The sequence below is a fragment of the Megalobrama amblycephala genome, linkage group LG24, assembly GCF_018812025.1.
Source record: "Megalobrama amblycephala isolate DHTTF-2021 linkage group LG24, ASM1881202v1, whole genome shotgun sequence".
In the NCBI taxonomy this organism is placed as follows: domain Eukaryota; kingdom Metazoa; phylum Chordata; class Actinopteri; order Cypriniformes; family Xenocyprididae; genus Megalobrama; species Megalobrama amblycephala.
This window is the reverse complement of record NC_063067.1, coordinates 31696824-31804324: the sequence shown is the minus strand read 5'-3', so window position 1 is coordinate 31804324 and position 107501 is coordinate 31696824. Positions and strand designations below refer to the sequence as shown.

The 107501-nt window shown below is 36.6% G+C and overlaps 3 protein-coding genes and 1 long non-coding RNA gene across 6 annotated transcripts; 1 reads left to right on the top strand and 3 right to left on the bottom strand.

The window, feature by feature from the left end:
• Positions 1 to 1304: 1304 nt before the first annotated feature.
• Positions 1305 to 21213, top strand: LOC125260801. Its single transcript, XR_007183129.1, has 3 exons — positions 1305 to 1427; positions 4284 to 4394; positions 19032 to 21213. It is a non-coding gene; the product is annotated as an uncharacterized LOC125260801 (long non-coding RNA).
• Positions 21214 to 29105: 7892 nt separating this feature from the next.
• Positions 29106 to 61538, bottom strand: eif4ba (eukaryotic translation initiation factor 4Ba). 3 transcript variants are annotated; one of them, XM_048177805.1, is made up of 15 exons: positions 61436 to 61538; positions 56529 to 56669; positions 52811 to 53016; positions 50147 to 50263; positions 49816 to 49870; positions 49573 to 49716; positions 48076 to 48201; positions 43252 to 43428; positions 42917 to 43157; positions 40478 to 40566; positions 40092 to 40335; positions 37969 to 38006; positions 37493 to 37622; positions 35293 to 35365; positions 29106 to 30034 (listed from the first exon to the last, which is right to left on the bottom strand). In XM_048177805.1, exons 1-15 carry the CDS (start codon positions 61446 to 61448, stop codon positions 29957 to 29959), a joined length of 1872 nt encoding a protein of 623 aa, XP_048033762.1. In that variant the 5' UTR covers positions 61449 to 61538; the 3' UTR covers positions 29106 to 29956. The 3 variants fall into 3 exon arrangements, with proteins under 3 accessions (XP_048033762.1, XP_048033763.1, XP_048033764.1); XM_048177806.1 differs by lacking the exon at positions 35293 to 35365; XM_048177807.1 differs by lacking the exons at positions 35293 to 35365; positions 37493 to 37622.
• A 35586-nt stretch (positions 61539 to 97124) lies between these two features.
• Positions 97125 to 101753, bottom strand: krt18a.2 (keratin 18a, tandem duplicate 2). The gene is made up of 7 exons (XM_048177845.1): positions 100463 to 101753; positions 99933 to 100015; positions 98378 to 98534; positions 98077 to 98241; positions 97873 to 97998; positions 97566 to 97786; positions 97125 to 97483 (listed from the first exon to the last, which is right to left on the bottom strand). Exons 1-7 carry the CDS (start codon positions 100811 to 100813, stop codon positions 97411 to 97413), a joined length of 1176 nt encoding a protein of 391 aa, XP_048033802.1. The 5' UTR covers positions 100814 to 101753; the 3' UTR covers positions 97125 to 97410.
• Positions 101754 to 101788: 35 nt separating this feature from the next.
• krt18a.1 (keratin 18a, tandem duplicate 1) lies at positions 101789 to 105560 on the bottom strand. Its single transcript, XM_048177844.1, has 7 exons — positions 105028 to 105560; positions 103514 to 103596; positions 103254 to 103410; positions 102997 to 103161; positions 102771 to 102896; positions 102400 to 102620; positions 101789 to 102285 (listed from the first exon to the last, which is right to left on the bottom strand). The coding sequence occupies exons 1-7, from the start codon at positions 105463 to 105465 to the stop codon at positions 102171 to 102173; spliced, it is 1305 nt and encodes a 434-aa protein (XP_048033801.1). The 5' UTR covers positions 105466 to 105560; the 3' UTR covers positions 101789 to 102170.
• Between the last annotated feature and the right edge of the window lie 1941 nt (positions 105561 to 107501).

Here is a 107501-nt window from a genome sequence, read left to right as displayed (position 1 = left end):
GATCTGGCCTAGCTGGCCTCTTTTTCATACGTTTTTAACTTTCAACACTGTGGTAACTTTTCTTAGCTATATTTTAATTGTGAAGATATGTCATAATAGCAACACTAGGAAAGCAAATTTAATGATTTCACTCTAATATAGGTTTCATGAAAGCGAAAGGTGTCTGAAATGTGCATCTAATTCAGGGAAATACTGAATAATAACCCCATTAATTACAATGATTATTACATTTAAAAATAATAACACAACAACATGCCACTTGAAGTTTTCTCTTTTACTTCAAGATAAAACTATATCTTTTACTCCACAAATCAAAAAACATGAATATGTCCACAAATAGACACACAAAAAAATTGATATTCAACATAATACAATGTCATAGATCACTATTTTCCAGAGTCATAAAATTAGATCAGTTAAACTCAAATATATGTTATCAAAAATATAACTTAAAAAAAAAAAATCGGTCTCACTTTATATCAAGTGGCCTTAACTACTATGTACATACATCAAAAAATAAGTACAATGTACGTATTGGGTTCATATTGAATTGCAAAACACTTTTGCTGCTATTGAGTAGTAAGGATACGGGTAAGGTTTGGTGGTATGGCAATGGCAATTTATATATAGCACAATTAAATACAATCTATGTTGTCCAATGTGCTTTACAATAGCTAAAAACACAGAAAAACACAGTAAGTAAAAAGACAAAAAAATTATTAAGCAATAAAACACATACACAGAGAAATTGTAAGAACATACCATAAAATAGACTAAAATTGGTGCTTCAGCATTAAAAGATAACAATAAAAGACAATGTAAGGGTGCTTCAACATGTATTATATGACTTATCAAACAAATATGTTTTCAACTTAAATTTAAAAACAGACAGAGATGGAGCCTGTCTTATTGAAATGGGCAAATCATTCTAGAGTCTAGGACCAACTACAGAAAAGGCACGGCCCCCCCCCTACATTTTAACCTTGATTTAGGGATATTCAAGAGTCTCTGATTAGATGACCCGAGTGGGTATGGGTAGGTTTAAGGGTAGGGGTAAGTAAGGATGGGTCAACAGTGTAATTATAAATGTAATTACAGAAATTAATTACAGACATGTGTTTTTAAAATATAAAAACATAGTGCATTGTATCAAATGATTAATTTAAATGTAAGTACATAGTAGTTAAGGCCACTTAATATAAAGTGGGACCAAAAAATCGTAGTGCAGGTTAATATATGCTCTAATGCTGTCTATGAAGTGAGCTCACTATGTTTTGAGACGCAGCCGTTGTCTCTAGCGAGGCGTTTAATGCATGATGACGCAGTTACTATTAGTTACCAGCTCGTGAAGTCATATGATGACTCTTTCTTTCTGCTCCAGTTTTCAGTGCAGTTTCACCCCTGGCAAAGAGTGGGAAAAACCAAAGGTATGCGTTTCCTCAGACTTTCATCGACGACATACAACATCCAAACTCAAACGCTGGGCTCAAATTAGTTCTTGCCAGACTTAATTAGCAGAGTGATAAAAGTTTTAAGAGTTTTATACGGCTTTCATTAGTGGTTATGTAAGGCGTGTGATCTCTGTCCCTACAGAAAGAGAAAGAGACTTCCCTCATGCTGCCTGTTGTGCATCTTGTCTGACATGCTTCATGCTGTTTTGCTGTGATAGAGAACATGGAAAGCGTGCACGCTCAGAGAGCAGCAGCAGTACCAGCAATCTTCCATTTTAAAGTCCATATTATACAAGTGTGTTTAATTACCATATGGGATATCAGGATGCAAAACTGTTGCATCTTATTACAGATAAAAACACAAACTAGAGTAGGCTTTTCTCACAAGCACTCACCTATAGGATGCTCTAACATATAATAGAGAAAACTACGCATCAGATCAGTGTTGCTCCCAACATATTATTTGAATAACATGGATGCAATAACATTTAATAGAGTCATTTACACGAAATAGATCTAATTACATCTCATTTAAACTGTTTTTTTTTTTTTTTTCTTCTTCTTGACATTCAGGACCTCTAGACATGTAATCTTGTATCTATACTGAATGAGAATTCTTTACCTTACTCATGTTGTTGGAGAAAATTCCAGCTAAAAAAGGTTTCCTGAAAGATTTCATGTGCTACATTCCCAATGATTCAATGGAGAGGCGCTCGACTACTGATGGAGTTGTTTTCTTTACTCTCAGTAACTCTGAGTCTGGCAGTGTGGGAGGAGTTACAGCGGGAAAAGAACACTGTGGAATGTTGTTACTGGAAGCAAACTTTTCTGATTGGCTGCATCCTGTCGAATCGAATGTTGATTGGATGGCATGCAAATGAGACGCGCCTCTGTCTTTATGAATGTAGCGTGTTCTGCAATACATCTTTCATTATATAGCTTGACATTTAACAGCATATGCATTTAGACATTTATCACAGTTTTTGCTTAGAATATTCAAACATTTAATTATGACTTAATTCTATAATCTACATATTTTATATTATATTATATAACATCACATTAGGTCAGGATGTCCTCTCTTATACAACAGGAACACCAATAAATAAATAAATAAACAACTTTGCAAACAACAGGGCAATTATGGAATTTATTTATTTATTTAGCTCTTTATTTATAGCTCTAATGTTCCACACATGATTGCCTCTACAGTACGGATGCATATACAAAGGCAAATAATTTAGGATTAACAGATGATTTCAAGCATTTGGATGTTTTTACAGCGATTCGTCAGGTATTAGTTTGGTGCTTCATATTTGTCCGCCAAAAAGTGTCACTTTGAAAGAACTATTGAAAGCGCAATAGCGGCATCCAGTGGTCACAAATGGAGTTACATCTGCAGTCGCATTCACAAGAGATGCATGATGTATAGAGGGTTAGTTCACCCAAAAATTAAAATTCTGTCATTTATTGCTCACCCTCATGTCGTTCAACACCCTAAGACCTTCATTCATCTTCAGAACACAAATTAAGATATTTTTGACGAAATCCGATGGCTTGTTTTTTTGGTGCACAAAAAATATTCTCATCGCTGTATAACATTAAGGTAGAAACACTGAACTCACATGAACTGATTTAAATATGTTTTTAGTAGCTTTATGGATCTTGAGAGAGGAAATGTCATTGCTGTGAATGCAGGCCTCGCTGAGCCATCTGATTTCATCAAAAATATCTTAATTTGTGTTCCGAAGATGAACGAAGGTCTTACGGGTGTGGAACGACATGAGGGTGAGTAATTAATGACATTATTTTCATTTTTGGCTGAACTAACCATTTTAGTAGTATTTAAATGCCCTTAAAATGCATAAAGCGTCGCTTTTGATGCATTTTTGAAAAGATGTAAGGTATAAACACGCAATAAAAACGTTGTGTTCGTCCCATACCGAACATATCCTAGACTCAATTTTGAAACAGCCAAGTTTGTTCATTTTTTTTTTATGTTTCCAATTAAACATTTTCAAACACTACATGATCATAATGAATGGCCTTAAATCTAAGTGATGAATGCAGTCCATCAGTTCACGAGCAGAATAAACACAAATGTGCTGGAATCACAAAGCCAAGCAGGGACTGTGATTTCTAGCACTGAAGCCTCATACAAACACTGTGTAAAGGCTGTGTGTGAGTGTGTGTGAGTAATGCATTTAGGAAACAAGTTCCGTATAAACAGAATTCGTAACGACTGACATATTAAACATCCAAACGAATATAAATAAGCAGTGTATTATTGAATGTTTATATGAATTAGCCTGAGTAATGAATGTTTGTGAATTGTCTGAAATAATGAATTGTGGGATTGATTCAAAAAACGTATAATCTTGTATTATATAATTTTAAAGTAAGTAAAAACAGAGTAATTTACTATGCAGGAATTGTTTTATGACGCTTTTTAAAAATCTGGAGCAACTTTTGGTGGAATTTTTTTTTCCTGACCTGATGCACGGCCAATCATTTCTACATTTGATTATTCTGTTAAAAAATAAAATAGAAGGTCTATAGAAGTCGATTATGAGTCTATATAAGGTTTATAATGTAAGCTATTATAAATATGTTTAGACTTTTTACTAGCCATGCCATATATTACAAAACATAAGAAGAGAAGATTTGAAGTTAATCAATGTATTAATTTTACAAAAAAATGTAAAATGAGGGATGACAGGAAAGAAAAGGAGGTTCACGCCAAGTCATAATTACCGTAATGATTCTGAACTGTAAAAAGCCTTCACGTGCTGCTTGTAGAACTTGTAATTACAATGTGTTTAACATTTACAGCTTGTACCACCTGACCACTGCAGATTTAAGGTGTGTTCGACCTGAAGAGGCGCTGTGCAGACCCATCTGTGACATCAGAGTGATTCGAAAGCATACAGAGCTTAATTTACAGTAAGTGGCGTGAATGCAGCACATGGAAAGGGATGGGAAAGGGCAAGGGGAAGAAATAGAAAAGGAAAAAGCATGAGTGTTAGGTGGGGAGGGGAAATGATATACAATCCAATTAGGGAGAGTGAGTGAGAAAGGGTAAAGACTGACACACAGGCCATGGGAGAGTGTGTGCAGACAGGATGTGGAGGGCACATGGTTGGGGAGAGAGGGGCCCTGGAGCAGACAGACTGTGAACATGAGAGAAACATCATGTCCCGTCCCACTCGCCAAGCCATGTGCATATGAATATATGCTGTTTACAGCACCAGGAGAGACGAAGAAAGAGATTTCTTTGTCTGTAATTCACTTTTAAACATAATAAATGGAGTTCCCTTCTTATGCATTTCCTGTGCATGCTCTCTCTTTTCTGTCTCTCTGTTCTAGTCCTCATATTTAAGGTTAGCGATTTAAACAAAGCCACCAAACTGCCAAACTCTCCCCATGTGTTTGTGCTGTTAGAGATGCCTCAGATCATGTGGAGCTGTGGAGGAGAGGTGTGCTACTCGAAGCAATCAGACGTATGATTTAGATGAAAAAAACTGGGCAGATATATTATCATCTACAGTATATTTAAATATATTCTTTATAAACTATTTGCGTACTTTGGGAAAATATTTAAAATTATTTTAAGAAGTTTTTACATAGACAATTGTTGTGCTTATTTCACTCTGCTTCAAAAAGCAGTTTAAATATATATATATATTTTTTTGGATCTTTCTAAATTAAAAAAAAGTATGATGTGTGATTTTCACCTGTCAGATAATGAAACGGGCAGAAAATCCCATAATTTTACATACAATTTAAAAGTTTAGGATCTGTTTTTTTTTTTTTTTTTGTAAAGAAATCGATACTTGTATTGAGCAAGGGTGCATTAAAGGGTTATGAAAATAATGTCATTAATTCCTCACCCTCATGTCGTTCCACACCTGTAAGACCTTCGTTCATCTTCAGAACATAAATTAAGATATTTTTGATGAAATCCGATGGCTCAGTGAGGCCTGCATTGACAGCAAGATCATTTATGTGTTCAATAAAGACATATTTAAAACAGATCATGTGACTACAGTGGTTCAACTTTAATTTTATGAAGCAACGAGAATACTTTTTGTGCGCCAAAAAAACAAAATAATGACTTTATTCAACAATATCTAGTGATGGGTGATTTCAAAACACTGCTTCATGAAGCTTTACGAATCTCTTGTTTCGAATCAGTGATTCAGAGCATGTATCAAACTACCAAAGTCACGCCCCCCAGTGGTGAACCATTGAAATTTTGAAACAATTATGATGTAACGAAGCCTCATTTACTGAAATCATGTGACTTTGGTGCTCCGAACCACTAATTCGAAACAAAAGATTCGTAAAGCTTCGAAGCTTCATGAAGCAGTGTTTTGAAATCACCCATCACTAGATATTGTTGAATAAAGTCGTTATTTTGGGGTTTTTTTTGGCGCACAAAAAGTATTCTCATGTCACTTCATAACATTAAGGTTGAACCACTGTAGTCACATCAACTGTTTTAAATATGTCTTTAGTAACTTTCTGGACATTGAAAGTGTTAATTATCTTGCTGTCAATGGAGGCCTCACTGAGCCATCGGATTTCATCAAAAATATCTTAATTTGCGTTCTGAAGATGAACGAAGGTCTTACGGGTGAAAAACAACATGAGGGAGAGTAATAAATGACAGAATTTTTGGGATGAATATTCATTTTTGGGTGAACTAACCCTTTAAATTCATATGGAAAGTGACTGTAAAGAAAAAAATTGTTAAAAAGATTTCAAATAAATCTTATTCTTTTGAAACTTCAAATCAAAGAATCCTGAAAAAAAATATCATGGTTTTCATACACACACACACACACAAAATAAGCAGCACAACTGTTTTCAATATTGATAATAATAATAAATGTTTCTTGAGCATCAAATCAGCATATTAGAATGATTTCTGAAGGATCATGTGACACTGAAGACTGGAGTAATGATGCTGAAAATTCAGCTTTGATGACAGGAGTAAATTACATTTAAAAATATATTGAAATAGAAAACAGTTAATTAAAATTTATAATATTTCACAATATTACGTTTTTTTTTTTTTTTTTTTTTTACAATATTTCTGAAAAAATAAATGCAGCTTTAGTGAGCACAAGAGAACACCCTAACAACTGCATAGCAACGCAATAAATGCCCTCAGAACATCTTAGCAACCACATAACAACGCCTTGGCAACTACCAACAATAGAGTGAAACAGTCGGGCTCTGGAAGTAAAGGATGTATTCATTTTCTCCATTGGGAAATTAATTTTTAACGATAACTTTAAACCTTTAAAGACAGACCAACTGTGAGATACAAGGCTGTTAATTGATACTAACTGTTTCTATTGAAGCCGTTAACCAACATTATTTCAACATATGTTTAAAAACAATCATGTTTAACAGTGGAATTCCTGGTCTAAAACTGCATTTCCAGAAAATTCCACCAATTACAGTCAAAACAGCAAAACGCGCCAAAATATCTCGCTAGTTCCGCCCACTCTCATAAAGCACGCAAATGACAAGTCAATCTCATTATGCTTTTAAAAATATTTGAATACATGCATATTTTGCAATAAACTTAAAATATATTGTTTTAATACAGTATATCAAAATTTTTAAATGAGTATATATTTTTCCATCGATTATGTTGTTCACAATGCTTCATGGGATTGTAGTTCTTTCCCTCACTAAAGCCATTAAGTACGTCTTTGTATTTTTGTCCGATTTTCAAACACTTTTTTGCTTCAAATCAAAGTTTGTAATGTGATTCACCTCGTAGCTGGATGACTTGGTTCATGGCTTATATAACACTTTAACAAAGAGTTTTTTGAAATCCCTATGGGAGACATTAATGGAAAAAAATATTTCCAGAACCAACGCCGCTGAAAAAGTGGACGGGCACGAATGCACTCTATACCACAGCATCATAGCAACAAGTTTTGCACAGGTAAACACCTCTCACATTTTCAGAAAAAAATCTAGCTTGTAATTACAACCAAGGAACTGTGAGGGCAAAAGTGAAAAAAAGGGTTGATTTGAAGGAGTTTCTGCTATGGAGAAGCAAACACACCCGTGTGGGGTGAAATGGAGCAGGATCATTCCTCACAGCACCCCCAGCTGTGGAGGTGGAACCATGCTTCAATGGAGCCAAGTTTCTGCCGCACAGAGGAGACTTGTGTTACCGCAACACCTAAAATCACTCAAAATAACAAAACAGGAAGTTCTGGATATTTAGAAACACCTGTGGCTAAGTTAACGTGTAGACGTGTTTACATTTTAGGCCCTTTTCAAATGAATGCGCTTTGAATGTAGTGAAACACATATTTGTCGTGTGGTGATGTAATGTTGACCAACAGTTTTGGATGGAATGTTAGAGGGAGAACAAACATAATTTAAAAAAGAGGAGGATGCTGAGAGAGAGAGAGAGAGAGAGATGAGAACATGTAGAAAGAGGAAATGGAGGGAGGGGTGAGTGCAGGAATGACTGGGTACAAAAGAGCCAAAGGCTGATTAAATACAGCTGTGGATTGAGGGAGAGAAATAGATGATGGAGATAGAGAGTGAGAGAGACTGAGGCAGGACGGACTGAATGTCGGGGGTAGAGTAGAGGGAGTCAAAGAAGAGGCATGCTGGAAACTAAATATGAAGAATCAAGAGTGTAGACTCCAGAGAAACAGCCACTTATAGAAAATGAACTCACTAAAAATACTTTGATTTTAAATAACACTTTGCTGTTTGTCCACTAACAATATCTAACAAAGTACAGAAAAGAATGATCATGCCATGACCATTTCCGCCACGGTGTCAATTCCGTCAAATCTCAAATAATGTCTTGTGTTTAAAGGATTTCTGTGGTGGAAATTACATTTTTAACATTTTTAAAAATACAATTCTAGCTGTCAAATTAGCCTCAGCCATTGTATGTATCCTAAATAAAATATCAAATAATATTTGTATGCATAATTTGACAACATTATAGCTTGATTGCAAATGATGCACACTAAAATATTCAGTTCACAAGTGATATTTATGTTGATTATGTTGATATGAGTCTCATATTTAATCTGAAGCTCTTCACTGGCACTTTTGTGTCTTTGGTAAACAGGTGCACTAGATGGGCAACAATGAGACGACCCCCAAAACAGGAATGGTTTTACAGGTGACATTTTTTCCCCTACTCATCTTTTCTGACTGTTTTTCACTAGTTTTGCATTTGGCTAGGGTCAGTGTCACTACTGGTAGCATGAGGCGATACCTGGACCCTACAGAGGTTGCACAGGCAGTCCAACTCCTCCAGGATGGCACATCAATACATGCCATTGACAGAAGGTTTGCTGTGTCTCCCAGCACAGTCTCAAGAGCATGGAGGAGATTCCAGGAGACAGGCAGTTACTCTAGGAGAGTTGGACAGGGCTGTAGAAGGTCCTTAACCCATCAGCAGGACCGGTGTCTGCTGTTTTGTGCAAGGAGGAACAGGATGAACACTGCCAGAGCCCTACAAAATGATCTCCAGCAGGCCACTAGTGTGAATGTCTCTGACCAAACAATCACAAACAGACTTCATGAGGGTGGCCTGAGGGCCCGACATCCTCAAGTGGGCCCTGTGCTCACTGCCCGGCACCGTGGAGCTCGATTGGCATTTGCCATTGAACACCAGAATTGGCAGGACCGCCAGTGCTTTTCACAGATGAGAGCAGGTTCACTCTGAGCACATGTGACAGACTTGAAAGGGTCTGGAGAAGCCGTGGAGAATGTTATGCTGCCTGTAACTTCATTCAGCATGACCGGTTTGGGGTCAGAGATGGTCTGGGGAGCCATTTCCATGCAGGGACTGCCATTAGGTATCGGGATGAAATCCTTGGGCCATTGTCAGACCCTACACTGGTGCAGTGGATCCTGGGTTCCTCCTGGTGCCCAGCCTCATGTGGCGAGAGTATGCAGACAGTTCCTGGAGGATGTAGGAATTGATACCATTGAATGGCCCCCACACTCGCCTGACCTAAATCCAACAGAACTCCTCTGGGACATTATGTTTCGGTCCATCCGACACTGCCAGGTTGCACCTCAGACTGTCCAGGAGCTCAGTGATGCCCTGGTCCAGATCTGGGAGGAAATACCCCAGGACAGCATCTGTCGTCTCATTAGGAGCTTGCCCCGACGTTGTCAGGCATGCATACAAGCACATGGGGGCCATACAAACTACCATTTTGAGTTGCTGCAATGAAATTTCAACAAAATCAACTAGGCTGCTGCATCATTTTTTCACTTTGATTTTCACGGTGTGTTTGAATTCAGTCCTCTGTAGGTTGATCATTTTCACTTCTATCAAACGATGTGGAATCCTTTCGTTCCTAACACATTACCCATTCCATATCAGTATATCCAGCATGATATTTTTTCCCCATTGAGATCTGATGTGTTTTCAAAGTGTTCCTTTAAGTTTTTTGAGCAGTGTATATAAAGAAGTCTGGGTTTGGGACAAGGGTAAAACAAAATCTATGCATTAAGACATTTGAAAACAGAAAAAAAAAATGGTAGACTCTGGTATATTTCATAAATGGTCTTTTTTTTTTCAAAAATAAAAGCTGACTTCTTCAATAAAAATCAACCCCTGGGACATTAAAATAGTAGTAGAAACACTCAATATTTACACTGATTTTTATGCCTTTTATGAAACGCTGAATCATATCCCTCTTCTCATTCTCTGCCCATTTCCCAACTCGCTCCCAAAACATTTACAGTACTCCACAAACTCTGCAGCGGGCAGATGTCAGGGCGGTATTCAGAACAGTGAAGGAAAGCAAACAGGGATTTCAGAGATTTGTTTTTGTGACCCCAGCACACTCGTGCTTTGATGAAGTGGCACTAAAAGGACGGGGATGGCTTTCCTTTTCCTTTCAAGTGTTTCCAGTTCACATTCCTCATTGCACACATGATTTTTCTCATGTTCCCTCACTACACACGCATCCTCACTCTGTCAGAGTAACACCCTGATGCCTGACCATCTTCTTCTGAGAATATATAGATACACTGGAGGTGTGTGTCCTAATCTGAGTTTAGAGTTTTGTTTCATATGAGGATGAAGGAATGTGAAACTGTAGAAACATAGAAAGTAGAAAATTAGATTGATGAATGCTTCCAGATTTCCATTGTTTGTGGGTAGTAGCCAATGTGTTGCCAAATGGTTGCTAAGGTGTTCCAAGTGGTTAAAAACATGTTGCTATGTGGTTACTGGGGTGTTCTTGCTCTGGGTATAATTGCACATCTCTCTTTAACCAGCCGTATCATTTATATGCATAGCACAAACTTTCAAGCATGTTTGTGTTTATATTTTTTTCTGCATGTTAGGATCAGTTGAAGTAAAGATTAAAAAAAACATGTTTATGTCTCTGTATATGTTTAATACCAGCAGCAAGCATGAGTGTCTGTTCCTGCGCTGTGGGAAAAACAGAGCCTATTTATGCATTGACCAGGCGTTTTCCTGTGCGGTGTTTGTAGTGGATGCCTGTGGATTATGGCTGCAGTAAACTAGCACTTGTTAAAGTTTCTGTCATTCCATGGATATTCTAGGAATATGCCATAAGTCCCAATGAGCAAAGATAAACAAAGAGCATAGTTTGAGAACAGCTGTGTTTTCAGATGGCAGAGAAGACAGAAAACTCATACGCGCATTAATGCACAGCCGTTTACTAGACATTGGTTAGAACTAGCAATGGACTGAAATAATGCTCTCAATAGAGATTCATCACTAAAAATATTTGGTTATTCGAAAACTCTGCTTCAACAGTGTTTGGAGAATTGGCTCAAGTGAGAATATCACAAATATTGCGACAAAAAAAAAAACTCTGTTAAAATAAAACAAACAAAAGCAAAATAAGATAAAAACAAGAAAAAAAATGAAAAAAAAGATAAAATAAAAAAATGCAATATAAGATAAAAAACAAAACTAAATGAAACAAAAAATAAAACAAAACCAGATAAAATCAGAACAAAATGAAACAAAACAAAAAAAAAACATAAGATAAAAGCAAAACAATGCAAAATAAGATAAAAACTAAATGAAATGAAAAACAAAATAAAAAAGCAAAATAAGATAAAAAAAAAGAAACAAAACAAAAAACATCTAAATGCAAGATAAGATTAAAAAAAAAAACTAAATGAAAAATAGGGAAGAGAAACTGTCTTTACGTGCAAGTCCTAGATATACCAAAGTTCATATTCACCAAACCCAAGTTCTGTTCCATGTCAAAGTGACCATCCAGAAGCATCGTTCTCCCTTAGAGACAAAGAAGAATGACACAACAACACAACTCAAAGACAGGAATGAGGTCTTGGTATTCGTGATGCTAAGACAATAGCAGCTCAGTGAGGGCAAGATTCTGACAAGCTGAAGCCTCTCTTTGTTAAATTACAAAAAACAGTATATAGGCAAGGGCAACGAATAACGCAATTTGTAGTGCAAGGGCACAAATGATTGATTTGATGTGACGAGTAAGTAATACATGGATGCAGTTTAAGGAACCCACACACTAGAAGATAATCGTAATGATTTTGGGCCCAATTTTCCCCTTCCAACAATCCTAGGTAAATCCCAATTATCTTATCAGATTTTCCTGTGGTGTGAGGTTTGTTAAGAGCGATTATAAAACGGTTAGTTCCTGTCCTTGATTCTGATTGGTCAATAGCTGTGTTTTATTCATGATAAAACACGACCACAACGGTTCTGTGTATCACTACACAACACCCTTAGCAACCACTCTTAGCAACATAAACTGTATGTTCTCAATTGATATTGTTCATTGAAGCTTACTGTATTATGTAGAAGAGTATTGTGAGAAAGAGATCGAGTGAGTGAGTTTATTACCTGCATTCAGATTTAGCATTTTCCTTCAGGTCAGTCCTATGTTCATAATAAAAAAATCTGTTTAAATGTCCGATGTATTATCTTGTCCTTTTAACAGTTAAGGGGTTTTCCCGTGACTGACAGCGCTAGTCAAAGCATTTGTCAGTTGCGTCTTGTTCCATGTTCACAACAATTCAGTCTTTTCAATATAAAAGTCTTCACTACTGACTGACACTCATAAAGACAGTCTTTGCTGCCATCTAATGGTGTAATAATGTAAATTCTGTTGCTGTTCACAGTCAGGGACTATTTTTTCCGGCGGAAGGAAGACTTTTAGTGAAACTTTACTACATGAAAGTTGCATTGATACATATTCCTGGCTTTAATATTTGTATTGTATGGTAACCGGTTTATAAAAGCAGTGCTGTGTCGTGAATAAGTGACGGCTGAGGGGGTTACTCTGCTTCGCATCGTGCCTAACAATGCCCTTCAGCCGTGACTTATTCATGATACAGCACAGCCTCGAGCACCTTATTGCTTACTTGAATCTCTTCAGAAGAACGTTGGGCCACACAGTTCTCAAAAAATCCAACACTGAATATTTAAAATCAGAAATACTATTGCGTTGGGGGAACACTGAGGACAAACGCACACACAATCTATAGATTGTCACATGGAACAAAATGATACCAAATCAAAAAGCAAGCTGACGGAAGCATAACACGACTTCATCCAAACCTTTGTCTTTCTTTTATTCTCAGTGATTTTTCTGTAGAAAGCAGTCCAAACACTATTATCGCCATTTCTTCTTGCCCGTCGTCCATGTTTGTTTACTCTAAAGTCACATTTGACTGTGAGAGATTCTGCGAGATGTCCCGTGTTCACAGTTGTTTGTAAATGGAGTCTGTTAGTGTGTGGTGTGCTGTCTTGGTCATGTTGTGGCTCTCCACACACAATAGGAACAAAACCGTTATCTGATAAGATTTAAAAAAATCTTAGTCTTGGCCAGCCTTTAGGGGTTAAGGATCTGAAAGGTTGTAGGTTCAGATCCTGCAAGGGTTTATCTATGAAGCATCTCCATGGGCTATTGACTAAGACACCAAAACCTTGGTTGCTCCACTGGGGCTTAAAAAGCATTAGTTGAACGTCAGATTGGTTGTTAGATAGCATCATAAACGGGTTATATGCTTGCATAACACAGTGTTTCATTATAGTCTCATCAGCAGACCAAAATCCTTTTCTACGTGACATGATCATGCACTGATTTAGGAGTATTACCATTAAACTCTGCAACCACAGCAAAAGAAAAAGAACTGGGCTGGTATTAAAAAGAAAAATGCCTGTAAAAACTAACATTATGGTTACAGTAGTAGGAGGAAGCATTCAAACTAAACCACTGCCTTATGCAAGTTTGCTATTAAAATATCAACAGGACAGTGAATGGACTCTTTTGCAATCCCAAACTGACAAGCCTAAAATGTGTGCGTTCGGGCACAGACGACAGATATGCAGCGAAATATGAAAGTGGCATAAATGCTGAGAAAGTCATATAATGATTCCCAGGATCAACTACAACTTTCTGACATCATACAGAGGGCTCAAAGTTCCCACACTGCACTGCACGTGAACAAGCCTCAGGGACCAGACCATTACAGACTTTCACTCTCAGGCATATAAACACACAATCAAACCCTCCTCAAGTTTTCGAGCCCTTCTTTGTCAGTGTCAACAATCAGGGAGACAATGTTACTCCAGAACACAAACGCTTATCCTTACACAAGGATCTGAACAGACCCCTAATCCTAAGTACTCAACTTCAGCGTGTAACTCATCCCACGCTATTTGTGCCACGGGTATGAATGATACTTCAAATCATGCTGCTTTTTGAGGAGAGGTGTGCTATTACTTTGTAAGGGATCAGACTTATGATTTTCACATTGTGTGCAAAAAAAAAGGGTAAAAAACATCCCATAGACTTAAATTGAAGGAGGGATCCAAATCATATCTAGCACCCAAAATTTTAAATGGGCTATTTTGTCTTGGGGCCACCCAAAATAGCAAGCATAAAACATACTTTTGCACAACAGACACATAGGCTAATTTCAAATACTGTACATCTGATGGTGTCTTCTCTTCAAGGGACTAACTTCTCTCATAACAACAACTTGCGAAACTTTTAACTGAGCCTTAAGACATTAACAAACCCAGCTCCTCACATGGGTTTCACCAGTCATTCCACATGGGAGCACTCAAGCAAACATGTTCTCTGAACTCATCACTTTGGATCAAATTCTACAAGTACCCACCTTGGTCAGCCTCATGTTTCCCCTGGACTTTGCTCTCTCCCTCCTTACAGACCCTCTCACGGGTACTGGATCTGGCTCGTCCCCACAGCTATCCGCACACAGGGCGCAACCCATATAGAGATCTGGACCCTGCTGGTCCGTCTCTCCTCTCTCCCTCTCTCTGGATGAGGTTTCCCGAGCACACAAGAGCAGCTGTTTTTGTCCGCTCACTCGAGGCCCTTCCCCTTTTCCTGGCTCTCGTTCAAATACACACACATGTTCGCCAGTTCACACTCATCCGTCTCTCGTGAGCACACATACGTAAACAAAGGTGAGAATATGCCTATTAAATCAAAAATCTATTAGCACTCTTGAAAGCAGCACGCGTACGCTCAGCCAAATGTACACAACTCGCCAAGCCAACATCTAGAGGACATCAGCCCCCACCCCCTACTTTTCCCAGAAACACACACACTATTGTGCTCAAGTGCTCTGTCTTTCAGACTGTAAACAGACGTATGTTGACTTTTCTTCCTTAATTGCTCATTTTTAGTGTTTGGAGAACATCAAATGATGCTTCAAATCATGCAGCTTGTTGAGGAGAGGTGTGGAAGTGCTTTTCTAAGGAATAAGATTTATGATTTTCGTCTGGTGGATGATAAAATGGGGGAAAATAGATATATATATATTCCCATAGACATAGACGTTCATTAAAGGAGGGACCGGAGACATATCTAGAGACCAGAATATTATGGAGATTTGGAACACCCAAGTAACCACATAGCTACACATTAGTAACAACCCAGAATCACATAGCAATGCCCTAGCAACCACCCATAACATGCTAGCAATTACATAGCAATGCCCTGTAGTAACCACCCAAGACAACCTATCAATCACCAGGCAATGCCATAGCACCCACTCAGAACACCCAAGCAATCACTTAGCAACACCCTATTAACCCAGAATAACCTAGCAATGCCCTAGCAACCACCAGAAGACTCAAACAATCACCTAGCAACAACCCAGAACACATTAGCAATGCCTTAGTAACCACCCAAAAATACCAGACCTCCAAAGCAAACACTTAGCAATGCCCTAATAACCCAGAATACCCTAGCAGTCAGTCAGTCACATAGTAGCGCACTAGCAACCACCAAAAAGACTCAAGCAATAACATAGCAACCACCCAGAACACATTAGCAATTATCTAGCAATGCCCTAGTAACCACCTAAAAACACCAGACCACCAAAGCAATCACTTAGCAAAGCCCTATTAACCCAGAATACCCTAGCAACCACCCATAACAATCTAGTAATCACTTAGCAATGCCCTAATAACCAATTATACCCTAGCAATCACCTAGTAACGCACTAGCAACCACCCAGAAGACTCAAGCACTCACCTAGCAACCACCCAGAACACATTAGCAATTATCTAGCAATGCCCTAGTAACCACCTAAAAACACCAGACCACCAAAGCAATCACTTAGCAAAGCCCTATTAACCCAGAATACCCTAGCAATGCCCTAGCAACCACCCATAACAATCTAGTAATCAATTAGCATTGCCCTAATAACACAGAATACCCTAGCAATCACCTAGCAATCACCTAGTAACACACTAGCAACCACCCAGAAGACTCAAGCAATCACATAACCACCCAGAACACATTAGCAATTATCTAGCAATGCCCTAGTAACCACCTAAAAACACCAGACCACCAAAGCAATCACTTAACAAAGCCCTATTAACCCAGAATACCCTAGCAATGCCCTAGCAACCACCCATAACAATCTAGTAATCACTTAGCAATGCCCTAATAACCAATTATACCCTAGCAATCACCTAGTAACGCACTAGCAACCACCCAGAAGACTCAAGCATTCACCTAGCAACAACCCAGAACACATTAGCAATTACCTAGCAATGCCCTAGTAACCACCCAAAAACACCAGACCACCAAAGCAATCACTTAGCAAAGCCCTATTAACCCAGAATACCCTAGCAATGCCCTAGCAACCACCCATAACAATCTAGTAATCAATTAGCATTGCCCTAATAACACAGAATACCCTAGCAATCACCTAGTAACGCACTAGCAACCACCCAGAAGACTCAAGCACTCACCTAGCAACCACCCAGAACACATTAGCACTTACCTAGCAATGCCCTAGTAACCACCTAAAAACACCAGACCACAAAAGCAATCACTTAGCAAAGCCCTATTAACCCAGAATACCCTAGCAATGCCCTAGCAACCACCCTGAACACTCCCTAGTGACTACACATCAAAATGCTAGAAAAAAAACATGCTCTCTTTTGAACCAGAAATTGTTCTTTTTTCTTCCAGTTTGCACCACATCATCGTCAAAACGTGACCTCTTGTTAGAGTTACGATCAAAGTATGGTTTTGAAATGAAGACAAACAAAAAGAAACAAAATACATTGTCTCCAGGAGCCACAGTGCAGAACATGCAACTCTTACAGATCTTCCAACCTCAAAAGGGTTTCTTCATGCTTCTCTTGACTTCACTCATCCATTTCACTCATTTTTCCTTGCATATTTTCCCAGTATTCTTGTGGATCAGGCCAGCTGAAACCACGACTATTCACCAGGAAATGAAATGGCATATCAGACCACAACAACCAGCAAGGGAAGCCGCAGCTCTGCAGGGCTTTGGGCTGAGCTGGTATGCGAGTTGGCAGCGTTGATGTGTAGCTGCTGGGCTTAGGCTGTGTAACTGAGAACCTGTGTGAACAGAATCGGCCCTTCGGAGACGATTTACCCTGATAAGGCCTCCGAGAGTCAAACTCTCTATCTCTGCCTCTCTAAGACCATTTTTGTTGTATGTTTTCAGTTTTCCTGAAGACCGTTTTTCTTTTCTCAAAGGAGGATAAGAGATGGAGAGGAGGGGAGGGGGGTTGGGGGTGACAGGGTGGCCTGTGGGACTATTAAATCGTACCCCTTTTAAGGCAAATTCCACTCATGCCTCCTCAGCCCCCCTGTTTCCCTCCCTCCTCTTTTCCTGTTCTCTCTCTCTGTCTGAATGCACACATAGGCCAAGTCTCTGCTGAATGCCAAAGTCCCTTTAACAACTTTCTCAGGTACACTGAAACAATTTCCATTCTCTTAAACACTCTTCTGCCTGAGTTCCATGTTGTTGTTGTTCAGAGATCCAAGGTCCAGACAAGACCTGCCTGGACTGAATTGAAAATTAGCAGGTCATTCGAGAAACATGTTAACATGCAGCCTAATAATCAGTTAGGTATGGAAGCTTGTTTCTGCCACTAAATAAAAAAACATAAAAAGGTAATTGCGACTTTTTAATCTAACAATTCTGACTTTTTTCTCGCAATTGCGAGTTTATATTGCACAATTCTCTTTTTTTCTCAGAATTCCGAGATTTAAACACGCGATTGCGAGTTATAAAGTCAGAGCAAGTCTCAGAATTGTGAGTTTATATCTTGCAATTATGACTTTATAACGTAATTGCGAGTTTTATCATGCAATTCTGCCATTTCTCAGAATTGCGATATATAAACACAATTGTGAGTTATAAAGTCAGAATTGCATGATATAAACTCGCAATTGCGTCCTATACAATTAGAATTGCGAGATATAAACTCACAATTCTGACGTTTACTCAGCATTGTGAGTTTATATCTTGCAATTATGACTTTATAACGTAATTGTGAGTCTTTTCCCCCTCACAATTGGACATTATAATGCAATTGTGAGTTTATATCTTGCAATTCTGAGAAAAAAGTCATAATTGTGAGATAAAAAGTTGCAATTACCTTTTTTTTTTCTTTCTTGACGGAAACAAGCTTCCATAGTTAGGAATTCAACTAATAGCTCAATTTGAAAAGAAAAAACATCACATGCAAGAGATATGATTAAACTTGATCCATATGAAATTTCAACCTGACAGAACGAGGAGGTCATCCTAAAAGAAAAAAACATGAAGATTCTTTCATCATTTACTCATGTCATGTCATTCCAAACCTTCATGACTTTCTTAATTCTGCAGAATACAAAAGAAGACATTTTATAGATTGTTTAAACTGATTTAGTTCATTTTAAGTCAGAGGTTCAAAACAACATTTACTGGAAAAGTCCATTTAATAATCCAAATTTTACTTTAATGAAATGGCTAATGACGATCTCGAAACCATCCAAACAGGTATTCCCGCTCCAATGGTGCTTAGTGGGCCAGATAAAAAGATTAAAATTGCACACTTCACCTTAAAATTCACATTCTCATTTCATCAAGATAAGCTCAGACAAATCTATGGCTACACAAGCACTTTTTGGATTTGTTAAAAAAGCGAAGCCAGACATTTTTAGAAGTAATACGTCACCTTAAGCAAATAGAGAACTGAATGATCTATGGACTGTTTCTAATGAAATGTGTTTGTCTGATACACAGACTCTGGCACCCCATGAAGTCGATGAGCCTAGCATGCAGCCCTGTGTGAGACACATTTTTCAACACCTGAAGTGATCGCAGCAGGAAAAAAACTCCAAAATGAGATCAACTAAAAAACAGCTAGTTGCCAACAGCTGCCGAGCACTTTTTGGCAAGAGAACGTCCTCCTGGCAGAGGCCTCGGCAGACATAATTCTCACTATCTGCTAATGGCGTGGGGAGTCTTTTCAAGCAGGGAAACAGAGGACAGAGACAACACACTATACTGACAAGATTAATAATGAACCGAATGGAAAGGAAAGGATTTACATAGGATTCTGTCTGGACCTTTGAATCCATTTTTCTTTTAATATTCTGATTGCTGCAAAAGAAATGGAAGGGAGAAAGAAATATAAGGAGTAGTATGAGAAAAGCTGAAGAGACTGCTTAAAATAGAATGAGAAAACAAAGACTGTATGGTCCAAATATGGAAAGATAAACAGACAGACGGGGGAAGATGAGAATCTAAGTGAACACTTGAGAAAATGTTTTTAAACAAATGACCCTGGATTGGCCACTAGGCAAAGATACTAGAAGCAATTGCAAATGAAAACTGAAACACTTAAAGTCCACAGTACTTCTGTTAAAGAGCTGACAACATGCAGTAACAAATATTTGTACTTTATCCAAAGAAAATTTAAGTGGTCCTTGCCTGGGCAAAACTCGCAGCTACAATACCCAAAAGTCTTGAAAATAGTATTTAATGCATTTCTATGTAGTGTCTTAGATGTTTCAGGTGATTATATGTGTTCTAGGGCAGGGGTGTTCAATCCTGCTCCTAAAGGGGACAAAGTCCTGCAGAGTTTAGCTCCAATCCTAATCAAACACACCTGAAGCTGCTAATCGAGATCTCTGTGATATTCTGGTCTACAGGGCTGAATTCCCAAATGGCACCTTATACCCTCACAGTCTTCCTCTACTTCCGCACTTTCATGATGCTATGCCCCTTTGACTGCCGGGTAAAGTCCTCTGCTTAGCTTGCGGACTCAGCAGAAGTGCCCATCGAGGGCGCATAGGGCACTCATGAGCACCCTTCTGAAACCTAAAATGATGAATGGGACACGTGTACGCGGCAGCCATTGTAAGTCCACAAGACCAAAAGTGCACAGAAGTGTGCCATTTGGGATTCAGCCTAGATATGGCTTTGATCCCTCTTTCAATGTAGGCATGTGGTATTTTTCACATTTTATTACCCACCGACAGATGAAAATTGTACGACTTAGCTTAGAAAAGTAAGAGCACATTTTTCCTGTAATAAGCCACACAATTTAGTGAATAGTGAAGTGACCTGAAGGCCAAGTATGGTAACCCATACTCGCAATTTTCCTCTGTATTTAACCCATCCATGTTAGTGCACACACATTAGGAGTAGTGAGTAGTGAACACACACCCGGAGCAGTGGGCTGCCATTCACTGTGGCGCCCGGGAGTGATTGGGGATTAGGTCAGTCATTTTCTGCTGGTATCGAGAATCAAACCCTAACTTAAAATTAGAGATTTGAACTAAACCTAAGTATAAGCAATAGTAGTGATGCTTACCTTAGCACACACAAATAATGAGAAGAACGACAGTACAACATCTTCATGCAATCTTTTTTGAAGATATTGAATACAAACATTTCATGTTTCACATTTAGACTCTTACCTGTCAGAAGGAAAGGCTAGATTCTTTTCAGAAAGTTTATGGCAGCTCCTTTTACTTTCATCAAGTTTATAGCAATTCCTAAGACCTTCATGGTCACCTTTGGGCTCTGTGGTGCACCTGCATCTGGCCAACAGGCTTGGAGTTTTGCACAAGGTGGAAAACAACACAAACCAAAGTCAGGGGGTGCTTCGTGTCAGCTCCACCCCCCCATAGGATGCGAGGGAAGGATGCAAAGAAAGAAAATGAGGATGCAATAATCGAAGAAAAGCTTATTTGTACATTGGAATATTCTTGATCACTCAAAAGTAACTTCAAAGCGTCATCAGCTGCGCTCAAGGGATCTGCCCTTATGTTGAAGAAGTTTGGTTATTTAAGAAATTCATAATAAATAATAATAACGCAAGATGCCCTTTTGAAACGTGAGATGTAAGGTTTATTTAAAGGTGCCGTAGAACATCTTTTTAAAAGATGTAATATAAGTCTAAGGTGTCCCCTGAATGTGTCTGTGAAGTTTCAGCTCAAAATACACCATAGATTTTTTTTTAATTAATTTTTTTAACTGCCTATATTGGGGCATCATTAAATATGCGCTGATTTGGGCTGCGGCCCCTTTAAATGCTCATGATCCCCGCCCACGGAGCTCGCGCTTGCCTTTAACAGTGCATAAACAAAGTACACAGAGCTAATATAACCCTCAAAATGGATCTTTACAAAGTGTTCGTCATGCAGCATGTCTAATCGCGTAAGTATGGTATTTATTTGGATGTTTACATTTGATTCTGAATGAGTTTGAGGCTATGCTGCGTGGCTAAAGCTAACATTACACACTGTTGGAGAGATTTATAAAGAATGAAGTTGTGTTTATGAATTATACAGACTGCAAGTGTTTAAAAATAAGTAAAATACAGTAAGAAACGATGGTAACTTTAACCACATTTAACAGTACATTAACAACATGCTAATGAAACATTTAGAAAGACAATTTACAAATATCACTAAAAATATCATGTTATCATGGATCATGTCAGTTATTATCGCTCCATCTGCCATTTTTCACTGTTGTTCTTGCTTGCTTACCTAGTCTGATGATTCAGCTGTGCACAGATCCAGACGTTAATACTGGCTGCCCTTGTCTAATGCCTTGAACATGGGCTGGCATATGCAAATATTGGGGGCGTACATATTAATGATCCCGACTGTTACGTAACAGTCAGTGTTATGTTGAGATTCGAGTGTTCTTCGGAGGTCTTTTAAACAAATGAGATTTATATAAGGAGGAGGAAACAATGGAGTTTGAGACTCACTGTATGTCATTTCCATGTACTTAACTCTTGTTATTCAACTATGCCAAGGTAAATTCAATTTTTAATTCGGTGGCATCTTTAAACTGCAAAGGTAAAGCATAAATTAACATTATTGTCACGGATGTGAAGTGGGAGAAGAACTTATGCGTGCATCAGGTTTTTCGACAAGACAGACTCCTGAATAGGATACACTTGTGCATCTTCGCTCCTCTGGAAGCTTCTTACTCCTTGTTCCTCGTGGTACAATTATGGCGCTTTTCCATTGCATGGTACGGTTCGGTACGGCTCGCTTAAATAGTACCACCTCAGCAGAGGTTCCAAGCGTGCCGTACCGATACCAAAATGTGACGTAAACACTGCAGTCACTGATTGGTCAGAGAGAATCATCACTACCAGCATCATTGGATTTGACACACGAGACACCAAACCCGCTAGATTTAAAGGCAGGGTAGGTAAAAAATGTATAAAAAACTTTTTTTTCAAAATTTGTTTAAACTTTATTTATATATCAATACATATTTAAAATGTAAGTACTCTGAAAAAGAAAGTATAAAAATCGAGTGTCTGTAGACCTCTCACGACTGTTTTAAAGACAGCTCATTATTTCCATTCACTCCACCCCCTCCCTTCTGGGCTCCTTCCAAAGCCACGCCCCCAAAACGCATGAACGTGCGACTCCGACCACTGAGCTGGAAGACGCATTATTTACCTGAGACGAGCGGAGAGGAAGGAGCACAGTGCATGTAGTGACATCATGTCAGAATCACATGTAATAAAAATAACTTTATAATTATGAAGATAAACAAACAAGATGTATTTAGTACTCACTATCAAGCTAGCATATTGTATTAAAATATATATTTTTTGATTCGCTAACGAGTTAGTTATCTATAAGGCAAAGCTAAAAACAGGTTGCATGATACACGTTTTTCCATTACCATCATTTACACTGTGATGAAGATGAATTTCGTGTAAGATTCATAACATATACGTTGTTCTACAGATAAACAGAGTAACATACACTCAAATATCAACTCACAACTGCATTGCAGACACAAAATAATAACACACACATACAACAAAGTGTGTACGACACACACAGATACAAGATAAAGACATCAGTAAACATAGGTAGAGAATATAAAAACAAAACAAAGGCGAAAAAAGGTAAACTTACAGGTGAACATGGTAAAAGAGTTAGACAGAGGTAAATATAGTTCTAAGAAAAGTTCCTAGATGCGGAGTAACGTTAGGCCTACTATCTGTTAAACATGTATTTAGTTATCTAAAGCAAAATATGCACAATTCAACACTATAGCTATCATCTTGAGCTAGGCCTATAGATTATTTATCGTCTCTACTACGGCTTGCTAAGTAATGTTATGTTAGCTATATTACGCAGCTACGTGTGCTAATGACACATGCTTCATGAAAAAATAAACAAAAAAATATGTATGATCAAAATACAAAAAGAAAGATTTACCTGTCCAGCAGAAATAAAGCCATCAAGGAGTCACTTTTCAGCCCCTTGAGTTCCCTCAGTTCTCACCATCGCTGGAGAGCCACGCCGATATTAACGTGCGTTTTATTTCTTTGTTTATCCAAAGACTTTTTGTTCATTGCCTTTTCTTGTACTGTTACTGTCTTCCTTTTTTGCCTGGTTTGCCTTCACTAACTGCATAGGCCGGTACTGTGAATTTTGCTTGCCATTGTTTTGGTATTCCTAGGATCCATGCCTCTTGAATTCCCCAAATCAAACGTGCGCGCGCAAGTGGGCAGGTCATGTGTGGCAAAAGGGTGGTTGCCATGGTTGCGAGAGAGTGACAGCCGCCTAAGCCAATCCTATGTTTCGTCCCGGATGGAAATAATGAGCTGTGTTTAATACAGATTAAACGGTCTAGAGTCACTCGATTTTTATACTCTTTTTATCAGAGTTCTTATATTTTAATTATGCATGTATATATATAGAAAGTTTAAACAAATTTGGAACAAAATTTCTTACCTACCCTGCCTTTAAATACTCAGTAACAGCCACCGCAATATCATTTGTTCGCGTTTTAAACAACTTTCTTTAAACGACCATCCTAAGCAACCTAAAAAAAGAAATAGGCTGTATCGTGGTCAGTAGACGAGGTACAGACTCGTTGGTAGCCGATGAGCAGATCCACGGCAGTAGAGGTGGCGCAACTATATGATCAGTCTATAATCACAAACACTTTGAGCCGAACCGTGCCATACCAGGCCGAGTCATACCACGCAGTGGAAAAGCGCCATTAGAGAATTGAGATGTCCTTCAAGATAGCTTTCTTTGATTGGTTTCCGGGTCACAGGCTGGAGGACAGAGGAGCGAGGAATCAAGGAAGCATCGATTTGAGTATTGAGAAGCACCCAGGGATTCATTCACTTTAAGAAGAAAAAAACAACAACAACAACAACAACAACAACAGAAAGATGTTCATTATAACTTACTCGTGGAGGGCCACTATACTGCAGCGTGTATCTATTCAAGGTCTTTAGGATTACTAGAAACTTCCAATGCTAGTGTGTTGGGACAAGTTGGTGCCAAACTTTCCAGGACTGGACACCTCTGGAATAGCCAGTCTTGCCAGCTCAAAAGTGTTCAGAGTGGGTTATCTCACAAAACCAGGGGTGTCCAATCCTGCTTCTGGAGGGCCAGTGTTCAGCATTGTTTTGCTCTAACCTGCCCCAACACTTGCCTGGAAGTTCCTAGCAATTCTGAAGACCTTGATTAGCTGATTCAAGTGTGTTTATCTATGCAGGACAGTGGCCCTCAATCTTATCCTTAGAACACTTTACAGAAAGTAAAACTCCAAGGTACTTGCAATGGTTAATTTCCTTTTAAAAGCAGTCTTTTGGCCCTCAGCATGCGCTGCAATGAATGAACAGATCAAACTAGAAGAGGATGATCTCACATGTCCCACCCACAGAGGGTGCATGAGAGACTCTGAAAAGGCCACCTATTGTTTATACAAAGCCATGACCTCAACACCCTCGGAGTTTACAAGAAAATTTCCAAGTTTACCGCAGCGTATTTCACAGTCTCCTCCTAAACAAGTGGTCAGTTTTCACATACTGTCCTGCAATCTTCCAGGGCTTGGTTTGGTTCTTTATTTTTAGATCTCGACACTCTTGAGCATACTGACTGAGAATGAAACCAATTGTGCCTAAAGCAGTGTGGGTGTGCAATCTCAAGGACCATAATTTGGTCGCTTTTTCATAAACAGGGGAGACTGGGAAATCTTGCCAAGTTCTAAGAAATGTTGCACCACATGCCAATGACAAATAAAGAAAATCACACCAGGCATTTAACCACACAACAACACGGTCTAAAAAAGTAGATCGTATTTTACGTTACTTCACCAATTGTTTGTTTACGTTGTGCTAACAGTAGCTCTGCCAAAAACAGTATTTTAAAGATATATCTGGGCTACAGAAGTGTTTGCAACTTGTTGGTTTCTGTAGTAGGCTATGTGCTGTTGCCAATTTGGGGCCACAAAAATGGCTTCCATATGTATGGTGACCAACTTCACCTAATTAACCTAGGAATTTATCATAGGACAAGAGCAATCAGGCTAAAAACTTACCGGTCACTATACCAAAAATACAACTGCAGTAATGCTCCCTCCAGCGCTTCCAGGACACCAAGAGATCCACGAGTAAATGCATGCTAGGCTACTACTAAATTTTTGGATTTTGCTTAACTATCAGTAACTTTTAGAAGATTCAATCTTGTGATTTGAGGGAACTTGCTTGCAAACCGCAACTAAAATAGCTGGAATTCAGACCTCAGTGCTAGAAGGGAAAGGAAAATAGTGACCAATACCCTGTGTCACTAAACCAGAACACAAAAGATGTGTTGTGCTCAAACTCAAGCGTACAAAAGGAGGATGTGCAGCATTTAGCTATTAATAGTGGCTTACAAGAAATGCGCAGTGAGGCGGATGTTGGGATGCTACTATAAACATCCGGTGTGAGAGTTGATATCTGCACATGTCCAGAATCAGATTTATGAAGAGTCCAACATTAAAAAAGTATAAAAACTGCTAATGGTAATGTTAATCCCTTGTTTTTAGGAATAAAGTCAACATAAAACAAGAATTGGAAATTCAGAGTGAGAAAAAGCATCCATCCTAGAGTTTGACAAGTCACTTTAAACACAGGTGGTTGCCATCAGAAAGAAAAGTTGTTTCGTCGGAGGAGCAAGCTGTTACAATTTGATGAGATACTGCGAAGCCAGAGTTTTTATCTTTTGAATAACATTCACTGAAAAATTGTCACAATAAGACCAGGAATGTGCATTACTAAAGTAAATGGGTTCAGTTTTGATTTCCCAATGAACACCTACTGTAAGAGAGCCAGACTGATGTTCACCACAGGTGAACTCTACAGCTCAGAATAGAATGATACGAAAGGCAGAAACCGAAAGATTCTGAGAAAATGTCAAAGAGACACACCACATACAGATGTTCTGAGAACATCAAGTTCCTGTTCTCTCGTCTCCATCCCACGACCCTGTCTGCTTCCTGTCAGGCTTGCTGTACTAAGAACAGAGACGACCCTTTGGGGCCTGGGCTCACTTAATGAGGCCTGAAAGGCCGGGGTGAAGGGCACATTCTTTGGCCTCCGTCCAGCAGAAGGTCACAGGATGAAGGGGGTGTTAAAGGGATGCACAGCATGAGCAGAGTAGCATTTATCATAGTTTGATACGTGACGTCAAATGGTTCATAGAAGCAATCTGTGCAAGGACATTCTTTCACTAAAACTTACTTCCTGTAAAACTCCCTTCAGTTACTAACTTAACTTTAACTTGAATTAGCCAGAATAAACCCGCACCAGCCTCTCAACATATTTTGAATTGAGTACTTAGTCACGCTTCAGGGTGAACTATTAATTTTTTTTTCATCCTGTTGGATAAAGCATTCCCTCTTTAATAACATCCTGGGATTAATGAAACTTCGTTCCACTGGAATTTTCATGGGAAATGATAATCGTCAGAAACCTCCAGGCCCCAAGCTTTGATCCAGGATATACACATAAACACAAAGTGCTGGTGGTGTTGCAGACGTCATTCCTTTCAGTATCAAGGCTCTGGCTCCTTTGAACATAGTGGCCGGCCAAAGTCAGACTGAATGACTGGAGACCTTTGACCTCAAAGTATGCCAAAGGTCTAGGAGATACGGAGCTTTGTATTTTAATATTCCCTAAGTGCCCAAATGACGCTCTATCTATCTATCTCTAATATTTCCTATCTATCTATCTATCTATCTATCTATCTATCTATCTATCTATCTATCTATCTATCTATCTATCTATCTCTAATAATTCCTATCTATCTATCTATCTATCTATAATTCCTATCTATCTATCTATCTATCTATCTATCTATCTGTAATATTTCCTATCTATCTCTCTAATAATTCCTATCTATCTATCTATCTATCTATCTATCTGTAATATTTCCTATCTATCTATCTATCTGTAATATTTCCTATCTATCTATCTATCTATCTATCTATCTATCTATCTATCTATCTGTAATATTTCCTATCTATCTATCTCTAATAATTCCTATCTATCTATCTATCTATCTATCTATCTATCTATCTATCTATCTATCTATCTATCTGTAATATTTCCTATCTATCTATCTATCTATCTATCTATCTATCTATCTCTCTCTAATAATTCCTATCTATCTATCTATCTATCTATCTGTAATATTTCCTATCTATCTATCTATCTATCTATCTCTAATATTTCCTATCTATCTATCTATCTATCTATCTATCTGTAATATTTCCTATCTATCTATCTATCTATCTATCTATCTCTAATATTTCCTATCTATCTATCTATCTATCTCTAATAATTCCTATCTATCTATCTATCTGTCTATCTATCTATCTATCTATCTATCTCTAATTTCCTATCTATCTATCTATCTATCTATCTATCTATCTATCTATCTATCTATCTATCTATCTCTAATATTTCCTATCTATCTATCTATCTATCTATCTATCTATCTGTAATATTTCCTATCTATCTATCTATCTGTAATATTTCCTATCTATCTATCTATCTGTAATATTTCCTATCTATCTATCTATCTATCTATCTATCTATCTATCTATCTCTCTCTCTCTAATAATTCCTATCTATCTATCTATCTATCTCTCTCTCTCTCTCTCTAATATCTCTAATAATTCCTATCTATCTATCTATCTCTCTCTCTCTAATATTTCCTATCTATCTATCTATCTATCTATCTATCTCTAATATTTCCTATCTATCTATCTATCTATCTATCTATCTATCTATCTATCTATCTATCTCTCTCTAATATTTCCTATCTATCTATCTATCTATCTATCTATCTATCTATCTATCTCTAATATTTCCTATCTATCTATCTATCTATCTATCTATCTATCTATCTATCTATCTAATATTTCTCATCCATCCATCCATCCATCAAAAAAATTGATCAGTTTCCAAGCAGCACAACATTAATAATCAGAAATGTTTGAGCAGCAAATCATCATATTAGAATGATTTCTGAAGGATCATGTGACACTGAAGACTGGAGTAGTGATGCTGAAAATTCAGCTTTAGATCACAGAAATATATTCAATTTTAAAACATATTAAAAAAAAAAAAAACAGTTATTTTAAATCATAATAATATTTCACAATGTTAATCTCAAGTATAATATGTATACTTATAGAACATTTTTAAAAGCACAAATTTATTAACTATTAAATGTAATATATATTAAAACTATCCTTTATTGTTATCTATTATCAGCCATAATAAAATTATATGTATTATATGTACATATGTATATATGTTTTTGTATTATACATATATTTGTATTATATATTAGCAGGTTTGGCAAAAAGTTAATTTTGGACCCTAGTGACATTCACTGTACCTATAAAAATGACGTCAGCTCAGAACGCACATGGCATATGTGATTTCTGTGGCATTTCTTCATATGGTGAATAATAATACTGAAGAAATTGCAATCTTCTGGGATGCAACATAATTCACAATGTCCTCCGAGCTGACACAATGTAGTCTTTTATTGTTTTTAAGATGGTACACCGTTTAAATCAATAAGCAATTCATGTCACTACCTTTAGATATATGCTCAACCCAAAGCTGCAGCAGTCTCTGTTGTTGAAACATTGAGATTAGGAGGAATACTTTAATTCCTATTGCACATCAGTCCAAAGGAGTGGCTTAAAAAAGTCCTCAAAGGATAAGTGAGAAAAATGGGAGACTCCTGCCTAAAGCAGTGCAGAGAAATATCAAACCGAAACTAACAGGTTCTGATCCGTTGCTGGCCATTATTCAGCGGCTATTATCCCTGAATACAAATCACCAGAACTGTCGGCCAACACGAGTTTAAAACATAAAACCAAGGCTGTGGGATTTATAACCAATGGGTGAGCAATGCAGGTCACCGACCCCTTTACTTGAGCAGAGATCTCGGTAAAGCAGCTGCTGTAAACTTTCTTTCGGAAAGCTCAGGAAGCCCTAAAAGTCAGGGAAAACATTCATCTTGTGGCACTTTTCCCTGATTCTACACTTTCCCGCCACTTAACGTGCAATCAAGCTAACGAGAAATGCACTCGACTTATGGTGTATGCAAGAGCAGGATCCATTTTATTTTGTATTTTAACCCCCCGCAAAATGTAATAGTTATAAGCATTCATCCTTCCTCTTTTACTTTAAAATGAGTCCTGTAATTTCCCACTAGGTTTCCGGTTCAGTCCTGAAGAGGAGGGGTTGCTCTAAAATGGGTTTTGCTCTCAAAGGGCTCATCTGGGTCCTTCAGTGCTGCATGAAACAAAAGCTGTAGGTTTAATTTGTAATTCAATTTGGACTGTCGTCCGTGTAGTCCTTCCACCTCTTAATCTCCGCCGCCCTCCTCGTCTCCCTGCTCCCCGTCCATCAGCAAGGCTGCGTATTTACTGGCTGAGCTGAATTTCTGTTAAAACAAAAAGGGTACAGTGAGACGTAAGCAAAACATGGCTGTTATTTGAGGTTCATATGTTCTTCATGGTCTCTAAATCAGGTGTTTTTCATAGAAATTGTTGTTTTGACTTCTCTGACACAGGTCAGTGGTGTAAGATACTGAGCTTTTAGAAATAAAAACATACCAAAATATGCCCATTTTTTTACAAAGTGAATTTTCTTAAAGTGCATTGTAGTGTCTTTTAAGGTGTGTACACACTTGGCAGGTATGGATTTGATAAAAATGAACTCTGGTGCGATTGCTCTGTTAGAGTGGTTCATTTGAATAAGTGTGAACGCTGCTATCTGAACCATGGTGAACCAAAAAAAGGATGTGATGTGACCCTAAAATGTATGTAATGGTGTGTAATGGAGGAATGGAGGAATTCCTGCCACTGTTTTGACTCCTTTACACATTTTATAAGCACTTCTTGAGTTCTCAACTGGTAAAAATACCATCATATGTACGCACATAGAGCAGTTTTGGATGTTTGGAAAGTTCTGTTGCAAAATATATGTCATAAAGCCATTTTTTTTTTTTTTTTTTTGTATCTTTAGGTTCAGTCTTATGACAGTGTGAACACACCGGTAGAGTTTTAAAATCCATTTTTAAATCAAAATTCTTTTTTGTTTTGTTTTGTTCTATGAGAATCCTTTTTTTTCTTCTTTAGTTGATATGTGTGTTTTGTTTTCTTCATTAAAAAAAAAAAAAAAATCTGAGGCAACATATGGGGGGAAAAACAACTGCTTTCTAGCTAACAATTAGCAACCTCCCCACCAGATGCCACTATCCACCATATTTTGTGATGCAGAAGTAAGCTGTTTTCTGTGAATGTGCAAGACTTCTGATTTATTAGCCACTAACAGGTGAATAACTAGAAGAATAACAAAGTGCAGTAAACAGTAAAACTATTTTGCAGTACAAACCAGTATGTTTATGATTACGATAAAAAATGAATAAATAAAAATATGATAAATACCAGTTTGCATAATCAAGCAACATAACGGACTGTTTTCATACGTTAAAATAAGCAAGCACGAAATCTAATGTTCACAACGTTGATTTATTGTCATTTTCACAATTACAATGAGGTTATTTTGTCATGTGTTGCCTCAAAGATTTTTTATGGATAAAAAGAGGTGAAAAAAAAACACACACAAGGATGAGTTCACTTTCAAATGAAAATTAGCCCAAGCTTTACTCACCCTCAAGCCATCCTAGGTGTATATGACTTTCTTCTTTCTGATGAACACAATCGCAGAAATATTTATAAATATCCTGACGCATCCGAGCTTTATAATGGTTGTGAACAGGATCAAGGAGTATGAGCTGAAGAAAGTGTCTCCATCCATCATAAACATGTGCTCCACATGGCTCCGGGGGCTAATAAAGGCCTTCTGAAGAGAAGCGATGCATTTGTTTAAAAAAAAATATCCATATTTAACAAGTTATGAAGTAAAATATCTAGCTTCCACGTGAGCTGCCTTCCGTACTCAATGTACGCAGAAAGTGTAAAACTCTTGCAGTTCACAAAGATTACGCTGCGTCCTACGCCTTCTCTATTCAACTTACGGAAAAAGTGTAACTGACACCAGTTTATACTTTCTTCGTAACTTCAATATGGAAGGCGGAAGCTACATATTTTACTTCATAACTTGTTTAAATATGGATTTTTTTTTTTTTACACAAATGCATCGCTTCGCTTCAGAAGGCCTTTATTAACCCCCGGAGCCATGTGGAGCACATATTTATGATGGATGGATACACTTTCTTCAGCTCATACTATCCCCATCACTGGCATTATAAAGCTCGGATGTGTCTGGATATTTATTAATATTTCTGCGATTATGTTCATCAGAAAGAAGAAAGTCATATACACCTAGGACGGCTTGAGAGTGAGTCAATCATGAGGTAATTTTCATTTTAAAGTCAACTAATCCTTAAAGTAGAAACTGAGATTTATAAAAATTTGAACTGAACATCTCTAAGCTATATGGGCCATTCAAATCTCTTCCAGGTTATACAGGATAAACCCAGGACTACTGAAATAATGGCTCTTTAACACCTGGTTTATTTTTAAGGTCTGCTCCATCTGGTCCATTAAGTTGGCTCATTTCGCTTGCCGTGAAAGCCCCTTCTAAATGGAGTTCAAACTCCATGTGTTTATTTGAAAAGGTCTGTCATGGTGAAAATCCAGATGGACCCCAGTGTGAAAACAGACCTGTGCGGATCTCAATTACACAAGTATTTTTCTTTATTCAGAAGCTGCTGCAAGTGATGCAACAGACCACAGGAAATTACAAACAATAACTGAGACGATTGCAGACTTCATTCAGTTATAATATGCGACACACATACAACAGATTCATGTTAAGCATCAGGGCTGCACGAAACTGACATTGTGTTATTAACTTTTTCTGCTATATATATTGCAATATACAGAATAGAAATACAGGAATGTTCACCAGATGACTTGAACAGCTATATTTGGGAAAAATTAGTCATTCCAGAATGAGTGGGATGATTTCGTTGGGGAGCAAATTATTATAATTATTTGTTTGGGAGTAATTAAAAAACTAAAATACTATTTTTATTCCTGAAGGCATTTTGGTAACACTTTACAATAAGGATTCATTAGTTAACATGAACTAAGAATGAACAATACTTCTACTGCATTTATAAACCTTAGTTATTGCACAGCGCTGTGGAATACTTGATTCTGATTGGTCAATCGCGTCATCCAGTGGCATGTCATTCCCCGATAACAACCGCTGAAAACAGATAACACAGGCTCATCCGGGTTACTGAAGTCAGCAGCGCTATACGCTTACTAGGAACAGTTTTTCCTCTTGGAAGTTTTGTATTTGGTGAGCTAGTAAAATATTAAAACTCAGTTAAATCAATATTTTGTGTACAGTTATTTAATTATGTCATCTGGTATCGTGGACTAGCTCTCTCTCGTTTCATATGAACGCAGCCGCTGCCATTTTGCGACTATTTTGTTCACAGTAATGCATTATAAGATAACAAACAGGTATGATTTTAAATCAGTTTCATCTCAGATCAGTATCTCTTATCCCCATAATTATCTATGTGGCAAAATGCTATGCAATATGTGATATGACTGTACCATATCTCTTAAATGTCCGTCTAGTTTAAATTTGCCACTTGCTCTCTCCGCAGAAGCTTTGCATTTAAAGAGCTAATAAAATCTTTTGACTCGGATCAATATTTTGTGTCTAATTATTTACTTATGTGGCAAGTAGCTGTGTAATAAGTGGGATAATGTACATCCAGCCAATAAACCCCTTCAGGCTGATGCAGGATGTACATTATCCCTTACTTAATTTGACGTCACTACAGGGAAAATGTATTAATACCGTCATGTAAACATGTTTTACTTGCGTTATCAGTTTACTGGTTTGCATGTAAACAGGGAAACCTGGTCATTTTAATAAGCTGATATTTGTTAGTTATCAGCTTACTGGTGTGCATGTAAACGTGCTCATTTACAGGTCACCTGGCCTATGTAAATGTCGATCATTCTTTAAAGAAGGCGGTATGTTTGCACACAAATACGAGAATGAATTCTTTATTATTAAACTCATAAAAGACAAAAGTATTACAGGAATGCTGGATTGTAAACAACAAAGAAATGCCACAATTTATCAAGACCTTGAAGCAGATAGGAGGGAGAAACACCCAGAAACACCTCATACGTGGCCACTCACAAGTATTAAAGGGGCTTTCCTTGGCATTAATGCTTGGATAACACGCTTACGTCTCCTTCGATTAAAAATAATGGCTAGTGTGGTGGCTGCGATATACTTAAACCTACTAACATATGTTGCCATGATTTTTGAAATGACTTATCGTGAGAGGAAAAAAAAATTGTGTTTTAGTTGCATAACATCAGTTAAAGAGTTAGTTCACCCAAAAATGAGAATTAATTACTCACCCTCATGTCGTTCCACACCCGTAAGACCTTCGTTCATCTTCAGAACACAAATTAAGATGACGAGAATACTTTTTGTTTGCAAAAATAAAACAAAAATATTGACTTTATTCAACAATTTGAATCGTTGTCATACGTAGTGAACTCAGTGCAGGCTTCCTTGTTTATGTCTGAATGCCGGCTCATTATTGGCCGGATCCTGTGTCAGCATCACATGCATGCGTCATGCTGCTCACGTGTTCAGCTTCGGCCAATAACGAGCCGGCATTCGGCATGCCTATGCATGGATCAGATACCATCGGATTTCATCAAAAATATCTTCATTTGTGTTCTGAAGATGAATGAAGGTCTTACAGGTGTGGAATGACATGAGGGTAATTAATGACAAATTTCATTTTTGGGTGAACTAACCCTTTAACGGAAACGCCGTCATTTTGCAATAGTTTTTTATCGAGATTTAGAAAATATTGCAAAAGTTTTGTGCAAATCTATAATGGAAACACGGCCAGTGTGAACAAAGTTTACTACTTGAGTAGGAATTTTTGACCAATATAGTATACAGTAATAATAATAATTGTGATTTATATTGTGATTATTATTAACTAAAATAAGAAATATGTTGTAATATTGTAACTGTTGTACTGTAAAATCAAGAAATCAGGTATTTAATACAAATATTAGTATTTACGTCTTAATTTCTTCATTTTTAAACGTTAAACCATCAAGCTTTTATTTTGACGGGTTGCCGGCAAATGGACGCACGTGCTGCCAGATTCATTAAATCACAGTCTGCGCGATTTCACGATTTATTTCTATATATCGTGCAGCCTTATTAAGCATGGAAAAACATCTGCATCTTTAAGACTGCTATACATCTGTATGAGACGGAGGAGGCTGGAGGTCGGGCTGGTTCATGTGCCAGAGCACAAATAGCTTGGAATAGGGTGTCAAAAGTAATGTTTTCACATACAAGCATGTTTTGAAGAGGTTTGCGTCAGTATTCTCAATTCTAAGACTGTAATTCAATGCGTGCATCAGAATTATGTGTCTAGACTCAAATAAATATTTACATTTGTCACATATCTTCCAAAAGAAGCTCACAATTACAGTCTGACACCAACATTGTAATTTCCATTACAGAGAATGGAGCTTCTAAAAAAGGCACTAGAGAAGATATTCATTAAAGGGTTGTTGAACAATGAAAGCCAGAAGTAAAAGCACAGGGAGCGGGGATCATGGGATCACACCCAGAGAGAGTGTTAGCTCTGTCACTCACAGGGCTGGGAGGCTCCTCAAATTTCTTTGGCTCTGGTGCTGGTCTGAGATCTCGCTCTCTTCTTGCATCCTTTCTACAAGCAACGTACAACAAACTGAGACAGAGTCTCACAAGAACTTCTACACTCATTCAGAAAAATACTCCAGAGCAGGGACCTTCATCCCAGAGGAATAAAATATCCAATTGTCAATATTGTAAAATCCAAGTTGTAAAAATTCTGTTTGTTGTTGAATTGAGATTGAGGCCCCTGCTCTGGAGCCATACACTATTTCTCTTGTTCCTGAGGCCAAATGCATCTTGCCCAGAGATAAATACTTGCACACACTGTAAACCCTAATGCTCAACATAATTAATTGGTTTAAATCTTAAATTAGTTCAGTCAAATGAACTCTTATGAGTATTTATTTTTCTTTCAAGTTCACAGAACTGATATATTTTAAGTAAACTGAACTGTTTATTGGGCTGGGATTTCCCAGCATGCTTTCCCCATGGCACTCGAAAGGGAGAGTAAATGCTAAAATTAAAGGGTTAGTTCACCCAAAAATGAAATTTCTGTCATTAATGACTCACCCTCATGTCGTTCCACACCTGTAAGACCTTCATTCATCTTCAGAACACAAATTAAGAAATTTTTGATAAATCCGATGGCATTGACAGCAATGACATTTCCTCTCTCAAGATCCATTAATGTACTAAAAACATATTTAAATCAGTTCATGTGAGTACAGTGGTTCAATATTAATATTATGAAGTGATGAGAATACTTTTTGTGCGCCAAAAAAATAAAATAACGACTTTATTCAACAATATCTAGTGATGGGCGATTTCAAAACACTGCTTCATGAAGCTTTATGAGTCTTTTGTTTCGAATCAGAGATTCAGAGCGTGTATCAAACTGCTAAAGTCACGTGAACTATTGAAGTTTCAAAACACTTATGATGTAACGAAGCCTCGTTTACTGAAATCATGGGTGCTTTTAGTTTCCCTCACTCCACAACAAATCCTTTAAATTTAATGATATTCAGAACAGAATATGAATGAAAAGTAGCTATAAAATTATAGTGTAAACTTACATATAAAACTAATTACAGAGGCATTCGTTATAAACGTCGAGCCAAAAATCACCCATCACTAGATATTGTTGAATAAAGTCATTTGAACTGTTTTAAATATGTTTTTAGTAGCTTTATATATAAGGGAGTGTTATTGCTGTCAATGCAGACCTTACCGAGCCATCGGATTTTATCAAAAATATCTTAATCTGTCTTACAGGTGTGGAACGACATGAGTAATTAATGACAGAAATTTCATTTTTAGGTGAACTAACCCTTTAAGTGTTATATATATATATATATTTTTTTTTTTTTTGTGCAAGATTAATGTTAAGTGTGATATTTAGTAGTGATTAATGTTTTGTTATGCTAATTTTGAAGAGTTTCTGTTAATGTGGGTTTTTGGAGAGTTTCCATCAAGGTGACAAGTGGTGCATGTGGCTTGGTTTGAGAGCAGGTATGTTAAATGCTTTATATTGCTGCACTCATTCAGCAAGTGCTATTGTTAACTTGTTAGCATTTTCTGAATTAGCTTGTTATAGCTAACTCATTTTACACTAATACAAATATTTACATTGGGGTTACATGATAATTTTAAGTTAAATGTATGAGTGCACTCAAACATTTCAAGTTAAGAACAATTAAAATGTATGAGTACAAAATAAAAATCTGCCAGTTCTGCTTACTTAAACCTTGAATTTCTTGACTTAAATTTTTTTTAGATTTTTGCCAAATTATTCAGGTTTACAGTGCAAGTAAAAAATTCAAACATGTTTTGGTCAAACAGCCCACTGACTTCACTGTTAGCATCACTCCGCTTGTCTTGACTGTCAGTCTGTGTTTTAGCGGTGGGCATTTTTCAGTGACTTTCTTCAGGTTTCGATTAAAAAAAATAAAAAAATAAAAAAAGAGCAAAAAACTGCACTTTTTTTTGTTATTGACACTGGAAAGATGCGAATGGACACAGTGCTCTATGGGCCAAACTAGCACAGAGACAGATTTGTCCAACCACCATACTTATATAATCAAAACTATAATAAAATAGAAAAGAGAAAAATCTCACCATAGCAAATTTCTAAATATATCCTTCCAAAAGGAATAAAAAGCTCTACACTTTTGGGCAGAAGGGGTGCCAGAGAGCAGCTAACCTGTCTGTCTCCTTCCTTCGGTCTCGGCTGGCTGCGTCTCCACGCCCCCTGCCTGCTCCAGAGCCCGAGGCCCCACCGCGACCCCGAGAGGGGCCCCGATCCCGGCGCACCCCATCTGTTTTGTTTTCATCTGTAAGGAGAGCCCAGTGTTCAGCAGAGGACAACTCTACTAAAAAAAGGAGTAGCCTCCATTAGGCTGAAGGCTTCTATGAAAGCTTTGAGCACTTTACTGCTGTCAAACTGAACATTTCTAAGAGGCCGTTTTTAGGAAGGGAGCCTACTGGACATTTTCTTCTGCTCTGTTCAAGCTCTCCCGAAAACTGCAAAGCACCAAAGCTCCCTGATGTCAATCCATTGTGATGTTAAGAGGGGTTTCCAGAAGGGATTTGAGTGTGAAAATTCAAATATGGATTGAGCTGATCTTCCACCAGCTTTATTTTTCATGTCTCAATGGATCTGCACACCTATAATCTTACCTTTAGTTCTCTGAGGAGCATCAGCTGAGCTTGTCACGCTGAAAAATAAAGTGCATCAAAAAACTGAAGTCAGAACAATTCTAAAAAGCTCTATATATATATATATATATATATATATATATATATTAGGGATGATCATAATTAACTGGCTAACTGACAGTAAGAATTTTGACCAGGTAAATGGTTAAATAAGCAATTTAAGTAATTTTAAAGGTGTTTTTTGAGAGGAAAAAACAAATAAATCACGTATAAGTGGCATTTTATTATTACATTCAGAAATTATGTAAAATACCGGTAAATCAAGTGAAATGTTTACAAACATTATGAACACTATAAACATGTTTGCTATTTTTGTTTCCCTCACTCCACAACAAATCCTTTAAATTTAACGATATTCAGAACAGAATATGAATGAAAAGTAGCTATAAAATTATAGTGTAAACTTACATATAAAACTAATTACAGAGGCATTCGTTATAAACGTCGAGCCAAAAATGAATTTATTTAAAGCGAAACTGACACCAGCGTTGGGCTCATGTACCTCTCTCATGTGACACAAATCTAAATGTTTCATGTTTCCTTTCTGTGAACTTGTTTGTGGAGCAGGTCACAAAAATGAACTAAAACTTAGCATATACTAGCCTACTTGTTGCAGTTTTTTTCTTTCGTTTTGTTAATCTGTTAATAAAGTCAAATATATTTTGTGTAGGCCTATTTATTTTATTCCTTTTATATGTATGCTATTCTGTTTTTCTCCGTTCACAGAAGCGCTGCAGGTGCGTGATGTGACAATGTGTGAATCCTCATGTCACAGACACATCCATTCTAAATAATTCTAAAAAAAATATTTTAATTCTATTTTTAATTCTAATCTTGTAGTTTAAAGATTAATGATTGGTTAACGAGCGTCGGTTGTTGGTCAGGGACAACCCCCCTGAAATGAACATCCCTAACACATATACATACACCAACATTTAAAAGTTTGGGGTCAGTAAGATTTTTTTATTTTTTAAAGAAAGTAATACTTTTATTTAGCAAGGAAGCATTTTATGGATCAAAAGTGACAGTAAAAACATTCATAATGTTATTAAATATTTCTATTTCAAATAAATGCTTTTCTATTGAACTTTCTATTACTCAAATAATCCTGAAAAAAAATTTGTGTTTTGTTTCCACAAAAATTTTGGTAACACTTTACTTGAAGGGGTGTGCATAAGACTGACATGACACCTTCATAATCTTGACATGACACATGTCATGAATATGAAGGAGGTTTTATGTATGTTTATGACAACTGTCATTAAGTGTCATTTGCTTAATTATGTCATTTTTAATGCAAAGATGACATTGTTTGAGATGTCTTTGTTACGACAACTTGACATAAACCAACACATCATAATCTGTCAGTGTCTTTGTCATGACAACTTGACATCATTTAGACAGGATTCATTGATGAATAAAAAGTTAATATATAAATATATAAATATTTACTATCACTTTTTATCAATTTAACACATCTGTGCTGAATAAAAGTATTAATTTCTTTCAAAAAAAAGAAAGAAAAAAATTACTGACCCCAAACTTTTGAACGGTAGTGTATATTGTTACAAAAAATATATATATTTTTTTTACTTTTTATTCATCAGAGAATCTTAAAAAGGTATCACAGATTATAAAATAATATTAAGCAGCACAACTGTTTCCAACATTGACAATAAATCATCATATTAGAATGATTTCTGAAGGGTCATGTGACACTGAAGACTGGAGTAATGATGCTGAAAATTCAGCTTTGATCACAGGAATAAATTATATTTAAAGTATATTATTAAGTATAAAGTATAAAGTATAAATTATATAATAAAGTATATTAAAATAGAAAACCATAATTTTAAATTGTAATAATATTTCACAATATTATTGTTTTTTTCTGTATTTATTATGAAATAAATGCAGCCTTAATGAGCATAAGAGACTTTGTTCAAAAACATTAAAAATAGTAATGTTTCCAAACTTTTGACTGGTAGTGTATATTTAATCATATGCTATACAAAATAATATATTATATATAAGTCTTTGAGTAATACATATCTAAGATATAACATAGCAATCCAGAGAGAAACCTTTTGGGTGGAGCGCTGCTGCTGGGAGAGACGACAGGTTTACTGTCACTCTCACTGGATCCTGCACTCATGGTGCTCCTCTTCGCCCAGGCGTTCTCTTTAGGTGGCGGCGCTGGAACAACTTTCAGTGGCAGCCCCTCCTGCTTGGGAGTAGTAGTCTGGCTTCCATGCGAGGATGACTCCTCATCACGGCCGCTGAAAACCTCGTTTTCTACAGAGCGCTCACTCTCTCGACGCCTCGGCGCTGTCGGAGGGGGAGAAGGATTGGATTCTGAGGGTTTCTTTTTAATAAATCATTGCGCATAGTGACGTGTCTAATGTTCAGTACCCATAAAACTAGTTAATGTTTTGCTTTCATCAGACCTATGCATAAGGTGATCACTTACCCCGGCTCGATGTGTTTCCTGTTTGTGATGACTCACTTCCTGTTCGTGAGCGCTCGGTTGTTTGGTCCTCACTACGCCAGCTGGGATGCCTGAGAGCATTAGAAAATGAGAGTGAAAATACTGTAAAGGAAAAGGAAAGATATATGAAAAATTAAGTCTATTTTGTTTTTCAGTCTATCAAAAGAGCTTTGCCAGCAAAGGTGTTCAAACTCTGGTGCGGTTTGACTGAAATATGAATTCAACATGGATCAAAGACATCTAAACGAACCAAAAACAGGATGTGATGTCACAAGATACAAGCCTAAAAAGGACAAAATTCATAAGCACACCTGGTTCTTCCCATCATAAGAGCTATGTTGCCCATTACAGATCGAAAAAAAAAAAAAAAATAAATAAAAAAATATATATATATATTATATACAGGGTGTGATTTGTGAAAAAACCAGAGGGGAGGATGTTTTGAAAAGTTTTTTTTTTTTTTTGAAAATGTGTTAAAAGCCACAGTGGAGCTATATACTATTTTTGGCAGCTGTTACAGAAACATTTTTACAAAAAAATCTTCTGATTTAACCTTGAGATTTGAAGTATTAGATTGCTTAGATATTTGCACCACTATCTACAATGACACTAATAATTCTTAATTTCTGACAGAAATGCAAAATCAATCGGTATTTATTAATAGAATAACAAGACACAAACTTTTACATTCAATCGCGTTTGGTCCCATTTATTTTTGATCACAGCGCATACACATACAAACTTACACACATTTACCTCATATTTCATTAGATAGAATAAGCCGGGCCATACGCAGGGTTTCATAATTACCGAGATCAGAAAATGTTGTTTGCTAGGGGGGTACGGGGACATATGCTCCCCCGAAAATTTTGATTTCCCTGGTGTACATATATGTGCAGTTTTAAGACGTTTTAAGGCCAACAAATTGGATAACAATTTAAAGGTGCCCTAGAACTTCTTTTTAAAAGATGTAATATAAGTCTAAGGTGTCTCCTGAATGTGTCTGTGAAGTTTCAGCTCAAAATACCCCATAGATTTTTTTTAATTCATTTTTTTAACTGCCCATTTTTGGGGCATCATTAACTATGCACCGATATATAGGTTGCGGCCCCTTTAAATCTCGTTACATACTGTTGGAGAGATTTATAAAGAATGAAGTTGTATTTATGAATTATACAGACTGCAAGTGTTTAAAAATGAAAATAACGACGGCTCTTGTCTCCGTGAATACAGTAAGAAACGATGGTAACTTTAACCACATTTAACAGTACATTAGCATCATGCTAACGAAACATTTACAAAGACAATTTACAAATATCACTAAAAATATCATGATATCATGGATCATGTCAGTTATTATTGCTCCATCTGCCATTTTTCACTATTGTTCTTGCTTGCTTACCTAGTCTGATGATTCAGCTGTGCACAGATCCAGACGTTAATACTGGCTGCCCTTGTCTAATGCCTTGAACATGGGCTGGCATATGCAAATATTGGGGGCGTACATATTAATGATCCCGACTGTTACGTAACAGTCTGTGTTATGTTGAGATTCGCCTGTTCTTCGGAGGTCTTTTAAACAAATGAGATTCATATAAGAAGGAGGAAACAATGGAGTTTGAGACTCACTGTATGTCATTTCCATGTACTGAACTCTTGTTATTCAACTATGCCAATATAAATTCAATATTTAATTCTAGGGCACCTTTAAAACCATGTCAACAAATAAATGCATGCACAGTTTTGACGCACATATAATCACATGTTTGGTAATTTCATGACTTAAATTACAACAGAACAACGGCGGTCATTGTTCGTAGTTTCTTTTGCGCTTTATTTAAGCTATAATAAAGTAATTATGCAGCGCGCCGGCGCATTTGCGCATGCAATTTTTTTGCAAGTTTTACCGACATAGCCTGACAACATCTCATCAGACTGCAGTTCACTGTTGTTCAAGTGAAGCTCCCTCATCGTCACCTAACGTTACCTTTTCCGCACTCGTTTGACTTGCGCCTGGGGCTGAAGGCGAAGTCGGAATGCGCCTCTGAAAAGTGTCTCGTTAGTTGTGGTCATAAGAGACAGTTCTATTTAAACGCAGTGTTTTACTTAGCAATGTTTTAAAAAAAGATTTTTATTTTTGGTATTTTATATGCTCTGTTAGTGGTTTGTGGAGTAGAATCACCCGGGAGGGATATTTTTTTTATCCCCACTGGACCAGAAGGGGGGAAACCCCCCCCCGTCCCCCCTACAAATCGCACCCTGTATGTATATATATATATATATATATATATATATATATATATATATATAAAAGTTTATATAAATATTTGGGTTCAGAGGTGCAATATAATTCAACATTAAGAAAATGAACAAATATGTGCAGTTTTTTCAATAACGCTGTGGTGGAGTGTGGGAACGTACCTCTCTCTGGGCTTGCGTTCAGGTCCTCTGTTCTTGTCCTCCTCCAGCTGTCTCTGCAGTCTCTCTTGCTCTTTCTTAAGCCTCTCCTCCACCTCCCTCTCTTTAGCGGCCGTGTCCACTGGTTTGGCTCCTCCAAAGATGGACGCAGCTCGTCCAGAAGAGGATGAAGAGCTGCTGCTCTGGTCTTCCTCTTTGGGAACACTGCGGGGCTTCAGGTTTAGCTTGGGTCTCTGAGGGGGACCTGAACACAGATGCAGTACAGTCTGTTTGGATGATCTAATTAAAGACTTTCTTAGGTTCAGTTCCTGGAGTCAAATGCGAATGCATCAGCCCACCTCTGTCGTCGCGCTTCTCATCCCGTCTCTCGTATCTCTCTTCACGGTCACCATAGCGGTCTCCATAGCGCTCCCCGCTGCCCCGAAAGTCATCCCTCCGGTCGTCCCTCCGGTCGTCATAGTCACGCCGAAAACCGCTTCCAAACGGTCGACGTCCACCACTGCGTGAATCAAAACCTGAAATAATGTCAAACACAGAATTAGGAAGGTAAACACACTAGTGGCAGTTGTTGTTTTCAATGATTAATGCAAAACCATTTTCTAGGGAGAAAGACTTTGTTGATTGTTCTGTTCTTTTAAGCGCATTTAAAAGTTTTTATTGTAACAAATCTGTAACCTCAAACCAGCGGCCTGTTGCACAAAGCCGGTTTCAGTTTCTACCCAGGTAAGTTCAAGATCAGTTTGAGCAAACTCTGGTTTTTCGGGCTCATGAAGGTGAATTGGTTTTTGGCGGGGTTCATTGCTATGCTGCTTAATATTATTTTATAACCTGTGATACTTTTTCAGGATTCTTTGATGAATAAAAAGTTAAGAAATATCAGCATTTATTTAAAATAGAAATCTTTTGTAACAATATACACTACCGTTCAAATGTTTGGGGTCAGTAATTTTTTCCTTTTTTTTAATACTTTAATTAAATTAATACTTTTTTTAAATTAATACTTTTATTCAGCAAGGATGTGTTAAATTGATCAAAAGTGATAGTAAAGATTTATACTGTTAGAAAAGATTTCTATTTTGAATATTTGTTCTTTTTAACTTTTTATTCATCAATGAATCCTGAAAAAAGTATCACAGGTTCCAAAAAAATATTAAGCAGCACAACTGTTTCCAACATTGATAATAACTGAGTATCAAATCATCATATTAGAATGATTTCTGAAGGATCATGTGACACTGAAATAAATAACACATAACAATTGCTGCAATAAAAATATTTATTTGACATATTTACTAAATTTGAATTAATTTGGGAAAAAGAAATTTCATGTTATGACCAAACAAAATGTTTATATTTATGTTTGTAAATGATACATTTTATATAAATATTATACATTTATATAAATTTCCAATTAATTTCTAATTTCTAATTCCCATAAATTCTTATAAATTCCCATAAATTCCTGTTAAGTTTCCAAATTGGAATATTTCCAAATTCCCCAGGTTAAGTTCCCATGGAAAGTTTCTGGAAATTTACCGGAAACATTCCGCCCTTTTGCAACCATATGTGCGAGGTCAAAAAACACGCTCTGATGACGGAAGTGATGTCTCGCACTCATTGACATATACACATGAGAGATCACTTCCGTCATCAGAGCGTGTTTTCAGACCTCACACACCGGATGCTCAAGGCAGTTGGACATAGTGGTGTATTAGAGGTAAAAAATGATGTTCGGTTTCTCGCACAAACCGATCGTTTCGTGTCTTAATGTGTCGTCACAAGCCGCAGGGTTTAATTTGGATTTGTCTGTGCATGTGCAACTCTTATAGATGAAGTTCCCATTGATGGATCGGCAAAGGACCTTGATACGGGAATCTAACTCGGGTCGCCGTGAATGCATTTGCGCTATATGTTGGCGCACTAACCACTAGGCTATCGGCACCGACCTCCTGTGCATTTCTGTACAAGATTGAAATTAATTGGCAGAGAGATGTTGAAAAATTCACAGTAAACAGTAAAGCAAGATTGAAATGAAACTATCTTTTTTTTACTGTAAGCAATTATGGTTGTGAATACAGTATTACACAGTTCGAAAGAAAAAAATACATCTACCATGTGTTGTTGGACAGAAACAATGGTTGTGCTTGAAATCAAGATACTTCCCGTTAGATTTTTGTGTGTTACATAGAGAATAGTGTGTTATGTTTTGCAAAAAGTGTTTTATGAAATTGAAAACTGAATCGAAGGCCAAGAATTAGTATATGGTTTTGCAGATTTAGGTTTTGGAGTAGACTCCGCTAATGTACATCTATAGGCCGATGACACAATTATTTATACAGCAGCATCATCTATAAACCAAGCTCTGTTGAATTTATACAATATTCGTTGTCACAATTAAAATTAGTTTTAAATTCAAAGAAGACAAAATATATGATTTTTAGTCGCACTCATCTTAAGGACACAGATGTGACAATTTCAACTTTAAATGGTACAAAAATTGAAAGAGGAGGTTCTTATAAATATTTAGGTATATGGTTAGATGAAAAATTAGCATATAATGTCTATATTGATAATTTGCTGAAGAAGCTTAAAAAAAAATTGGGGTTCCTCTATCGTTTAAAATATTGCTTTCCCTGTGAGGCCCGAAAGAAGCTGGTTGAGAGTACTTTTTTATCAATAATTCAGTATGGTGATTTTGTTTACATGCATGCAGCTTCATCTTTATTAAGGAAATTGGCAATATATTTATTGCCAAGGCGCTTCTTGGCAAATTACCATATTATATTACAAAATTTTTAGCTTTTTATACTAATGGTTATGGTACTAGATCGCAGCTGCATCTTTGATTAAAAGTCCCAAAGGTATCCTCCGAATTTTGAAAGCATGCTTTTTCTTTTTATGCCCCTAGGGCTTGGAACGACTTACAAAATGTACTTTTTGCTTCCTTTGAGTACTTTTAAATGTATTTTGCATTCTGCTTTTAAAGAGTCTTGTAAGTGCTTCTCTTGACCTTTGGCCTATTTGATTTGTTGGATTGTTAGTTTTTGTTATTTGTATGGAACTATGTGTGCTGCCGTTTGGACCAGGTCTCCCTGGAAGAAGAGATTATGATATCTCAATGGGACCTTCCTGGATAAATAAAGGATAAAAAAGATTTGGTGTGTGGTTCTGCTGTTTGAGTGTCAGGTTTCAGAAAATGTGTGACTTAGTAAGGATTTTGTGTGTAAGCAGTTGAAAAAAAAAGTGCAAGTGATCGCACCGGCGCCTCCATGTTAGCTGTTATGCAGTAAGTGCGCTACTATTCAGCTTTCACACTCTGCACAGACACTTGAATAGCCCACTTTTTTCTAGGTTCACGTTAAAGTGAGCGGCCATGTAAAGTTGCTACAACTGACATGTTTCAGATGATAAGCCATATTTGAGGTTGATGAATGATAGGTGAGGGTTTGGGTGTCCTGCCCGATGTCCTGTAATTACCACACAGACCAGCTGTCTGTCACAGACAGACTTAGCCACTTCCTGTTTTTTTTTTCTGCGACTAAGCAACTAACAAAATTTTGGTCGACTAAGCCTCTTCCCCCTGAACAACAGTTAGTCGACTATTAGGGGCCAGCCCTACTACTGAAACCGTCGTTAGTCAGCGACATTCTGCTCTTGCATGGATGTTAAAAAAATATTTTGTTTTGCAGTGTAGCTAGTAAGCCAACAGTTTTTGTTTATTCATATTTTTGACTTCTCATTTTGAGTGACAGATGTCGTATTTAATTTAGCCTATTTTTTTCTGTGACTTTTTTTTATTGTGTTGACTAGGCATGTGACGGTATCAAATTTTCATGTCGCGATTAATTGCTGAAGCTTTTATCACGGTATATCACGATATTGAAATAAGTTGCAAAAAATGTGTTTTCATAGTATAACAGGTTTAAAAACTCTTTTTGTAATAACAAAAATAACTGAATGTTTAAATACAATAATATAATACATCAAAAATATATAAAGTTAAATTTTCAAAAAAATAAAGTGCAAAAGAATTAGGCTATAAAGAACAACAGGAAACACTTTACAATAAGGTCTCATTATTTAATGCATTAACTAAGATTGAGCAACAGCTACATTTGTTACAGAAAGTATTATTTTTTGCTTAATGTTAGTTTAGAAACACAACTGATCATGGTTAGTTTTCTCTCAGGTCCATTAAATAAGTTCTTTTGATTTTAGTAATGTCATTAAACAGTAACTAATAAATTAACATTAACTAAGAATAATTAATGCTTTGTAAGTATTTTTAGTTTTTTGTTAGTTTGGTAATAATGAATTAACATCTTAACGAATGAAGCCGTATGTCTCAAAGTTTTACTGAACAATAACAAATAATCAGAACATTTATAATCATTAGGGCATGTTGTAGTCCAGATTAAAATATAAAAAATGTTTAAGTTTGAAAATAAAGTATGAAGTATTCGGTGCTGTGATGAACAACATCGAGATTACAAAAAAATGAATGGCTGTTTGAAGCATTTTAAAAACTTCACTAGCGCAGTTGATTTGTTAATGGGGTTTCCGGGGTAACCGCTGCATTTCTGCTGTTCCATCAGCGCCCTCTGCTGTCAGAGAGTGAACGTGCACTTTCATTCAGCGTGTTTCCTTCACTTGTTCCACCATGTGCTTCTCATGCACATTGGGCTTGTTTACATCTGAGCGTGTGTCCCTTTGACACAGAATACAGCGGTGTTGTGCATTTTATACGACTGATGGGGAAAGTATTCTTAAATGCATTATAAAGCATTTAATAATGGGTAATAAATTATTATTCACAGTATTTTGAAATGCCCACGATAACAATACCGTGCATATTCATTATCGCGATATATCGCATTACCGAATATCGGCACATATCTAGTGTTGACAGTATCATGATAAGACATAAATAACAAATAAATTGCTTGTATAGCCAACATTTCATATTTGTTATCCCCAATCACTCTTTCTTTAGGGGAAATTTAAATGTGAATTCTGGAAATAAGAACTTAGGTGTAGTGGAGTCGGGAAGAAAATCATTCTAGACAGATAGTAGGTAAACACAAGACTAGTGAATTTCAAGCAGGAGAGGGCAGGTGTGGAATAAAACCTAGCGGGAGTGAGATAGACCTTTAGTTATATACCTCTGTCGTAGTCTCTGCGATCTTTGTCATCATAACGTTCACGGTATCTGTCTCTCCCGCCATCACGATCGTAACGATCATTGTCCCACCGCTGGCCACGGTCTGAATCATATCGATCTCGGGATCCTAAGAAGAAGATGGTAAAAATCCATCTATTTGAAACAAATGTTAAAAACTTTAAACCGCATAATGTCTGGATACATTTTATTGTACTCCCTCTTCAATGCTTCAAATAACCAATTACTTAACAGCATGTCAAATACATGTGAAGACTGTTGCATATAAACTAGGGATGTCCAGATCCGATCACGTGATCGGAAATCGGGCCCGATCATGTGGTTTCAGACTCGATCGGAATCGGACGTTACCTCCCGATCAGGACTCGGATATATATGTATATATATTCTCATTATTTTTAACACATCTATACTGATGCGGTGGCACAGAGTTAGGCCTGTTTCACACTGCAAGCGTAAGCGGTGCGTGAGTAGCGCATATTTTTTTCAGCGTGCATGTCAACCAACGGATGCATTCACACAGGCAGCAGGAGCAGCTCGTAAAGCGTCAGGCAGGAGCGTCGCGTAAGCAGCAGTGCCGCGATCGTCTCGGCACCGAGTCTATCCCTGTGTCTCAATCAGCTCCCTAGCTCCCTAGGTCGTGAATCAGTATATAATGAAAGTGAATGTGGCTGATTCCCTGATCAGTGCCCTGACTACTGAACTAGGGAGCTGATTGAGACACACGCTGCGCTGCTGACGCGTAATTAAAGTGAAAGCACACTTTTGATGGACAAAATAAATATAATTTCACACAAAAAGTGTTCAAAATGCACACAATACGCATGTCTAATGTGTTTTAACAAGAATTTGAGTATGACAGAAAAGAAAATTAAGAATCAAAAATAATAATAGAAGATTTACCCATTTAAACTTGTTTTTTATTATTCAGTTTGGGTTAAAGTATGGTGTATTATAAAAAACTAAAGTAAACTAGCCAGAAAATATGATATATATAAACATATTTTAGTTATTACACAGACTGCAGCATACCCAAATCAAACCAAATATATTTGTTTTTATATTAGCCTTTTTTATATTTACTGTTGCACTAAAGTGAAGTGAAGTGAACAATTTATGTTATTTATTACTTGATTGTTCAAGCTACCTCACAGAAGTGCTCTGTTTGTAATTAAATAAAAAATAAGGAACGTCCTGGATCTGTTTTTTTTCGCTCTTCTTTATTCTTTTTTTGATGTATTATAGAAGTATCGGATCGGGACTCGGTATCGGCAGATACTCAAAATCAAATGACTCGGACTCGGACTCAAGGGCAAAAAAACCTGATCGGGACATCCCTAATATAAACTTACAATACATTTTGCTAGTAGCTTGTCATGTGGCTAACGATGAGAAGTTGTTTGACAAACTAGAGATTCGAAGTAGTGTTCTCTCATACTATTGCTCTAACAAATACTTGTCAGATTAAGTAATTGCTTACGCTCTCCAAAAGCGTCGTCCCTTCGAGGTCCGTCATCAGAGTCAGATTTAGGCCTTGCCCGCCAGTCAGAATCGGTCTTGTCTGGGCCCATGTCTCGCTCACTGCGGTTACGGTCCCGCCCGGACATGGAGCGATCGTCTCTCTCTGAGCAGGAGAAAACAAAAATGATTGTAAATATGGAAATACATTATTTGTTTTACCCCCAATAATACAAGTTCACAGATTGGTTTCTCAGCTTCAGACCTTTCTCATTGGACTGGTCAGCGATGTCTACACGGATCCTACGATTCCCAAGGTTCTAGAGAGAGAGTAGGAAGATGAGGTTAATATGAGAATACCACACTGCTGCTCATTACACAAACTGTGAGCATGCACCTTTATTCTGTACAAGTGTAACATATAACATGCGCCACCATGTGGCCACCACTGAAACAACCCTAACACCAACAGTGAGTGCTATATATAATGCAGAACCATTTACGTACTTGCACAGGTTTTCAGATAAAGAATAAGTTATATTGTTAGTCATTAGACATACAATAACAAAGTAACATGACCGACAATCGGATCTCACCTCTTCATTGAGACTGAGTGCGCGCAACAGAGAATCCACGTCATCAAACTCTGCATAACCAAAGCCTTTCAGCCGTTCTGGGTTACTGGGCTCCCTCGGGAGGCGAACTGCACTGATCTGTATAAATAAAAAAATATAATAACAGTTGGCGATATTTCTCATGCTTTACTCTATGGGCTAGAAAACTGCAACAATTCTTCACGTTCTGTCCGCCGCTTCATTTAATGTGGCATGGTGTTTGTTTTTCTAGCATCTTAAAGCATGTTTTGCATTTTTAGAATGGAGTGTGAAGTTAAAACTAAATTAAAAATGATAATGAATCAAATTTAAGTTGCATCTCAAGATCCCGGTGTCCTAATCCATTTTATTAAATCAGTTCTGTACATTTAGCAGCTTTTGGAAACAAAAGGAAACGTTAAAGAAATGCAGGTTTCAGGGTTTATTCTGATTTAGACGATCTGCATATTGAACTAAATGAATTAATCAAAGGATTATATGAACAAATATATTACTGTTTGAAAAGAACATTTTTAAAATAGTCTCGTATGTTCATATATTATTCATTTATTTGATCAACAATAGAGCAAAATCAGTAATATTGTGAAATGTTATCACAATTTAAAATCACTGTTTTCTATTTGAATATGTTTTAAAATGTCATTTCATTCCTGTGATGTCAAAGCTGAATTTTCAGCATCATTATTCCAGTCTTCAGTCACATGATCCTTCAGAAATCATTCTAATATGCTGATTTGCTGCTCAAGAAAGATTTATTATTGTCAATGTTGAAACAGTTGTGCTGCTTCATATTTTTTTGGAAACTGTGATGCATTTTTGTCAGGATTCTTTGATGAAAAGAACATAATTTATATGAAATAGAAATGTTAAATGACTTTACAGTCACTTTTGATCAATTTAATGCATCCTTTCTAAATAAAAGACCTAAACACTTGAACGGTATTGTAAGTAAAAAACCCCATAAAGATACATAGTAACACTTTATTTTACAGTGTCCTTGTTACATATGTTACATGTACTAACCATAGTAATTATGCATAATTACATGCAAATAACCCTCAACCAAACCCTAATCCTACCCTAACCCTATAGTAAGTACATGTTGTTAATTAATATTACTCAGTACTTAAATATATAATTACACTGTAAGAATGACACCTTAAACCTGCAATATTTTGCGAAAAATAATCACTTTTCTAACTGCTATACTAGAGCTGACACTGCGATAATGTAGTAAAAGAACATTCGACAGATCAAAGTTTAGAGTGTTTTCATATTGAATAGATATACAAAATAAACTTGTATTATTAAGTATCTTAGCATTATATATAATGCTTATGCATTATATATACTGTACAGTTCTCTCATCACTCCATATTTAACATATGGAATAGAAATCTGGGGAAATACATATAAATCTAGAACTACTCCAGTTTTTCTACTACAAAAAAGGGCTATTAGAATAATGACACATTCTCCATATAATACTCCAACGAATCCTTTGTTTACCCAGTTAAAAACATTAAAATTCTATGATTTGGTAGATTTGTATACTGCTAAATTTGTGTATAAGGCAAGACAACACATCCTCCCGCAGTCCTTGCAAGCTATGTTTAGCTTGAGAGACAGTAATTACGACCTTAGAGGGATATATATGTTTAATATACCATATTGTAGAACCAATTTAAGAAGAAACTGCCCATCAAATAAAGGTGTTCTGCTTTGGAATAGCTTCCCTGATGAGTTAAAAAAGGCTATTTCATTAACACAGTTTAAAATACTTTATAAAGGATTGGTAATGAAAAGATATACTGAATAGTGATGATAATGTTAGTAGTAGTAGTGATGATAATAACAATAATAATAATGTATGTTCTTCTAAATATATACTGAGAATATCCTATATTGTCATATTAATGTCAATTAATATGTTAGTGCTGCTTGTGTGGAGTTAAGGGTAGGCATGATAAGCTTTAGCTTCAGCCTACACCTTTTGGTCAATAAGAGTGTAAACATCTTGTTTTTTATTTTTCTTTTTTTCCTTTTTTGAATGATCTTGTAATTATTTTAATTTGTAAGGTTATGTATGTGTACATGCATGTGCACAATTGTATGTATCTGTAAGTTTTATGTTTTCCTGTGCAAAATGATGCAAAGGGAATTTTGCTTGTTGACCAAAAAACAATAAAAACAATAAACAATCTTGCATTGTTGAAGCTGTAATGGCATCTGAAAGTCGTCACCACCAAATTTAGACTTCCAGTTATTTAAAAAAAAAAAAAAATCCCTAACAATTACTCTGGAAACTCGTGTTGATGAAACTCAGCTGTGTTCTAAAAACAGCTTTGAAAATCATCTTCTTCATGCACTATTTACAACAAGGTGTTCTGAGACATGCAAAATAGCACAAGTCTAAAAACTGTAGCAGATGCTGTTAGGCAGAACCCATGTTTTGATATGACAAACTTGACGCGTCACCATGGAAATAATAAGGTGATCCATTCTAAAATAATGCTCCTCTCCAAAACCCCACCAGGGGCTCAGCTAGAATTTTAAAACGTACGTGTGAAAGGGTTAAAGTATAACGTATGTGAGAATCCACATGAATGCTCCTTCTGCAGACTCACAGGAAGACAGGAAACTCACACTGAGTCCACGGAAGAAGTTTTTGATGGAGTCTTCGGTGACGTCATAGGGGAGGTTGCCCAGGAAGGCGGTGTAGGGGGGGCTGCGAGGCAGACGGGAGCGGTCGATGTTGGGCTCACGGGCGGCACGTGGAGCCGTCGGCAGAATAGACCGATCGATGGGTGGCGCTCGGTACACGTCATCTTCTGTGTGCCAGGCAGTAGTAACTGTAAAAGAAGTGAAGTCGATTAGGGATGGTTCTGTCTTCATTTACTCAACCTCACGTTGATTCAAACCCAAACGACTTTCCTTATTCTCTGTAACAAGCTGCTCATTCCCATACAAGTAAGCAGGGGTTGAAGTTCAAAAAGGCGCCATAATAATAATAATCCGCATAACATTATATAATGTACCCATTATATTCTGAACCTTTGAGAAACAAACTGAAATTCATTAAAAAAAAATTGTATTAAGAGGCATGTATCAAATGTGCTAGATATCAAAAAAAAGTGCCATATATCAAATGTGATCATCATTCTCACAGCTTTTTACAATCTCAAGGGCATGTTTCTCAATACTTAAAGGGTTAGTTCACCCAAAAATGACAATTTTGTCATTAATTACCCTCATGTCGTCACCCTCACATCTGAACTTTTGCAAGAGATTTGTTCTTGCACATCAATCTTGTTCGGTTCAGCTTATGTTTATGTTCGATGATCAATGTTTATATGTGAATAAAAGCCTAAATTCACTCTGTTCATCATATAAATCAATTTTGTCTCTTCAGAATATTTCAGCTAAACCACTTTATTTATATGGATTAGTTTTTATGAACTTTTTGATGCGTCAAAGTGGTAGTTGCATAGCTGTCAATGGAGGAAAAGCTCTCAGATTTCATCAAAAATATCTTAATTTGTGTTCTGAAGATGAATGAAGGTCTTACGGGTGTGGAACGACATGAGGGTGAGTAATTAATGACAGAATTTTCATTTTTGGGTGGACTAACCCTTTAAGCACAGCAGTAAATATCACATTCAAAATGCACTAAAATTACCAAAACTCTTCATAAATGTCTCAGATCAACTCATTCTTTCACAACACTAGCAAAGGTTTTTACCCAACAAACACACTTTGTCACTCATAAATCAATGACAAAAAAAACACACTAACAGGTAGCATTATACAATATTTTCTTTTGTAAAATGTCTTCACAAATCAATAATGACACTCACTGCTGCTTAGAATTCACTGTATATGAAACATGTTTACTTTTCAGTACAAAGTTATTCGTACTGTAGTGTGTATTTGTACTAAGTTGTCCACTTTTGTACAGATAGTAATGAAACAAAGACCTGCATCTGTTTTGATAGTATTTGGAATATATTTCAATGGTAGAAATCTAGCAAATTGCTGTCTTATTCAGTTTTGTATTATGTAGACATGTGAAAATTGGCCTGTAGGTCAGAGTTTTGGTGGTGGTTGTGAATGATAAATGATCCAGTTCAGCCCACATCGACTGCTGTTGACCTAAGCATTGAGCAATGGGTCTTAGCTACAGTGTAAAAAAAATAAAACTTGGAATAAGTCAAAGTATACTTTTATGATTTATTTGACTTTTTTGGCTTTACAGCCTGTAGTCACTATATGGATTTATTGAACGGAAAAGAGCAGCATGAACATTGTGCAAAACATCTCATTTTTTGTTCCACAGAAGAAAAGGTCATTTGAGTTTGTAACATCATGAGCTTTCAGAGAGGTACAGTACAGTCCAAAAGTTTGGAACCACTAAGATTTTTAATGTTTTTAAAAGAAGTTTCGTCTGCTCACCAAGGCTACATTTATTTAATTAAAAATACAGTAAAAAACAGTAATATTGTGAAATATTATTACAATTTAAAATAACTGTTTTCTATTTGAATATATTTCACAAAGTAATTTATTCCTGTGATGCAAAGCTGAATTTTCAGCATCATTACTTCCAGTCTTCAGTGTCACATGATCCTTCAGAAATCATTCTAATATGCTGATCTGCTGCTCAAGAAACATGTAATGTGCACAGATGTACAAAATATTTGTGTACAATATTTTTTTCAGGATTATTTGATGAATAGAAAGTTCAAAAGAACAGTGTTTATCTGAAATCTAATCTTTTGTAACATTATAAATGTCTTTACTGCCACTTTTGATTGATTTAATGCATCCTTGCTGAATAAAAGTATTCATTTCTTTCATTTCTTTTCAAAAAAATAAAAATAAAAATTCTTACTGACCCCAAACTTTTGAACGGTAGTGTATAATGCTACAGAAGCTTTGTATTTCAGATAAATGCTGTTCTTTTGAACTTTCTATTCATCAAGGAATCCTGAAAAAAAAAGTACACAACTGTTTTCAACATTGAAAATAATCATAAATGTTTATTGAGCAGCAGATCAGCATATTAGAATGATTTCTGAAGGATCATGTGACACTGAAGACTGGAGTAACGATGCTGAAAATTCAGCTTTGCATCACAGGAATAAATTACTTTGTCAAATATATTTAAATAGTACACAGTTATTTTAAATTGTAATAATATTTCACAATATTACTGTTTTTTACTGTATTTTTAATTAAATAAATGTAGCCTTGGTGAGCAGATGAAACTTCTTTTAAAAACATTAAAAATCTTAGTGGTTCCAAACTTTTGGACTGTACTGTATGTTATAAGCTATTGTTTTGATAGAAGGAAATGAGATACATTACTAGTTTCATTTTTTGTTCTTCAGACATTCCCCTTTAAACACAATAAGTATATCAGCTGTTAAAAAGTTACCCACATTTGGATTTCAACCATTGAAAATGGGTACAATTTGGACATGAAGTCACATTGAGATCCCCTTATCTACGGGAATGAACCATATAGGGCCTTAAAAATGAAGATTCCAAAAGAAAAGTTTATTAAGAAAGAGAATAAAGAAGAAAATTGGGACATATTTAATACTTTTAGAGTTACAGGCATTCAAACTTTGGAAAAAGACTATTTATAGCACTCAGACATGTACTGTATGTTCTATGCAATTATGATACATTTCTATTTTCAACATTATTTGTTGTTCAGATATTCCTCTTAAAAGAAAAAAGTATCAGCTGTATGCAAACTGACCCACATTTGGTTGTTGATCATTGAAAATGTACAATTTTCCACATTGAAATTCCCTTATCTCTGGAAATTAACCATATAAATCAAGATACCAAAAGAAAAGTACGTTAAGAACTAGAATCTAAAAGCATATTAAGATATCTTTAACACTTCTAGATGCAAACTTCAGGCAAAAAAACACAATAAGTGCCATTTTTGAACTGTCACCGCTGGCACATAATCCAACAAAGATTGTTAAAGTCAACAGATTTTACTAATAAACCTACCAATCTCTGTGTAAAAATAAAATAATGCTGCTGCAATGTTTCTAAAATCACTTTTACCCCCCTGTATGTAATTTGGCAAATCTCAGGTGAAAATGAACCCTCTAGAAAGTAGTGGATTACTCAGTAAATATACATCCATGACATTTAATATTTTGCCTTTCTTCTTCATTTATGTATTTCTTTCTGGTTGAGTTGACACAGAATGACCCAGACTATAGTATCGAAATACTAAAAAAAAAAAAGATTGTAAAAGCATATTTTTTGAAAGCAAAGTGCCATTAATGCATATTTGTTGGCATATTCCATATTCAAATATTTCATATTTGAATCTCACCATCTCCCTCCAGGTCATCGGTCTCGTCGGCCCAGCTTGTGGGCTTTGCGGGTGCGTAACTCGGTGGAGCATTTCCCCCGCTGTCCTCCGCTAAAAAGTCGGTCAGGGTAAGGGTCTTACCCTTTTTCTTATTCTTTTTAGCTGTCAAGAAATAAACAAATAGTATGTGCTGAAAACAGCTTTAAAAGTCATTATACAACATAACATCATTATGCCTGCAAAAGATCCACAAATATGCAGTTGAACAATGCAAATTTAATGTACTTCCTTTGCATTAAATATAAATCAGTGTCAAGGGGAAATGTGAAGTAACCAACCCTACATAATTTGCATAGACAAAATGCAGCATTTGGAAAACAAGAATATCTATTTTCAGGCCCGATTGACTCTCATCTGTTGTGGTCTGCTGCAGTTAACACGTGGAGAGAGGCATATTCGTGAGCTACTACATGCTTCGGAGCTCTTTTGTGACAAACTGCACTGTCAGGACATTCCAGCTCTGTGAAACTGAAGCAGTGTTTACTGTAGGGCTACGACACCCCGCTGCAAAACCAAAACAAAGTGCTAAAGTCCTGACAACATTATCCTGGGTTTTTGAGTGGCAGTGACCTGTGAAAGTAGAAGGAAGAAAGAGTCTCTGACAACTCTATCAATTATGATTACACCGTCTCGTAATACCTAAAAAGACAAAACACAGTATCGTTTCACTATTGAATCACATTTGAATGTTAAAAGTGTGTTTTTGTTCCATTTTCTCTTAGGACTGCTGCATGGGAATTTGTGGACTGAGATCTCAACTAAAGGCACATCTTTTCAGGACCAGAAGGACTTCCAAAAATGTGCCTTAGGGTGTTTTCACACCTACGGACCGTTTGTTTTGTTCCAAAACAGGGACTTAATTTGTTACAATGTTGCATTTTCTTCTTGGTTCGGTTCGCTTTCACATGGCAACATTTCAAAGCGTACCAAAATGAGTCTAGGCAAGTCACATGCGAGTACAGCTGTCCTCTTATTGGTCAGTTTTCTCTGCATCATCCATGAGCTTATTGTGGCTTTATTTGTAACTGTCAAGACAAACGCAAACACTATATGAATGTAGCCGCCATTCCCGCTGTTAAATTATATACTACATTCATATTAATGCTGCGGCAAATTCAAATTCTCTGTCTCTGGATCTCCCAGCTCTGTCCAGTAGGTGAACTGTTGCCAATGTGTTGAGAGACCATGAATTTTGATTAAGAGCGGGAATCGAGGCTTCGTCGGGACAGCATTCTCACACAGAGAAGTGCAATTGCACAACAGAGGCGTTCGTTGTTTTCAATTATGGTAAATAATGTGCTCACTCACAGAATCGGACACTACTGTTTTTGCTCACATTTCCCGTTATGAATTATGATATTGTTTTGTCTGTTGGGTCGGTTTGCTTTCACATCTCAAGCGAACCGCTCCAGAGTAGTTTGAAAGCGTACCAAGACCACCTCTTCAAGCAGGTCTCGGTACGCTTGTTTGGTCCGCTTTTGATGCGCACCCGAGTGCGATTGCTGCTTTCGCACCTGCCCAAAGAACCACACCAGAGGGGATGATAATGAACTCTGGTGTGATTCAACCAAACTAAATAAGGTGGGTGCGTTCACACTTGTCATGTTTGGTTCGATTAAAACGAACCCTGGTGCGATTGCTCTGTTCATTTGAACATATGTGAACGCTGCCATCCGAACCCTGGTGCACCAAACAAGCGGACCGAGACCGCTGAAAAGATTGGTCTCGGTCCGCTTCCAAACGAACTCTGGTGCGGTTCGAATGATATATGAACGCAAAACGGACCAAAGACATGTAAACGAACCAAAAACAGGAAGATGAGACCCTAAAATGGACAGAAACCTCACGCATGTCGGTTTTTCTCGTCATAGTCATGAGTTTGCCCATCACAGGCATCAGACGCGCGTCTCAGCAGATCGTTTGTGTGTGTGACGGATGGATTCCCGCCGCTGTTTTGACTCCTTTACACATTCACTTCACGAGTTCACAGATCATATGCAGGTTACACACACACAACAAGCGCATTTACCTCAGCACACAGCATTGTTTTGAATGTTCGGTAAGATCAGTCTCAAAATAGGCAATACGTCATAAAATCCGACCAATCCGGTTGTGAACGTATCCCTGCATCTTTTGGTTCGGTGATAAAAGTGCCAATCTGAAACCTAATCGGACTAAATGTTTTGTTTTTTTTGGTCCAGACCAAATGAACCGAACTACAAGTGTGAACGCAACTTTAGATTCATATAAGAATGCAATTTTTTTGTTTGTTTGTTTTTTGTCTGCAGATTCATTATGTGAAATGTGTGCCTTTTACAGTTTCACAAGGAGATTTTTAAAGTACACTTAAGTACGATTTTACAATTCTATTAGAAAAATAATGTTTATGTGTATCGAGTCTGTTGTTTACCATTCAAAATCATTGTAACCGGGCTGAAATTTTAGGATATCATATGCACAAACAAAAATAAGAAAAGTGTGATTAAGAAGTTGTCTGGCTATCACCAGAGCAAGCTCAATTTAAAATTGAACATTGGTCTGGAGAGTCTGTATGTATTTTCTATGGCACATTCAGGCACAAGAGGCGTGATCAATGAGCATTATTCATGCAATTGGATAGTCCTTCAACCAATCAGATCAACGATCTGGGTGACGTGCTTTGCAGAGCGACGCGAAAACTCCAGACAGGTTTAGTTTATATTGGTTTGTAGCATTGATCAGCGGTTTGCAGAAGCAGCAATGGCATTGAGCGATTTTTGCAGGTTGTGCAAAAAAAACCAAAAAAAAAAAGTGATGAAAGTGAGTGGTATTTACACCCACTCGAGCGATTTGTTTGCTAAACTAAAGAAGTCATTCAGCATCGCCGAGAGGTTAAAAGGAATTGGATTGACGGTCGTGCTTGCCGTCGCTTCTCTATCGTCATCGTGTTATACTCGCCAATAGCGAGCAAGGTGGATAAGCCAGTCTGTGATTGGTTCCCGCAAAAGTTTAACAGAAGCAGCAGAAATGAATGTACGGGTTTCCAGACTGAGTTGCCGGGCGAAATCAAATCGCCGACAGATCAGGCTGGGTTTACCCAGTCTAATTAAGAAGATGATTTAACTAAAAAAAAAAAAAAAAAAAAGAAAAAAGAAAAAAGCAGAAAAAAAAAAGAAGTAAAACAATAATAAGTAAAAAAACAATATGTAGTAAAAATACAGGAGATAAAGTAAGAAAAAACATATATAATAAAATAAAAAAAATAAGTTGGTGCATTTCTGTTAACGCATCAGTTAAAGGATTAGTTCACTTTCATATTAAAATTTTCTGATAATTTACTCACCCTCATGTCATCCAAGATGTTCATGTCTTTTTTTCTTCAGTGGAAAAGAAATTAAGGTTTTTGATGAAAACATTCCAGGATTATTGTCCTTATAGTGGACTTCAATGGCCTCCAAACGGTTGAAGGTCAAAATTACAGTTTCAGTGCAGCTTCAAAGAGCTTTAAACGATACCAGACAAGGAATAAGAGTCTTATCTAGAGAAACCGTCACTCATTTTCTAAAAAAACAATAAAAATTATATTCATTTTAACCATAAATGCTCATCTTGAACTAGCTCTCTTCTTCTTCTCTATTAGAATTCCAGCAGTGTAGACACAGCTAAGTGTACTACTGCCCTCCACAGGTTAAAGTTTGAACTAATTGTTATATACTTGCACTAGCATATTGAATATGACAATTTAGTTCAAACTTTGACCTATGGAGGGCAGTAATACACTTACACTGCCGGAATTAAAATAGAAAAGAAGTTCAAGATGTTCAAGATGAGCATTTATGGTTAAAAAAAAAATTAAAATGAAAGGTTAAGGTTAACATTACATTTTTTATTTATTTTTTTTTAGAAAATGAGTGATGGTTTCTGTAGACAAGACCCTTATTTCTCGTCTGGGATCGCTGTAAACGGTAATTTGGACCTTCAACCGTTTGGGCTCCACTGAAGTCCACTATAAGGAGAAAAATCCTGGAATGTTTTCCTCAAAATCCTTCTTTTCTTTTCCACTGAAGAAAGAAAGACATGAACATCTTGGATGACATGAGGGTGAGTAAATTATCAGGAAAATTTTAATTTGAAAGTGAACTAATCCTTTTTAATTTTGCATTTTGTAAAATGGCCCTTCTAATAAATCAACACAAAGTGTTCAACCAAAAACAGCTTGCTTGTCCCGGGACAGCAGAAGATCTCCAAATGAGTTACACTGTCCTAGGACAGTGATGAGAGCAGCAAAAACATAATGAAAACTGAGGAAGGCGCTTTTGCACCATAAGCAAGCTGTAATCTGTCAGATAAACGCGGGAAGGTGTTGAGTCAATGTGTGAAGTTACAGCAGCCCCTCCCTCAACTCTGCGCCTGCGCTCACATACATGCGCTCGAGCCAACTGTTTATTTCGCTCGTGTCTTGTAAACAAAGCAAAGAAATACTGCATTCACATTCGGGAAAACAAGATAGTTGCAATGCAGCGAAAGCAACACAAAACAGCGAGCATACAGACACGGGCTGGGCTGCATGTGCCTCCTTTCTGCCTGAGAAGAATGTGTCATAAGCAGTGTAAACAGCGCTTCCGTGTTGTCTGAAGAGAAAGTAAATAAGCTGATCAATATGTTTTCGCATATGCACATACAGCTGCTGGTGCAGTTTCGACGCAGCGTCCCTTCACAACTCAAGATCAAGCTTAACAATCTGCCCTCGTCGCTAATTCGCCTGCATCACGCTGGAGATCATCTCGGACACACTTTATCTGACACTGAGAGACATTTCCCTGACACAAATGACGCGTCGCACCCGAAAATTCCCAACCGGCCCAGGCACAAATCTATAAAATCCTCACCTGAAGCCGCCATGCTGGAGAAGGAGTGCGTGTCATATCCCCGGATGGGGGCGTGGCTTGCTGCATGACGTCACTGAGCGCTGGGTAATGTAGTCTTTATGGGTTGGGTTAGTCAGGTGGTTGTCAAGCAAACAGTGTCTCCCACAATTATGTGGACACGTAGGTAGACCCTATTTAATATGCACAAATAACACTGCATTTGATTAGATCAGGGGTTGTCAGTATTTTATATTATATTCAGTAAACTTTATATTAATACATTTTTAATACATTTCTTTTTATTTATTGTGTTTCGAATTACTCCATTTAGTCTGATAAATATATACATTGCCTAATAATAAAAACAAATCAATAATATATATATATATACAGAGCTGGGTAGATTATGAATTGTAATCAGTTATTGTGAATAACATTAACTGTAATTACTCTAAATGTAATCCAAAAGTAGTCAGATTACGTTACCAAAAATGTGTAATCTAAGAGATTATATTACTGATTACAAATTTTGTCATGTAATTTGTAATCAGTAATATAATCTCTTAGATTACACATTTTGGGTAACGTAATCTGACTACTTTTGGATTACATTTAGATTACATTTGTGCTAACCCTTATTTGATGTCACATATATTGTAGGATAATCTTGTACTATTTTGACAGATACAAAGAAAAAATATAGTCCAAAAAATATATTCTATTATTAGCCTCAACAGATTGTTTTTAAAGTGAAATGTATAGACAGTTAATGCTTCAGAATACTAACACTAATGTACCTGTTAGTGTTCGCTGATAGTAACACTGAATAAAACAAAATCAAATCTTATGATTTTAAAACATATTTACTTAAAATTATGTACATTTAGAAAACAGCAACATTACAAAAAAATGAAAAACATGAAATTCACAGCAATATCACTGCTACATCAATTATTTCATCTGTATTTCATATATATTATTATTATTATTATATTATATATATATATATATATATATATATATATATATATATATATATATATATATATATATATTCATCTATATTTCATCTATATTTCATATATATTCATCTATATTTCCCCCTCACCACCAGAAAAACGAAGAATCACGAACGTATATAATCGGCAGGTTTATTATGAAAAAAATATAAACGTTAAAAAAATGAAAAATTAGGAGAATCAATGAATTGCGAACAACTTACTGCCATTGTGTAAATATGTAATCATGTAATCCATAAAAAGTAACTGTAGTCTGATTACGAGTATTTTAAAAAGTAGTTTACTCAAATTACAAGTACTTGATTTTTGGAATCTGATTACGTAATCCAGATTACATGTAATTCGTTACTACCCAGCTCTGTATGTATATATATTAGTCTAATTATTATTTGAAAATTGGACCAGAACGAATAACTGCAAGAGCATCGCTTCAAAGTAAGGCACATAATGACACACATAAACTCCCTAAAGCGTCTTGTACATATTTTAAAGGGTGGTATAGGCCTAATGCCACTTTTACAAGATGTAATATAAGTCTCTGATGTCCCCAGAGTGTGTATGTGAAGTTTCAGCTCAAAATACCCCACAGATAATTTTTTATAGCTTGTTAAATCACTTTTTGACGAACAAAAACGCTCAGTTTTTGTGTGTGTACCTTTAAATGCAAATGAGCGACTGCTCTCAAGAAGAGGGCGGAGTTTCAAGAGCTTTTGTTAGCAGCGCCGATTACCTCACACAGACTCACTGAAAATGTCAGAAACTGTTCAGCCTTTTATGTTCAAACCGGAGTCGGACAATGATGGAGAGACTCAAGAAGAAGTGACAACATGTAGAAGGCAACAGGACGTTTCTGAACGGTTAGTTGATGAATTTATGTAGCTGATGTGGAGTTAACTATCTTAAAGTCATTGAGTAGCATATTCTGTCACGATAATCTATAAATCACTCCTGTGGGAACTGTTGTAAGATCCTACAGAGCCAGAGAATATATGCTGCATGAAGACAGAACAGGTATAGTTTAGTTTAATTCTGGTTATAACTTGTCAAGTTGGCATCTTGCTTTTATGACATGCTATTGCATTTGTGTTACGGACTGTAATGCAATAACATGGCCTCAAACCCTTTAACGCGTTCACGGGGGCGGGGTTTATGTAGATTTTAGTGTTAGTGATGTCACCAACACAGGAAGAAGCTCGTTGTAGTCCTTACCTGCCATTTGTTGTAGTCCTTAAACAGAGAATTCTTTAAAAGAAAATATCTCCCTTTGCATTGAACTTTGAGCGCTTGAACTAAAGTTAAAAATGTGAAATAGCAATGAATCACCCCTATAGACTGTGATTGGCTATACTTTTAATTGCTTTTCATCCAAGTGAACAGAAAAGTGTGCACAGGGAAGTCACACAGGAGGCCTTTTTGCATTTCCTTTGGCTAATATGCAGTGCAATAGGCTGCTACTTTGAATGTTATCACGCTCCAAAAGTGTGCTAAGATTTCCACGAGCCATCCTGACACTGATGATAAAATGTGCGATCCATTTGAATTCTATTAAGAGTTAAACATTTTAAAACGCTATAGAGAAAGTCAAACGTGATCTAGACTGATGAACAAAGTTAACAAAAGACTGAAAAGAGGACAAACATCATCTTGCGCCAACATTTATTAGGGAGCTTTTTAAACTATTCATGACCCACCCTTTATAGTTTTATTGTAGTAATTATGTTAAATTTGGCTAACTTGTAGAATTTATAATCTATTAAGGGAATATTTTTCACTAGATTTATATTACACCTGTGACATCTTCTGTTGTTTCTATAGGCTATGTGTAAGTTGCTATTTTTCATAACAAATGCTATGATAATGGGAAATGATATAGTTTGACTTCTTATAACACAATGAAGTAGAACATTCTGTCAAACTGATAAGCTTACATGTGCGTAAATAATATAAAACTGAGTTTACAGAGGTTACTGGGGAAACAGCTCTATTTCCGCTGTTCCATAAGCGCCACCTACTGACAGAGAGTGGTCTAAATTTTCATTCAGCCTGAATACTGTTTTTGTTTGTTTGTGACCACATTTTTATAATGTTAATAAATTAGATTTTGAATAATTGGCTTGTTTAACAACCTTTTGAATAAAATGAAACTTTAATTTCACTTTTCACACTGAATATAATTCCAAAGCAGCATGTTTAAATAATAGTCAAACTGTAAAGCATTAAAAAATGGCAACCAATTTTAGAATGCACTGTATTTATTTGTTTTTAATTAATGCAAAAAAGATAAAGTAAAAAAAAAAATACTAAAATGTTACATTGTTGTTAAAATAATGATTTTATAATGTCTAAACAAATTAAATGAAAAACTTTGGAATGGTACAGGAGCCATTGAGTAATCCCCTGCTGCTCTCTAGTGGCTGTAGTAGAAATAGATTCATGTTATTTTAATTTTTTAAAAGTGTTTGTTTTCCAATAGATGGCAGCAAACTTCCACTAAACCATGGCACATTTTTCATATTATCACAGTGAATGAAATTGAGAAATTTTGATGATCTTTAAAGTGAATTTTTCAAAAAAATGTAGCTATTTTATGTAAATGTATAAATTATTATAAATTAAGGCAAATAAGAAAAAATACAGATATACATCAGATATACACAGATATACAAAAATACATCATTCCACACCCGTAAGACCTTCCTTCATCTTCAGAACACAAATTAAGATATTTTTGATGAAATCCAAGATTTTTTTTTATTTTTTATCTCCCATAGAAAGCAACATAATTACTGTCATTCAAGGTCCAGAAAATTAGTAAAGACATCATTAAAATAGTCAACGTGACTACACTGGTTCAACCTTAGAATAACCCAAAACAATCCAAAAATAACATATTCGTCATTCTCCTACTCTATTTTCATTGCAGCACTTCCAGGTTCTACGTCAGAACTGTAGTCAGTCACATTGACTATTTTAACAATGTCTTTAATACCTTTTGAACCTTGAAGGACAGTAATTACATTGCTTTCTATGGAGGATAAAAAATTTATTTCATCAAAAATATCTTAATTTGTGTTCTGAAGATGAACGAAAGTCTTACGGGTGTGAAACGACATGAAGGTGATTAATTAATGACAGAAATTTCATTTTTGGGTGAACTAACCCTTTACACCAATCTGATCCGTTAAACAGGGTTTCCCAAACTGAGGTTTGTGAGTTGATTAAAAAAATCGTATAAATAAATGTAAAATTAAAAATGTAAAATTAAAATACATATTTTTAAAATAAAAAAATGCCAAATACAAAAAAAAAAATAAAAAAAAATACATTTTTTATTTGTTTATCTGCATGTCATGTGATCATTAACTAACATCAGAGAACTGTGAATGTTTTATTAAATTATTGAAATATTAACTTAACTATACATCTCAGGGGGTATTCAAGTAAATATTTTTAGTATAAAAGTTTGGGAATCACTATATTAAACTATACAAGTTATTTTACAGTGTTGTGAATATATTTTTTCATAAGGCAAAGGCTCTGTTGTTTATTATTCAAAATGGTTTTAGATGAAGTGAACCAACAGCATTTTATGTCAGTGTAAAACACAGGGTGGCAGTGTTGTCCTTGCCAGAAAAGAAAAGGTAAACCCACATTGAAGCTCAATTGTTTTTTCCGGAAAGTTGATACTATAAAGCGCATGTGACGCACAAAGTTTCATGGTTGATGTGTAAACCAGATGCTCAAGTGAGTGAGAAAGTCACTAAGTGCCCGTGAAGGGTTTTCAATGCATGCCATGGGATTTTATATCATGACACCAAAAGTCATTCTTTTATCCTTTCACCTACTCAAAAGACGTTCAGATGATGGAAAAAGGAATTAATAGTTGCAGCAGGAAGCTGATGCCACATGACACCATGCCTCATTTGAGTGTAGGAATAAGCTCGAGGCCATGAGGCATGACTGCAAGGCTTTTCCCCTTTTTTATCAGTTTGTTTTTACCCAAACTTTAGAGCAGTAACCATAGCAACGCTTCTGCGTGTCCGACGAGTCTCTGAAGGGCAAGGCCGGAGCACGTGGGAGGATTGGGAGGACGCCAAGCTTCAGAACACATCCCACAGTTCAACAGCGATGAGGCGGTGGGAGGCAAAGGTGACGCCCACGTCTTATGCATTCATCTTTTTTCACTGCATAACCTCAGAGGTTGTGTCTTAGATAGTGACCAAACAGCTCAGTGTTTGCTTTGGCAACAGGGATTCTCCCCTCACGCTCCTCACCGGTATAGCTGTCACATGTTCTCATGAAATCATTGATTTCGGAAGTGATAGTGTGCTATGATTGGCTGCTCATGGGTTTCAGTTCCATTTTACAACTTTGTTTTAGTTATGGCGATAAGAGATCTAGGTTTTTGTTTTGGTTTGGTTTATTGGTGTTTGTTGGTTTTGATGTTACCGAGTTGCCAGGAACAGGGTTTTTTTTCCTCCCAGATAAGATGTCATCGATCAGTGCTGTCATTGTTAACTAAAACTAAAACATTTCTGGTTATTGAAATAAAGCTAAAATAAAAACTAAATCTCTAACTAAATTTTACTAAAATTAAACTAAAATGTAAATTAATGTTAAAAAGAAAAAACTATTAAAAAACTATTAAATTACTAAAATCAAAATGTAATTTAATATAATATATTTATTATTAAATATACTTAAAATAAAATCTAATTCAATATATATATATATATATATATATATATATATATATATATATTTGTTGTAAGAAAAAGTATGTGAACCACTTGCAGAATCTGTGAAAATGTGAAAAATTTTAACAAAATAAGAGAGATCATACAAAATGCATGTTATTTTTTGTTTAGTACTGTCCTGATATTTTACATAAAAGATGTTTGCATTTAGTTCACAAGACAAAACAATAGCTGAATTTATTAAAATAACCCATTCATAAGTATGTGAAGCATTGATTCTCAATACTGTGTGTGGTTACCTGATGATCCACGACTGTTTGTGTGTTTTGTGATGGTTGTTCATGAGTCTCTTGTTTGTCCTGAGCAGTTAAACTGAGCTCTGTTCTTCAGAAAAATCCTCCAGCTCCTGCAGATTCTTCAGTTTTCAAGCATTTTTGCATATTTGAACCCTTTCCAGCAGTGACTGTATGATTTTGAGATCAATTTTATCACACTGAGGACAACTGAGGGACTCAAACTCAACTATTAAAAAAGGTTCAAACATTCATTGATGCTCCAGAAGGAAACACGATGCATTAAGAGACGGGGGGTGAAAACTTTTGAACAGGATGAAGATGTCCAAATTTTTCTTATTTTATTGAAATATCATTGCTTTTCATTTAGTACTGCCCTTTCGGAAGCAACAGAAGATACTTGCATGTTTCCCAGAAGGAAAAATAAGTACAATTTACCTTGATATTCAAATTCAAAAGTTTTCACCCCCCGACTCTTAATGCATCGTGTTTCCTTCTGGAGCATCAGTGAATGTTTGAACCTGTTTTAATAGTTGTGTTTGAGTCTATATCTGTGTGTATATATATATATATATATATATATATATATATATATATATATATATATAAACTATATCGATAACTAAGTGTCCACACTACCACAGGATGTAGTTCTGTTTATTATAAGTACATGCTGCAGTTTTGTCATCTGCCACTTTAAATGCTCGAGCTCTTTAAAGCAGGATGGATTCTGATTGGCTGTCAATGTTTTTATTGTTCATCAGCTGGACAAAATCATAGTGAAAGTGATTCCAGTGATATTGTTTCTCTGTGCCGTTATCATTATAGTTGTTGTGGGGACTCTGCTATTCTTTAACGTTTACAATGAAAATGAACTGAAAGTATTTTTTTTTTTTTTTTACCAAAACTGACATTAACATTTTCAGCCAAAGCCCAAAAATAAGTTTTGGTAATTAAATTTGAATCATTTAAGCTGTTTTGTGGGTTGTGTTCTTAACAAGCCGCGTCTCGATATTTCAGCATTGATTTTTGATCATGGTGAAGTACATCCTGACATGTTTACTTGTTGTAGCTTTTCCACATTGTGTGCACTAAATAGATTACTGACACTATACAAGAGTCAAACAGCATCATTGCAGAAGCACTAATTAAATATTTCAGCAAAAAAAAATGCATTAGTGTTGTGTATAAGGCATAATACAGGCCTAATTAGAAAGAACAAGCCTAGTGAGTCTGGAGTTGCTGAGCCGTGGAAAGTTTGAAAAGAAATTGCAAACTTGTTCTTATTAAAACACAACCTGCTGTGTTGGATGTTTGGTTGCCTGGTTGTGTTCTGGTGAGTCAGTCCGACTGTTTACTCTCTAGGGTTTGTTTGCCCACCTGAGTGCTTTATCAGCACTGATGATGGGATCTATAGACCGGATCCTTTAGAACAGTTGACAAGCTTTCTTCAGACCAGAGAATAAAAGTCCTGTCTATCACAGCCTCGTCATAAACACACGTTTTGCTGTGGAGGGTGAATGAACGGAAGCTTTTCAGAGGACTGACAAGAGAGAGGTGTGTCTCACCTGGTCTGTGACCTCGTTGTGTGTAAACAGCTGTGAGTCTGACTGTTTGGCTTCGGTGAGGAAAAGCAAGCTATATCGCCGCCTCTTTAGGATCCTTTTTACTTGTCTTTTTTCTTCTTCTTTTTTTTTTTACAGTAGCAGAATGACACAAACAATAATGACTCCAACACAACCCCAAACTGTGGTTTTGGAGAAACGTCATGTTTGTGAGTGAAAGTGATAGTTGGTTTGGGATTTGTGGTCGTTGAAACTGCAAGTCAGTGTTATTTTAGTATCATTGAGTTATATTGTTTTTATTTTTATATTCTGTTTTTAATTTTAGTAATTTTGTTGTGTTTTTGTTATTAATATTATTTTTAAAAACATTTTTATTTAATTTTTTGTCTATAGTTTTTTATTTTATTTTTAGTCATTTTAGTTAATCAAGTCAAATTATAGGAGAAATGTGGCTGAAATACAGTAAGTTTAAGTTTTTACATTATTTCATATTTAAAGAGTTCACCCAAAAATGAAATTTCTGTCATTAATTACTCACCCTCATGCCGTTCCACAACCGTAAGGCCTTCGTTAATCTTCAGAACACAAATTAAGATATTTTTGATGAAATCTGATGGCTCAGTGAGGCCTCCATAGCCAGCAATGACATTTCCTCTCTCAAGATCCATTAATGTACTAAAAACATATTTAAATCAGTTCATGTGAGTACAGTGGTTCAATATTAATATTATAAAGCGACGAGAATATTTTTGGTGCGGCAAAAAAACAAAATAACGTCTTATATAGTGATGGCCGATTTCAAAACACTGCGGAAGATTCGGAGCGTTATGAATCTTTTGTGTCGAATCATGATTCGGATCGCGTGTCAAACTGCTGAAATCACGTGACTTTGGCGCTTCGAACCGCTGATGCGATACGCTGATTCATTTATGCTCTGAAGCTTCCTGAAGCAGTGTTTTGAAATCGGCCATCACTATATAAGTCGTTATTTTGTTTTTTTGGCGCACCAAAAATATTGTCGTCACTTTATAATATTAATATCGAACCATTGAACTCACATGAACTGATTTAAATGTGTTTTTAGTACATTAATGGATCTTGAGAGAGGAAATGTCATTGCTCCCTATGAAGGCCTCACTGAGCCATCGGATTTCATCAAAAATATCTTAATTTGTGTTCTGAAGATTAACGAAGGCCTTACGGGTGTGGAACGACATGAGGGTGAGTAATTAATGACTGAATTTTCATTTTTGGGTGAACTAACCCTTTAACGTTTATTTTATTTCAAGTATCAGAAATGTTACTTGTTACTTGAAATGGTTTTAGTTTTCATTTTAATTAGCTATAGCAACCCTGGTATGAGTGTGTGTTGTGTTTAATGACCATTCCCATGCAGAAATTACCTTATCATTTATCTTATAAAGTCTAAATCAGTTGCATAACAGTTTTACATCTCAACTACACATAGACATATGTGCTTTCTTCCCAGATTTCCCATTTATGACGCAATGAATAAAGCAGTATATTCAATCTTTGAGGATTTAGATTGAAAGACAAAGATAAGACAAGGCAATAATTCAGACCCCCTCTTCAACTCCCCCTGAAAATATGTGATGAACTCATCTTTCAACATGACAGTTTGGCTTTTGTGATCACCTAATCCCTCTTATAAATCACTCATTATTATCTCTCTTTGTGATTATTGAAAACTGCAGAAGTGGTTAAGTGTCTGAGGTTATTTCACTCTGCATATGGCCTTACCAATTGTTAAATTTAATTACATTAAAGGTGCAATATGTAAGAATTTTGCAGTAAAATATCCAAAAACCACTAGGCCAGTGTTATATATTTTGTTCACTTGAGTACTTACAACATCCCAAATGTTTCCAACCATTTGTAAATCGTGAGAAAACTAATTATTGTTATATACTGTAGCTCAACACGTTTAGTCTCATTGTTTAAATCTAATTTTCTTGATTTTTTGCGAGTACCATGCTTTACCATGCCTCAGAGAAAAACACTATTTTGTGAAGTAGCTAACATAGCATAATCAGATGCAGCTTTATTTTTAGTAACAGTAATACAGCATTTTCTCAATCATACAATATGTTTTAAAATTAATTGCATGCCATTTATCAACACAAGCCATCCAGCATTTAATATGATATTGTAAAATCGATCTATCTTACTGCAGTGTGTAACAGTGTCTCACAGCAGCCGCCGAGCGAACGCACAGAGTAACGTTATAACATCATTTTCAACACTCTCAAATGTATCTAATATGATAAACAGAGCTGCGTTACCTCATACTCATGACCGGAAATGCGGAAGCGGCGCCGGCGACTGTGTCATAATAAAAGTCCCGCTGCTCGTGAGGCGTGTGTTGATCAATCGCTCCAGCTCCTCGTTCAGCTCCACAACACTCGCTCCTGCTCTGCTTCACACTACAGTAACGTTAATAATCGCATCCATGAACATGATTTCTTTTCCACTGGCCGATGAGATGAAGACCACATGTCCCAAGTTTCCGCTCTCAAACTTGCCGTCATCAAGCTACGCCTTTGTTTTGAATAGGCCTCTAGCGACCTCTAGTGGACAGAAAATATTACATATTGCAGCCTTAAATATTTTTTAAAGTAACGTTCCAAGTTGGTACTGAAATTTTAAAAACGTGACGATACCAGCATTTCCCCCTAGAATTTTGAGTGCTGTTGAGCGCATTCTTAAACACCTCTGATTGGCCATTGTGTTCACATGCTCAACAGATATGTCTGTGATTGGCTACAGTGATCAACGCTTCAAAAACATGCAAAGTCATCTTTGACGCTCTTCACTGAGTGCTTACAGAGATACACACAGGAGCGTTTGAAAGCCTTCTTTCAAAAACATTACAAAAAAAGTATCAACCCCAATGGTGGTGCACATCAGTCATTTGAAATTGTGAATAACTGTTTTATATTTGATTTAGTCTGAGTTTCTGATGTAGCTGGGGCTAGTAAAGTAATCTAAGCTTTTAGGTTTTTAAAAACATCTTCATCTTTCACCTCCAGATAATGCTTTATGTTCTGTCAAGGCCTTTTCCCATGCTTTGCTATTTGCCTTTGCTTGTAATGTTGTGTCAACATTGTTAGAGATAAAAGTCAACTCAATTAGAACAGACATTTCTCTTTCTCACACACACACACACACACACACACATGACCAAACAGCTCCTATCTAACTGTGCAAACATGAGGCACGGTGAACGGCTTCACTGTGAGTACAGTATGATTGCTGACTGTTGGTACTAAAGTTTAAAGATGGTCCTCCCTGTTCTGCTTTCACTCTCAGGAGGACTGTATTTCCGATCTTTGAGTCATACTCGGATTCTTCCTGGAACAAAGATAAACATCACTTGATTTAAGTAGAGATAAATGATATGAACTGCTTTCAAGGCTACATGTGCTGTTAAGTTTTCTTTCTTTTTTTTTCAGAAATGCTTTGTGAAAATATATTGAAGTTGATGTGATAGTTTTGGAAAATTGACATTTAATTTCCTATATTTATATTTTCAATATATATGTATTATGCAAGTTAGATTAAGTTAGTGAGAGTGTGGGATATTTGTACTTTAACAAAAACACAATACTACAGCACCATTTAAAATTGACTACTGACGGCAAAGAGGTGCTTAAAATGGTGAAAAACTCAAAAGACATGCTGACCAAGAACCTACAATATAGACTTTGGTTTATACATTACAATAAAGTTTAACTTGACAGTGATTTAAAAAAAAAAATGCTCATAGACATATCATTATATATCTGCTATGTCATGTTTATGTTCTGTTTAGTTAAGAGGCTACTCACTGCAGAACCAATGGGTGGAGATAGACATCCTGCTCCCCCTTTCTGGATGTAGTGGGTGGAGCTTAAAAGTCCAACCAAACCCTACATGAGAACAATGTACTAAAAACGGAAAAGTCCTTTGCATTTTTGCGTACAGATGGCAACGTTGTCAAAATGATCCCCATTCATACAGAACAACAAAAAACTTGTGTAATGACTTTTCGACCAAAATTCGACCAAAACGAAATTCGGTTTTGTGTTCGTTTCAGGAGTTCAAAACAGCTTGCCAAAGTGAACTTCCCGGGAAAAGTGTGCTCTGGCTGGTAAACAGCTTCTGTTCTGTGGCGAAACCTCACGTAATCGGTAGGTGTGGCTCTGAGGCTCAGCCTTCTTTGACATGGAAATCTCTGGTTCATTTCTTCTTCATATAAACATTGATCAGCGAACATAAATAGAAGCTCAACCCGTACCTGCTTGACATGCAAGAACAAACCTCATTGGTCCTTGCAGAAGCTCAAATGTGCTGCGTAACACACAAGACTGAACCTCATTGGTTCTTGCATGTCAAACGAACATGCATTGATGAATGTTTATATATGTGAATAAAAGCCTAAATTAAAGGATTAGTTCACTTTCAAAAAATTTTTTCCTGATAATTTACTCACCCCCATGTCATCCAAGATGTTCATGTCTTTCTTTCTTCAGTCGAAAAGAAATGAAGGTTTTTGATGAAAACATTCTAGGATTTTTCTCCTTATAGTGGACTTCAATGGGCACCAAACGGTTGAAGGTCAAAATGACAGTTTCAGTGCAGCTTCAAAGAGCTTTTAAACGATACCAGACGAGGAATAAGAGTCTTATCTAGAGAAACCATCGCTCATTTTCGAGAAAAATGTAAATGTATATGCTTTATATAAACAAATCATCGCCTTGCATGTGCTTCCGCCAAAACCGCACTTTCGTATTCTTCAAAAAGCTTACGCTGTATGTCCTACGCCTTCCTTATTCTACTTGCGTAACGAACACGGAGCCAGTTGAGTTTTTTCCGTAAGTTGAATAGGGAAGGCGTAGGACATACGGCATAAACTTTTTGAAGAATACGGAAAGCGGAAGCACAATTATTTGTGTTTATAAAGCATATACATTTACATTTTTTTAGAAAATGGCCGATCATTTCGCTAGATAAGACCCTTATTCCTTGTCTGGTATCATTTAAAGCCCTTTGAAGCTGCACTGAAACTGTCATTTTGACCTTCAACCATTTGGAGTCCACTGAAGTCCACTATATGGAGAAAAATCCTGGAATGTTTTCCTCAAAAACCTTAATTTCTTTTCAACTGAAGAAAGAAAGACATGAACATCTAGGATGACATGAGGGTGAGTAAATTATCAGGAAAATTTTATTTGAAAGTGAACTGATCCTTTAAATCTGTTCATCATTTAAAGCAATTGTAACTCTTCAGAAAATTTGGACTAAACCACTCAACAGAAATCTCTTAGATTTCATCAAAAAGATCTTCATTTGTTTTCTGAAGATGAACAAAAATCTGTTTGTAATGACATGAGGGTGAGTAATTAAAGACATTATTTTCATTTTTGGGTGAACTAACCCTTTAACACTGTAATTTTCAAAAACTTGCACTCTGAAACCCATTTTCAAAAGTTTATGCTTCCAGGCCCCGAAAATGTTGAAAACGGTGTTGTGGAAACAGCCCCTTAGTTTGATCCTTTGTATAGCCTATAGTTTCTTTGCTTCAGTTTGAAGTTGTTCAGTTGTGTTTTGTATGTTCTTGTTGCATCAGTGTGTGGTTTCCAGTTCTCCAGCGGTTTTCCTGCGATCCTGAATATTTGGTTTCTTTTATTACAGTTCTGCTGCTGCAATTAGATCCTCATCTCCACATCACATCAGCATTCACTCCTCATAATTCTTGCAATAAAAAGTGAGCATCTTTCCCGGCACTGCAGTAGATAATGGCAGGACAAATTTCGACTTGCCACCGACACCATGTCATGACACAGGCATGGATGGATTCAGTGAGATCACACTTCACACCCTTATTCACGACAGTAGGACAACTGTAGCTCTCTAAATAACGTTAAACCAAGGATCTTCCTATAGCAACACATTACATAATTGTGTCTCAATAGAGAATGAATCATGCCTACCGCCCAATAGATTTGAGCAAACCAATGAAGTCATGATATCGGATGTTGACATAGCATGCTTCAAAATACTAGTTGCATGATCTCATTGAAAAATGTGAAAAATCTTTTGTTTGCAAGAAAGACGTCAAACTCAAACGTCTCATTGTTTAATCCAGCACAGGATATCAATTTGAATGATTCATGTTTGGATAATGGGTGTTTACTGAACACAAACGGAAACAGTTATATGTATATATAATTGAGTTGGCATCTCGTCTGACAGCTGAAAACCACACAGTGAATGAGTTTAAATGCAGCAATGAACATGCGCTTAAAGGAATATACTGGGTTCAGAACAAGAAAAACACAATCAAAGCATTTTGTGAAATTTTACGTTCATAATGACAAAATTATATATAATTATACTTACAAAATTGTTTTACAAATTATAACAAAAATTGTAACATAATCCATTACATTACACATTTAGGTAATGTAATCGGACTACTTTTTGATTACTTTTAGATTACTTTTGACTTAACTCAATTATTGCATTGATTTGAATAAGACAATCTTGTACCATATTGATATAAAAATACAAAGAGGAAGAAAATATATTCCATTCTTTGTTATCAAAAACATGAAGTGCATTAAATATTATATCAGGTTTCACGAGTTTAATGAAAAGATAATAATTAAAGGGTTAGTTCACTCAAAAATTAAAATTCAGTCATTAATCACTCACCCTCATGTCGTTCCACACCCGTAAGACCTTCGTTCATCTTCAGAACACAAATTAAGATATTTTTGATGAAATCTGATGGCTCAGTGAGGCCTGCATTGACAGCAAGATCATTAACACTTGCAATGCCCAGAAAGCTACTAAAGACATATTTAAAACAGATCATGTGACTACAGTGGTTCAACCTTAATGTTATGAAGTGAAGAGAATACTTTTTGTGCACCAAAAAAAAAAACAATATGAAGACTTTATTCAACAATATCTAGTGATGGGCGATTTCAAAACACTGCTTCATGAAGCTTTTCGAATCTTTTGTTTCGAATCAGTGGTTCAGAGCGTGTATCAAACTGCCAAAGTCATGTGATCTCAGTAAACGAGGCTTCGTTACATCATAAGTGTTACGAAATTTCAATGGTTCACCACTGGGGGCGTGACTTTGGCAGTTTGATAAACGCTCCGAATCACTGATTCGAAACAAAAGATTAGCAAAGCTTCATGAAGCAGTGTTTTGAAATTGCCCATCACTAGATATTGTTGAATAAAGTCGTTATTTTGTTTTTTTTTGGTGCACAAAAAGTATTCTCGACACTTCATAACATTAAGGTTGAACCACTGTAGTCACATGAACTGATTTAAATATGTCTTTAGCAGCTTTCTGTGCATAATAGTCAATGCAGGCCTCACTGAACCATCAGATTTCATCAAAAATATCTTCATATCTTCAGAAACGAAGGTCTTATGGGTGTGGAATGACATGAGGGTGAGTAATTAATGACATTATTTTCATTTTTGGGTGAACTAACCCTTTAAATCATAAAAATCATTAAAATTAATAATTAAAAACATAATGTGTTTTGAAAGACAAAAGCCTTCCAAAGACATAGCAATGCATGGTTAAATGACTTACTGAGTGATAATGCAACTAATAATCAATGTGTTTGTCAGGAGTTGATTAGATAATGTTGAGAAAATCAATAAATTATGAATGATTGAGTGCCACTGTGTGAATAACGTAGTCATTTTACGATCTTAAATGTTTTATTGATCTTTACTATCAGCAAATGCTTTATTGTAATTTTTTCAATGGAGCTTGCATGGAGAGCTATTTCTGAAACTGTGGCACCCTGATAAGAAGGCGTAGTTTAGCACTAGACTTCAAATGATATATTAACCAGGACTGTGACCTGAGATGGTTTGTTTATCATTAACAGATGTTGAAGATAAGATGTCACAACCTGTTTACACATTCTTTCATGCGATCCGCTACTTTCCAGTGCAGTGAAATTGGCACACCGTTTTTTAGTTCCCAACCTTCACCCTAACACTTTGACAACAGACTGACAAAAAGTGAGATAAAGCACAAAAAAAGAGAAATGCTTTTAGGTTACAGTAAACTAAACTTTTTAATTACTGAAAGATATCTTTATCAGTGTTCTCTGTCACATTTTTGTGTTCAGATTTATTTTTCACATGAATACTGCCTTCCCGATCTTCAGCCCACATTATTTCATCATGGGAAACACTCTCTTACCTTAGTCCTGTTGTGCAACACATCACCAGATGAAAGAGAAATGTCAAGGATTATTTGGCTAATGAGACATGTATTTGCCAACTTGATATAATCAAAACTCCAGAGCTCATATATTTACCAAATTACGGCTGATGGTTCGATGGATTTTTACACAACCAACTGTAAACATTTGCACAGACGCCTCTGTTTCCTGGAAAGTTACATATTATTATTGACCACAAATGAGACACACAATAACTTCGACAGATACTTTCAGTAGGAATCCAGAGCACTGACCATGAGTTTCTTGCCTCTGCATCAGATTTTGAAATCTGAGTTTACATATACGCAATCACACTGAGATTTATATGTCCTTGATGGTAACACACACATCCAAGCCTCCACCCGCCAACAAAGCTGAAAGTATAGCTCAGTGTGAATGAATGTAATGAGTATCTCTTAGGGTTGATAGTATTTCGTCTGAGACATACCAGCACAGCTATGTCATTTGGCTAGACGTTTTGTAAACAGGCCCACTGTACTTACAGAAGAGTGTCATCATGGTTATACTATTCAGTAAGCAGTAAGTAAATATTTAGCAGACACATTGCTCAAAACAATATGCAATACACTTATTAAATGGGCAGTCTTCCTTAAGCAACCTAGGTTGGATGTCTTGCACAATGGTAATCTCGGATAGTTTACTTCTTAAAGGGAAAAACAATATAAATAATATATTAAAGGGTTAGTTCACTCAAAAATGAAAATTCAGTCATTAATTACTCACCCTCATGTCGTTCCACACCCGTAAGACCTTCGTTCATCTTCAGGACACAAATTAAGATATTTTTGATGAAATCCGATGGCTCAGTGAGGCCTGCATGAGTACAGTGGTTCAACCTTAATGTTATAAAGTGTCAAGAATACTTTTTGTGCGCCAAAAAAACAAAATAACGACTTTATTCAACAATATCTAGTGATGGCCGATTTCAAAACACTGCTTCATGAAGCTTTACGAATCTTTTGTTTCGAATCAGTGATTCAGAGCGTTTATCAAACTGCCAAAGTCATGTGAACTATTGAAATTTTGAAACACTTATGAGGTAACGAAGCCTCGTTTACTGAAATCACGTGACTTTGGCGAACTGATTCGAAACAAAAGATTCGTAAAGCTTCATGCAGGCCTCATTGAGCCATTGGATTTTATCAAGAATATCTTAATTTGTGTTCTGAAGATGAACAAAGGTCATATGGGTGTGGAATGACATGAGGGTGAGTAGTTAATGACAGAAATTTCATTTTTTAGTAGAACTAACCCTTTGATAATATAGATTTAATGTGATCATATATATGCTGCTATTCAAAAGTTTAGGGTTTATAAGATCTTTTAAAAAGAAACTCCATAGTAACTATCTGTGACAACTACCAACCACCTAGTAACACCATAGCAACCACCCAGGTTACCATAGCAACTGCCTAGCAACCATCCAGAACACCCTAGCAACCGCCTAGCAACATCATAGTGAGCAGCATAAGTACCTTAGAAACTGCCTAGCAACACCCTAGCAACCACCCAGATTACCATAGCAACCGCCTAGCAACACCTTAGCAACCACCCCAAGTACCTTAGCAACTGCCTAGCAACACCCTAGCAACCACCCAGGTTACCATAGCAACCGCCTAGCAACCGCCTAGCAACACCTTAGCAACCACCCCAAGTACCTTAGCAACTGCCTAGCAACACCCTAGCAACCACCCAGGTTACCATAGCAACCGCCTAGCAACACCTTAGCAACAACCCCAAGTACCTTAGCAACTGCCTAGCAACCGCCTAGCAACCACCCAGAACACCCTAGCAACCGCATAGCAACCGGCCAGAACACCCTAGCAACCGCCTAGTAACCGTAGTGACCACCCCAGGTACCTTAGCAACTGCCTAGCAACACCCTAGCAACCACCCAGGTTACCATAGCAACCGCCTAGCAACCGGGTGCCGAGTTTTGCCACTGCAAGCACCATTCACATTTTCTTCAGGAAATGTACATTCTAGTTATTATTATTATTATCACTGCTGAAATGTGCTCTATAAAACTGCTTCATATATTTGTGGAAACCGAAACACTTTTTTTCAGGATCCTTTGATGAATAGAATGTTTTTATTTGAAATAGAAATATTTTATAACATTATAAGCATCTTTACTGTCTCTTTTGATCAATTTAATGCATCCTCGCTGAATAAAAGTATTGATTTCTTTAAAAAAAATAAAAATAATAAAACTGACCCCAAACGTTTTATTGAATGTATATTATTATTCATATATATGCATAAGAACATTGTAAAATTATATAAATAAATTACTAAATATATTTTGATCTAAACTTTTACACAGTATGTGTTGTATTTTGGCCATATACTCACATATAATGGTCAAATGGGCTGCAATCGCTTGCTCAGTATTTCACCCACTGTCTAAATGTTGGTAATGAAACCTGGGAGCCTTGCTGATATCTCTGCCTTAATAATGACCCTCTCATTCAAAGGCATTCTGGGATATGCAGATAAGACTGAGGGAGTCTGTCTGTGTTCACGCCAGGCCGAACAGGGAGCAACTCTCCGCTCTCTTCTTCAGGACTTAGATGGTCTTTCTCCAAGAATTTGTGCTCTCTTCAGTATTTGTAATAATACCAATCTGATTTGCAGCATTCTTCCCCTGTGCCCCATAAGGAGTAAGTCATTTTGCCTCAGAGTACTGTGGGAGGTGCACAGGGATTTGCAGTAGCTCCGAAATCCCTTTTTTGGTCATATCTGTGCTAGTCGAGATGAGAGGCCAGTGAAGAATATGAAGCTGTCCACATCGAATCATTATAACAGTTTGACCTCTGACCTTGTGCTGTGTTATTTGGCTAGTGCCGCCATATGGCTGGAATTTCAGATCTGTGCCAAGCAGACTACTACTGAAACAAGCCTCCAACAGAGCTTCTGCTTGTTACATCCGTTTATTTTTGTGTCATGAGGCTGCTGTGAGGGTTTCCAGAGGTTGTTTTCAAATTAAAGTGTAGTCTTATTACAGAATGTTTTTATATAACCCCTCTGAAAGAGCTGATTTTAATTAAACCTTTACTAAATCTACAACACAGCACAAAAGAAGCAGAATTGGCATTTTTGCTTCCATAAGGTAACTCTAGCTTATCTTGATCAGTTCTGTAAAGATAACACAATATCTTTTTTATTTGTCAAAAACTGAAGATATACGTGGAAATCTTCCAAAGGGTGTCACAGGCAGCCAATGAGAAAGAGAAAAAAACCCAGATATATAGATATATATTTACAAAAGGAACTGGTAATGGCTTGAAATGCATGGAAGTGAAGATGTGCTGACAGCTTATCAGGGCTGTTTCAACACCACTGTTGTGGGTCAAGTATTTATAATGGAGGTCACAATGGGGTAATGGACACTTGTGAGACATAAACACACTTGGAGAAATTTGAGAAACTTCAAACGACAGCTACTTATTAACAAGACTGAAATGGGACCAAACGTAGTGGGAATGTTATTGGAATAGTTCACCCGGTAATGATATTTCTGTCATTATTTACTCATCCTCATGTCGTATCAGGCTATTATTTCAGTTTGTGGAATACAAATGGAGAAATTCAGAAGAATCTGTTTGTTCTTTGATCTTTTGACATAAAAGAGGTCTTTGCACCATTAAAACATCCTCTAAATGTCATAGCTTTAGCATTATAAACAAAGCATTTTTTAACCAAGCTCCAAAACAGTTTGCTTGGATATATGTGACGTCACATGGGCAAATTCATTTGCATATGACTGCCTCAAGAGCAAGCAATTAACAAATAGACCCTTTTAGTGCCGACACAGCGTTAGCTGCAGGGAAAACTGGACACAGCCAATGCAAACCAGCTAGTTTGTCAGCGATTATTTTTTATAGTTGGCTACATAAGGAGCTTAAAATGTCATCTTGTGTTGTTGGGTGCCAGAATCAATGGAGTACAGGCTCCAATTTTATCACATTTTGCCAGACAAAAAAAAAAAAAAAGATGACAGCTGTGGTTATATGCAATAAAATGAGCGGACTGGACAGAAATGATCATCGAAAATGCTCGCGTTTGCAGCGCACACTTCATATCAGGTAAGGTTAAATATTCTATTGTCTTTTGATGGTGTAGATTATGAGATTTCCCATGCATGCCCGCCTAATCAGAAATTGGGTAACAAGTTAAGTGATTTCTCATGTAATGCAAACTTTTTTTTTCAAGTCGACTGTTTCAATGACGTCTTTAGTACCTTTCTGGATCTTGAGAGGTTCAATAGAAGCCTCACTGAGCAATCGGATTTTATCAAAAATATCTTAATTTGTGTTCCGAAGATGAACGAAGGTCTTACAGTGTGGAACGAAATGAGGGTGAGTAATTAATGACAGAAATTTCATTGTTGGGTGAACTAACCCTTTAATGTCATCCTGGATCACGTCGGAGGATCATATGTTTGTTCAGAGCATTTGACTGCAGACTGTTTTGTAAATGAGGCACTGTGTAATGGAGAGTAGTGATGGAGGAAACAAAGCTTTTAAAAGCAAGCAGCTTTACAGTATTAAACATGAAAAACAGTGTCAATGTCTCTTTCAATTAGAATAACAACTACATTTTCTACTATAAGCAGTGTATTCATTCATCCCCGTTATATTCATGTTTTTACTTGCGGACGTCTGACCTCAACAGACTGAACAGAAGAAATGAACCAGAGAAGATTTCCATTTACATCAAAGAAGGCGGAGCCTCAGAGCCACACCTGTGTTATATGGTAGCCACATCTTATGATGTAATTGCCACAGACAATACTAGTTTGAAGGTGTTTACCAGTTAGAGTGAACTTTTCCGGGAAGCTGTTTCAATCTCCCGAAACGAACACAAAACAAACTTTGTTTGGCCTGATTTTGTTTGAAATGACACCACACCAGTTTGTTCTTCAATTTTGCTTCAAGTACATCTGGCCTTAAATGGCAAAAACTCATCTCAAACATGCATAAAAATATCTTTTACAAACCAAATGCAAATGTTTTATTGAAAGTTCAATTCATTAATTGCAATTAACAAATCATCTAATACTATTAAATATGTATTAAATATTATCTTATTTAAATTGTAGGATTTGTTTTATGAAGAGTTTGGTTAATCAGGCCAGTAAGAGACTAACAAAAACTCTTCATTTTATTTTACAAATGTGTCATTAAATTAAAAAAAAAAAAAAAACCATATAGACACTGGTCTATGTGTTCACAGAGATCATCACCACCTTTAGCGGTGAACTATTGAAATTTCGAGATTTCCGAAACAGTTATGACATAACAAAGCCTTGTTCATTGAGGCAAATGTTTCAGAAATGTTTCAAAGCACCCATCACTAATGGGCTTTTGTTGAAGCAGCCAACTGTATTGGATCTGTAAGCATTGAAAACCATAAATAAACAACTTCATAATGCTTTGTCTGTAAATGATGGTTTTATATGGATGTTTTCAAAACACTCAAGTGCAATAGCAAATGGGCATTTTTCCAATGTAATGACTTTAACAGGCTGACAAACATTAAAGGAGCCACCCTTAAAAACAGATCATTCAGCCAGAGGGACAGAATGAGGGTTGGAAATAATTACTTTTCAGCATATATACGTTTTGTGTGTGTGTGTATGTGTGTGTGTGTCCGCAAAAAAAAAAAAAAAAAAAAAAAATGTTAAAATTAGAAGTGAACCTTGAAGAACATATTAAACTAAAAAAAACTAAAAAAAAAAAAAAAAAAAAAAATAATATATATATATATATATATATATATATATAAATTAGTCAAGTTCTCATCAGTCATGAATCAGTCATTGAAGTGGACAAAATGACAAACAGCGTGCAAAATTATTCAGCCCCCTTAAGTTAATACTTTGTAGCGCCACCTTTTGCTGCGATTACAGCTGTAAGTCGCTTGGGGTATGTCTCTATCAGTTTTGCACATCGAGAGGCTGAAATTTTTGCCCATTCCTCCTTGCAAAACAGCTAGCTCAGTGACGTTTGTGAACAGCAGTTTTCAGTTCTTTCCACAGATTCTCGATTGGATTCAGGTCTGGACTTTGACTTGGCCATTCTAACACCTGGATATGTTTATTTTTGAACCATTCCATTGTAGATTTTGCTTTATGTTTTGGATCATTGTCTTGTTGGAAGACAAATCTCCGTCCCAGTCTCAGGTCTTTTGCAGACTCCATCAGGTTTTCTTCCAGAATGGTCCTGTATTTGTCTCCATCCATCTTCCCATCAATTTTAACCATCTTCCCTGTCCCTGCTGAAGAAAAGCAGGCCCAAACCATGATGCTGCCACCACCATGTTTGACAGTGGGGATGGTGTGTTCAGGGTGATGAGCTACGCCAAACATAACGTTTTGCATTGTTGCCAAAAAGTTCAATTTGGTTTCATCTGACCAGAGCACCTTCTTCCACATGTTTGGTGTGTCTCCCAGGTGGCTTGTGGCAAACTTTAAACGACACTTTTTATGGATATCTTTAAGAAAGGCTTTCTTCTTGCCACTCTTCCATAAAGGCCAGATTTGTGCAGTATACGACTGATTGTTGTCCTATGTACAGAGTCTCCCACCTCAGCTGTAGATCTCTGCAGTTCATCCAGAGTGATCATGGGCCTCTTGGCTGCATCTCTGATCAGTCTTCTCCTTGTATGAGCTGAAAGTTTAGAGGGACGGCCAGGTCTTGGTAGATTTGCAGTGGTCTGATACTCCTTCCATTTCAATATTATCGCTTGCACAGTGCTCCTTGGGATGTTTAAAGCTTGGAAATCTTTTTGTATCCAAATCCGGCTTTAAACTTCTCCACAACAGTATCTCGGACCTGCCTGGTGTGTTCCTTGTTCTTCATGATGCTCTCTGCGCTTTAAACGGACCTCTGAGACTATCACAGTGCAGGTGCATTTATACGGAGACTTGATTACACACAGGTGGATTCTATTTATCATCATTAGTCATTTAGGTCAACATTGGATCATTCAGAGATCCTCACTGAACTTCTGGAGAGAGTTTGCTACACTGAAAGTAAAGGGGCTGAATAATTTGCATGCCCAATTTTTCAGTTTTTATTTGTTAAAAAGTTTGAAATATCAATAAATTTCGTTCCACTTCATAATTGTGTCCCACTTGTTGTTGATTCTTCACAAAAAATTACAGTTTCATATCTTTATGTTTGAAGCCTGAAATGTGGCAAAAGGTCGCAAAGTTCAAGGGGCCGAATACTTTCGCAAGGCACTGTAGTCAAGTTCTCATCAGTCATGAATCAGTCATTGAAACATGACCAGCCATTAATCTGAATGTTATTATGTCATAGGGTTTCTATAGGTGACTATAAGCTCACAAGGTAATTTCCATAGCCATTCAAAGCAAGAGGCTGTTTAAGGATGAGTGATGAGTGACTGATGTAAGGTAAATAGAGTCAGTAGTTCACGCTGAACAATCGTCAACTTGCCAAAAATATGGGCAGCTAAATTAGTATTGTCATTTTTATTCAGCACCATATTTAGTGTAAATAGCATAATGCGATTGTACAATCTTAAGTTTTTTAACACTTTAAATTGAAAGACATGAGTCATATTGCATGATGGTGTATTATGTCAGTCACAAGAAGACACATCATAAGATCAGGAAGAAGGCACGATCGGAAATATGACTGAATATTACGGAAATATGACTGTGTTCATTTTATTAAAATATCTTAACCCTCCCTCATTGTGGCCAAACTGCAAAAATATCCTCCTCCTTTCTTACTCTTAGATGTTCATGATAAGAATTTGAGGGTCGTATTAAAGGGTTAGTTTACCCAAAAATGATTACTACTCACCCTCATTTCGTTTCACACCTTCGTTCATCTTCAGAACACAAATAAAGATATTTTTGATGAAATCCGATGGCTCAGTGAGGCCTGCATTGACAGCAAGATAATTAACACTTTCAATGCCCAGAAAGCTACTAAAGTTATATTTAAATCAGTTCATGTGACTACAGTGGTTCAACCTTAATGTTATAAAGCGATGAGAATATTTTTGTGCGCGAGAATAGCTTAAACATTTGCTATATCATCAAAGTACGGAAGAGGATTAGGGCCAAGCAATAATAAAAAAATAAAACCATCTCGAGATTAACGTTGTTAAATTACGAGAAAAAAACTTGTTAAATTTCGAGAAAAAAGTCTAAATAAAATGTTGAGAATAAACTCGTTAAATTACGAGAAAAAACTCGTTAAATTTCAAGAAAAAAGTCAAGATAAAATGTTGAGAATAAACTCATTAAATTACGAGAAAAAACTCGTTAAATTTCGAGAAAAAAGTCGAAATGAAATGTTGAGAATAAACTTGTTAAATTACGAGAAAAAACTCGTTAAATTTCGAGAAAAAAGTCGAGATAAAATGTTGAGAATAAAGTCATTAAATTATGAGAAAAAAGTTGTTAAATTACGAGAACAAATTCGTTAAATTACGAATTTTAAATTACTTTTTTCTCGTAATTTAATGACTTTATTCTCAACTTTTTATCTCGACTTTTTTCTCGAATGTAACAATTTTTTTCTCGTAATTTAATGACTTTATTCTCAACATTTTATCTCGACATTTGTTCTCGTAATTTAACGACTTTGTTCTCGTAATTTAATGACTTTATTCTCAACATTTTTTCTCATATTTTTGTGCGCCAATAAAAAAACAAAATAGCGACTTTATTCAACAATATCTAGTGATGGGCGATTTCAAAACACTGCTTCATGGAGCTTCGAAGCTTTACGAATCTTTTGTTTCGAATCAGTGGTTCGGAGCACCAAAATCACATGATTTCAGTAAACGAGGCTTCGTTACGTCATAAGTGTTTTGAAATTTCAATGCTTCACCACTGGGGGGCGTGACTTTGGTAGTTTGATAAATGCTCCGAACCACTGATTCGAAACAAAAGATTCGTAAAGCTTCGAAGCTTGTTTGTTTTTTTGGCGCACAAAAAATATTCTTGTCGCTTTATAAAATTAAGGTTGAACCATTGTGGTCACATGATCTGATTTAAATATGTCTTTAGTCGCTTTCTGGGCATTGAAAGTGTTAATGATCTTACTGTCAATGCAGGCCTCACTGATTGATTTCATCAAAAATATCTTAATTTGTGTTCTGAAGATGAATTAAGGTCTTACGGGTGTGGAACGACATGAGGGCGAGTAATTAATGACATAATTTTAATTTTGGGGTGAACTAACCCTTTAACATGAACCTGGAAAGTGGAATATTCTTTCCCCCCCACAATTTTGCTTTATTGTAAAACTATAAATATGAATAAATTATTTGTTTAAAGATGAACAAAACAATTTTTGACAAATTAGCAGTATTCACATATTTGATATTTATACTTTCTGAAGTAAGTGGTTTAGCGCTAAAAAAGAGTCCATCCAAAGTTTCTATGATATTCTGGCCCCTAAATATGATTTGAGCATACATATCTAATATATCAAATAATGATACAGAGACAAGTTATGTTTGTTCAAATCCCTTAGCAATCACCGTGTTATTTCAAGGGCTGTACAAAACGTCAAGAAAGATCTTAATTTTTGTTTAGGGTGTGTACATGTGAATGGTCTATTCAGTAAGCATTATTTGTTCAGCACTCTTCTAAGTGAGTTTAAAGTTATGCAGCTGTATATGATGACAGGAAGCTGCTATTTACACTGCAAACTGGTCACTTGAGACCGTGATTTCACAGTGACCTCTCATTAACCCTGTTTTTCTGAAGCCCTTTCATTGATGCACCTGGATCACCCCCACACCCATTCAAAGCAAGTCTTCTGTGGTCTTTTAAAGTAAAAAGACCCATCACAGCCCTTTCCCTCATTGTTAGAAGCAACAGTGAAACAAACTATAAAGTTACAACACTGATTTATCAGAGGTAACAGTGCATTCAACCACAGATGCTCTGAATATAAGAGAATACTCAGTCTTTTAAAATTTCACATTTAATTCAGTGTGCTGTGTCTTATTTGTGAAATTTACTGGTCTGTTAAAGTAAATCTTACACCAATATTTGTCTTTCTCTTTCCATTTATTTTCTTTGTAAGCCAAATGAGAAAAAGATTTTGTGTTTTGGTGATACGTCAGCTTAAAATACAAATCATGAGCCAACATCTGTTCATCCCAATGATTTTGTTTAGCAACAAGAAAGTTTGACTTTATCGTTAGAAGTTGTAAACTCCCTCAAGAGTGTGGTTACTATAATGCTGTATAATAATCTCAAGTAAATGAAGTGTAATTTGAATGATGTGTAATTTCGGCTGAAGGGCTCCTCCCACTACCATTTTATATATAGCTCAGTGAATAAGCTCAATCTTTCTAAACCCGCATGCTTTATGCTGACTCTCATTCCTCTATAGACGTTGGCCAGAGTTTAGTTTCCATGGTGTCACCACAGCCTGGTTTTGATTTGTTATTGGTTGCCATAGTTATACTGGTTAAAATTCCATTGGGTTTCCCCCTAAATTAAAGACGGAGGTTGCCAAAATGGTTGTCTGTATGCTGTGTGCCACATTACACTCTACACACGCAGGGGAAAATCGAACGGCCATCTTGCGGTCTTTCAACAGCTATTTTTTCTTAACGTACTACGTTTTTTTCTTAAATACTTTTTGGAGATTTTGAGTCGCCCATTACTGTTGCTCACCGTATGACTCTGGCCAAGAGAAGTTTCTAGAAGATTGTAGGTTTTGCTCAGTTGTCACTGACACCAAAAATACTAGTGTGAATACTATGTGTTTGGGATGCAGTTGATCGCTGCTGCTTTCAGACCAATGACCCCAAAAATGCATGGTTTGTCAAGAAAATTTCTACATAACTGCACTTTATACTTTTAATTCAACAAACGTTTTAGACAATTTAGACAAACAGAAAGTATAAGCATATATCCAGTTGTGTATCATTGTATATCTGTTAAACTAAGAATAGCTTAAACAACTAAGAAATTTAAAAAAACTTGTTAAATTCCGAGAAAAAAAGTCGAAATAAAATGTTGAGAATAAACTCGTTAAATTACGAGAAAAAACGTGTTAAATTTCGAGAAAAAAGTCGAGATAAAATGTTGAGAATAAAGTCATTAAATTACGAGAAAAAAGTCATTAAATTACGAGAACAAATTCGTTAAATTATGAGAAAAATGTCGTTAAATTTCGAGAAAAAAGTCGAGATAAAATGTTGAGAATAAAGTCATTAAATTTCGAGAAAAAACTCATTAAATTTCAAGAAAAAAGTCGAAATGAAATGTTGAGAATAAACTCGTTAAATTATGAGAAAAAACGTGTTAAATTTCGAGAAAAAACTCATAAAATTTCAAGAAAAAAGTCGAAATGAAATGTTGAGAATAAACTCGTTAAATTATGAGAAAAAACGTGTTAAATTTCGAGAAAAAAAGTCGAAATAAAATGTTGAGAATAAACTCGTTAAATTACGAGAAAAAATGTGTTAAATTTCGAGAAAAAAGTCGCGATAAAATGTTGAGAATATAAAGACATTAAATTATGAGAAAAAAGTCATTAAATTACGAGAACAAATTCGTTAAATTACGAATTTGTTCTTATAATTTAACGACTTTTTTCTCGTAATTTAATGACTGTATTCTCATAATTTAATGAGTTTATTTTCAACATTTTATCTCGACTTTTTTCTTGAAATTTAATGACATTTTTCTCATAACTTAATGAATTTGTTCTCGTAATTTAACGACTTTTTTCTCGTAATTTAATGACTTTATTCTTAAAATTTTATCTCGACATTTTTCTCGAAATTTAACGATTTTTTCTCGTAATTTAATGACTTTATTCTCAACATTTTATCTAGACATTTTTCTCGAAATTGTAAGATTTTTTTTTCTCGTAATTTAATGACTTTATTCTCAACATTTTATCTCGACATTTTTCTCGAAATTTAACGATTTTTTCTCGTAATTTAATGACTTTATTCTCAACATTTTATCTCGACATTTTTCTCGAAATTTAACGATTTTTTTCTTGTAATTTAATGACTTTATTATCAACATTTTATCTCGACTTTTTTCTCGAAATTTAACGATTTTTTTCTCTTAATTTAATGACTTTATTCTCAACATTTTATCTCGACATTTTTCTCGAAATTGTAAGATTTTTTTTTCTCGTAATTTAATGACTTTATTCTCAACATTTTATCTCGACATTTTTCTCGAAATTTAACGATTTTTTCTCGTAATTTAATGACTTTATTCTCAACATTTATCTAGACATTTTTCTCGAAATTGTAAGATTTTTTTTTCTCGTAATTTAATGACTTTATTCTCAACATTTTATCTCGACATTTTTCTCGAAATTTAACGATTTTTTCTCGTAATTTAATGACTTTATTCTCAACATTTTATCTCGACATTTTTCTCGAAATTTAACGATTTTTTTCTCGTAATTTAATGACTTTATTATCAACATTTTATCTCGACTTTTTTCTCGAAATTTAACGATTTTTTTCTCTTAATTTAATGACTTTATTCTCAACATTTTATCTCGACATTTTTCTTGAAATTTAACGATTTTTTTCTCGTAATTTAATGACTTTATTCTCAACATTTTATCTCGACATTTTTCTCGAAATTTAACGATTTTTTTCTCGTAATTTAATGACTTTATTCTCAACATTTTATCTCGACATTTTTCTCGAAATTTAACAACTTTAATCTCGAGATGGTTTTATTTTTTTATTATTACTTGGCCTAATCCTCTTCCGTATCAAAGTCTGGTTTAATAGTAGAATGGGGTAATGCCCACCCTGATTACACAAAAACAAGCGTATGTGCAGAGCAAGAAAAGGAAGGGGGAGTTTGGCTCAGGTTTTATGAAAGCTGCACCTGTGAGGGATATCTGGAGGTAATCTCCTGTCCAGGAAGAACAGACATGAGGAATGGGAGTTATGTGGGATTCAAAGGATCACATCTCTCTCTCTCTCTCTCTCTCTCTCTCTCTCTTTATTGTTTCTGCTATAAACTCTTTCCCTATCCTGCAACTAAATGTAACACGCTAAAATCACTTTGAACACAATTACCATGAAGCAACCACAAAGGACATACCACAGCCACTTGGCACTGTGGCAGTAAGCTTTGCATGACCAAGCACTGTTCAAATTCTTCATAAAATGTAAAATATCCAGGTAAAGTTAATGTGTAGCACAAGTCTACAAATCTAATTTATGCACTGACCACATTGAGAATTTAAGGGGGCGTAAAGGAAATAGAAAATAGCCATACAAGGGTACTTACGTGCATTCCGAGCGCCTTGGGAAGCATAAAAAAACAAATATTGATGTTCAGTAGTGAGTCACTGTTCAGTAGGAATGCAGGACCTTCCCAATATTATGGGAAAACAGAGGATGCAATTAAAATGTTTGACTAATGCAAAAGGAAAAATGCACCAGTCTACGAAAGTCATGTGACTGTACAGAGTTAGTACCAAGTGTCAAGACACGATGATTATAACACCCTTAAAGGGACAGTTCACACACCATTTTGAAAATTTCGTCATCATTTACTCAACCTCAAGTTGTTCCAAACCTGCACTGTAAACCTGAATAAGCTGGCAAAACTCAAAAAAATGTAGTTAAAATGTTATAAAAAGTTAAAATGTTAGTTCACCCAAAAATGAAAATAATGTCATTAATTACTCACCCTCATGTCGTTTCACACCCGTAAGACCTTCGTTCATCTTCAGAACACAAATTAAGATATTTTGATGAAATCCGATGGCTCAGTGAGGCCTCCTTTGACAGCAAAAACACTCCCTTTTTCAATGCCCAGAAAGCTACTAAAGACATATTTGAATCAGTTCATGTGACTACAGTGGTTCAACCTTAATGTTACAAAGTGACGAAAACATTTTTGTGCGCCAAAAAAACAAAATAATGATTTTTTAACAATATCTATTTCAGAACACTGCTTCATGAAGCTTCGGAGCTTTACGAATCGAGTCAGTGATTCGGAGTGCCAAAGTCACGTGATTTCAGCAGTTTGGCGGTTTGATACGCAATCCGAATCACTGATTCGATTCGTAAAGCTACGAAGCTTCATGAAGCAGTGTTTTGAAATAGATATTGTTAAAAAATCATTATTTTGTTTTTTTGTTCTTGTCACTTTGTAATATTAAAGTTGAACCACTGTACTCGCATGAACTGATTTAAATATGTTTTTAGTACATTAATGCATCTTGAGAGAGGAAATGTCATTGCTGTGAATGCAGGCCTCACTGAGCCATCGGATTTCAACTAAAATATCTTAATTTGTGTTCTGAAGACGAATGAAGGTCTTACGGGTGTTGAACGACATGAGGGTGAGTAATTGTCTTGATCACCAGTTGGAGTGCCCTATGTAGCCACCAGAGGGCACTCCACCCCGGACTATTACCTCACCACTTGGACTTCATTTCCCATAACTCACTTCCCATCCCTCTTGGCGAACACAAAATAGCTAAGTGCAATGACGGGATAATGAGTCCGGGAAGTGGGTTATGGGAAATGAAGTCCAAGTGGTGAGGTAATAGTCCGGGGTGGAGTGCCCTCTGGTGGCTAAATAGGGCACTCCAACTGGTGATCATGACAGTAATGAATGACATTATTTTCATTTTTGGGTGAACTAACCCTTTAAGAAATTCAGTGTTTAAGTAAGCAGAACTGGCAGATTTCAGTATTATACTCATACATTTTAATAGCGCAACTTGAATTTTTTTGAGTAAGTTAATTCATACATCAAACTTTATATAAAATAATCATTTTATATATACATATATGCTGCCCACGAGGCTATCAGCGCCAACATCTTAAATTATATTTTTAGTAGTGGAAATTTAGCTAGCTGTAACTAGCTAATTCAGCAAATGCTAATTGGTAACACTCTAGGTGCATCCCAATTTGCGTACTTATGCACTATTCTATGACGTTTTTAAGTATAAATAGTGTGAGTAGTGTGTTCACACTGTAAATTCCAAAAAGAAAAAGCGCACTTTTTTTATATACCCGGATGATGCACTAAATTAATGGAAAAAACAAAGTGTGGAATGTTGGACACTTCATGCACTCAACTGTCGCAGCTTTAATTACGCATTGGAGGGGGAGAGGGTATCAAACTCCATTGTTAAATGACAAAATAACCTTATACAATTCACACACTACATGGATGAGTACATACTGCGTAAGTACATAGTGTATAAGTGCATAGTGTATAGTACATCGTTTGGGACGCAACTAATGGCTGTTTCTCAATTCCAAGATTGCAGAGAACGGACTTGCGTTCTCGTGGAGTCCAGTCTTGCCAGGCGACCTTGAAAGAATGGACTCGGAAGGACGCAAGGACTCAGAACGCATCATTTGAGAATTGAGATGTGCTGCAATCTTGACCGTCCCAGCATATTATAAGTGGCTAATGCACAATAAATGCAACATAACATCACAAAGAAATGTCATAACCTAGCTATTAAAAGATTTCTTTCATATTATTATAGATATTTTCATAAAATTTTATATAGATTTTTAATTTACCGCATGTATTTATGAAAATTAGTAGCCTTTGTGTTACCTTTGCTTTGTCAATGTTAAGATTATTTTTATATGTCAATAAAAATACTGCAGGCTTTCTACAGGTTATCACTTTATTAAAATTAAGCAAAACAAACGGTTTACTTTCACGAGCCGTTACGTATTTGCGAGCTTGCGAACTCTTCTAAATTAGGATAGCAAAGCATTAAACGCTACTAAATCACCCACTTGCACAAACCTTGTCTAATCCTGCACAAAAATACATTATATAACACTTAATTTTAGCATTTATTCTCCCTTTCGAGTGTCATGGCATGCTGGGAAATAGAAATCCCAGCCCAGTTTCAGGTCAATTTTAGTTAGTCTAAATGAAAAGAAATAAGTTAATAAAACTCAAAACGATGAAACAATTCAGATTACTTAAAATGTGTCAGTTTTGTGAACTCAAAAGAAAAGAAAGTGCTAAATACCCATAAAAGTTAATTTGATCGAACTAGTTTGCTTAATTTGAGTTTGCCCTACTCAAACCAACTAATTATAATTGAGCGTTAGGTTTTACATGAGTTTCTTTCTTCTGCTGAACAAAAAATATATTTTAAAGATATTTCAACTGTTTGGTTACCCATACTCTTCAAAATATCCTTTGTGTTCATCAGAAGAATTTATACAGGTGATGACAGATTTTTTTTTTTTTTTTTTTTTGGTGAACTATCCCTCTATACCATGTCTATACTGCCTTGGATCATTTACTGTATGTATTGCTCAATTGCTGTTTTACAGTGGCAACAAAAGCATTTTGTTAAACTGTCTGGACAGAGTAAAAATGAGTTGAGTGGGCCGTACAGAAGTGGGATTCTTGTCGTAGCATGTGACCTTAGCAAAGTCTCTTTATTCCTCACCCATTTATTCAATAAGACTTTGAAAAGAAGGGCATAAGTACAAAAAACAGCTTTTCACAAATTCACACTGTTCTTAACCCCAGGTTGTCACTGTTCTAAACCCTGCTTTTTTAACCCGGGTAAAGGAATGTTTCACACTTGTAATTAAAAAGTGTGGTTAGCAATGCTTTTTACCCATGGTTATGAAACCCCGCTCTGGAACAGGGTTAGCATTGCTCTTTTGGTGTTTCCACCACATTGTGGTGTCAAACTTTTACAATGTGAAATGATGCGGTGTTAGAATGTTATGACTAGATGCTTAGCAACTGACAACCAATAGCAAGCCATGTATTCACAGTCACGGAAACACCATGTGTTGCATAAACAGAGATTTCAGCGTTTGAGGGGGAAAATGTCAAATGGTGATAGAAAACGTGACATGAAAAAAGAGTTAAATTGGAGTGAAGTGTCATTCTTTTTCATCAGATTGTTTCATTCTTAACTTTATAGTCCCAAAAATCTTTTCAAGATAAACTTTTTTAATACGGTTGGCAATATATAATATGAGGATGCACAATGCTAGAGCCTTTATGTAAACATATCCAGGCCTGTCATAATAATCAATATATGGACTTACCGCACAATATACAGTGGGTACGGAAAGTATTCAGACCCCCTTAAATTTTTCACTCTGTTATATTGCAGCCATTTGCTAAAATCATTTAAGTTCATTTTTTTCCTCATTAATGTACACACAGCACCCCATATTGACAGAAAAACAGAATTGTTGACATTTTTGCAGATTTATTAAAAAAGAAAAACTGAAATATCACATGGTCCTAAGTATTCAGACCCTTTGCTGTGACACTCATATATTTAACTCAGGTGCTGTCCATTTCTTCTGATCATCCTTGAGATGGTTCTACACCATCTACATCTTCATTTGAGTCCAGCTGTGTTTGATTATACTGATTGGACTTGATTAGGAAAGCCACACACCTGTCTATATAAGACCTTACAGCTCACAGTGCATGTCAGAGCAAATGAGAATCATGAGGTCAAAGGAACTGCCTGAAGAGCTCAGAGACAGAATTGTGGCAAGGCACAGATCTGGCCAAGGTTACAAAAAAATTTCTGCTGCACTTAAGGTTCCTAAGAGCACAGTGGCCTCCATAATCCTTAAATGGAAGACGTTTGGGATGACCAGAACCCTTCCTAGAGCTGGCCATCCGGCCAAACTGAGCTATCGGGGGAGAAGAGCCTTGGTGAGAGAGGTAAAGAAGAACCCAAAGATCACTGTGGCTGAGCTCCAGAGATGCAGTCGGGAGATGGGAGAAAGTTGTAGAAAGTCAACCATCACTGCAGTCCTCCACCAGTTGGGGCTTTATGGCAGAGTGGCCCGACAGAAGCCTCTCCTCAGTGCAAGACACATGAAAGCCCGCATGGAGTTTGCTAAAAAACACCTGAAGGACTCCAAGATGGATTGACTTTCTACAACTTTCTCCCATCTCCCGACTGCATCTCTGGAGCTCAGCCACAGTGATCTTTGGGTTCTTCTTTACCTCTCTCACCAAGGCTCTTCTCCCCCGATAGCTCAGTTTGGCCAGACGGTGATATTTCAGTTTTTCTTTTTTAATAAATCTGCAAAACTGTCAACAATTCTGTGTTTTTCTGTCAATATGGGGTGCTGTGTGTACATTAATGAGGAAAAAAATGAACTTAAATGATTTTAGCAAATGGCTGCAATATAACAAAGAGTGAAAAATTTAAGGGGGTCTGAATACTTTCCGTACCCACTGTATGTACATGACCTCAATAAGTTTTGGTGACTCAATATATGGCCCATTATGTCAAAGCTGCAATCCACTCTTCTGGTTCAAATATAAATGTCACAGTGCAAAATGGTGCCACTAAAATAGTTTTAGCAGCAGATGTGGCCTGTTGAGGCATCTGTGCCTTTCTTCATACGGACATCTGACTGCTCAGTAAGGTTTGTTTTTTCAGAAATATTGTGCGCCCTTACTTTACAGAGAAAAGCAGGACAGGGAAACTTTTTTAATATTTTAAATGTTTATTTACTATTTATTCAGGGTTTTTTTGATTTAGCATATTTAATTTCTATGGTCTAAGAATTAAAAGGTTATTGTCATTTGAAAGTATGTAAGCCTACTTATGCTGTTATATTATGATTATATATTCAGTGGCATAAAATGGTCTTAAAATTGGTCTTAAAAACTATTTCTGGGACAATAATTGCACAACAAAAAGTTATCGTGACAGGCCTAAACATCTCACATGCAGTGTTCGTCCAATCAGTAACACTGACACTGCACATATCCAAATAAGGTCGTTAACCCAGGGATAAGGAATGTAAAACTTCAGAACACCCAGGATTAATTGTTAACCCCAGGTAAATTGTGAGCAATATGAAATATGAAGCAAGATAACACAGAATTTCATTCACCCAGACTTAACTATTTCAAATGTGAAAACCCCTAGAATTACTTTAGAGTGTGTACATTTAAATTAAGATCACAATTTTTTTGATGTTTATAACTATGCATATTGGAAGAAACTTTTTATAACTCCAAAAACTTCATCTGGATCATTTTGGCCTGCGCAGATCATCAGCTCCACGTTTCCATTTACAAATGTCTGCGTTGACATCGCCGTCTGCAAACCAACCATCTTTTCCCGTGAATAGGCTCCTCCAGCTGTGACGAAGGAGGATTTGAGTGGAAACAGTGCTTCACAGTTAGCCGCAAATTCCCGCTTTTACAGGCCCACAGTGGAACATTCTATACTTAGTCACTGTGCACTGAAACTTGGTCTTTTCATTTTCAAGTCAGTTCATGGGGTTCGCCTCCATAGATTTGTATAAAACTGATACTTATATTAAGTGGGCCTTTGCATAACATAAAAATAAGAAAACATGACATGAAGCTTGGATTTCTGATGGGGGATTCTCATTAAATTCAAACTTATAATGCTCAGAGAACTTATTGTTGATGCTTCACAGTTGTTTTCCTCCGTTTCTTCTTAAATTCTCATCTGGAAATCTGACCCATCATGCCTTGGAGGCAAAATGCTTACAGGCTCAGTGGATGAACATTGTTTATGTTTAGTCTGACAGCTTTCAGTTTCTCATTTAGACTGATTTCTAAGAAAGATTAGTTGCTAAGAGTTAGTTCCAAAAAGATAAGGGCAATCAATTGTTCTTCTAACAGCTTAAAAAAAAAAAAAAAAAGATTAGTGTAATCAATGACAAAAAAGTAGACGTGTGAGGACAAGAGAGCATGGTTTATATAGTCGTTGTTGGTTTGAAGTTCAAAACAATTTTGTTTTCATTTTGCTCTGTTAGTTATTATGAATGACTGTTGGAATGTTTTTGTAAAATGGAAATGGAATCAGACACCACTTATTGTTTTCTTTTATTGTGATGACATTTCCAAAATGCTCATTAGACCCTAAGGGTCCCATCTGTCATAACATGAAACTGAAACAACATAGTTTGATTAGAGATACACTGTATGGTTTGGATTAAGAGATCGGTGGCTTTCCAACATGTGTTCAAAATCTGATTCAACAGAAATACTACTGAAAGAGTTTTGATTATAATTTATTCAGAATATTCATAGTATTTATGAATGGTTTTGATTCGTGAGATATTGGCTTGTGCTCTTGTGATCTTGTTTTTGTCTATGTCATTTTTCGACTATATACGAGATGGAGTGCTCCATTTTCCCATTCACTATCATCTGGGAGACGTTCTCAAATCTGTAAAAAATATTTTATGAACATCAGGATTAAGTTTTCTGAAGGCGAAATAGGCATGGACAAAGACATAGACAATGCTCACTGTTTATCTTCTCCATCCAGAAGTCTCCTGTAGGTGGCTATCTCAGCTTCCAGCTCCATCTTAATGTTGAGCAGGGCCTGATACTCCAGCGTTTGACTGTGAATGTCGTCACGCAGCCGCTTGAGCTCAGACTCACGCAGCAAAATTATGCCATTGTATTGCTCCAACTGCATGCCATATCGCAACTTCGTTTCATTAAGGGCTTCTTCCAAAGATGCTCTCTGTAAGAAAAGGCAAAAAGTAAAAATAAAGAACATGAGTAATGTGTTCAAAAGCTCCATCAAGGTGTGCGGGCAGAATATCTTACATTTCCGGTCATAGACTGCAGCTCTGTTTCCAAAGTCTGCATCTGCCTGCGGCTCACACTGACTTGTGTGCTGGCTTCCTTCAATGCTGCAGTGTTCTCGGTCACTTGAACCTGCACAACAGAGATCTATACAAAAAAAGTTAGAGAAATACATTTGATTTCAGAAATGAAGTGTAAACTTTGCAATAAAAAATGATGCCCCACTTTTGATTCGTGCCAGGCTTTGAGCTCCTCCTGGTTCTTGAGGGCGATCTTTTCATACTTCGCTCTCATCTCCTCCATGATCTTAACCAGATCATGTCCCTTAGGAGCATCAACATCCACCTGCACTCCTGACTCGGTGATCTGACTATATATTGCTGACACTTCCTGAAAAATAGATTTGAGGTACCACAGGGTTATATCTTGGGCCCCTTATACATTGTTTGTGAACTACTGCACTCTCTGATTTATGGTAATTTAATATGAATTTTTATTTATGTGTAATATAATCAAATGTATTTACCAGCTGATGTTGTTTCTTTATTTCAATGAGCTCCACTTTTAAACCTTCAACATCATTTTCCAGATGCATTCGTGCCACATTGATGTCATCCAGCATCTTTCTCAGTGCATTTATGTCTGTTTCAACAGACTGTCTTAGCTGAAATTCATTTTCAAACCTATAGAAACATTACATTAATGAGAACTAGATAAAAAAGTTTGTAGACAAACTTTAAGTTGGCTTGAAAAAGCATAGCCAGAAAGTTTGAAGAAGTTTTAAAAGTTTGTAGTTTGAAGCTTTTCAGTTTGAAATAGTTTAACTTTTGAGGATTTAATAGTTTTAAAAGCTAGATAGATAGCTAGATAGGTAAACAGATAGATAGATAGATAGATAGATAGATAGATAGATAGATAGATAGATAGATAGATAGATAGATAGATAGGAAATAGATTTAGTAGATTTAGAAATAATATTTTGGATGGTTGCTATGGTATGCTACGGTATTCTGGGTGGTTGCTAGGGTGTTGCTATTTGGTTGCTAGGGTATTCAGGGTGGTTGCGAAGGTGTTGCTATGTGGTTGCTATGTGGTTGTTAGGGTACTCAGGGTGGTTGCTAAGGTGTTGCTATGCGGTTGCTAGGGTACTCGGGGTGGTTGCTAAGGTGTTGCTATGTGGTTGCTAGGGTACTCAGGGTGGTTGCTAAGGTGTTGCTATGCGGTTGCTAGGGAACTCGGGGTGGTTGCTAGGGTGTTGCTATGCGGTTGCTAAGGTATCCTGGGTGGTTGCTAGGGTGTCGCTATGCGGTTGCTAAGGTATCCTGGGTGGTTGCTAGGGTGTTGCTATGCGGTTACTAGGGTACTGGGAGTGGTTGCTAAGCTGTTGCTATGCGGTTGCTAGGGTACCCGGGGTGGTTGCTAAGGTGTTGCTATGCGGTTGCTAGGGTAATCTGAGAGGTTGCTAGGGTGTTGCTATGCGGTTGCTAGGGAACTCGGGGTGGTTGCTAGGGTGTTGCTATGCGGTTGCTAAGGTATCCTGGGTGGTTGCTAGGGTGTTGCTATGCGGTTGCTAGGGTAATCTGAGTGGTTGCTAGAGTGTTGCTATGCAGTTGCTAGGGTACTCGGGGTGGTTGCTAAGGTGTTGTTATACGGTTGCTAAGGTATTTTGGGTGGTTGCTAGGGTATTGCTATGAGGTTGCTAGGATATTCTAGGAGGTTGCTATGCTGTTCTGGGTGGTTGCTATGCGGTTGCTAGGTACTCTGTGTGGTTGCTGTGCTGTTGCCATGGTGTTCAAGGTGGTTGCTTGGGTGATCTGGGTGGTTGCTATGATAGATAGGAAGATGATAGAAAGGGATGTTTCAGTTTCACTGGACAAAAATTTGACTAAAGATGATTCATCAGTATGTTCCCTGGAAAAGAAAGACTACAATTTAAATGCACATGTCTGCTACAAGTTTATATTGTCAGCTTTTGCACATTTGCATATGGTTCTTGACATATAAATGGCCTCAAATCTAATAGAAATGGAATAAAACTTACAAAACAGTTTTATTTTATAGTGTCTTTAAAACCAGCTTACTTGACCCTGTAGTCTTCGGCAGCCAACTTGGCGTTGTCAATATGAACACTCATATTTGCATTGCTTAAAACCATCTCCAGGATCTAAATGGACATAACCAAAAAAGGTACAATACAGCCTATTGTTAGTTTATTATCTAAGGCCAATATAAATGAGCCGCTTCTCAAGAACTGTTTATATGCCTTACTCAAGGGCACGTTCAAAGTCCAGTTTTTGAGTGATCATTACTTTGAACTGAACCTTTCATTAAACCCACATTAATAATAAAAATTAAAGCAAAAATATAACTTAAAAGTAGTAGAAGCTGTTGTGGATGTGGTTGGATAATAATTTAGTGCAATGGATGAACCAGTTAATACTGTAATCTATAAAATTCACATTCATCCTCACAGAAATACAAATCTCTAAGCAATGAAGAAAACAGGTTAAATGTGAGAAAATGGGGAACATTAATAATGATGCATATTGAGATACTACACAGGACAATATTGTTAGAGACTAATATTTCAGTGGACAGAAGTACCAATTACCTCTTTGCGTAGTTTATCAAGGGTGGCTTGGTAGTGACTGTAGTCCTTACTGTCTGGACCTTTTTTCTCCACAACCTGGCGGATTTTAACCTCCAGTTCAAAGTTGGCCTTCTCCAAACTTCTAACTTTCTCCAGGTAGGAAGCAAGACGCTCATTCAGGATTTGCATGGTTTCCTTTTCATTTGCAACATTTCCAACTAGCCCCATTTGTGCAGTGGTGGATCCAAAGATCTCCTTGGAATAGGAACCCCTGTTCCCAGCATTTCTCCAAGAGTAAAATGTGGGTCTCATGCTGAGATCCTCTGATGGCATTCTGTATATTCTTTTGTTCCGAACGCCGAAGTTTTGCATTTTGCTCAATTTTCTGCAGAGAGATCTTTAATGAAAAGGAGATCAGATGCAACTGCTGGTTCTGAGAGGTATGAGGTTTTTACGGTATTACAAGATGTAGACACGTTTGTTATCTTTAGACTCTGGACTTCCACCCCAACCACTGCCCAGTGTTATGGGATAATTAACTGGGAAATTAAGCCTTAGGTCTCCCCCTGAACGTAGTTCTCCAAATAATGAAAAATTAATTCATTCAATTATCATTTTTGGTCCGTACAATAAAAATCCAGTGCTATTTTGGACCCCATTGACGTTCATTGTGTGACAAACACTTTTGAAACAAGTATTTTCTGTTGTGTTCTGAACATACAATTTTATTTCATCTCTACCCTTTAACCACTCACTTGGCACTCTTTGAGTAATATGTCTTTTAGAATCCATTTCAATTAGGGAGTATCTTACTTCAAATAAGTCCTAACATGGACTACCTGTATCAAATTGTTTGGTTCGTGCAACATTTTATAGGCATTTTATAGCTCCTTGAATGCTGTCTGCATGAATGAATTACCAAAGTAAAGCCCCTTTTTCTGTTCTCATGATATGAATATCTCTTGAATCATAATGGCTGAAATATCAGAGATACCGACTTCCACAACAAACGGTCTTATCACAACTGACATTATTTATTAGTCGGTTGTAAAATGCAGTTGTCTGTCTTGTTTTTTTTTTTTTTTTTTTTTTTTGTGAAAACATAAGCAGCATTTAGTTAGTTCTCCAGTCTAATTTTCACATAACCACCAATTATTATTATTATTATTATTATTTTAATTATATACAATTTTGAATAAAAAAACCTTTCAGGTCTAAGTATGTCACTTAAGTGCTTAACCCTCAGCACATCTTTTATTCTAAAACTGAATAATGGCACTCGAGTCTCAAAACTATCTTTGATCAGATTGGGAAGTCAATTTTAATGACAGAAGCAGAATGCAAAGATTTGATAAAAGTGTCATCTTTTATTGGAAAAGACGAGACATGATGACAACAACACAACATAGAAACAAAATGGGACAATCAATGATTCGGCGTAAACAATCATCATCGTTACAAAAATATGTAATAAAGTTTCAATAGTGTTCTTTGACTTTCAGTCTTTTTTTTGGCAATAGTCATTAAAGTGTTACATTTGTTGTTTTAAATTAGTGTTGAAATGTTCTAGTTAAATCTCATTGCATATGTGCTCTGAGACCCTTACAATAAGGCACTTCGGACTAAATAAATATCTAATGTGTTAAGTCCAACCTGTCTTTAGATCATTTTAACATTGGCCCATAAGGTTTTTCTGATGTGTTGTGGAGGTTGATCTGAAATTTGATGTTCAGAGATTCCTCTCTTTGGTCTCTGTGCTTGAAGACACCACTTTCCCATCCACCAGCGTCTGCGTGACCGTCATCACTTTAACCTTCTTTTGCTCGTCAAGAGCATCCTGGAGCCTGCAGGAGAAAACATGCTGGTTACCAACCACGCAAAACAAATACTCCAGCAAATCTAGCCACTAAGTTTTAAAAACTGTGCAAACTTTGCATGCTTTTCAGAAGAAGACTTACTTGAAGTCTCCACCGTCGAGAAGCCTCCTGTAGGTGGCAATTTCTGCCTCCAGCTTCATCTTGATGTTCAGCAGAGCCTCGTACTCCTGCGTCTGGTGTTGGATGTTGTTGCGCAGTTTTGTGAGCTCAGACTCCAGTTGCATGACGATGGTGTTGAGACTCTCGATCTCCATGTTGTAACGCATTTCTGTATCCCTCAGCGTGGCCTCCAGGGATCCTTTCTGGAGAATGAAGCAAAGAGAACCCAGGAGTTAGGTTTGAGCCTCAAGACAAATTCAAGACATGATACTTGGAAAAAAATATGATTGAAGATTGAAAAGACCAAATGGAAAATGGTAGCTTCTACAATGGCTACAAGAAGACAAACTCACCAGGTTCCTCTGTGACTCCAACTCGATCTCCAATGTCTGAATTTGTCTGCGAAGTTCGTTGACTTCTGTACGAGCACCCTGGAGGGCTTCTGTGTTCTGTGTGACCTGTACCTGAATCTCTGTGATCTAGAGAGAGGACAAAATTAGCCCCAAAACAAAGCCGTTGACATGTAACGGTGTTTAGCAAGACTTGATTGCAAGAAAATGATTGTCTTTTGGAATATACCTGAGATTCGTGCCAGGCCTTCAACTCCTCCTGGTTCTTCAGGGCCATCTTCTCGTACTTGGCTCTCATCTCCTCCATGATCAGGGCAATATCCTGACCCTTAGGAGCATCAACATCCACCTGCACTCCTGACTGGGAGATCTGGTTACGAAGCTCCATTACCTCCTGTTGGGTGGAGAGACCATAAAATATGTCTTAAAGCAACGCCCATTAAGACAAAGTTTCCAGATGTCCAAATGTGCCAGATGTGTACTCACATTGTCATGGTTCTTCTTGAGGAAGATGAGCTCTTCCTTGAGGGCCTCAATCTCGCTTTCAAGGTTCATGCGGTTCAGGTTGGTGTCATCAATGACCTTTCTCAAGCCGGCAATGTCGGCCTCAACACCTTGGCGGATGGACAGCTCGGATTCATACCTGCAGGCACAACAAAGGTCAATGGATCACTGTTTCTCGTCAAAACTAGGAAACTCCCCATGAGGTCAAAAGGTTTGTTAGACTTCACAATTTTGTTACTCACTTGACTCTGAAGTCATCGGCTGCCAGACGGGCGTTATCAATCTGGAGCACTAGACGGGCATTATTTGTGGTGGCATCGAAGATCTACAACCAAAACAGAAACCATTTGAATCAGTCACAGGCTAATTATGACATAAAACCTATAACTGTTTTACAGATTTGCTTATTTTAGGCATAATGTGTAAAACACATGGTCACTGGAGCTGTGGTACCATCTTCTGCCCTGATGCCTTAATTTGCTTAGATAAGCAATACTGGAGGACAAAGTCCACTTCACAGTTCGTGGGATAATCATTAACCAACAGCCATGGTGGAAAAGCATCTGGTGTCTGTTTGACAGTTGTAAATTAAGTTGTCTAGCGGCAAAGATTGGGGTTGAGTTGGATTTCCTGTTTTTTCTAACCTGTTGTGTAAATACTTTCCATGTTTGCAAGCCAGCATATCCTGGCATCATGGAAAAGGGTGGACACTAGTGAGCTCAACATATTTTTCCATATGTTAAGGGGTGTTGGTTATCTATCTGTACTAACAATTGTTCTGCTTAAATGTGTAGTACATTTTAATGTTCTATATCTTTTTTTATTTCTATATTATATATATTATTGATTATTGTTATATATAAAGTATGCTTCACTGAGTTTGGAACCTTTAAATTGGAATATTCCTTTCAGTGCCAGATCTTTTCATCAAGTTAATCCCATTTACTTTTGTGACTCTAGAACATCATGAGGAATAGGAATTTAATTGTTTAAATGTAATCTACCCGTCACTTTACTGCATTGTGACTGATGAATGAATCAATCAATCATTCTGATAACACTGTCTGGTTATCAGTGACATATTAGCTATAAATTTCAGCTTCAAGAAACGGTTGGTGTGAAACTGACTCTAATCAGCATTTTATCATTAACATTATCTGCTTTATGAACTCAAACTTTTCATTAAAAAAAAATCAAGAATAGCACAAATTACATGAATATAGCTAGCTTTGCTTGGCAGATCTCCAAGGTAGTTCTGCCATTTTCAGAAAAGTCTCACAGCTGGTCGCATTTTGCACTGTCTGAACTCCCTCGACTTTTCCATTTCCCTTATGACACACACAGACGCTAAACCATCTGAGTTTCCATCCAAAGGGAATGAACAAACATCTGGATGTGTAACAGGATAAATACAGGATAGAAATGCTTATTCACCAGAATAGTTATGACTGCCGTCCTGTAGAGACCGAGACCCCCTCCCCCATACCGTCTCCTCTTTTTAGTTTCACCCACAGTTTATTTTTTGGTTCTCTGCCTATCAGTGCTGGCCATCAGTAAACTCTCATTCAGAACTTTTAAACCAAACCGCCTTTAAATGACAAAGAAATGCCTTTGTTTTGTCAGTTTCTGTCTTGAAACCCAATAAATGTCCACTAGACTGTTAATAAACACAAAGCAGCACAATTAGACTGCCACATTAAGTTCTTTATAGAGGCCATAAAATTCCCGTACCCCTCTCCCACACATTCAAACTAACCTTCTTGCGCAGCTCATCGACGATGGGCTGGAAACGGCTGTAGTCGTGGACATCAGGACCTCTCTTCTCCAGGGCCTCGCGGATCTTCACTTCCAGCTTGCTGTTGGCCTGCTCCAGGAACCTCACTTTCTCCAGGTAGGAGGCCAGACGGTCATTCAAGTTCTGCATGGCCATCTTCTCATTGCCCATGATCTCACCTGTGGCTCCGGTGGCACTCACGTGGATGGAGCTGGACATTGAGGGAACTCCCATTCCACTGCGGACACCTGAGTAGGAAGCAGAGGAGATACGGGTTCCTTGACCTCCGGCGCCACCGTAGATGCTCGCAGCCCGGTAAGTTGGCACGTTGGTGGTACGCTTGATGGACATCTGGGACATCTGGGACACCGGCACCTGGGAGGTGGAGGAACGCACGCTATAGCTTGTTCTCATACTCATGGTTGCTGTAAGAGAGTGAGCAGATGAGTGAATGAAGGCCTGGAGAGAGATAGAGCTCAGTAACACACAGCCAGAGGAGTGCACAGGGCATGAGGGACACTCTCTGGCTTTATGAACAAACAGCTTTCAGGAGTCCCGCCCCAAGCTCCTCCTACAGCAGAAAACATTCGAGTCTGCGGTTCTGTGACTGGATGCCTTTAAGACATTTGTTATTACAAGTGGCTCCATTTTTCCTCTCTGAAATTAGAGTGAAATGTTCTTCACATCAGGATTTTTGAGGTTTTTTGAATCAAAAGAACATGCACTTCTATTGTTAACAAAACATGATTTGAAATCTCTGATAAAGATTTACTTAACTAAAAAGAGCAAGAAAATATATATCTGGTAACACTTTACAATACTTAGCATTAGTAAATCCTATAGCTAACATGAAATAACAATGAACAATACTTTTATTAATTTAGGTTAGTGTTAATTCATAAATTGACTAATGTATTTGTAACTCTAAGTTGTATAAAAATGAACATTACTTAATGTATTAAGAACAAATGTGAAACGTGAGATTATTTCTGAATTGACATTCACATAGACTGATAAATGGTGTAAAGATTTGTGGTAACACTTTAGTTTCCATTTCTCACTGTTTATTAGCATGCACATTATTAGGATATTGGCTATTTATTAGTATTTATAAAGCACATATTAATGCCTTATTCTGCATGACCTTATTCTACATCCTCAATACCTAAATTTAACAACTACCTTAACTATTAATAAGCAGTAATTACGGGTTTATTGAGGCAAAAGTCGTAGTTAATAGTGAGAATTGGACCCAATTTGTTAGTTTGTGATACCTGCTAATGTTAACAATTATTGTAAAGTGTTACCACGTATTCACACAACTCACATTGTTACCTTTATATTACAAATATACTAAGGTAGTATGAAATATGCAGGAACTATTGAGTAACTCTCTTCCAGGGAAACCAAACTTCTTAAACACTCATATTGAGAAATCATGATGTTTTGCAATTTGGCGACTTTTTTGTGTGTGTGTGTGTGTGTGTGTGTGGCTCATACTGTAAATGAAAAAAGATTTTCGTGTTTCGGCAGGCCGTCTTTCTTATCGTTCTCATTTTTCTCTAATAACCATTACACTGGAAAAAACTGCCAAAAATGGTTAAGTGAAAAAAAAGATTAGCCTATCACAGTTTTTCTAGTTGTGATACCCGATCACCAAAAGGATTTTCCTGACTGCCACGCCTGTAAAAGGATGTGTGAACAAAGGAACAATTAGTCTGGCTCCTGAGTACACACACATGTTCGGACAAAGAAATGAGCTAATCACTGAAACCTATCTAGACCCCCCGATAGTTCACACACTGGATTAGACCCATACCTGTTTGAAATAAGTTTGACAAAGATGAGTTTCAGAAGAGAAAGCTGATACCACACATTCCCAAATGATTTACCTTGGGTTTATAGGTTGCTAAAATAGCTAACTTTGGAAATACACAAGATTTAAACTGCTCAGAAATATTTCAAAGACTTTTGTGTTTGTTTTCAAACACAGAACAAGCTGATCTTTTGTATTTTGGAATGCATTTTCCCATAAATTCAACTTCTGTACTCAAACGGCCCTAAAACTGTCCCTAGAGAGTCTGAATAAAGCAAAACTAGTTTGTGTTTGGCAGTGAATGTGTTCTGCATGGCGATCCTCCCTTATCCATTGTGTAGGAATGTGTTTGTTTGAGGCTGGAAGGGCACAGAGGGAATTTGATGAGAAAGAATGCAGATCAATGTTGTAGCGCTCTTTTCACATCCACAGGCTCTCAGTTTGCTCTCGTTTATTTACTGATATGGAAATACAGAGTCTTTGAGGCCATAAACTCAGTCATGAATGAAGCTACTATTTTATTAAGTTATTATTAATATTATTATTATTATGGTAAAAATACAATTCTTCATTGTTTATGTTAGCTCAGGTCTATTAAATAAAATTTTATGTAGATATTAACATTAAATAAGATTAAGAA

Bases quoted from the DNA above. Each gene is read 5' to 3' on its own strand.
- eif4ba (XM_048177805.1), bottom strand. The intron at 35,366-37,492 runs GTTAGCTGCTCT...CGTTGCTTGTAG, and splicing joins CGAAGGAAGGAGACAGACAG to AAAGGATGCAAGAAGAGAGC. The intron at 30,035-35,292 runs GTGAGTGACAGA...TTGTTTTAACAG, and splicing joins TTGAGGAGCCTCCCAGCCCT to AAATTCAGCTCAGCCAGTAA.
- krt18a.2 (XM_048177845.1), bottom strand. From the start codon at position 100,813: ATGCAAAACTTCGGCGTTCGGAACAAAAGAATATACAGAATGCCATCA. The intron at 100,016-100,462 runs GTAATTGGTACT...ATGTCCATTTAG, and splicing joins TTGATAAACTACGCAAAGAG to ATCCTGGAGATGGTTTTAAG. The intron at 98,535-99,932 runs GTAAGCTGGTTT...ATGTTTCTATAG, and splicing joins GCCGAAGACTACAGGGTCAA to GTTTGAAAATGAATTTCAGC.
- krt18a.1 (XM_048177844.1), bottom strand. From the start codon at position 105,465: ATGAGTATGAGAACAAGCTATAGCGTGCGTTCCTCCACCTCCCAGGTG. The intron at 103,597-105,027 runs GTTAGTTTGAAT...TTTTGGTTGTAG, and splicing joins TCGATGAGCTGCGCAAGAAG to ATCTTCGATGCCACCACAAA. The intron at 103,162-103,253 runs GTGAGTACACAT...TCCACCCAACAG, and splicing joins TCAAGAAGAACCATGACAAT to GAGGTAATGGAGCTTCGTAA.